The sequence below is a fragment of the Scyliorhinus canicula genome, chromosome 3, assembly GCF_902713615.1.
Source record: "Scyliorhinus canicula chromosome 3, sScyCan1.1, whole genome shotgun sequence".
NCBI lineage: Eukaryota > Metazoa > Chordata > Chondrichthyes > Carcharhiniformes > Scyliorhinidae > Scyliorhinus > Scyliorhinus canicula.
In genome coordinates, this window is record NC_052148.1 from 240,506,501 (window position 1) to 240,650,679 (window position 144,179).

Genomic DNA, 144,179 nt, shown 5'->3' on the forward strand with positions numbered 1-144,179 from the left:
CTATGAGATCCCCCCTCATCCTTCTGAACTCCAGCGAGAACAATCCCAACCTAGTCAATCTCTCCTCACATGACAGTCCCGCCATCCCTGGAATCAGTCTGGTAAACCTTCGCTGCACTCCCTCGAGAGCAAGAACATCCTTCCTCAGAGAAGGAGAACAAAACTGCACACAATACTCCAAGTGTGGCCTCACCAAGGCCCTGTACAATTGCAGCAACACATCCCTGCTTCTATACTCGAAACCTCTTGCAATAAAGGCCAATATACCATTAGCCTTCTTTACCGCCTGCTGCACCTGCATGCTTACCTTCAGCGAATGGTGCACAATGACACCCAGGTCCCGTTCACACTCCCCTCTCCCAATTTACAACCATTCAGGTCGTAATCTGTCTTCCTGTTTTTGCTTCCAAAGTGGATAACCTTACACTTATTCAAATTATACTGCATCTGTCATTGATTTGCCCACTCGCCCAACCTGTAGGATCCCTGCATTCTCGTCACAATTCACCCTCCCACCTATTTTTGGTATCATCTGCAAACTTTGAGATGTTACATTTTGTTCCCTTATCCAAATCATTAATATATATTGTGAATAGCTGTGGTCCCAGCACCGATCTCTGTGGTACCCCATTAGTTACTGGCTGCCAATTTGAAAAGGACAGATTAATCCCTACTCTTTGTTTCCTCTCTGCCAATCAGTTTTCCATCCACTTCAATGCATTTCCCCCAATCCCATGCGCTTTAATTTTGCACAATAATCTCTTATGTGGGACTTTGTCAAACGCCTTCTGAACGTCCAAATATACCACATCGACTGGCTCCCCTTGTTGACCGTACTGGTTACCTCTTCAAAGAATTCCAACAGATTTGTCAAGCATGATTTTCATGTAGGTTTCTCCAGGAACCTTTACTGGGTTTGCTGCTTTTTTGATACATACCAGTGGGTTGACAGAACACAATTTCAAAATATGTAGATGACGCTAAACTTGTAAGAATTGTGAATTGTGGGCAGCATGGTGGCGCAGTGGTTAGCATTGCTGCCTCACGGCGCCAAGGTTCCAGGTTTGATCCCGGCTCTGGGTCACTGTCCGTGTGGAGTTAGCACATTCTCCCCGTGTTTGCGTGGGTTTCGCCCCCACAACCCAAAAGATGTGCAGGCTAGGTGGATTGGCCACACTAAATTGCCCCTCAATTGGAAAAAAATAATTGGGTACTCTAATTTTATTTAAAAGAATAATGAATTGTAAGGATGATTGTAATGGATTTCAAGAGGACATAGACAGGCTGGTGGAATGGTTGGGCATGTGGCAGATGAAATTTAATGCAGAGAAGGGCAAAGTGGTACATTTTAGTAGCAAGAATGAGGAAAGACAATACAAAATAAAGGGTGTGATTCTGGAGGGGGTGCAGGTGCATAAGTTGTTGAAAGTAGCAGGGTAGGTCGACAAAATTACTAAAAAAGCATATAGATCCTGGAATTCACAAAGAGGATATAGAGAACACAAAGAACATCATGATGAACTGTTATAAAACATTGGTTTTTGCCACAATTGTGTCCAGTTCTGGACACTGCACCATGTTGGCCTTTATAGCGAGAGGATTTGAGTATAGGAATAAAGATGTTTTACTGCAATTATATAGGGCTTGGTGAACCATACCTGGAGTATTATCATAGAATCATAGAATTTACAGTGCTGAAAGAGGCCATTTGCAGTTTTGGTGTCCTTATCTGAGGAAGGATGTTCTTGCTATGGAGGGAGTGCAGTGAAGGTTTACCAGGCTGGGATGGCGGGACTATCATATGAGGAACGATTAAGTCAGTTAGAATTATATTCATTGGAGTTTGGAAGAGCGAAAGATCTCATAGAAACTTACAAAATTCTAACAGGATTAGACGGGGTAGATTCAGAAAGAATGTTCCCAATGGTGGGGGAGTCCACAACTAGTTTGAGGATCAGGGGTAAACCCTATTAAGACTGAGGTGAGGAGACATTCCCCACCCAGAGAGTGGTGAATTTGTGGAATTCGCTACCACAGAAAAGAGTTGAGATCAAAGCATTATGTAATTTCAAGGAGGAATTAGATATAGCTCTTGGGGTAAAGGGACCAAGGGATATGGAGGGAAGGCGGGATCAGGGTATTGAACTTGATGATCAGCCATGATCATAATGAATGGCGGAGCAGGCTTGAAGGGCCGAATGGCCTCCTCCTGCTTCTATTTTCTATGTTTTGGAAATGGGGGACTTCAGTTGCGAGTTTAGATTGGAGAAGAAAGGGAAGAAAAGAATAAGAGGATATTTGATGGAGGTGTTCAGGCACATGAGGGATGTAGACAGAGTAGATGGAGAGAAACAGATCCCTTTGGCAGAAGGGTTGAGAACCAGAGGACATAGATTTTAAATGATTGGCAAAAGAGCCAAAGGCGACATAAGGAAAACTGTTTTTACGCAGCGATGCCCAGAAGGGTAATGGAGAAAGACTCATTTGTGGTCTTCAGAGGGGAATTGTATTAGCAACTAAAGGGGAAAAAAATGTAGAGCTCTAGGTAAAGAACAGGGGAATCGAACCAGCTAAATTGCATTTGCAGAGAGTTGGCCTAGGTTTAACAGGCAGAATGGTCTTGTTCAATGCTGTAACCATTCTATGATTCATTCTATGAAATGAGAAGAGTCATCACTCGCACCAGAAAACTTGAAAGGTCATGCTTCTAATCGTATTCTGAGCTGCTTTATACTCCCTTAAAAACAAGCACTCACAAATGTACAAAGCAGTCAGTTATTTTTGTAATAATAGTGGATCATTGGAAAAAATAATCAGCACTCTTGTATCTCAAAATAGACTTGTTTACATAGATCTTAATGTCAACTTCCTTTCCTATACACTATGTAAAAGCTGATCAAAATACCAAAGTGCTGATCACATTGGCTACTGTATTGAGGTTATGGGTAGGCGAGAGTGCTTTATGTGTCTGGTTTCTGACCTCAGCGTCTACATTTTCCTTCCCCATTATGGAGATAAACACTGTCTGACAGCCCACCAGAGGTAAACTCTAAACCACAAGCAACTCACTTCACCTACCTACCTGTTTTTGTTTAGGAGCCTCTATTGTCTGGGCTCTGTTTACCAATTTTAAAAAAATACATGATCAAATTGAGCAGCGTGGAGACAGCTTCACAATTGAGGTTAAACTTAACACAAAATTACAAAAAAAATAGTCCAGATCTTGCTGGAAAATAAATGGCATGTTAGTGATGCACATCATTACTAATAAGCAATTTGGCCAGCAGCTTCAGTGGATTATGCTGTGAATCTCCAGAATTTGCTAGCCAATTTACATTTTTTTAACTTTTGCTTTCGATTTTTTTCTCTCTATCTTAATCCAACCATTATCACCTCTTTATTTTTATTCCTGTACCTAGTTAGAACATAGAACATTACAGCGCAGTACGGGCCCTTCGGCCCTCGATGTTGCGCCGACCTGTGAAACCATCAGAAGCCTATCTGACCTACACTATTCCATTTTCATCCATATGTCTATCCAGTGACCACCTAAATGCCCTAAAAGTTGGCGAGTCTACTACTGTTGCAGGCAGGGCGTTCCACACCCCTACTACTCTCTGAGTAAAGAAACTGCCTCTGACATCTGTCCTATATCTACTACCCCTCAATTTAAAGCTATGTCCCCTCGTGTTGGTCATCACCATCCGAGGAAAGAGACTCTCACTGTCCACCCTATCTAACCCTCTGACTATCTTATATGTCTCTATTAAGTCACCTCTCAGCCTTCTCCTCTCTAACGAAAACAACCTCAAGTCCCTGAGCCTTTCCTCGTAAGACCTTCCCTCCATACCAGGCAACATCCTAGTAAATCTCCTCTGAACACTTTCCAAAGCTTCCACATTCTTCCTATAATGTGGTGACCAGAACTGCACGCAGTACTCCAGGAGCGGCCGCACCAGAGTTATGTACAGCTGCAGCATGACCTTGTGGCTCCGAAACTCAATCCCCCTACTGATAAAGGCTAGCACACCATATGCCTTCTTTACAGCCCTATTAACCTGGGTGGCAACTTTCAGGGATTTATGTACCTGGATGCCGAGATCTCTCTGTTCATCTACACTACCAAGAATCTTGCCATTAGCCCAGTACTCTGCATTCCTGTTACTCCTTCCAAAGTGAACCACCTCACACTTTTCCGCATTAAACTCCATCTGCCGCCTCTCAGCCCAGCTCTGCAGCTTATCTATGTCCCTCTGTATCCTATAACATCCTTCAGCACTATCCACAGCTCCACCGACCTTCGTGTCATCTGCAAATTTACTAACCCATCCTTCTACACCCTCTTCCAGGTCATTTATAAAAATGACAAACAGCAGTGGCCCCAAAACAGATCCTTGCGGTACACCACTAGTAACTGAACTCCAGGATGAACATTTGCCATCAACCACCACCCTCTGTCTTCTTTCAGCTAGCCAATTACTGATCCAAACCGCTAAATCACCTTCAATCCCATACTTCCTTATTTTCTGCAATAGCCTACCGTGGGGAACCTTATCAAACGCCTTACTGAAATCCATATACACCACATCAACCGCTTTACCCTCATCCACCTGTTTGGTCACCTTCTCAAAAAACTCAATAAGGTTTGTGAGGCATGACCTACCCTTCACAAAACCGTGTTGACTATCGCTAATCAACTTGTTCTTTTCAACATGATTATAAACCCTATCTCTTATAACCTTTTCCAACATTTTACCCACAACCGAAGTAAGGCTCACAGGTCTATAATTACCAGGGTTGTCTCTACTCCCCTTCTTGAACAAGGGGACAACATTTGCTATCCTAAGGGATGCTAATTATCCCTTTCCACTTGTTCTCCATTGTTCCTGTCTTTCTTTCTGAATCATTATATCTCATTGGTTAAGGACATTCACCGGGATGGAGACTAAGTGCTGCCACTGGTGCAGAATCACAGGAACTGCACACTCCCAGGAGCACCGGCCAGGAGCGAATCATGTCACGTAACTAGGCCCGCACCCAGCCCATGTGTAGCCTGCGTGATTCTTAGCCCAGCAGGAGTCTGATTTGCTGGGGTCGGGATTTGCGTTCAGAGCCTGACAAGCTGGAGCAGCTGTTGAATGCTCCACTCAGTACAGACCTTTATTCCAGCCAAGAAGATGGCAGCAAAAAGACCAGCACCAAGGTCCCAATTGGAAATTGAACGCATGCTGGACACCGTTGAGGAGAGGAGGGACACACTCTTCCTTATGGTGATATGCCTTAGATAATGTTACATGTATCCTAATGTAATGGGCAGCATAGTGGTTAGCACAATTGCTTCATAGCTCCAGGGTCCCAGGTTCGATTCCCAGCTTGGGTCACTGTCTATGCGGAGTCTGCACGTTCTCCCCGTGTGCGCGTGGGTTTCCTCCGGGTGCTCCGGTTTCCTCCCACCGTCCAAAGGTGTGCAGGTTAGGTGGATTGGCCATGCTAAATTACCCTTAGTGTTGGGTTGGGTTACTGGGTTATGGTGATAAGGTGGAGATGTGGGCCTGGTAGGGTGCTCTTTCCAAGAGCCGGTGCAGATTCGATGGGCCAAATGGCCTCCTTCTGTACTGTAAATTCTATGTATTCAGCAGTGTGACCTCCCACCAGCAGGTGGAGTCAGATACCAGTCAAGCGACATCCGGTGAGCGCCAGAAGGTTGTTAGTCGTACACGAGTCGCACATAAGGGTAGTCCCAGGAGAGTCTAAAGTAACTCTGTAATACCTTGGTCTGTATATGATCATTACCTTACCATATGTGTACATTAATGAATTGTAGTTCTGGCAAAGTCACCAGCAGTTCTGCAGAATCATTGCAAGACAAGATGACAGAACACAACATTCTCCAGGATGGGGTGGAGGCTCAAGCCGCTGTACTGAATGAGGCCTGGGCTGAGGTGGCAGAGACTGTCAGTACTGCGAGTCTCACCAAGAGGACTAGCATGCAATGCTATAAGAAGATGAACAACCTCCTTCGAGCAGCTCAGCTGTGAAACCACCGTAACCCGTCAGACTGAGATTGTCCAGTATGTTTTTGAAACACCGTAATTACCCCTCTGCACCAGGCATCACTCCCATCTCTCACTCCTCACATCTGCCGTCTAGCCCCAAGAGGCCAACAACACCCCACCTGCCTGCATCGCCCTTACAACCCTCCCTCCACCGAACCCCAATCCATGAGTTGTCCTCTTTAGCCAGGAGCCTTGCACACACATACCACCAGCTACAGACACCCATAGAACTTGCCTCCATGCGTCTCACCATGTCCTTTTCTGTGTCCCCTAAGACAAGGAGGCCAATAATGGACGATAGTGGCAGAAGACCGGAGAGGGCATCCCTGCCTATGTGTCCAAACCCCTACAGAGGAGAGGGCAATTCAGCAACCGGGGAGGCCGAGGAAAGGGCAGTGGCTGACACGGAGGTCAGCATGCAGCAAACAAGTGAGAGTCTAATGCAACGCTGATGTCTCTATAGCAAGTGAGTCACTTCTTTCCCACAGACCAGTCAATCCCAAGGTCTCATCATGTCTTTTGTCTTGCAGCACTACTCGGCAGGGCCATCGGGGGTCGCTGTCCCCAGTCAGATCCCCAGTACACCTTGAGCGCCACTCCAGGGAAGACACCAACTTCTGGTCACTGCTGTCACTTGCACGCTCCACCATCACAGAGATTATCACCTCGGTGAGCATTTTAGTGAAGAGGCTCCTGGGTCATGTTCTGGTGCGCATTTCACACATCCTGCAGCACATCAGGTGGAGGCAGGGACCCCCAAGTAAGCAGGCGGTCGGAGGGCTGCCCATTCTCAGGGAACAGCTGTAGTCTGACAGGTGTCGTGCTTCTGGAAAGTATCATCCCATTACTGGTAGAGATGCAGACACAGAGGCAGGATTTGCAGGAGGGGGCAACTTTCCAGCACCTATTTGTGTGGCTGGAGGATTCCAACCAGGTGCAGGAGATGGTGCCAACAATACATGGTACCCAGGCCCGACACTGAAAGGGTGCCGTCAGCAGTGGAAAGCCTGGAACAAGATGTCTCAGCCATGGGTCAAGGCATCCAAGGCTTGGGGCACACTGTGCGGTCGATGGCTGAGGCACAGGACACAGGAGCCCAGTCACAGTCAGACATGTACCAGGCCCACACGGTCATTGCGGCAGCGCTCTAGAGCTTGGCCCAGTCACAACGGGTCATGGCTGAATGCATTGACAGCATTGGCTGGGTTCTGACTGAACTTAGTCAGTCACAGAGGGACATGTCACAGGCAGTGAGGGACATGACTGAAGCAGAGAGGGACATGACCGAGGCAGCAAGGGACATGACTGAGTCACTGAAGGACATGTCCCAGCTTTAGTGCTCCATAGTTGAGGGCATCAAGACCATGGCTCAGACAAGGGGGGGGGCTCTAAGACTAGCAGCACCAGGTGACGGTGGAGCTTCCGGAACTCACTCCGGCTTCAGCTCCATCCCATCAATTACCACAAAGACGAGGGTAGTGGAATAATCGAGGCTTTATTGAGCAAAGATGTCGTGCCTCCTGTAGCTGGAACCAGAATGGCTGCAGCACTGGCGAGCACACACATTTATACACCGCCTACTGGGCGGAGCAAGCAGGCAGGTATTTACCCATGTCCCTCTACTATACGGGCCTTACCGTAATACATGTAATACTACTTAGAGGTGACTACCACATTCACCCCCTGTTTAAAACAAAGAGCCCGGCGGGGGTGGTGGAAAGCATTACAAGTTCAGTCTGTCGGGGGCCTTGACCCTCCTCTGCGATCGACTTAGTCCTAGTGGTGATGTTGGCACTGACTTGGTCACCTGCGACTCTTGGAGCGTATCGTCCTCGTCTTCGTCACCCCTGAGTGGAACCAGTGGGAGGATGGATCCCGCTGGGGTGGGGGCTGCGGTGAGGTTCGCTGGGGGGATGGTGAGTGGCGCAGGGGTGGAAGAGGCAGCCGGGGCGATGGGAGTGGTGTCAGGTCTGGGGCCGTAGGTGGGGATCCAGCGGGTGTGAGGTCCCGGAGGGAGACTATGTCCTGGCGCACGTCGGGGTGTGCCACGTAGGCGTACTGCGGGTTCATGTGTAGGAGGTGGACTCTTTCGACCAAGCGGTCCGACTTATAGGTCCGCACATGCTTCCAGAGGAGGATGGGTCCAGGAACTGTCAGCCATGTTGGGAGCGAGACCCCGGAGGTGGACTTCCTGGGGAAGGCAAACACACGTTTGTGAGGGATCTTGTTAGTCGCGGTGCAGAGGAGCGATCGAATGGAGTGGAGCACAACGGGGACGACCTCCTGCCAGCGGGAAACCAGGAGGTTTTTAGACCGCAGGGCCAGCAGAACGGCCTTCCAGACCGTCCCATTCTCACTCTCCACCTGCCCGTTTCCCCGGGGGTTGTAACTGGTCGTCCTGCTCGAGGCAATGCCCTTGCTGAGCAGGAACTGACGCAGCTCATAAAAGAGGATTCCTAATCACTTGGGATATAGGTGGGAAAACCGAACAGAGTGAAGATGCTGTGGAGGGCTTTAATGACAGTGGCAGAAGTCATATCGGAGCATGGGATGGCGAAAGGGAACCGAGAGTACTCGTCAATCACGTTCAGAAAGTACTTGTTGCGGTCGGTGGAGGGGAGGGGCCCTTTGAAGTCCATGCTGAGGCGTTCAAAAGGGCCGGAGGCCTTCATCAGGTGCGCTCGATCTGGCCGGTAGAAGTGCGGCTTGCACTCTGCGCAGACCTGGGAGTCTCTGGTGATGGTCCTGACCTCCTTAATGGAGTAGGGCAGGTTGCGGGCCTTGACAAAATGGAAGAACCGGGTGACCCCCGGGTGGCAGAGGTCAGAGTGGAGAGCCCGGGGACGGTCCACTTGTGCACTGGCACATGTATCGCAGAATAGGGCGTCAGGGGGCTCGTAGAGCTTCCCCGGGCGATACAAAATCTCATAATTATAGGTGGAGAGCTTGATCCTCCAACTCAAAATCTTGTCATTTTTGATCTTGCCCCATTGTGTGCCATTGAACATGAAAGCAACCGACCGTTGGTCAGTGAGGAGAGTGAATCTCCTGCCGGCCAGGTAATGCCTCCAATGTCTCACAGCTTCCACAATGGCTTCGGCCTCCTTTTCGACAGAGGAGTGCCGAATTTCGGAGGCACGGAGGGTGCGGGAGAAGAAGGCTACAGGCCTGACCGCATTGGTTGAGGGTGGCGGCCAGAGCTACGTCCGATGCATCGTTCTCAACCTGAAAGGGGAGGGACTCGTCGACCACGTGTATCGTGGCCTTGGTGATGTCTGCCTTGATGCGGTTGAAGGCCTGGTGGGCCTCAGCCGTCGGGGGAAAAACTGTGGACTGAATGAGTGGGCGGGCCTTGTCCGCATAATTAGGGACTCGCTGGGCATAGTAGGAGAAAAACCCCAGACATCGCTTCAGGGCCTTGGGGCAGTGGGGGAGTGGGAGTTCCATGAGGGGGCGCATGCGGTCTGGGTCAGGCCCTAGAACTCCATTTTCCATGACATAGCCAAGGATGGCTAAGCGGTTGGTGCACAACACGCATTTCTCCTTATTGTACGTGAGATTAAGGTGTTTGATGGTCTGGAGGAATTTTTGGAGTTTTGCGTCGTTGTCCTGCTGATCGTGGCCGTGGATGGTGACATTATCTAGATACGGGAAGGTGGCCCGCAGTCCATACCGGTCAACCATTTGGTCCATCTCTCGCTGGAAGACCGAGACCCCATTAGTGATGCCGAAGGGAACCCTAAGGAAGTGATAGAGGTGGCCATCTGCTTCGAATGCAATGTATTGGCGGTCCTCCGGGTGGATGGGGAGCTGGTGGTAGACGGACCTCAGGTCCACTGTGGAAAAGACCCGATACTGCGCAATCTGTTTGACCATATCAGATATGTGTGGGAGGGGGTACGCGTCATGCTGCGTGTACCGATTGATGTTCTGACTGTAGTCAATGACCATCTTGTGCTTCTCCCCAGTCTTTACTACCACTTGATCTCTCCAGGGGCTGTTGCCGGCCTCAATTACCCCTTCCCGCAGAAGCCGTTGGACCTCCGACCTGATGAAGGTCCTGTCCTGGACACTGTATCATCTGCTCCTGGTGGCGACGGGTTTGCAATCCGAGGTGAGGTTCGCAAACAGGGAAGATGGGTCGACCTTAAGGGTCGTGAGGCCGCAGACCGTGAGGGCGGGTAGGGGTCCGCCGAATTTTAAGGTTAAGCTTTGGATGTGGCACTGGAAGTCCAGGCCGAGTAACAGGGCAGCGCAGAGGTGGGGGAGGACCTAGAGCCAGAAGTTGCTAAACTCTACGCCTTGGACGGTGAGGGTCATGATGCAGTACCCCTGGATTTCCATGGAATGGGAGGCCAGGGAGATTTTCTGGATGACTGGGTGTACCGGGAGGGAGCAGCGCCGTACCATAGAGGGGTGGATGAAGCTCTCCATGCTCCCGGAGTCAAAAAGGCAGGGCGTCTCGTGCCCATTGATCTTCAGCGTCGTTGTTGCAGTTGCGAGGTTGCGGGGCCGGGACTGATCCGGCTGATCGAGGCGAGCTGCGGAAGATGCTGGGAGGCCCCAGGCTGATCTGCGGTGGTGGAGGTAGCGGCAGGGTCCTGAGACACCGTCCAAAATGGTGCCAAAGATGGTGGAGCCCACGGGGTTCACATGGCGGGGGGCATCAAAGATGGCGGCGCCCACGGGCCACATGTGGTTTGCGGTGAAGAAGATGGCGGTGCCCACGGGCCGCACGTAGCTGCCGATGAGAAAGAGAGGCAGTGGTGTAGTGGTATTGTCGCTGGACTAGTAATCCAGAGTCCCAGGGTAATGCTCTGAGGACCCGGGTTTGAATCCCATCACAGCAGATGGTGAAATTTGAATTCGAAAAAAAAGATCTGGAATTAAAAGTCTAAAGATGATCATGAAGCCATTGTCGATTGTTGTAAAAAGCCACCTGGTTCACTGATGTCCTTGAGGGAAGAAAATCTGCCATCCTTCCCTCTGCCAGACTCTTAAAGGGGCTGTTTAGCTCACAGGGCTAATCGCTGGCTTTGTAAAGCAGACCAAAGCAAGCCAGCAGCACGGTTCGATTCCCGTAACAGCCGCGCCGGAATGTGATGACTAGGGGCTTTTCACAGTAACTTCATTTGAAGCCTACTCGTGACAATAAGCGATTTTCATTTCATTCAAATGCCCTCCAGGATTGGCGATAAATGCTGCCCAGCCAGTGACGCCCATATCCCATGAACACATTTTTTGGGGTTCATGTCCACAGACCTCTGAAGGTTGCCACTCAAGTGGATAGAGCCGTGAAGAAGGCTTATCGTGTGTTCGCGTTTATTAACAGGGGGCTTGAGTTTAAGAGCCGCGGGGTTATGCTGCAACTATACATGACCCTGGTGAAACCACATTTGGAGTATTGTGTGCAGTTCTGGTCACCTCATTATAGGAAGGATGTGGAAGCATTGGAAAGGGTGCAAAGGAGATTTACCAGGATGCTGCCTGGTTTTCAGGATAGGTCTTCTGAGGAAAGGTTGAGGGAGCTAGGGCTTTTCTCTTTGGAGCGGAGGAGCATGAGAGGCTACTTAATAGAGGTTTATAAGATGATGAGGGGGATAGATAGAGTGGACGTTCAGAGGCTATTTCCTCGGGTGGATGTAGCTGTTACAAAGGGGCATAACTATAAGGTTCAGGGTGGGAGATATAGGAGGGATGTCCGAGGTAGGTTCTTTACTCAGAGAGTGGTTAGTGTGTGGAATAGACTGCCTGCTGTGATAGTGGAGTCGGACACTTTAGGAACTTTCAAGCGGTTATTGGATAGGCACATGGAGCACACCAGAATGACAGGGAGGGGGATAGCTTAATCTTGGTTTCGGACAATGCTTGGCACAACATGGAGGGCTGAAAGGCCTGTTCTGTGCTGTACTGTTCTATGTTCTGAGATGGCGGCACCCCTGGGGGGTGCAGGAACGCCGGGCGTGGAAACAGCGGCGACCGACCGGGCCTGGCAAACAGAAACAAAGTGTCCCTTCTTCCCACATCCATTGCAGGTCGTGCTCCGCGTCGGGCAGTGCTGGCTGGGGTGTTTGTTCTGCCCGCAAAAATAGCACTTGGGCCCCCCAGGGTTGGCTGGCTGCCGCGCAGCGCAAGCTTGCGGTGAGCTGGAGTCGGCAGCTGGTGGGGCCCACGATGCCACTGCGCTGTCGGGGGCATATGACTGGACGTTACGGGAGCCCACTTCTAACAAGTTAGCGAGCTGCCTAGTTCCCACAAGATCAAGCATACCCCCTTCTAGTAGCCGCCGGCGGAAGCACGCAGACCTCATGCCCGTTAGCTTGATGGGCAAGCTAATGGGGCTAAAGGTAGACAAGTCTCCTGGCCCTGATGGAATGCATCCCAGAGTGCTAAAAGAGATGGCTAGGGAAATTGCAGATGCACTAATGATAATTTACCGAAATTCACTAGACTCTGGGGTGGTCCCGGTGGATTGGAAATTAGCAAACGTGACGCCACTGTTTAAAAAAGGAGGTCGGCAGAAAGCAGGAAATTATAGGCCAGTGAGCTTAACTTCGGTAATAGGGAAGATGCTGGAATCTATCATCAAGGAAGAAATTGCGAGGCATCTGGATAGAAATTGTCCCATTGGGCAGACGCAGCATGGGTTCGGAAAAGGCAGGTCATGCCTAACTAATTTAGTGGAATTTTTTGAGGACATTACCAGTGCAGTAGATAACGGGGAGCCGATGGATGTGGTATATCTGGATTTCCAGAAAAGCCTTTGACAAGGTGCCACACAAAAGGTTGCTGCATAAGATAAAGATGCATGGCATTAAGGGTAAAGTAGTAGCATGGATAGAGGATTGGTTAATTAATAGAAAGCAAAGAGTGGGGATAAATGGGTGTTTCTCTGGTTGGCAATCAGTAGCTAGTGGTGTCCCTCAGGGATCTGTGTTGGGCCCACAATTGTTCACAATTTACATAGATGATTTGGAGTTGGGGACCAAGGGCAATGTGTCCAAGTTTGCAGATGACACTAAGATGAGTGGTAAAGTGAAAAGTGCAGAGGATACTGGAAGTCTGCAGAGGGATTTGGATAGGTTAAGTGAATGGGCTCGGGTCTGGCAGATGGAATACAATGTTGACAAATTTGAGGTTATCCATTTTGGTAGGAATAACAGCAAACGGGATTATTATTTAAACGATAAAATATTAAAGCATGCCGCTGTTCAGAGAGACTTGGGTGTGCTAGTGCATGAGTCACAGAAGGTTGGTTTACAAGTGCAACAGGTGATTAAGAAGGCAAATGGAATTTTGTCCTTCATTGCTAGAGGGATGGAGTTTAAGACTAGGGAGGTTATGTTACAATTGTATACGGTGTTAGTGCGGCCACACCTGGGAGTATTGTGTTCAGTTTTGGTCTCCTTACTTGAGAAAGGACGTACTGGCGCTGGAGGGTGTGCAGAGGAGATTCACTAGGTTAATCCTAGAGCTGAAGGGGTTGGATTATGAGAGGTTGAGTAGACTGGGACTGTACTCGTTGGAATTTAGAAGGATGAGGGGGGATCTTATAGAAACATTTAAAATTATGAAGGGAATAGATAAGGTAGATGCGGGCAGGTTGTTTCCACTGGCGGGTGACAGCAGAACTAGGGGACATAGCCTCAAAATAAGGGGAAGTAGATTTAGGACTGAGTTTAGGAGGAACTTCTTCACCCAAAGGGTTGTGAATCTATGGAATTCCTTGCCCAGTGAAGCAGTTGAGGCTCCTTCATTACATGTTTTTAAGGTAAAGTAGATAGTTTTTTGAAGAATAAAGGGATTAAGGGTTATGGTGTTCGAGCCGGAAAGTGGAGCTGAGTCCACAAAAGATCAGCCATGATCTAATTGAATGGCGGAGCAGGCTCGAGGGGCCAGATGGCCTACTCCTGCTCCTAGTTCTTATGTTCTTATGTAACGTAAGCATCTCGAATTAAAAGTTCTGTGTGCTGGACTGCCGAAACTGCCTGGCAGTCACAGTTCCTACGTAGGATGTGCAGGGCACGCTAGAAATCATCCAGAGACTCCCCGGGGAGTTGCTGTCTCGTGGCCAGGAGGTCCCTGGCGTATAGTTGATTGACTGGTCGAATGTAATGTCCCTTCAGGAGCTCCATTGCTTCAGAATAAGTGGGCGCATCCCGGATAGAGGAAAATTGTCAGGGCTCACCCGTGAATAAAGGACTTGGAGCTTCTGTGAGTCCGAGGGTTCCTCAGAGGATGTTCGGAGGTAGTTTCGAAGCAGGCTAGCCAGTGCTCAAAGGCAATAGTAGCGTTGGATGCTTGAGGGCTCAGTTGCAGGTGATCAGGCTTGATGCGGAGATCCATCGTTTTTAAAAAATCTTTGCTCAATAAATTGATGCACTATCAATTACCACAGAGACGAGAGTAGTGGAATAATCGAGGCTTTATTGAGCAAAGATGTTGTGCCTCCTGTAGCTGGAACCAGAATGGCTGCAGCACCAGCGAGCACGCACCTTTATATGCCGCCTACTGGGCGGAGCCAGCAGGCAGGGATTTACCCATGTCCCTCTACTATATGGGCCTTACTGTAATACATGTAATACTACTTAGTGGTGACTACCACAGTGGGTTCGGTTGCTGTCTGCATTCCACATGGCATGTGTGAAAATGAATGAGGTGAACTTGTGGTATTTTGGGTTGTATAGGGGCACGAGGCAGGGGTGTTCACTGTCCTCACTATTGTTCGCGATGGTGATTGAGCCCTTGGCGACGGCACCTCGGGTGAGTGGCGGAGGATTGAGGGGGGGCAGGGAGTATCGGGTGTCGTTGTATGCCGATGATCTGTTGCTGTTCATGAGGGACCCGTTAGAAAGCATGGGAAAAATGTGGGGGGTGGCCCGATATTGGGTGAGGTGTTTTCAAGAGGACGTTGTGGGGGAGTTTCTGGCGAGGAGGGGGTGGGGTGACGGTGACTAGGGCCGAGGCTGGGTCTCGCCGGGGTAAGCCGAGTGTTCCATTCGGGCTTCAACAGTAATGCCCGGGGTGTGGTAGTACTGATGGGTAAACGGGTGAGGTTCCGTCAAACCAGGGAGACAGATACATGATAGTGATGGGGGCATTGGAAGTGAGATTAGTGGTGCTGCTTAGCATATATGCCCCAAATTGGAACAATGCTGGGTTTGTGAGGAAACTGCTGGCAGCCATACCGGACTTGTATACTCACCAGTTGATATTTAGGAGGATTGGAATATGGTGTTGGACCCAAAGGTAGACATGTCTGGACTGCACTCTCTGGTCCCTTTGGGGTGGGTGAAGGTGTTGGCTGGGTTTATAAAGGAGATGGGAGACGTGGACCCCTGGAGGTTTTTACATCCACGGATATGCATGTTCTCCTCATGTCTGTGTGAGTTTCCTCTGGGTGCTCCAGTATCCTCCCACAATTCCTGAAAGACATGCTTGTAAGTTGAATTGGACATTCTGAATTCTCCCTCAGTGTACCCGAACAGGAGCCGGAGTGTGGCAATTAGGGATTTTCACAGTAACTTCATCGCAATGTTAATGTAAGCCTACTTGTGACACGAATAAAGATTATTATTATTATTGCCAGTGCGTAAGGTGTGCTCAAAGATCGACTTTTTTTTGTGGTGAGGAAGGCACTGCTAGCTGGGGTAAAGAAGGCAGGATACTCGACGATTGTGATATCGGACCATGCGGCCCTGGAGAATGGTCCGGCCGGAAGATTGGCGTGGAGATGAACTGTTCGTTTGTTGGCAGACCTGAATTTACGCATTAAGATGGAGAAGGTGATTGAGGAATATGTTTAACCAAAATGGGGAGGTTTCGCCGTCGTTGGTTTGGGTGGCGTTGAAGGTGGCAGTGAATGGTGAGGCCATTTCATTCAAGGCGAAGGTGGAAAGGGAGGTGCGGAAGGAATGGCAGTGGTTGATAGAGGACATTGTGGAGGTAGATGGAAGGTATGCAGAGGACCCGGAGCTGGGACTGTTGATGAGGAGCAAGGAGTTGCAGGCAAAGTTTGATATTCTGTCCATGGGGAGGACGGTTTGGTGGTTGAGGCGAGCGAGGGGGGTGGTTTATGAGTATAGTGAGAAGGCCTGTCAACTATTGGCAGCAGTGAGGGAGCTTTTGCGGATTAGGGGTGGAATGGGTGGGTTGGTGGTGCCACCAGAGAAGGTGAATAAGGTTTTTTTAGGACTTTTACAAGGGCTTGCAGAAGTCAGAGCTGCAGGAAGATGAGTCGGAGATGAGGGAGTTTCTGGAGCGACTGGAGTGTCCAGAGGTGGGAGAAGAGGAGAGGGCCGGATTGGAGGAACCAATGGGGCGGAGAAAGTGCAGGCAGCAATAGGGAAGATGCAGTCGGGCAAGGCACTGGGGCTGGATGGGTTCCCAGTGGAATTTTATTAAAAATTCAAAGATTGGTTGGCACCGCTGATGGTAGACATGTTTGAGGAGGCGGTGGTAAGGGGAGTGTTGCCGGAGACGATGAGGCGCGCATCCATCTCATTATTACTCAGAAAGGTGAAGGATCCGATGGAGTTTGGGTCGTACAGGCCCATTTCTCGACTGATTATGGGTGCTAAGATATCGGCAAAGGTGTTGGCGGTGAGATTGGAGGAGTGCCTTCCCAAGGTGGTGGGGGAGGACACCAGCAGGCAGCAGTCGTAAAATGTGTGGCGGCTGCTGAACGTGGTGCTTTCATCGGCAGAGGGAGGGGGGTTTGAGGTGTGGGTGGCATTAGATGTGGAGAAGGCGTTTGACAGTGTGGAGTGGAGTTATTTGTTTACGTTGCTGGAGAAGTTTGAGATTGGGTCTAAGTTTGTGGCTTGGGTGAAATTGTTATGCAAGGATCCGAAAGCATGTTTGCGGACAAACAAAATCAATTCGGGTACTTTTCACTATTTCGGGGAAAGAGGTAGGGATGCCCCATGTCCCCCTTCTGTTTACGCTGGTGATTGAGCCCCTGGCCATTGCACTGAGGAGCTTGGACTTATGGAAGTGGATAGTGGGGAGGTGGGGGTGGGGCGTAGGGTGTTGCTGTACCTGAACAATCTGCTACTGTACATCTCGGACCCGAGCTCGTTTTTGAGGGACATAATGGGATTGCTAAAGAAATTTTGGGCGTTTTCAGGATACAAGTTAAATTTAGGGAAGAGTGAATATTTTGTGGTGTCGGCGGTGAGATTGGAGGAGTGCCTTCCCAAGGTGGTGGGGGAGGACACCAGCAGGTGCAGGGGCAGGAGTGGTAGGGTTGCCATTCTGGGTAGCGACAACTCATTTGGGGCATTTGGTGGTGCAAGTGGCACCGGACTGGGTGCAACTTTGTCAGCTTAATTTAACGACCTGGTGGGGAGGATGAAGGAGGACCTGGTGCGATGAGATAGTCTCCCCTTATCGCTGGCAGGCTGGGTGCAGGCAGCAAAAATGAACATTCTGCCTTGGTTCTTGTTTCTGTTCCAGTGTCTACCGGTCTTTTTGTGAAAGTCATTCTTTCGAGGGGTGAAAAGGCTGGTCTCGCCATTCGTGTGGGCAGGGAAGGTACCAATGATAAGGAAGGGGATTCTCCAAAGGGGGAGGCAGTCGGAGGGGGGGGGGGGGGGGGGGTGGCAATTTGGCCCTTCCGAACTTGTTACACCATTATTGGGCGGCGAATGCAGAGAAGGTGTGGGGTTGGAGTAGAGAGACGGAGGCTTTGTGGGTTTGGATGGAGGCGGGTTCTTTCAAATGGTCAGGGTTGTGGGCGCCGGCAACCCAGCACTACCGTTCACACCGGGGAAGTACTCGGATAATCCTGTGATGGTAGCCACACTGAAGGTTTTGGGCAATTCCGACAGTCCTTCAAGATGAGGGCAGGGTCGAAGGTGATGCCAATAAGAGGGAATCATGGGTTTTAGCCAGGGAAGATGGATACGAGGTTCCAGGGATGGAAGGAGAAAGGGGTGAAAGAGATGAACGACCTGTTTTTGGAGGAGCGGTTCGCAGGCTTGGAGGAGTTGGGGGATGAAATATGGGCTCCAGCGTGAGGAGGTATATACAGGTGCGGAATTTCGCAAGAAAGGTTTTCCTGAACTCTCCGGTATCACTATCCTCCTCGTTGTTGGAGAAGGTGCAGTCGGTGGGGGTGAGGGGGGAGGGTCGGGGGGCTGTAGAGTTGAGTCATTTTGATGATCTACAGAAGGATTTTGGAGGAGGACAAGGAGTCCATGGAAAGAATAAAGGCCAAGTGGGGGAAAAGTTGGGGATGGTATTGGAGTAAGGACTGTGGTGCAAAGTGCTGCGATGGGTTAATACCTCGACCTTGAGCGCAAGACTGAGGTGGATTCAATTAAAGTGTACAGTGTCCACTTAACGAAGGTGAGGATGAGCCGGCTGTTTGAGCGAGTGGAGGATAGTAGCGCGTGGCATTGGAATGGTTCAGCCAACCATGTCCATATATTCTGGTCCTGCCCGAAGTTTGAGCAATTTTGGGGGTTGTTTTTCAGCACCCTGTCTTAGGTCCTGCATATGGATTTGGAGCCGGGTCCCCTGGAGGCCATATTTGGGGTGTCAGACCTGCTGGAGCTGCAGACGAGTGTGGGGGCAGTTGTTTTAGCCTTCGTCTCCTTGATTGCTCAAAGGCAGGTTCTGTTGGGGGGGGCAGTCAGCTTCTCTCCCCCACATGTGCTTCGGTGTGGCTGGGGGATCTAATGGAGTTCCCGTATCTGGAGACGGTGAAATTTGTTCTGAGAGGGGCAAATGAGGGCTTCCACCAGAGATGGTGTTTGTTTGTCTTACATTTTGGAGATATGGTTGACATCGAGGGGTGGAGGTTCAGTTGTGGGGGGGAGTGGTGTTGAGGTTGAGGTTTTGTGTTGTAAAAATGTTAAAATGCTGAAAACTTGAATAAAAATATTTATCAAAAATAAAGAAAGCATGGGCAGAATCTTAGGCTTATTGGAGAGGTTTGGGGCCTTTCGGGCTATAAGTTGAATGTAAGGAAAAGCGAGGTGTTGCCGGTGAATGCAGCGGCCGGGGGGGGGGGGGGGGGTGGGGGGGGGACCTGGGGCACTGCCATTTATCGTGGCAAGGGAGCGGTTCCAGTATCTGGGGTTTCAAGTAACACATGAGTGGGCGGAATTTGATGGGGTTGGTGGAGTAGGTTAAAGGGGACCTTAAGAGGTAGGATGCGCTGCATCTGACATTGGCGGGGAGGGTGCAGGAGGTGAAGATGAACATACTGCCAAGATTCCTGTTTCTGTTTCAGTTCTTCATGATTTTCCTCCCCAAGGCCTTTTTTTGGAAGATAGATTTGTTAATCTCGTAATTTGTGTGGGCAGAGAAGGTGCCGAGTGTGAAGAGGGCTCTGTTGCAAAGGTAGAGGTGGGAAGGCGGCTGGCGCTCCCAAATTTGCTACAGTGCAATTGGGCAATGAATGTGGAGAAGGTGAGACAATGGTGGGAGGGTGAGGGGCTGATTGGGTCAGGTTAGAGAAGGAATTTTGCAAAGGTTTGAGCCTGAAGACTTTGGTGATTCACCAAGTGGAACTCCACGAGGAGTCGTGGAATCGTTTATAAAAATTTTGAGCCAGCTGAGGCACTTTAAACTGGGTGACATATTGGTGGTGACTCCGGTATGTGGGAATCAGAGGTTTACGCTGGGGGCGGGGGTGATGGATGGGATGTATAGGAGATGGAGGGAGGAGGGGTTTCAACGGGTCAGGGACATGTTTGCAGAGGGTATGTTTGCTGGGTTAGAGGAGGTGAGGGTGAGGTTTGAGCTACCAGGTGGGAGTGGGTTTAGATATTGCCAGGTGTGGGACCATGTGCGCAAAGAGCTGCCTTCGTACCCTCAGGTGCCGGAGTATATGCTTTTGGAGAAAATGTTGCTCCCGGATGAGAGGGGGTTGGTAGGTTTGGGGATATATATGGGTGGTTGCGAAAGCAGGGCATAGCCTTAGTGAATAGGATCAAGCGGAACTGGGAAAGGGGGGTTGGGAAGGCAGATAGGATGGGGGCTTCGGTGTGGAGTAACGCGCCAAGTGAATTCAATCTCCTCCTGCGCAAGGATGACTCTTAGGTGGTGCACAGAGTCCACTGGGGCCTAGATGAGTGGGCATTTTCCGGAGGAAACGGATGGATGTGAGAGGTTTGGGAGGGGGCCAATGAAACATGCCCATATGTTCTGGGGGTGTGAGGAGTTGGAGAACTTTTGGGAGGCGGTGTTTGGGACCTTATGGAGGATTGTAGGGGTTGAGATGAAGCCGGACCCTATGGTGGCAATCTTTGGGGTGTGGGAGATGCCGGAGCTGTTGGAGGGGAAACATAGAACATAGAACAGTACAGGCCCTTCAGCCCACGATGTTGTGCCGACCATTTATCCTAATCTAAGATCAACCTAACCTACAACCCATCAATCTACTGCTGTCCATATGCTTGTTTAAGAGTCGCTTAAATGTCCCTATTGACTCTGACTCCACCACCTCTGCTGGCAGAGCATTCCACACACCCACCACTCTGTGTAAAGAACCTACTTCTGACATCCCCCCTATACCTTCCTCCAATCACCTTAAAATTATGTCCCCTCATGACAGCCATTTCCACCCTGGGGAAAAGTCTCTGGCTATCCATTCTATCCATGCCTCTCATCACCTTGTGCACCTCCATCAAGTCACCCCTCTGCCTTCTTCGCTCTAGTGAGAAAAGCCTGAGCTCCGTCACCTTTCTTCATAAGACATGCCCTCCAGCCCAGGCAGCATCCTGGTAAATCTCCTCTGTACCCTCTCCAAAACAGCCACATCCTTCCTATAATGAGGCGACCAGAACTGGACACAATATTCCAAGTGTGGTCTAACTCGGGTTTTATAAAGCTGCAGCAAAACCTCATGGCTCTTAAACTCAATCCCCCTGTTAATAAAAGTCAACACACCATATGCCTGCTTAACAACCCTATCAACCTGGGTGGCAACTTTGAGGGATCTATGTACGTGGACCCCAAGATCCCTCTGTTCCTCCACATTTCCAAGAATCCTGGGGGCGCGATTCTCCGCAAATGTGGAGAGTCGTGAAGGCTGCCGTGAAACTGGCCGTGTTTCACGGCAGCCTCCGCGCCCCCTCCCGGGACCCGATTCTGCTCCCCGGTCGGGGCTAGCAGCGGGGCCCCGTGAACCACGGCATCGCTGGCTTAGCGAACTTCGCTAAGCCCGCGCGCCAAGGGTAACGGCGGCTGACGCGCACGACTGATCCAGCGGGGCGGCGGAGGAACAAAGAGTGCGCGGGGTTCGGACCCGCTGCCCGCGATCGGTGGGCACCGATCGCGGGCCCATGCCACCCTTGGCACGGCCATGGTGCGGCCATGCCAATCGGTGCCATGGTTCTCGAGAATGGCACTTTGCGGCCGTTTTCACGAAAGGTGAGAGCAGGTGTGTTGGAGTTCGTGAAAACGGCCGTAAAGGCCTGGGAACTCGGCCCATCGGATAGGGGAGAATCGCTGCTCGCCGTAAAAAAACGATTGTTCCCACTTTATGCTCCTCAGCTCCTGTCTAATGGCAGTATAATTTCCCCACCCCCAATTAAATACCTTCCCATGCTGTCTGTTTCTATCCCTCTCCATGACTACGGTAAAGGCCAAGAAGTTGTTGTCACTGTCACTGAAATGCTCTCCCACCGAGACATCTGACACCTGACCTGGTTCATTGCTGAGCACCAAGTCCAATATGGCCTCCCCCCTAGTCGGCCTATCTACATATTGAGTCAGGGATCCTTCCTGTACACACCTGACCAAATCTGCTCTATCCAAACCATTTGCACTAAGGAGGTTCCAGTCACTATTAGGGAAGTTGAAGTCACCCACGACAACAACTCTGTTACTTCTGCACTCTTCCAAGATCTGCCGCCCAATCTGTTCCTCTATCTCTGCTGCTATTGGGGGTCTATAGAAAACTCCTAATAAAGTGACTGTTCCTTTCTTGTTTCTGACTTCCACCCATACTGACTCAGTAGACAAACCCTCCTCAACTACCTCCTTTTCTGCAGCTGTGGTGCACACCCTAATTAACAGTGCCATTCCCCCTCCTCTTTTACCTCTCTCCCTATTCTTCTGAAAACATCTAAACCCCGGAACATCTAACAGCCATTCCTGCCCCTGTTGTGGAATCCATGTGTCCATAATGGCCACAACATCGTAGTTCCAAGTACTGATCCATGCTCTAAGTTCATCTCCCTTATTCCTGACACTCCTTACATTGAAACAGACGCACTTTAACCCATTCCACTGAGTGATACTTTGCCCTATCAACTGTCTATCCTTCCTCACAGACATGCTACATATTATTTCTGCCTGTTCAACAGCTACCCTATCCTCTGAGCCATAGCTCCGATTTCCATCCCCCTGCCAAACTAGTTTAAACCCCCCCAAAGAGCTCCAGCAAACCTTCCACCCAGGATATTGGGGCACCTCCAGTTTAGGTGCAATCCGTCCTTCATGTACAGGTTCCACCTTCCCCAGAAGATATCCCAATGATCCACATATCTGAAGCCTTTCCTCCTGCACCAGCCCTGTAGCCACGTATTCAGCTGCACTCGCTCTCTGTTCCTTGCCTCAATTACACGTGGTACTGGTAGCAATCCTGAGATCACTACTCTGCTTGTCCTGCTCTTTAGCTTCCTTTTTAGATACTCATCCCTTTTCTTAGCTATGTCGTTGGTGCCTATGTGCACCACGACTTCTGGTTGCTCCCCCTCCCCCTTAGGAATCCTGTAGTCTCGATCCGAGACATCCCTGGCCCTGGCACCCGGGAGGCAACATACCTTCCGGGAGTCTCATTCGTGACCACAGAATCTTCTATCCATTCCCCTAACTATTGAGTTTCCTATCACTATTGCTTTTCTATTCTCCCCCCTTCCCTTCTGAGTCACAGAACCAGGCTTAGTGCCAGAGACCTGGCCGCTAGTGCCTTCCCCCGGGAGTTCATCCCCCCCAACAGCATCCAAAACGGTATACTTGTTTAGAAGGGGAACGGGCACGAGGGATCCCTGCACCGTCTGCCCCTTCATTTTCCTACCCCTGACTGTAACCCAGCTACTCTTTTCCTGTACCTTGGGTGTGGCTACCTCCCTGTAACTCTTCTCTATCACCCCCTCTGCCTCCCGGATGATCCGAAGTTCATCCAGCTCCAGGTCCCTTACACGATCTCTGAGGAGCTGGAGTTGGGTGCACTTCCCGCAGGGAAAGGGGATGATGTCGTGGCCTTCGCCTCTCTGATTGCCTGGCCTGGCGACGGATTTAATTTGTCCTACGGGGTCGGAGGAGGGATTCAAGGTACGGTGAAGGCCATCTATGTCTATATTTGAGAGCTGTTTGTCTGGGGGTGGGGGGTGGGAGAAGAGTAAATTGGACAAAAATGTACAAATTTTATACTCTGTTGGATGTTAAGGTTGTGTTATTATGTTGAATATGTTTGGATAAAATATCTTCAAAAAAGCCTGACTGAAGTCCTTGTAGACTACATCAACTGCACTTCCATTTCGTTATCTACACACCTGGTCACCTTGAAAATGCATTCGAATTTGTTGAAAATGTATCCCTCCTTGTTCAGATATCAATGAAGATGCAGACATGCACACAAATGGCTTCAGCGATAGCCGGTATTCTACTATAATGCTGTGGAGGAGATAGCAATTGCAAATGTATATTTTGCTTTAGTTCGAGATAGGTTAATGATACAATTGGGCTTGTGGAATGTGGTACGTCCTGTACCGCTGATTCCTAGATAAGTAGTTTCTCAGAAAAGTTTTTTTTTATGAGGCAGTTATGCAATCTGAGCTGCATCTTGCTAATGAAAAGTCAAGTAGCATTTTGTGCTAGCATTTCTACTAACCCCAACCCTCCCTTCACCTCCCTCCCTTTAACCCCCCGAACCTGTCCTCCACCCCCCCTCCCTTCAACCCCCCAACGCTTCATTCACATCCCGCACCCTCCACTACCACTGTGAAGCACGTGTGTGGCTAACAATGTCCTCTCTGTGTCTCTGCAGAGGTGAGAAACCAGCGGGCCCCAGCCAAAGGACATGTCAAACATGAGTTCTTATTGCCTTACTGGCTCACCCATCTCTTCCACTGACATGAACATTCTGCCGCAGATGGTGCCGGTTTCAGTACCGTGGCCCTGCTCCAGCCTCCCAGGAGAATACCCCGGAGGAGAGCTCCGAGGACGCCATGATCGAGGCATCGCAGTTGTCATCCCCACACTCCACCAGCCATACCCGTTGATGGGAACCGTTAGTGGTCAGACTTCTGGGGCACAATTTGGTGACTACCACACTGCTGCTGATGCACATCAGGTGGAGGTAGGAACCTCCAGGCGAGACAGCTGTTAAGAGGTCTGCTGGATCCCAGCATGATCCTGAGCCTGTGGAACAAGTCATTCCAGAGCTGATGGAGACGATAAGGAGCGGCCATGACATTCAGAGGGAGATGTCAGCGATACTCCAGCAGGTCCATAGCCGCTCTGAAGAGCCCCAGAGTCTACGGGCCTGGTACACGACGTCGGCACCATTAGTGGTGTCCGAGGCGTTGCGCAGTTGGTGACAGCCGTGGCTGAGGGCCTCGGCAGAATGTCCGACTTGCTGGGGGATGTCACCCAGTACCAGGCTTAACTTAATGAGGTTCTGCAAGACATGTTCCGCTCTCAGGTGGGCATTGCTGAGGTGCTGCAGAGCATGGCCCAATCACTGAGGAGTCTCACCGAGGGCGTTGGCATGATGCGGCAGACCATGGGCAACTGCCAGGGCTCACAGAGCCAGATGATGCAGGGGCAGACGGGGCTCAAATCAACTGCCCCTCCATCCCAAGGTGAACCCCAGGGTCCTGCGGGCACCTAGAGGGAGGAGGGGGAGCTGAGTGCCAACCCAGACCTGTCCAATGGAGTGGCGACGATGGCCACCAGCTTCTCAGAGTTCCAGCCCTCTGATGACGGCGCGTCTCAAAGTCAGCACACAGGTCAGCGACAAGTGAGCCAGGGCCCTCCAGCCCCAGCTGAAGCCCGCCAGGGGCATCGAAGGACACAGCACGTGCATCCTGGTGACACACATAGATGTAGTGGTAGAGCTAGGATGGCCAAGCACATCAGGGATCACTGAGGGCACCGGGGGAGGGGGTAGAAGGGTAGGTATAGGGTGAGTTGGGGGTACGGGGGCAGCACCATCCGTAGAGTGGGGAATTGTTCCACACAATAAACAACTTTGTGCACGACTAGTATGATGCTTCTGTCACTTTCTTCTGTAATGCGGGCCGACCTCTGAACCCTTGGCCCATCTCTCCAGGCATCACCTCCTCCCGTTGCACTCACCTACCCTCCGCCCATGGACATGTCCCTGGAGCTATGCCCCATCACCTGGGTGTTCGGATGTTGGCCGCTGCATGTGGTGTAGGCTACTTGTGTTCAGGCATCAATGTGTGATTAAGACGCTAGGCAATGAGCTGCACAGGTTACTTGGCCCGCCCACCCATGGGAATCCACTTAGGTTGTGTGAAGTGCTCAACCACGACTGCCAAATCCCTATTAGTAATAGCCTTCAGCCGCACGGCCAGAGGCCTTGGCAGTCGGTGGGGGTTATGGGGCAGAAGGGCAGGGACAAGGGTTGCCTCCAGAATGGGTACACATGATCCAGGGTTGGCATGCTGGTGCCACACGCAGTTCCCCCACTCCCCATGGCGGGCCATCCCTGCAGCGCGTCCCCCACCCCCAGCCGAATGTCCCCACTCCCTGCCGAGCACTGGGGTGGCAAGCTCAGCACCCCTGGGCTCTTTGCCTGAGGATATATGGTTGCTCGCCTCCCCACTGAAGCCCTTCCGCCAGGTTCACGTTTTTTAAAAGGAGTACTAATCGCCGTCAGTGTGAGCACTTGCTGGCGATGCCAGTGATGGGAGGCCATTGGCGTGCTATAGGGGGTGGCTCCTGTTAATTATGGAAAAAGGGCTTAAGAGGCCACACGGCATCGAGATCCTGATTTTGCCTAGGGGAGCGGGGCAGTTGCATCGCAAACGGTTTGGTGCCTGCGCGGTTCTCGTGTCCGGCCTCTCCCGCTATTCCCCGGCCTCATTTCGCCCGAGCGAGAACACAACCAGGCTGGAGAATCCAACCCCTTGTCTCCATTCAGATGCTGGGTACCGTGAATTTTTCCACTGTATCCTGGATTCTAGTTCCCTTCCAGGATCTTCACACCCATTTGCGGCAGTTTCTTATTTTGCTTCGGCGGAACTGGGTTGATCGAGCAGGCGGTTCGCCAGCGAGGAAACAGGAACTTTGAAGAACAATAGCAGAGGGTGGTCCGGCTGTTGTCAGACGTAATGGTGGGAAGTCAGTGGGGTGGTGCTGACTGATAAGGCAACGTGCCGGGAGAGCCGTCACTGTTGACATTCTGGCTGGGCGAAGAGGGTGACACAGCGGGCGGCTCCTTTACGGCAGCAGCCACAACAACAACAACACAGCAGCAGCAACGGTCGCCGCGCGAGAGCGGCCCGCTTGGCCAGCCCGGGGAGGGGAGGGGAGGGGAGGGGGCTCGCGCCACATTTCCCCCGGGCGGGGGCGGGGGCGGGGGCGGGGGCAGGGCTCGCGCCACATTCCCCCCCCCCCCCCCCCCGCCGCCGTTCCAACAGCCGCCGGCTTCCAATCCCCGGCCGCTCGCATCGCGGCGTTTAACGTTGACGTTATGACGCGACAATAACACGATCCTGGCTGCACAAGCGCCGCTGCCGTGTGTTTGAATGGGCGGTGTTGGTGGGGGAGGGTCAGCCGGCCATCAAGGTGTTTACATCTAAAGAGCGGCTGCGGACGACGACGACGGCGCCTTTTGTCGCTGAATGCCTCCCATCTGTTTGACGACGGCGATTTATATGCTTTAATCGGGAGGAGGAGGAGTTGTGTTTATTGAAGGCGAGGGACGGATTCCGCCCCTCACCCTCGGCTCTCTCGTCGTGTGAAGGTGGCTTCACTCCGCCGCGGGCTGCTGTCGATGATGCTGCGGCTCTGGCTGCTGGGATAGTCAGCCCGGTCCCGCGGAGCTCCAGCTCGGCCTCTCTTTTATCTCCCCCCCCTCCTCCTCCCGCCAGCCGCCGAGATTCATCCGGCTGTCCCGCCTCTGGGGAGGGGAGATGTGGGTCAATCCTGAAGAAGTGCTGCTGGCCAACGCGCTGTGGGTGACGGAGAGAGCCAACCCGTACTTCGTGCTGCAGAGGAGAAAGGGGCATGGAGAAGGGGGCGGAGGGCTGGCTGGTAAGGGAGAAAGCTGCACCTCCCCTCTCTACCTACCTGTGTGTTTGTGTGTGTGTGTGTGTTGTAATTGATGCCCAAGCCCACAGCGCAAACGTGTTCCAGTTGAGTGCTGTGTTTTGTTCATCCTCAGTTGCTGTGATTTGCCTGTGAGGAACAGGATGTGTAAAGATAATGCGGCCGGCCGCCTGGCTCTTTGCACTTACCTTTCACCCTTTTTTTTAAATTGTTGTTGACTCGGCGACATGAGGTTGACTCAGGTACCGATGCACACAACTAAATGTCAAGTTTGCAGCATCGCAGTTACGAGGCATTTTTCGCCAGAACCCGTCAGTTCAGCACCTACAATTGAGATTCTTTTATTGTAAGTCACAGAAAACTTCTTTTAGTTCCCGGGGTGAGAGATGAGATGAGCAGTGTCATTGCCCATTCAGATACTGTGATTATCTAATCACTCTGCTCAATAACTAGTAAACTGTCCATATTTTCATTGAATGGCATTTAAATGTGGGCAATAATCTGAGAACTACTGTAAATGGTCATTTAAATGACTACTGTAAATTATTTAAATGTAGGAAATAATCGGATAAATGGTCTCAAGAATTTTTCCTTTGATCAGTTTTCTCTAACGGAAACAGGTCACTTTCTTATCTTTTTACAGTAGTACAGTTCAATCCCCTGGAAACAAACGTAGCGCAAACAATTTAGTTACACTCCCCATATTCCCTCTGCGAGATATTGGCGCTATCATGCGTTCAGTGTGTCATCAGTTACACAATTGTCTCTCATTTCACCTAATCACTTCTGTTTCACGGAGTTATTTTGTTTATATTTTTTTAGCAATGGAACTCAATTTCTAAGAATTAAAAATTAAGGGGGTTCAGTGCTACCTATTAATAAGCCATATACGGGCGATTGATAGTCCAGTGTTTTTCATTGGTAAATGCTGCAAATGCGTTTAAGTATGGCTTTACGCAGCTTTATTACAGACTGTAAGACTCTTCTCTTGCAGGTTCTTATCCCAAGGGCTTCCAGGCAAAAGCTTTGCTTCCTGTGTGAGCTTGTCATGTGACCAAAGCTATTTCGGTCTCGGAGACGATGGTTCTAAAGCTAGAGCAATAATGCATCCCGTTTTAATTTTAATTTTTTAACATTTTATCGTGTTATTAAAATACAGAAAGATTATTTTATGTTAACACAATGTTTCATGATAGAGGATTGAGAAAAAATCTTGAATAAGACTTTATCTCATTGTAAGTAATTCGGCAACAAAAGAACATTTTGGAGAATTTATTTAAAGATGTGATGCACCTGCTGATGATTGGCATCTCTTGCTTCTGGTATCTCATGTCAGTACCAGTTCAGGTATAGTATGGCCAGATGCAAAGTAAAACTCTGCCTGCCCTCTCCCTGGTAAACACATTAAAAAAGAAAGGGCTAATTTTATAGATGGTTTTAAATAAACTCCTGGAGGCAGGCATTGTTTTTCTGAGGTTGGACAGCTCTGGGTCAGCTGTGAGCTGTCAGTGAAAATCAATGGAGCTGCTCCAGACCAAACATCTTTGAACTCTGCACCACTGAAGTCAGCCTCTATAAGTCTGTAAAATAAACAATGTTTTCAACAAGTTAATAAATAGTTTTTTTTCTTTACATAAAGGCACACATTTTCAGGTTTATTGACATTGAGTGGGAAGTACAATATATGTAAAATCTAAACAATGTGTAATATGTTTTCTTTCTGTTTTAAAGTAAGAATAAACCTTTCACCACAGCAGAAATTTACCACCTTGGGTCTCCCTCTATGCTACTTTCATGACATCATTGATCTTGCAGTTTGAGAGGAACCAAATTCATTATATTGACTGTAAATTGCTTTTGAGACAATCCAATAAAGCACTCCACATCAGGCTATGCTGCATGCATGGTCAGTGGATATTTTGCATTAGGATGTCCAAACTATATATGCAAACTATTTGTACTCCCACAAAGCTTTGACGATTTGGCTTTGGATGCCAGACAACTTGGCATTAATTGCTTGCATTTCTTGTTATTATAGAACATAGAACAGTACAGCACAGAACAGGCCCTTCGGCCCTCAATGTTGTGCCGAGCCATGATCACCCTACTCAAACCCACGTATCCACCCTATACCCGTAACCCAACAACCCCCCCCCCCCCCTAACCTTACTTTTTTTATTAGGACACTACGGGCAATTTAGCATGGCCAATCCACCTAACCCGCACATCTTTGGACTGTGGGAGGAAACCGGAGCACCTGGAGGAAACCCACGCACACAGGGGGAGGACGTGCAGACTCCACACAGACAGTGACCCAGCGGGGAATCGAACCTGGGACCCTGGAGCTGTGAAACATTTATGCTAACCACCATGCTACCCTGCTGCTCATTATCCTGATTAAGTTTTGTGAGTGTGAAGGTTTAGAATTATGAGCGCGTTTAGCCACATGTTTCCTGGCACTCGCAATGCCAAGAAACACATGACTATGACTCGCGTTGAATAAGGGGCCTGAACGGGAAACGTACTGCCGAGGCCGCACATAGCCTCATTTTTTACAGTGGGTAGCTTAGCTCGCTGGAGCTCTGCCATGCCAGCTTGCAGTACCACCTGGGCACCTTGGCAGGGCCAGGCTGGCACCCAGCTGGCATTGCCAGGATGCCCAGGTGGCACCAACGGTGCCAGGCCACCACCCTGCCCAAAGGGCATGCAGCTGGAGGCCTCTGACCTTTGAGGCCGCCACAAGTGCTGTTCTGTCTGGTCCCTATTTATGTGGACCACTGCTGAACGGCGCTCGCCTGCGGTCTCTGAGGTGAAGGGATTGATTCCCAAGGCCTCAGTAGTTCGGGAATCTGCATTACCGAACGTATGCAGGTACATCAAGTGATTAGGAAAGTAAGAAAGTTTTGCTACAGTTGTACAGAGTAGTGGTAAGACCACGTTTGGAGGACTGTGTGCAGTTTTGGTCTTCTTAAGGAAGGATATAATTGCATTAGAAATGGTTCATAGACGATTAACCTGACTGATTCCTGGGATGAAGGGGTTATCTTACGAGGAAAGTTTGGGCCTGTATCCATTGGAGTTTAGAAGAATGAGAGGTGACTTGAGGGAACTTGATAGGGTGAATGCTGAGCAGATGTTTCCCTCATGAGAGAGACTGGAACTAGGATACACAGTTTAAAAATAAGGAATCTCTCACTTGAGATGGAGATGAGGATACTTTTTTCTCTCTGGGTTTGTTAGCCTGTGGAATTCTCTTCCCCAGAGCGCAGTGGAGGGGGTGTCATTGAATATTTTCAAGGCTGAGTTATATAGATCATTGATTGACCAGGGAGTCAAAAGGTATAGGGGTGGAGAGGAAAATAGAGTTTCGGCCATAATCAGACCAGCTTGGATCTTTCAAATTGTGGAGCATGCTTGAGAGGCAGAATGGTCTGGTGCACCTAATTCATGTGTGTATGTATATGAAATGTGCATAAATTGTGAAATCATGTTGAGATGGATTCTGAAATTGAGATGTAGCTTTGAGTTGCCTTCATATGCTATAGAATTGACATATTAGCTGTGTAGCTCAAAGACCCCTGAGATGAGATGTGCAGAGTGTGGTATGTTCTCTGGTTTGGAACTTTTTTAATTAATAGAGGTCTCTCTAAATAAAGGTACAGTTCATTGAATTTGACAGGAGTTAACTTCATCTGCCCAACCTACACAAAACTTAAGCTTTATATTTGAAGCAGTTGAAAAATTGGCTCCAAGCTAAAGATACCAGTTTCATTTTCACCATTGTGAAGGCAGGGTGTTTTCTCTACTATCCTGACAGCATCTCACTTGGTTCTGTTTTAAAATGATTTTGGGGCACCTTCTCTTCATCTTCACCTGAATGATGGGGTGGATCAGCTGTCTGCTGTAGAATTTGCTCAATTTTCACCCTGTTGAATTTCGTTAAATTAAAATTGGGCTTGTTCTCTTGTGAATGGATGATCCGCTTTGCCAGATTTATGCCCAAGTGGACATGACAATTTACCCCATCTGTCCTAACATTGTTACTGATTTAATAACCAGCTTGCTCGAATTAAATAAATTCTACCTCTACTTATACAAAAGCAAAGTACTGCAGATGTTGGAAATCTAAAATAAAGACAAAAAGTGCTGCTAAATACTCAGTAGGTCTGGCAGTATCTGTGGAGAGAGGGAAAATCGAGTTAATCTGTCAGATCTATGTCTTTCATCAGATCTGATGAAAGGTCAGCAACCTGAAATGTTAACTGTCTCTCACCACAGATTCTGTCAGACCTGTTCTGTCTTTATCTCTCCATCCACAATTTATAAGATTGAGATTTTTCACATTTTTGAGTCTTAGTAGTTGTACAATTTTCATTCAGAATATTATGTATGACTCAGCTGTCGAAACTTGTAAGTGGAGCCCCAGAGTGACTTTCTGGCCCACCTTTTAACAGTGGCCCTTGTCTCTAGTCAATAAGAATGCTAAAGTTATTCTTTCAGATCACCTGTTCAGTTGTACTCTTGGCTCCAAATTATGCAGATGTACAGAGTTTAACATTTTTATAACCGTACTTACGGAGTTGAACAGCTTTTCCATATGCTTTTTGATTTTTACATGGAGATAATTTCTTCAGTTGAGAACAGATGCACGCATAAGAGCATCTTAACCACTGAATGTTTAACATTCCATACCTCTATTGCATTCCGCATCTTTAAAGCTTTTTCCCAGAAATATCGCCTTACATTCTGCTGTACCATAAGAACAAAGAAAAGTACAGCACAGGAACAGGCCCTTCGGCCCTCCAAGTCTGTGCCGACCATGCTGCCCGTCTAAACTAAAATCTTCGACACTTTCTGGGTCCATATTCCTTTATTCCCATCCTATTCATATATTTGTCAAGATGCCACTTAAATGTAACTATCGTCCCTGCTTCCACCACCACCCCCAGCAGCGAGTTCCAGGCACCCACTACCCTCTGTGTTTTAAAAAAAAACTTGCCTTGTACATCTCCTCTAAACCTTGCCTCTTGCACCTTAAACCTATGCCCCCTAGTAATTGACCGCTCTATCCTGGGAAAAAGCCTCTGACTATCCACTCTGTCTATGCCCCTCATAGTTTTGTAGACCTCTATCAGGTTGCCCCTCAACCTCTGTTGTTCCAGTGAGAACAAACTGATTTTATTCAAACGCTCCTCATAGCTAATGCCCTCCATACCAGGTAACAGCCTGGTAAATATCTTCTGCATCCTCGCTAAATCCTCCACGTCCTTCTGGTAGTTTGGCGGCCAGAATTGAAATAAGCCTTTAGGACATTTTTAATGCTAAGTTTCAAAATTTTCTGTTGCCCTGAAATTAAACTCTCATCTTGTTCAAGATCTTTTGGAATTGTTCCAACAGTAAAATCATTTTTATCCTGCAGAGATTGAATCCTGCTGCAACATACACAATTTGAAATTCAGAACATTCTTGATTAGGTTCAAAAGAAAGGGTTGCCAGAAGCATATGCTGAAAACTGAGATTGGACCTGATCTATTTCTAAGGGATTTCTTAGCAGAATAGCTGGCTCTATGGCCAACTCAATCGAATATTTGACAGAATCAATATTCTACAATGACACTGGGAAAGCTTTTAGAGTCCAGCATCTCTTGTAATCATTCTATGATTCCATAAAGGAAGCGGTGCAGCATAGATTAATCAGAATGTTATCAGGCTTCAAGGCTTAGATTTAGGAGCAATTACATAAGATATCCTTGTATTCCCTGCATATAGAAAGTTAATGCATGATTTGATTGAGGTTTTTAGGACTTTTAAAGGAAGTAATAGGGTAAATAGAAACCTTTTCTGTTGGGAGGGAAGGGTTCCTAACCATAAAATTGGAGCCAAGTCATTTATGAAAGACGTTTACAACTATCTCTTCAGACAAGGAGCAATTGAAGTGTGGAACTGTCTCCCAGAACATATTTGCCCAATTAATTCTGATCCATAGATTTTTGCTAGCCGTAGTAAGGGTTATGGAGCCAAGGCTTTATTTGCCATGATTTCATTGAATGGTGGAATAGATTTGAGGCTCAGTGGGCAGGATAAGAACGTTGCATTACAGAAAGTCCTTGGTGAAATGAATTCATAACACTAGAGTTGCCCTGTAAAAGTTGGCTTTAGTACTGCTGGAGCTGGCGCTGTTATAGTTGAAGTTCAAATGGCGGACCCCCCCCCCCCCCACCCACCAGTACTATCAAGAGGCATCAGTTTGGGATTTTGGAATGAGGTGGTTTTGACTTTTTTTTTTGCTACTACTGCAGAGTGAGTGGAGGTATTGTGTTTTATGTTCTTGGAGTTTAGAAAAGTTGGACTCCGAAGGTTGTGGTGTTAGACTTTGCCATGAAGGCCAGAGGAGTTTGAAGGCCGGTCAATAGGAAACCTGTCTATAGTTCTCCTTGGATTGCAGCATGATGGGGCTTTGGAGCACAGGTAGCAGAGAGGAGAAGCAGTGTTTAGTGGGAGGAGGAGGGCTCTACAAGGATCGTAGAATGGTTAGAGCACAGAAGAAGGCAGGAGCTTTTCTCTTATCTCTGCCTCAGCCAGATGTAGCGTCTGAAGAAACTACTCACCAAGGAGGTGGTCACTATCATCTTCTGCAACCAGACCTACAACTGAAAAACAGGGTGTGGATAGCACGCTCATGGCAGTGAAAATCACAATGGCCGTTGATTTCTATGCCAGAGGATCCTTCCAGATTGGAACAGGCACATTGCATATTGAATGTAAGACTAAGTTTGAGGGAAGGGAAGAAATTAAGAAAATAGAATTTATTATTCAGAGTTCCAGTGCTATCAAGACAAAAATAAAAATTCCTATGAAATATAGTGTGCCACCAAAGGACTTGGTATTGTAATGATCCGTGTTCTCTTGGGAAAGTTTATATTTCCTTTTTGCACAATGTCTTCTTTTACACCAGGGTAAACTGGGTAGTATTCTGAAAGAGGGTTAAATGGCTTCCTGATTATAACATCACTAGTTTCCAAGAAATGCCCATGTGATTTCAGGCTGCAAAGGGTGAACAGCTAAGAAGCAAAAGGTAAATAGAAAACTAATTGCAGCGTGGTGGGGTCAGTCTGTGTCTTGAATTGGGTAATTCAGAACACACTGAAAATTTGTGCAAAGAGAGAACAAGCAGGGTTCTTTTCGAATGGAACAGTTTTCAGTTTATCAGTCTTCAAACAGATCTTGGTGTTGAAGCAGGCCTCTGTGAATAAAGCAGAGGCTGTTACTATGTGCGTTTTGTAGCAGAGAACTGATGACAGGAATGGCAAGTGATTGTGAATTGGACAAGATGCATTTGCTGCTGTTTCAGTGTTGCCATAAACTCATCAGAAGAAATTATCTGGGATTCTGTGCCATCAGGACTGTCATGCCCTGAGTCAGAGAGGATTTGTAAACATGCATCTTGTTTGGAGACTTTAGATGTGGGACGGCTGATGGTGAATGCGATTTAAGGGTTGAAACAATTGGATGGCAGGAGATAGATCCTATAAAACAGGGACGGTGTTGGAAAGTCTGAAATTGCCAATGGATCCACATTTGTGCAGGAAATACTACAAGTGTTTGTAACCATGAGAGGTGTATCTTTGTATCAACTATTAAAAGATGTGAAATTCAACCTCTTTGTCTGAAATGGCCTTTGCCTGTTAATTAATGTTTGAATTATGTTTATTTTAGTTGGTTCGTTACAGCAAAAGTTTAAAAAGTGAAATCTTGTCCAGCAGTTTTCTTTCCATTGGCACCGTAGGAATTCCTTTCTCTTTAAAAAGTTATCAGTCTTCAGGGAGTTTATAATGAATTAAGAATCAGGATGGCATGGTGGTGCAGTGGTTAGCACTGATGCATCATGGCACGGATAATCTGGGTTCAATCCTGTCCCCGGGTCACTGCCCGCGAGGAGTTTGCACTGCATCGGTCTTACCCTCACAACCCAAAGATGTGCAGAGAAGGTGGATTTGGCACACTAAATTTGCTCCTTAATTAGAAAAAAAATAATTGGGTACTTTAAATTAAAAGAAAATTATTTGAGAATCTTCTAGCATATAGCTAATGATAGATGAAGCAAGTGAAGAGCTAATGCTGTAATTTTGACAAGTATGAATAAAATGACTTAGACAAATTAGGATAAACACATCCTCACCCGTTTTTGCTCATGTTAACGGAAAAACTGTTTGCCCAATATCTTGGGGTTGCTGAGGAAGACTTCAGATGCATCAGTGGCTAATTTCACAGTTTCAATAAGTAACATGACATATTTCATAGAATGAGGCCAAGTTTGCACTCTGGAAATGGATGAAGGTTGGTCTTTTCATGATTGCATGTTAACATCCAAAGGATATTTTCAATTGAGAGAACTGATTGCTCTTATGAAGAAAAGATTTGGCTTCAAGTTGGTTTAGGTGGGGAACAACATCAAACAACACCGTTTACATTCCTGGCATTTAGCAGCATGAGTACTTTTTAAAAAGGCATTGGCAAACCTGTGAACAAAATGAACAAAAAGGAATTATCAAGTATAAAATATTTTCTCCGACTAATACTTTGTTTTACTATCATAGCAGATTGAATATGTTGTACAGGTTTAATCTGTTGCATGCTGTACAATATTCTACACCTTAATTAATCCAGTTTATTGAGATGTTCCACTGAGCTTGCATTACAGTGTTCTGCTTTGATTATTTTCTTGGTAATGTGAATGCACAAATGCAATATAGGGTCAGTATTCCTTGCATAATTTGTACCCCCATATTTCAAAATATCTAAAAAGTGAAAACTCTATTTTAAAATGTTTTTGTTTCATTTTTAAGGTTACATAAGTTAATGTATTTTCCAGGGTTCCTTTGTTCCCCATATGGGATGCACTAGTGCCTGATGATAGTTTTTTTGAAAAAAATGTATTCCTTTCTTAAAGTTGCTAACCAAATGCGCAGAGTGGACAGGCCAGGCCCTTAATCCCTCTCTGTGCTTGCTCCAAAAAACAATTCAAATTGAATCCAATTCATGATCTCCACAAGAGAAAAGGACACGATCCAAGCTGACAAGAAACGTAATTGCACCTCATCTTGGGCTTGATCCGATGCATGATCTGAGAAACTATAAAATTGTACCATGTCTGTCCAGAAAATGCAATGGTGTGTTGCAGTTCATTCTGGGAGACAGAGTTGCTGTGGCTTACATGCATGATGTCGCCTGAAGCTATGGATGGCGATGGTCGAGGCTGTAATTTTCTTTCCATTGCATGGCTAACGAGGAATTTCTTCTACTCTTACTACCTTCTATTGATGTGTTTGGAAAGGATTTTCAGATTGATAGGCGTGTTATGAACACACCTTCCTTTGCCATCAAGTCCTAAAGTGAAACTTGAACCCGTAGCTTCTGGCTCGGTGGCAGGGTGCTACTCACTGCTCCAAAGATCTCTTCCTCCAGACAAGGTGTCTGACTCGACTCTCTGGAGTGTGTGGCAGTGGTTGGGGAGTAGGGGAATGTTTGATGTTGCAGTATGACATTTTATTTTTAGCACAGCCTGTGCTGCTTACTTCAGAATTCACTCTAAAGTACTCTCTCTGAATAAAACTAAGGATAAAAATGAATGGAGACTCCAGAATTCACATACATTTGAAGTATATTTTGTGTTCTGCAATTCACATAGGTAACATTTGAATTTAAATTATTCTCATGGAAAGTACCTGTGTTACATTATAGGAACTCACTTTTTTAAAGAAGCTTAATCTCATATGTTTACAGGCTTTTGAACACGAACACAAGTTTAAACCATAATTTTTCTTCTATCAGAAAATAGTTGGCAGTCTTTTAAAAGTATATTGGGTGGGATTCTCTGATTGCCGAAATCAGTCAGCGATTGGCTGGAGAATCCTGGTTTTGCCGAAACCAGGGGTGCCGCCGCTTTTTTGATGCTCCGCCCCCTCAAAAACGGCGTACTCTGGGAGTACGCCGCATGCCGTCGGGACGGTCTCAGGACATCACCCAAGGTGCCCTCCCGATGCTCCACCCCCGATGGGCCGAGTTCCCGATGGCGCGGAAAACTTGTGGTATTTTCTTTCGTGGATACCGCTTGGCTGCGGACATGTCCAGCACCACCACAGTTGTGGGGTGGGGGGCAGTGCTGCTGGCCAGAGGGGCTTCTGCGAGAGCTGGGGGAACTGTTGGGGGATGAGCCACTGGTGGTGAGGGTGGTTACTGGGGCTTATCATTTGGCAGGCCGGGTCCGCGCGCAGCCGGAACTATGTTGCATGGCGCGGCCGCCACCGTGCGCATACCTCTCCGTTCACCTGAGGAAGGAGCAGTGCTCCGAAAGCTCGTGTTTGAAACAAACCTGTTGGACTTTAACCTGGTGTTGTAAGACTTCTTACTGTGCCCACCCCAGTCCAACGCCGGCATCTCCTCATCATTCACGACGAGGTGAATTACGGCTGGTCTCCCACAGCGAGAGCCTGGTGGCAGATTCACTTGGTGTTGGGGGTGGGGGGGGGGGGGGGGAAGAGGGGCGGCGCCGCCGCTGTGTGTGTGTGTATTCTCACTTTCACGTGTCGGGGTGGCCTTTGAAAATGATCTCCTGATCGTGGTTGTTTAAAATGTTGCCAGTGTGGCCGCCTCACCGGCATGACGTCATGGGACCCTGTACTTGGATTTTTTAAATCTCTCCTAACAATACGGCAAAGAAAGCTGCCATGGGGCCAGCTTCGATGCCACTAGTAAACTTGTGAAAAATCTGTTCTCAAAAATGAAGATTTGTTGTAAAATAATCTTTCTTAAATGATAGTTGCACACAGGTACTATAATTCCATCAGCAAATATAATACAAGACCATTTTATCCATTAGCAGAGCAGTCAAGAAAAACTAGAAAAAATTTGAATTCTACTTGTTTAATTTCATGTAAGATTGCAGTCATTATCTTTTCAGTCCTTTTAAATAATCCATAATATTTTTTGGTAATAGGTCAATTATAAATAATGAATTTGTTTTTGCAACTAGAAAACCTGACCAATCTATTATGAACATTTTAAATGTGAACTTTTACTATCTTTAGCTGTCAAAAATAATTACTATAATTGTGGATCTAGTTACTTAATTGTTCCAATAATAATTTTTGTTTTGGAACTTAATGCAGGCTTGCTTGTGGGAACACTTGATGTTGTGTTGGACTCCAGTGCTCGAGTTGCACCGTACAGAATCCTTTACCAGACTCCTGACTCCCTAGCCTACTGGACAATTGCCTGTGGTAAGTTCCACAAATATTTTTATGCTTAAAAATAACGGTAACAATGTTTTTATGGATCTCGAATCAGAAAAGGAACAATATTTGTCATAATTTAACTTTTGCTCAGACTTTAGTAGTACTAATGCTAGGGTTAATAATATAAATCATTTATACAGTGCTAATGCCTGCTGTGCTCTAAAAAGCCTTATAAAAAGCTTTCACCTCTGAGGACCCGAGTTTAAATTCAGCCCAGCCAAGATGTTTTTCTACAGTTTAAAAATAAAAAAATTAAAATATTTTGATTGTTCCAGCAGTTTTCTTTTGAGTATTCAGTACATCTTTTGATAGGGTGTACTCCTACCTTTGTCATGAGCTGATTCTATCGGAAAAAGAAGATACTTTATGCAGTGTGGGACATTTTTATGTTGAAAATAACTATTACCCAATTGATGTAAAAAGTTGTTTTCAAATTAAACAATGTGTTTCTTGTGATCTTGCTTTGTAGTCTGTCTTTGGCCGATTAACTTGAGCCTTGGGCAATTTGAAATATATTCCTTCATTTTGGGAGTTTTTACTGCACCCAGAAAGTTTCCATTATCTTTTTAATTTATTTCAAAACTGCTGCACACGAGGTACTAAAACCTGGATGCTGATTGTGAAAATTAAGTAAAAGGTACCATTGAAAAATTATTCGGGTTACACTTACCGGGTTGGCACTGCCCGCACACCCCTCTGTGGAGCCCCATTAGGGTTCTCTTTGAGTGATGGTGTTTTGGGGGGGGGGGGGTTGCCGCCAATGCCTGTGAGGGGTGTGGCCCAATGCTTGCGTGGTGATGAGGGCCTGTGGGGGAGGAGTTTAATACCAGTGCAGATTGGGATGCCCTTTAAAGATGATGCCCTGGTCTCTGTGGAGCAGGCCTTTGCCTATGAGGGGGTAGGCCGATGACGGTGAGGAATGTGGCCCGATGATTGCATGTTGGTGGGGGGCTTGCGGGCGAGGACACCGTGTCCGGGAGGGGAAGGAGTTTAATTCCAGCGCAGATTGGGGCGCCCGTTAAAGATGATGTCCCAATCAAGTGCCTAATGAGAGGGTCAGTTGAAAGATTCTACCTCAGATGGCAGCCATTTATTTTCTTTTTCATAGATTCGATCACCATCAGATGGTAGGGAGGGCATTGGTGATTGGTTGTTTTTTTTGGGGTTTGTGGGAGGGATGGATGAAAAGATTGGAATACTGTTAATTGTTGTACATAAATGGTTGCACTGGTGTTATTCTGTAAAATTGTCAACATTTTTTAATTTGGGGGGACGTGTTGGGTGGCGGGAATATTGTATGACTGGTAGAATATTTTATATGCTTGTAAACTGAAAATTTTGAAAAAACTATTTTTTAAACAAAGGTGATGCCCCGATCTCTTGTGGAACCGGTCTTGCTGGTTCTATCTGGCCTGCCCTGCCAGTGTTGACACAAGCCACGCCCTCAGATTCTCTGTGCAAGGGCCAGAAAATCTGAAGTGATAACTCAGCTGTGCATCTACAAAGAAGCATGCCGGTTTTCAATCTGAACCTAACACTCTGTGAGATTATGGGAAAATTCCGTCCTCTTGTTTCCTTTGTTACCTGTGGTGCAGCATTGATGGTGGCAAACATAAAAGGTTGCTAGTCACAGTGTTAATGCGATATGCCACCTTTTATCTGACCATCTGCAAGATGCTTCTACAGTGATATTGTTATGGATATTCTCTCAAACTTTGAACTTCAATAATGTAAATGAGCCAAGTTTAACAGCACTGAGAGTTGCTGCATACAGAATCTCTGCAATTTGAAATGGCTCTTCCATAATCCTAATCCTGGATTTCTGTAGTTTCCTTTCTTTGTTCTTCCAAAGTGTTTTAATAGAATCAGGGGGCGACAACTGTTGAAGGAAACTTCGGGACTGTACTCGGAAAATAATTTGTTTGCAGTCTGAACTACATTATTTGGGGGTGATCTAAAGTCCCATATAACAAATGATTATAGTCCCCATTAATGACCCGTAGCTTCAAGGAAAGCACCATTACTAAAATGTGTGAATCTGCATCTGGTGGCCATGAGTAAAGTAGAAACATGCATGAAAGCATAGAGCTCCACTACTGTCTAGTATTGTTACACAACCTGCATAAATGTTTACAGACAAAACTACTGATTTCTGTTATAAATAAATAAAAGATTCTAATTAGACTAAGGCACTGTTTTTCAAACTTTTAGCCCGGGGCCTGTTTTTTTACCAACCGGCCGACCTTCGCGATCCACGTTGCCCGAACTTCTCAACCCACCAATTTTCACTTACCTTTAATTTGCAGATGAGCCTACCTGGTCCTCATGATCTCACTTGCTTTGTTATTTAATGTTAAATTTCCGATAATGACTTCAGCTGATGATCTCACTGCATCTGTTGAACAAAATAAAGAGGTCTGTCCTCGAACTCGCTATGCTATTCAAAAAATGTATTTGAAGTTTTGAGGGTTTTGAACTTTCAGTTGCCATTGCTTCCCTGCATATAACACGCCTGAACTTTGAATCCTGATTTGCAGTGCACAATTGATAACTCAAGAAGTCATCTTTATGCTACTTTGTTCCTCCCTGTTTTCAGCTTCTTCATGGGTTGTTCACCAAACGCCCTGGAATTCACCCCAGCACTGCTGGCAGCTGCAAAATGGAGGAATCTCTTTTGTGTCCAGAATATGTGGCATTAGTGTACAGGGCATGTGACCTGCTCTCTGCTACCACCCCAGGCAGAAGACTCCAACAATTAAAAAGAAAAATTAAAAATCTTGGGTCAGCACGCTGACGTCAGGAGGAGGCGTTTTGCCTGCTGGGCCCGGGCCTGCGCATTGCTGAGGAGCACGCATGTGTGGAAAGGCCGGTATTCTGAAAGCAGGTTGCAGCATGTATTTTTAAAAGTCAGTCACACCGTTGGGCACTACTTCCTGCGATCGGGGTCGCCACGACTCATGGCCCCGCAATCGGGAATGCCGATGCATGGCCCCACATTTGGGAATGCTGTGATGCATGGTCCCGCGACTCTACCGACACCCGTCCGCGACCCACTCGCGGGTTGCGATCCTGGGTTTAAAAATGGCTAAGGGGTCGAATAAAAATAAATTCTAAGAATATTTATCCCAGGATGATCAGACTTGAGGAAGATTTTCCCTTGCTATTTTAAAACCCTTCAAATCAGTTTTGTGGCCAACCTTTTGGTCATCCTTTCTTATATTTCCAGCTTTGGCTGGAAGTCTATTTTTCTGATTATGGCTCTGTGTCAAGTCTTAGCTATTTTTCTGCGATTATAAATACAGGTTGTTGTATTGACAACAGCTATAAGGGAGTCACTGGAAACTGGAGATACTTGAAGTTTAGGAACTGGTTAACGTGCTACCCATATTCATTAAAAAAAAATTTTTTTTAGAGTACCCAATTGTTTTTTTTTACAATTAAGGGGCAATTTAGCATGGCCAATCCACCTAACCTGCACATCTTTGGGTTGTGGGGGGTGAGACCAACGCAGACATGGGGAGAATGTGCAAACTCCACACAGACAGTGACCTGGGGCCGGGGTCAAACCTGGGTCCTCAGCGCCATAGGCAGCAGAGCTAACCACTGCGCCACCCTGCTGCCCAACATACTCCCCATGTTCAAAGTTGGACAGAAATGATAGGAGAGGCACAGTGGAAAAATAACCTAGTCCATGTGAAAATGTGAGGAATAGAAAGGATGAAGCTGCTTAACTAACCATCTCGATGTCTTTGAGGAAGTGGAACCCAATTGAAGTATGGAATGCCCTACAGTGTGGTGTACTTTGACTTCTAAAAGCACATTTAGCCAAGTTTGATAAAGCTGTAAGCTTCCATGGAAAATCTTCGGAAGTGGATAAGAATTTGGGGCGCAATTCTCCCAAAGAGAGACAAACAGCCGACGCCGGAGTGAAAGCCGGAGTGTTTCACTCCGGCGTCGGAGGCCGCTCCTCGCCCCCTATTCCCCCCCCCCCCCCCACCCCGGGGGGCTAGGAGTGGCGGCACGTGAATTCCGAGCGCCCGGCCTTGACACTTGCGTCAAAGCGGCGCGCTGGGAATGACGCGGCCGGCGGCGCCTAAGTGACGTCAGCCGCACATGGGCAGGTTGGCTGGCGCCAACCCGCTCATGCGCCGTTGCCGTCTTCCCCTCCGCTGTCCCGCAATACATGGCGGCTTGATCTTGCGGGGCGACGGAGGGAAAAGAGTGCGTCTTTTAGAGACGCCGGCCCGACGATCGGTGGGCACCGATCGCGGCCCAGACATCTCCTGAGCAAGCCCGTGGTGCTCGATCCTCCCTCTGCCCCCCACAGGCCCCACACACACCGGTCGCGCGCTGTTCACGCCGGCAGCGACCAGGTTGGCGCCGGCGTGAACCGGTCGGGTTCGGCAGGCCACTCGGCCCATACGGGCCGGAGAATCGCCGGTCGGCGTGAGAAACGGCGAGCGGCGATTCTCCGAACGGCCTGTCGCAAAACGCGACACGCCATTTTGGGGGGGGGTGGGAGAATCGCGGGGGGTGGCGTGATTCGCCCGCCGCCCCCACGATTCTCCCACCCGGCGTGGGGTGCGGAGAATCGCGCCCTTGATTTCATAGGGGTTATGTCAGGTTTGGAGCAGGCAGCTTCGAGTGGAGTCTTCACGATTGATGTGAGACTTGTTTCTAATTCTAATTTAAAATCAATGACTTAGATGCAGGAACAAGATCAGAATGTGCAGATGATGCCAAATGGAATTGGAAGGGGCTGCTCAGAAATTACAAAATCAGTAGGGTGATGATATATGTAGGTGGGCAGGACACTTGACGAGTAAATGTTAATGCTAATCAGAGTAAACTACTGAAAAAGGAAGGGAAAAAATGGACATAGCTCCTACTTCTTGAGCAGTATTGAAATAGTAAAGGATGAAGTTAAAAGAAACTTGGAAGTCTTAATGGGTATGATTCTCAACAAGCATAAATAACTGCGAGCACCAGTCAACAAAGTCAGTGGAAAATTGAACTACAAAACCAAAACAATACATATGAAGGCTGTCATGATCCAATTGCTCTGGTCAGACCAAGTATTGAATAATGTGGTCGTTTCAGGTTATTGACATACCAGGGATACATTCATGCACTGGAGGTGTAATGCACAGGAGAGTGACAAACCTAATACAGAACCTAAGTAGTGAGAGGAGGAGTTGGAGAAAAGGTCTTTTCAATCTTGAAGAGGCACCAGAGAGGCATTGACACCAAGCTATAGAAAAAGTAAATCCAACAAACTACTTAAATTAGTGCAAGGGGACTTAGGCTCAAGATATGCAAGGCAAATTTAAGATGAATAAAAGTTCCAAGGCATTTCAGATGCATAAGACAAAATGGAAACCGAGTTGAACATAGAAATATTGGGAGGCATGACCAAAAGCTTGATCTCAGAAATTGGTTCTATGGACTGTTTTAATGGAGATGTGGGAGATAACAAGTTGTGGGTTGGCGGGCTGTGATTGAAACATTTTTGAGAGGGAATTAAAGTGTAGAGCCTAGGTAGCTGGTGATGATGATAAAGGTATAGGGTGAGAGTTTCAGCTGCAGATGGGCTGAGGCAAGAGCAAAGAAGGGTTATTTTGTGATAGTAGTAGGTGGGCTTTTTGATGGAGAAGTCATGAGGTCAGAAACTCGGCTGATGGATCGAGTTGGGCAGATTGTTTACCTGAAAAGGGGTATGGAATGGGGGGGGGGGGGGAGAAAGATAGAGTTTGGGGGGGGGGGGGGGGGAAGATAGAGTTTGGGTGGGGCCAGAACAAATTGCTGTAAAATACTTAGCAAGAGGAAATTGTAGCTCACCCAAGGCTGGGGCCTGGACTTCCTGGCCATCAAACGTGTGTACTCGGTGGGCCCGGAAGGAGCCTGGAAGCCGCAGTCTGCCTGGAGCACAATTTTATGCTGGCTGCCCAATAACGGGAAGCCTGCCGGGGAGGAAAGGAACATGGTGGGCACTGACAAAAGGGAGCATGTGTTCTAGTGTTTCTAATGTGCTCCCTCAGGGGGTCAGCCACTGCAGAGCTGTCTCGGGGAGCTGCTGACCTGTGAAAAATAAATAGTGACAGAAAAATTATACAAAGTGTGCCTAGGCCAGTGATTAGCAACCCAGACTAGTGAGTGGCCACAGGAGTGACTCTTCTACGTCTCAATGGGCCATAAGATTGAAATCAGGCATGTTCGTTAACTATTGAATATATTTCATAACTAGTTATATAAAATGCATAATCATTTATCAATAGTAGTAGAGCTATCATCAACTTAAATTGTAAAAACAAAATAAATAAATATTTACACTTTGGACACAGAGGGAGCACACAGCTCGGACAGTCAATGTTGTCTGCAATCAGCACACGCTTCATTCATGTGCCCTTGCTTTACATGCTTTTCACTTTAGTCTAACCTGTAGGAAAAAACTATGCAGTTGGAAACCAGTAGAATGTGGCAACCCTGTACATGGGCAACGGTCAACAAGATGCCTCAGAAACCCGATGGGCCACATGTTGCACCCGGATTGCAGGTTACCCACTATTGGTCTGGGCAGCACATTCAAACACAAATCTCAGGCACCTTTTTAATTTTATTTCATCCCGGACAGTTCACCCCACCCTGGATGAAAGAATCTAGGAAGTAAAGGGTGCCACCATAAAAGTGGATGGGTCATATAAACCTTTGACCTCACAATGTGCTAGCATGCATGCTTAATTATTGGTGGGCGCTTTTAACTCGAGTGTGTCTGCTGATTCAACATATTGAGTGCACAATGACATTGGGATGCGCATTCAACGTCTTTTTGCTCGATGTCACACACTTCTGGGCTGGGTGCGGGCTTACCCGAGCAACATAAAATTCTGGCTTCGATGTCAAGTCTGACCCCATGTCTGCAGATGATATTGTCACGGTCTAACACATAAATGAGAATGAGCAAATGAAAAATAGATCCAGTTGTTTTGAGGGGAGGGGGCAGGATACATTGGAGTAGCTGCTGTGGGAACACAATCATTGCAGGACATTCTCTCGTTATAATTTAGAATATATGATACTGTGATCAATCGTTCATAAACATTATCTTACTGACACTTGATATACTTGATCTACCTCATTCCCCAGAATCTGATTGATTTGATGCCTCATTTGCTGTGCTGGAAACATATTGACCAAGAAAGTTCTCTTGCGCACACTTCAGAAATTCTTTTGCCTCTTTGCCTTTTACATTATTAATAATCCAGTCTATATTATCATAACTGAAGTCCCTATTATTACTATTGTTCTTGCACCTTCATGCAGCTTTGCTTCTGTTTGACCTACTGGTTGGGGACCTATTGGAAACAGCAACTTTTTTTTTCTTAAACTCTGACCAAATAGGTTCTGTGCTTGACTCCTCTAGTATATCCTCTGTCTCCTGCACTGCAATATTCTCTTTAGTCAATACTGCCATATTACCCTACCCCACTCCTCCTTTCTTCCATGAACACCTTGTATATAAGAATATTTTATACCACCCTATCTGTATACTCTCCATCATCAAAGTGATGGAAGGGATCATCAGCAGTGCTATCAAGCAGAACTCACTCAGCAATAACTTGCTCATGGATGCTCAGTTTGGATTCTGTCAGGGGCACTCGGGTCCTGACCTCGTCACAGCCTTGGTTCGATACAGCCTTGTTTCGAACATGGACAAAAGAACTGAATGCCAGAGGTGAGGTGAGAGTGACTACCCTTGACATCATGGCAGCATTTGACCGAGTATGGCATCAAGGAGCCCTAGCTAAACTATGGTCAATGGGAATTAGCAGGAAAATTCTCCGCAGCTTGGAGTCATACCTGACACAAAGGAAAATTGTTGTGATGGTTGGAGGTCAATTGAGCTTAATTTCTCCCCATTCCACAAACATTCAAACCCTCCACCACCGACTAACAGTGGCAGCCGTGTGTACCAGCTGCAAGATGCACTGCAGTAACTCATCAGGGTTCCTGAGCCAACACCTTCCAAACCCACGGCAACTACCATCTAGAAAGACAAGAACAGCAGATACCTGGGGTCCCCTCCAATGCACTCACCACCACTACTTGGAAATATATTGCTGTTTCTTCACTGTCGCTGCAGCAAAATTCTGGAACTGCCTCCCTAATAGCACAGTGGGTGTACCTACACCTCGAGGACTGCAGCGCGAAGGCAACTTACCACCACTTTCTGAAGGGCAACTGGGGATGGGCAATAAATGCTGGCCTAACAGCGACGCCCGCATCCTGTAAATGAATTTTTAAAAAGTAGTGTTGTAGATTCTACATTAAAATATTTATGACATGATTAAAAGAATATAAATATTAATGGTTATCTATAATATACAGTGCAGTGCATATATGTAGGCTGCAAGTCCAGCCTGTTGAGACCTAAAAACGTATTCAAATAAAAAATAATTGAAACTGGTTATTATTTCTACAAACAACCTTAGATCAAACTATTTTAAAGAATTATTTAGGAAATATTTGTGGCTGATGTTAGCAGTCTTTATTTCCATCAGCAAAATCCTTTTCAGGGTAGGAATATTGTTGGTTTTGTATGTTTGATGCTTCTTCGATATACCTTGAAAGGCCAAGATAGAGTATTTGTATATTGATTTTAATAGATAGCAAATTGATTGCTTGATATTTGTAATGCTATTGCTTCCTTAGGTGGCTCAAGAAAGGACGTAACTGAACACTGGGAATGGATGGAGCACAATCTACTCCAGACACTTTCAATCTTTGAGAATGAAAATGACATCACTACATTTGTTAAGGGTAAAATCCAGGTAACCAATGTAAAATACATGAAATATAACTAAAAGATAAATTCACAGAAAAACTGATAATTGAATGATGTAGCAAAAAAAAATGAAGGCAGAATACAAGTGTATTCAGGTAAGAACGGATGTTATTTGGAACCGTAATTGCCATATACTATATCCCAACTTGGCAATTTAAGATTTTTTTTTTTAAAAACTTGTTGCTGTCAGATGCATAAATACATTTCATTCTTTTACTTTCTCTCTCTCTTTAATTCATTTTTCATTTTGGAAAGATAAATTGAGTTTTTAAAATTTTTTATGGATGTTTAATTTTTTAATATAACATGGCATTTTACTTACTGTTTATGTTTCTTTGTTTTAGGGGATAATTGCAGAATATAATAAAAATAACGATATAAAGGAGGATGATGACACAGATAAATTTAAGGAAGCTATTTTGAAGTTTCGTAAGCTATTTGGGATGCCTGAAGAAGAAAAGCTGGTTAACTACTACTCTTGCAGTTATTGGAAGGGTCGGGTTCCACGGCAGGGTTGGATGTATCTCAGCATCAACCATCTCTGTTTTTATTCATTTTTGCTGGGAAAAGAAGGTGCAGTATTATTTTTCTGTTTATTTTCAATTTGGAAAAGGGAGTAGCCAGTTCACTTTCTGGGCAAGAGTCTTTGTGTGTTCTCCCATCGGAGCAGAATTGCATCAGCAAGCGATTTCCAATTCTGCTATCGGTTTTCCCAAAAGATGGATCCTCTGCCTCATCGGTAACTCCGCTACCAGTGGCGTGAGGCAGAGAATTCAGCTCTATCATTGGAGTTTGCACTTTTATATTTTTTTCAACTTTGAATGCTTAATATGAAAATGACTTCGCTTTTTTCACTCCATCAACTCCACCCCCCTCAGCCCAGCATAGAATGCTTATGAACCATATAATGGTAACCGACTCAAGTTTTTTGAAAAATGTTTCCAATTAAGGGGCAATTTAGCATGGCCAATCCACCTAACCTGAACATCTTGTTACCAACTCTTACCAACTTTTACAGATGCACCATAGAAAGCGTCCTATCTGGCTGCATCACAGCCTGGTATGGCAACTGCTCAAGATCGCAAGAAATTTAATACTACACTCCTCTATGCTTCAACCGATGCCGGTGTCTATGTATTTACATTGTGGACCTTGTGTTGCCCTTTTATGTATTTTCTTTTTGGTTTCTTTTCTTTTCATGTACTAAATGAGCTGCTCACAGAAAAATACTTTTCACTGTACCTTGGTACACATGACAATAAGCAAATCCATCCATTCATCTTTGGGTTGTGGGGGTGAGACCCACGCAGACACTGGGAGAATATGCAAACTCCACACGGGCAGTGACCGGGGGCCGGGATTGAACCGGAGTTCTCAGCACCGTGAGGCAGCAGTGCTAACCACTGCACCGCAGTGTCGCGGGTAACTGACTCGAGTTAATAAGCTACACAGTTTGTGATCTAAATTAATACCTAAACTGACCCAATTTTATACTCTTGTTAGCAGACGACTCATTATTCCATTATCTGAGCTGTCACCATAGTGACAGCTCAGATAATTTCCTCATTTTGTTCTCTCCATACTCAACTTTTTGAATATGTCTCTTAATTCAACCAAACAAAAAGGAACAAAAGGCTATTAAACTAAATTTTTGAGCAGAATTGATAGTAAAAATTGTTCTGGGAACAGCTAAACTTATGCATTTAGTTATGTAAGCCTTCTAAGTGGAAAAATAACTGACTACAGAAAACAGGATGCGTAGAGGCCTACCTGCTAAAATATAGCAACAGGATTATTGTTAAGAAAACAGTTTATGACAGTAAAATAAAATTTCCATTTGCTGGCTTCTGTGGAAACTTCAATTAATTTGCAAATATTTACAAAATCAAGTGTTTGGATATCTTTGTTTAATCCTCTTTTAATTAATGTTTTGTTTTTATTCTACAAAGACATAAATAGCTACATGATTGTCATTTTGTATTATGACAAGTGTAGGTGTAAGTAAGTAAATGATGCCTCTGGAAATACTACATTTTAAAAATATAACTTATTTCCTCTGTAGAAGAAATATAATTTGTTTGATGTTCTCTTGACACATTGATACAAAAATCAATTTTAAGTTTCCCCTTTTTCTAGCTAAGTTGGTGATCCGATGGGCAGACATTACCCAGCTAGAGAAGAATACTACATTGCTCTTTCCTGAAATGATCAAAGTGAGCACAAGGTGCAGTGAACATATTTTTTCTGTTTTCCTTAATATTGGCGAAACCTTTAAACTAATGGAGCAACTAGCCAATATTGCCATGAGACAACTTCTTGATAATGAAGGCTTTGAAGAGGACAGATCACTTCCAAGACTAAAGAAGAAGTCTCCTCAAAAGGTTTCTGTATTAAAACGGTTAGTAAATTGGCAATTTGTATTAAAAAGGTTTCATTGAGCTCTCATATTTGTCTATTATATAATTCTGCCTGAAGCCAATGAAGATGTTTGATTGATTTTATTGTAATTCATTTCATTAAGCACAGTATAATGTCTTTGACGTTCAAGACCCTCTAATGAAACTTCTTATTTTTATGAAACTGAAGGGACCTTGATGCTAGAGCAAAAAGTGAGCGATACAGGGCTTTATTCCGGCTTCCAAAAGATGAGCGCCTGGATGGGCACACAGACTGCACCCTTTGGACACCATTCAGTAAAGTGCATGTTGTGGGTCAGATGTTTGTATCTACTAATTACATCTGCTTCACCAGTAAGGAGGGAAACCTGTGCAGTCTTATTATTCCGCTGAGAGAGGTGCGTGTCAACTAACACTACCTATACTGTTTTTCTGTTAGAAAACTTAAAAGGATTTCTGAACCACACTTGTGCCTGGTAAAAGCTTTTGTGGATTTATAAATTGGAAAGTGATTTCCATGCTTCTGAGACTTGAATGCAAAATTGCAATACTGGGTAGAAAATCAAGTCAAATGCCAGTGGGGCTATATTTTTTTCACATTGAACAATGAGTGTGTATACACTTGTTTATTTTGTTTTGTAACAAAATCAGATGGTTAATCAGATGGTTAATCAGATGGTGTTGCTATATATTATTCTTAGCTTTCCCTTATTAAGTGAGTTTCTGTTGAGATGGAAATTTAATGTTAGTTGCTTTATTTTGTATCAAATTGTTTTAGCAATTAAAAAAAATCAGAGACAGCAAGAGTTAAAAGAAATACCAGACAAAGACAGTCAAAGAACTTGTAGTTGACAACAGATTCAGCAATGCACAAACAAACTTCCTTTGTTTACTCAAGCCTTGAGCGATGAGCAGAATGGTTTCTTTTATCCCTAAATATTTTTCAGCTTTAAAGAGAAATCGGAGATGTGTGGCTACAACATGTTTATTTATTTTTTATAAATTTAGAGTATCCAATTAATTTTTTCCAATTAAGGGGCAATTTAGCGTGGGCAATGCACTGAGCCTGCACATATTTGGGTTGTGGGGGCGAAACCCACGCAAACACGGTGAGAATGTGCAAACTCCACACGGACAGTGACCCAGAGCCGGGATCGAACCTGGGACCTTGGCGCCGTGAGGCCGCAGGGTTAACCCACTGCGCCACCGTGCTGCCCTGCTACAACATATTTATAACTATAAATGAACAAAGACATGTTTTGACCATCAATTCAAGAAGTTATCATTTCAGTTGATTCCGGAGGCCTAACATTTATGTGGATAAGTGAAAGCTCTTCCTATTGGGAGCCTTTTAAATTTCTTTAATTTCTCTGTAATTAACTTCCATCTGGAAATTTGATTGACTGTTAATCAAGGTGAAATTATAACCGAGTTGAATTGCATTCGTAACGAATGTGGGAAAGGGATTAGCTATGGAATATGCAAACTGTCTCTCTCTAATTGTGAAAAGGGGTGCAGATGTGGGAGTTGAGAGGTACTCAATTCATTGAGGCCTGATTAGTTTCTTAAAAACATTTGAGCTCAGAACTGAAATGATAATGAAATGAAATGAAATAAATCGCTTATTGTCACAAGTAGGTGTCAAATGAAGTCACTGTGAAAAGCCCCTAGTTGCCACATTCTGGCGCCTGTTCGGGGAGGCTGATACGGGAATTGAACCCTCGCCGCTGGCCTGCCTTGGTCTGCTTTAAAAGGCAGCTATTTAGCCCTATGCTAAACCAGCCCCTTAGAATAATAATAATCACTTATTGTCACAAGTAGGCTTCAATGAAGTTACTGTGAAAAGCCCCAAGTCGCCAAATTCTGCCGCCTGTTCGGGGAGGCCGGTACGGGAATTGAATCCACGCTGCTGCCTTGTTCTGCATTACAAGACAGCTATTTAACCCAGTGTGACCAAATTTTAAAAAAATACACAAGATGAACAGACCCATAGTTGACATTACACTCTTGGTGAATCAATATAATTAGAACATCTGGAAATATTGTGCGCAATGTAACTGCAAGCGGCAGTGATATGCATTGGAAAGGAAATTCATTCCTCCTGAATTGGGGATTGCTTCAGGGGCCTCTTAATGTCTGAACCCCATCTTAAAATGGTGTCCCAATCTCTCGCTACAATGGAGAGCTCCACTTGTCGGAACTCCCCACTATACAAAACAGGGCTGCGTGCGGCCTGTGCCGCTCGTTCTCCATGCAGACCCCTTGTACAACGAGAATCGCATTGAATGGCCATTTGTTTCTCGGCACTGCAAGCGCCGCTAAATGTGCTCGCTTTGGGACTTTGTTCCCCTTTTGGAGAATTGTGCCCAAAATGTTAACTTTGTTTCCTCTCCATGCAGATGCTGCCAGACCTGAATTTTTCTAACATTCTACGTTTTTGTTTCTGATTCCTGTAACCACAGTAATTTGCTTTAATTTAAAGTTAGAGTTGTAACTGGTTTTAAGTGGAAGTTAGGAAAGGGGGCTCCTGTTGGAGTGAAAGGCAGGAGAGGGGAAATGGTGAAAGGTTTGATGGTATAAGGTAAAAGGAAATGGTAATGGAGCAAGTAGAGAAACAAAAAGTGATCTACAGGATCCGCAAATGGAAATAGCAGAATCGTTATTATCATGCAGAGTCTGCACGTTCTCCCTGTGTGTGCGTGGGTTTCCTCCGGGTGCTCCGGTTTCCTCCCACAGTCCAAAGATGTGCAGTTAGGTGGATTGGCCATGCTAAATTGCCCTTAGTGTCCAAAATTGCCCTTTGTGTTGGGTGGAGTTACTGGGTTATGGGGGTGTGGGCTTGAGTAGCGTGCTCTTTCCAAGAGCTGGTGCAGACTCGATGGGCCGAATGGCCTCCTTCTGTCCTCCTGTAAATTCTATGAATGCTACGATCCAATAGCTCACTGAGGAGCAACATGCTTCATCTGCTATGTGGTACCATAGTGGGTTAATAATTAAGGGTTGAACTTGTTGATGAGTGAAAATCAAATTGTACTTTGAAAGATATGTACCTATTTTTTTCCTTAGGTAGCAATAGTGGAGAAAGCAGACAGCTCAAGTGTGCTTCCAAGCCCATTATCTATCAGTACCAAGAACAGGATGACTTTCTTTTTTGCCAATCTTAAGGATCGAGACTTCCTGGTGCAAAGAATTTCTGACTTTCTGCAGCAAACAACATCAAAAATTTGCTTTGATAAAGAAATTGTAGGAAGTCACAATTCTGATGATGAGGTATGTGGAACCGAAAAATCTGAAAATCGGGTTTAAATAAAATCTAGTTGAGTACATTATAATGCAAATTCTGAACCATTAAAATTCCTTGCTCCCTGAAGTATATTGCGAAGAATATCAAATCAGTAATATTTGAATCAGTCTGGACAATTCACAATTTCACAAACTTTTCCACTGCGTTTTAAACTAATTTATTTCTTTGTACAAAAGTATGGTCGTTTTACATAATGGTTATCGGAGTATAGGTAATATTGAATAGTAGTACATCAACAGTGATATCAAATGTGCTTAAAATATTTCATCAATCAAACAGCATTAAAAATGACCACATTACCAAGCTATTTACTGCAACCTTATATTGGAAAATTAATTAAAATAGTCAAGTTATATAATCTGAAGCTATAAATTGAACGATTATAGATTTTACAAAACAAAAAAAAACTACAACCAAGTTTTATAAAGAAAAATTACTTGGTACTTCAGCTTGTTCAAAGATGGAATATAACAGTTTAGAAATTATTGCATATTATGCTAAAGTAAGAAAAGGAAGCTGGTAAACACTTTTCTTTGCATTCCGAGCCAGTTGTATTTTTAATGTTTACAAACACATTCTGGTTTCCCAAATTCTTCAGAAATTTAGCACTGGTTGTAGGGTGGCACAATGGCGCAGTGGTTAGCAATGCTGCCTCAAGGCGCCGAGGACCCGGGTTTGATCCCAGCCTCGGGTCACTGTCCCTGTGGAGTTTGCACATTCTCCCTGTGTCTATGTGGGTCTCATCCCCACAACCCAAAGATGTGCAGGGTAGGTTGATTGGCCACACTAAATTGCCCCTTATTTGGAAAGAAAAGAATTGGGCACATTAAGAAAAAAATTAGCGCTGGTTGTTGCAATGAGCTCGATAGACTGCTTTCTAATCTGTTTCCTATGTTGGAAGCCAGTTTAAGATGATAAGACATTCTCTGTTCGCCTCATTTATGATGACAAATGCTTTAAATGAAATGCATCTTAGCATTTTCCAGAAATTCAAATTCTAGGTAGCTACAAGGCTTCAGCTGAGAAATAGATTGGAATTCTCTTTCTGATGATCATAATCCATCGTCATAAAGGTTTTTCAGCACAGAAAGAGTCCTTCGGCCTATCGTGTCTGCCCCGACCATCAAGCACCTATCCATCCTAATTCCATTTTCCAGCACTTGGGTCTGTAGCCTTGTATGCTATAGCCTTTCAAGTGCTCATCTAATTGCTTCTTAAATGTTGAGGGTTCCCACCTCTACCACCCTTTCAGGCAGTGAGTTCCAGATTCCCACCACCCCCTGGGTGAAAAGGTTTTTCCTCCAATCCCCTCTAAATCTCCTGCCCATTACCTTAAATCTGTGCCTTCTGGTTATTGCAATCAGTGTCAGAAAAGAAAATGCTGTGAGGTGTTCAGAGTTTTGGAAGGCCTTTGAGAAGAAACATCCTGTCATCAAACATCTGATTTAACTCTCTGGCCTTTACAGGTGATTTGTGAGCAGAATAAGTAAAGACAATGCTAGTCAACCAAAAAGATATGGGGCGGTATTCTCCGCTAAGGCCAAAAATCGCGGAGGCCGTCGTGAACTCGACCGTGGTTCACGACGGCCTTGAGGCCCGCTCCCCGCACCTAATTCACCCCCACCTGGGGGGCTAGGAACGGGCCCCCATCGTTCCCGGCCGCGATCTCGGCCGCCAGAAATGATGCGCGAACGGCGCTTTTCATGATGTCATCCGCGCATGCACGGGTTGGAACCGGCAACCCACGCATGCGCGGATGACATCACTGCGCAGACGGCACGAACCCGCGCATGTGCAGTGCCGTCTTTCTCCACTGCCGCCCGGCAAGACATGGCGGCTTGATCTTGCCAGGCGGCGGAGGGCAAAGAGTGCGTCCGTTTTGGACGCTGGCCCGACGATCGGTGGGCACCGATCGTGGGCCTGTCCCCTCCGGAGCACAGTCGCAGTGCCCCAAATGGGCATCTGGCACCCGTTTCACGAATGCAGCGACCAGGTGTGGTTGCTGCCGTGGTGAAACGGGCGTGAAGGGCCAGCCGCTCGGCCCATCGGGCTCGGAGAATCGCCGTTCGCCATGAAAAACGGCGAGCGACGATTTTTCCAAGGGGGGGGGGGGAGAGAGTCGCGGGGGCGCCAGGGGGGTCGTAAAAAATGTCGGGAGGCCCTCCTGCGATTCTCCCAGGCTGCGTGGGGAGCGGAGAATTCTGCCCAAGAATTTTCACTGAGACATAATTGTAAATTCTAAATAAATCACAACCAGCAAACATAATAAAGATTGGGAGAAAAAGGTGGGGTTAAGAGAGAGATCAAAGTTTTTAAAAAAAAATGAATTTGAATAAATCTCCAATATTAACTAATCGTGATGTAACTGCACACTTGTAGGATTTAAAATTTCCAGGGCCTGAGAGGTTGGAAGCAATTTTTACTGATCACGCTGTTAAAATTGTACTTTCACCAGAATGCTTGGAGCGTTGGGAATTATTGCAACTTCACATTCTTGCATGGATTTTATTGCCCGGTTTCTCAGCAAACTGCAATTATAGTGCAACCTGTGGAGGAGCATGGTAACTCGGTGCTTGTTACAGATTTCCCTGCTTTAGCGGTGCATCTGTGTATTCTGGAAGTCACTGTCCAATTTACTCCATAATATTGGTGTGATGATGTGGAGATGTGACTCACCTGATGAAGGAACTGTGCTCCGAAAGCTAGTGACTCCAAACAAACCTATTGGACTTTAACCTGGTGTTGCAAGACTTCACAATATTGGTGATGCTCCACCTTCTCATTCTCTGTGAAATTTGGGCCCTTGGGTATTTCTAAGTGCAAGAAAAAGAACAATTCCGAATAGATGCTGCTCCATTGAATTTGGCCTTGGGCCATGTTGTTGTTGGACAAGGTGAAGGGAGCACTTTATTAATTGTTAACTAAATATTATTGATTATTGTAAAACCACATTGCTTTCTGCCAATGTGTTTTGCAACACTGAATAATAGGGGCTGGTTTAGCTCCGGGTTCAATTACCGTACAGGCTGAGATTATTCCCGGCTTGGGTCACTGTCTGTGTAGAGTCTACATGTTCTCCCGCGTCTGCATGGGCTTCCTCCGGGTGCTCCAGTTTCCTCTCACAAGTGCTGTTAGTTGATTTGGCATTCTGAATTCTCCCTCAGTGTATCCGAACAGGCGCCGGAATGTGGCAACTAGGTGATTTTCACAGTAACTTCATCGCAGTGTTAATGTAAGCCCACATAAGACACTAATAAAGATTATTATTGTTCATGAAGGCACATCTTCTTAATCTTGCCCCTCAACTGAGGTGTGGTGGTCCTGAGGTTAAATCACCACCCATCAGCTCCTCCTCCCACCTCAAAGGGGAAAGCCTCCTATAGTCATCTGGGACTATGGCGACTTTACTTTTGCTGTGAATAATACAATAGTTAAACTGGTCATTTAGACTTGTTGGATAAATGTTTTGATTTGTGCAGTAAAATTATCTGTCAGATGAAAAAAAAATTCTGATAGATCGTGATAATTAAGACTGATGTTTTATTTAAGCATAGGAGAAAGCCAAGAGAAATTTTCCTCTCTAAGTATCTCCAGGTTTTGCCATATGTCTTCCAGGAGAGGAGCTCTTGCTTGCAATAAAATATTGAAACACTCAAGTTCACTGTTTCATTAAAAAGTTTTAAAGTAACGTGCATCACTGGATATGGTAATTGATTATTGGATGTTTTCATAGCATTAAAGGCTTACCCGAGCATCATGATTTACTATTGAAGTATTTGTCTTCTAGGTATTTTCCAGACAAAGCAGTATCGTTTCTGGTAGTCCACAGAGAAGTCTCAGTTCTACCTCTGACACAGATGGAGAGCGACAGTTTAATCTAAATGGAAATAGTGTTCCAATAGCCACGCAAACACTCATGACAATGTACCGTCGCAGATCACCCGAAGAATTCAATCCTAAAGTGGTACATATTCCTTATTGATGTATTCATGTAATTAACTAGCCTTTATTAACATGATGTGGAGATGCCGGCGTTGGACTGGGGTGAGCACAGTAAGAAGTCTTACAACACCAGGTTAAAGTCCAACAGGTTTGTTTCAAACACGAGCTTTCGGAGCACGGCTCCTTCCGGCTCACCTGAAGAAGGAGCCGTGCTCCGAAAGCTCGTGTTTGAAACAAACCTGTTGGACTTTAACCTGGTGTTGTAAGACTTCTTACTTTATTAACATGCACATTTAACATGAGGACAAGGAGCAGGATTAGTCAATTCTGCCCCTCAAGCCTGCTCCGCCATTCAATACGAGCATGGCTTATCTCATTTCAGCCTCAACTTCACTTTCCTGTCAGTTCTACATAACCCTTCAACCCATTGCCTATTAAAAATTTGTCTATTTCCAAATGTATTCAATGACCCAGCATCCACCGCACTGGGGTAGTGAATACCACAGATTCAGGATCCTTTGATGGAAGTATTTGCTACTGTTGCCCCTTATCCTAAAACTATGACCTCCCATTCTAGATTCCCCCACAAGAGAAAACATCCGCTCTACATCCATTTTGTTAATACCTTTTATCACCTTGAATCAATATCTCTAGAATCAATCTAGTGTACCTCCTTTGAATTGCCTCCAGTGCAGCTATATCCCTCACCAAATAAGGGGACCAAAACTAGCTGCTCCAGGTACCTGCATACTAGTTTTCTGTGATTATTGCACGAGGATATCCACATCCCTCTACAGTGACGTACTCTGAAGTTTCTCTCCATTTAGATAATAAGTCGCCTTCCTATTTTTCCAACTAACATGGATAACCTCACATTTACCCATGTTTAGCTCCATCTACCAAATTTTGGCCCACATTTAACATGTGTAAATTTCTTATTTCCTCATTGCAACTTGTATCCACCTACTTTAATGTCATCTGCAAATTTAGCACCATATATCCCTGCATCCAAGTCATTAACATAGATTGTAAATAGTTGGGGCACCGAGCACGAACCCTGTGGCAGTTACATCTTGCCAACCAGAAAAAGACCCATTTATCTCGACACTTTTTTTCTGTCGGTTAGCCAGTCCTCCAGCCAAGCTAATAAATTGCCCCTAACTCCATGTGATCTTACCTTGTGTATTAACTTTTTGTGTGACACCTTATCAAATCCCTCTGGAAGACCAGATCTGCTACATCTACAAGATCCCCATTTTCCAGTAAGCCTGTTAAATCTTTGAAGAACTCCAGCAAATTAGTTGAACACAATTTGCCCTTCATAAAACTATAATCAATAATTATGATTTGTATTGTTGTTTTAAGACCATAAGACCATAAGACATAGGAGTGGAAGTAAGGCCATTCGGCCCATCGAGTCCACTCCGCCATTCAATCATGGCTGATGGGCATTTCAACTCCACCTACCAGCATTCTCCCCGTAGCCCTTAATTCCTCGCGACACCAAGAATTTATCTATCTCTGCCTTGAAGCCATTTAGCGTCCCGGCCTTCACTGCACTCCGCGGCAATGAATTCCACAGGCCCACCACTCTCTGGCTGAAGAAATGTCTCCGCATTTCTGTTCTGAATTTACCCCCTCTAATTCTAAGGCTGTGCCCACGGGTCCTCGTCTCCTCGCCTAACGGAAACAGTTTCTTTGCGTCCACCCTTTCTAAGCCATATATTATCTTGTAAGTTTCTATTAGATCTCCCCTTAACCTTCTAAACTCCAATGAATACAATCCCAGGATCCTCAGCCGTTCCTCATGTTAGACCCGCCATTCCAGGGATCATCCGTGTGAATCTCCGCTGGACATGCTCCAGTGCCAGTATGTCCTTCCTGAGATGTGGGGCCCAAAACTGGACACAGTACTCCAAATGGGGCCTAACCAGAGCCTTATAAAGGCTCAGTAGCACATCGCTGCTTTTATATTCCAACCCTCTTGAGATAAATGACAACATTGCATTCGCTTTCTTAATCACGGATTCAACCTGCATGTTTACCTTTAGGGAATCCTCGACTAGCAATCCCAGATCCCTTTGTACTTTGGCATTATGAATTTTCTCACCGTTTAGAAAGTAGTCTATGCTTGGATTCTTTTTTCCAAAGTGCAAGACCTCACATTTTCTCACGTTGAATTGCATCAGCCATTTCCTGCACCACTCTCCCAAACTGTCTAGATCCTTCTGCAGCCTCCCCACTTCCTCAGCACTACCTGCCTGACCACCTAACTTCGTATCATCGGCTTTGATCGGTTTTGATGCATACCTCACCAGTAGAATTCACCAAAATCTTGTTTTGATATGCTCTATATGCTGCACAATAATGAGTGAAGTAATAGAGCATTGTACACAAGTAATTGGACACGAGCGAAAACTTGGTTGTAAAACACGCAGCTAACTCTAGAGAACAAACATAACTTTTCCCCCACATTTCATTTCAAACTTATCTACGCAATCCCAACTAAAGCAACCCCCCCCCCCCCCCCCCCCCTTCAAACTTAGCTGTAAGAGGCATGCCTCCACTTTTTCTGCGTCTCTATCATGACAGTGCATCTAACTCAGAGCTCATAGTGGTACAGCCTGGCATCTGGAACCGCACTATACTATGCCGTCTTCTGCAAGATCGAAATTTAAACTTGGAAATTGGACTGCACAGTTATCCCTGATATTAATTTTAGCTTGTGAACCATGTGCTTGGTTAGTCACAGCAAGGTGCCTTTAAAGAAAACTGCTCGGAGAGGGATATACAAGGGTTGTACAACTAATTCATGCATTACTGCAATAAATATTACTTACAAAGAACAAAGAAAACTGCAGCACAGGATCAAGCCCTCAGCCCTCCAAGCCTGCACCCACCATGCTGCCCTTCTAAACTAAACCCACCTACCCTTCCGAGGGCCATATCCCTCTATTCCCATCCTATTTGTGTATTTTTCAAGACACTCTTAAAAGTAACTATCGTAGCTCCTTCCACTACCTCCCCCGACAGCGAGTTCCAGGCTCCCACCGCCCTCAGTGTGAAAAACTTGCCTCGTATATCTCCTTTAAACCTGGCTTCTCTCACCTTAAACCTATGCACCCTAGTAATGAACTCTTCCACCCTGGGAAAAAGCTTCAGACTATCCACTCTGTCCATGCCCCTCATAATCTTGTCGACTCTCCCCTGTAGCCAGTGAGGATACAAAGATTACTCTCAAGGCCCCAGCAATTTCCTCCCTTGCCTCTCTCCGTATTCTGGGGTACACTCCATCAGGCCTGGGGTACTTGTCTACCTTAATGTTTTTCAACACCCCCCATACCTCCTTTTTGATCTCGACCCAAATTATCTACACTCCCTTCCTCCGTCTCATCATCCATCAAGTCCTTCTCTTTGGTGAATACTGATGCAAAGTGCTCATTTAATACCTCACTCATTTTCTTTGGCTGTGCGCATAGATTCCCTCCCCTGTCCTTGAGTGGGCCAACCCTCTCCCTGGCTACCCTCTCACTCTTTTATATATTTCAATTATTTTAAAATGCAGCTATGACATTGGAGTGTTAGTTATGTCTGTTTGATATTGATGTAATTCGTAAATGAAAAACCAAACTTCTGAAAGTGAATATATGCAATTTTAAATCATAGAATCCAGAATTTGGTATATTATTGATTTATTACATTGTATTTGACAATTAGGCAAAGGAACTAATGAAGGAACAGTCCTGGCAAATCCACTTTGCTGAATATGGCCGTGGAGTCTGTATGTATCGCACAGAGAAGACCCAGGAACTTGTATTGAAAGGCATTCCTGAAAGCATGAGGGGGGAGATTTGGCTACTGTTTTCAGGTGTGCGGGTTTTCTTTTTTGAAAATACCTTAAAGCTTACTTATTAAAATAAATTTTCATTAAATAGAAAAGTCTGCATTATTTAGTGCTTATTTTGTTGCAATCTTTTTATATTTTTATTCCAACAATTTGATATCCTGAGCATCCCTTAACCTAAATTCCGAAAACTGAAAAATTGCCAAAACCGCACTTTTTCCCGAGCGCGTCGCACATGCGCAGTTCCCAACACACGAAAATTCAGATCCGATACACAGCTGGCCCAATCATTTCGGATAAGGGATTTTCAACCTGTTATACAGTTTTTATGAGCATTTCATTGTTTACATAAGCAAGGCAGAATTTAAAATCACAGACATTTAGGATTGTAGTATTAAAATCTAATTCTAAAGCTACTATATGGATTTATATTGATTGCAAGTCATATTTAAAATAATGAGTTTGACTCAATGGACTGAATTCGATCGTATTGTAGCCTGATTCAAATCTGGTAAGTCTCCGTGGATGAGATGCTATAGCCCATTGTAAGAGCACAGAATGCCAGTTCCAAGGGAGGCAGACAACACCATCTTGGTGGAATAGATTATTGTGGAGAATTTCTTTGGTAGAAGTTGCCCATTTCACTTCAAAGGGGAGTAATCTCCTTAATTAAGGAGAGGATGATTGTTTTGCTTATGGACTAACAAAATAATTGACTTTAAATTGACCATATTTAAAAGAAAGAATTGACAGCATTTGTGCATTGCATCTGAAACAGAAAAAAGAGTCTTGAGTTCTCTTGTTTTCCATTTTCAATTCTCCTCCTCCATTCTTATTGTTTAATGGCCAGATTAAGAGGAAGACATTGGAGCCTAGCATTGAGGTTGGAAATATCATGAGATAAAATATAGAATGCTGCTCATTTTGTGAAATTTAAAATCACTTTTTTGCCTTCAGGTGCCATTAACGAGATGGCCACTCATCCTGGATATTATTCTGATTTGGTGGAAAAATCCATTGGAAAGTATAACCTTGCCACAGAAGAAATAGAGCGGGATTTACACCGCTCACTTCCTGAACATCCAGCATTTCAGAATGAGATGGGAATTGGTGCTCTGCGCAGGGTACTCACTGCCTATGCTTTCCGAAATCCTAACATAGGATATTGCCAGGTAAATAGTATTGCAGTGCAGTTGTGATGCACTTGAACTTGCAAAACAATTCAGAAAGTCAACTGTGTGTTAAATTTAATTAGAATCCTGGGGCGCGATCTTCCCAAAAGGGAACAAAATTCCCTAGCAAGTGCGTTTAGCCGCGTGTTTCCCGACACTCGCAGCGCCGAGAATAACAAAAGAACAAAGAACAATACAGCACAGGAACAGGCCCTTTGGCCCTTTTAAGCCTGTACCGGTCATGATACCAATCTTGGCCAAAACCCTCAGAACTTCATTGTGCCGTATCCCTTTATACCCATCCTATCAAGATTCCTTTTGAACGCCATTAATGTATCTGCTTCCACAACCTCCCCTGGCAACACGTTCCAGGCACTCACCACCCTTTGCGTAAATAACCTGCCTCGCACATCTCCTCTAAATTTTGCCCCACGGACCTTAAACCTATGCCTGCTGATGACTGACCCCTCCATGCTGGGAAAAAGTGCCTGCCCATCCACTCTATCCATGACCCTCATAATCTTGTAGACCTCTATCAGGTCATCCCTCAACCTCCGTTGTTCTAATGAAAACAGTCTGAGTCTATTCAACTTCTGATGCCGCGCAACTTCACTTTCTGTACCAGTCTGCCATGAGGGACCTTGTCAAAGGCCTTACTGAAGTCCATGTAGACAAAATCCACTGCCCTACCCGCATCAATGATCTTCAAGTGTTCAGGTGTGATGTCAGGAAGTTCATCAGAAAAAATATAGTGGGAATCTGGAATTTATGGGCACGATCTATCAACCACCCTAAAGGCATGCGGGATAGATGCCGGGAGATCCCTCTTTTGGGGTCTACCTGGCTCGCCACGCCTCGCAATCTCAGGGGATCGGAGGCCCCTTAGATGGACGGGGGGGATGGGCGTGGGCGGTGAGGGAATGGGCCGGCCCTGTAGGATGGAGATACTGCAGGAGAATCGACATGTGGCCAGTGGGAGGGGTGATAGTCTGTAAAGTATTGACAACTCGCATGTGACAGGTCATCTGGGTGGAGGCCGGTACACCGTTCGCGGGGACCCCACTGTGGGCTGCGGAGAATCCAGGTTGTTTTGAAGGGATTTACTAAATAATACTAGGGATGGGAGGATTCCGTTTCGAGGAAAGATGAGACACTGGGGCTCTTTTCTCACAATTAAGAACTTTTAAGAGGACATTTGATGAAGGCACTGATTCATGAAAACTTCAATAAGACATAGTAGGAAAATTATTTAACATCCTTTAATATAGGCGAAAGCGGTTTTTAGAATATTTAACGCCCACAAGAAACACTGATGTTGAGTAACTTTTTAATTGTCTGTTTCACAACTAATATAAAAAGTATCCGAATTGGCTTTTGACACAGAATAATTGTACAACTTGCTAAATAATGTCTATATCTGCAAATATAGGCAATGAACATTGTCACTTCAGTACTGTTATTATATGCAAAAGAGGAGGAAGCTTTCTGGTTGCTAGTTGCACTCTGTGAGCGGATGCTGCCGGACTACTATAACACTAGAGTGGTTGGTAAGTGTTGCTTGGTTATTGAAACTGCTAAACTTGAATCTTGATGGAAAAAATGCAATTATTTGTGTTAAAATTTGTTAAATTAGAACTGATTTATAAATCAAGGAGCCCATTTTTTTCTGTCAAATTGTTCAGGTAGATCTTTTTAAGCAATGTTTATCAACACCCAGCATAGAGCGAGAATCCAAAGTATTTCCATCACTTATGACTGGCATTGTTGCATTATAATGTTGTAAAAATGAGAAAAATATATTTGTTTTGTGAATGTTACTTGCCACATATCAGCTCTACGAATGCAGGCGGCTGCAGTGTCTGAGGAGTCATAATGGTGCTGAATATTCTGCAGTCTCCACTAAACATCCCCACTTATGATGAAGGTACAATAATTGGTGAAGCAGCTGTTGGACCTAAGACACTACCCTGAGGAACTCCTGCAGAGAAGCTTCAAACTGAGTCACCCACCTGAGGTCTCTGATCGAGGAGGGATGTAGGCATATTTGAGTGACAGCATGGGTGAGCCGCAAGGGTAGGGGATGGCTCTCCTTGCTACCCTCCACTTCCCTGATATGCCAGGCCCCTCGCCTTGTGTGTCAATGAGGGACCGCACCATGACACAACAGATTTCCTTGTTCTGCTCCCAGCATGCCGAAATCCCCCTGCCTGCTGCTGGATGAATAACAGCTTCAATTGGCAGTAGGACTGCTATCAGTGTGGTCCCAACCTGCCACCCTTCTGCCTGATTAATTGCACCCACCAACAAACATGTCATAATGGAGGCACAATGTTCCACCCCATATCAAAGAAAAAAATAATAGATTGCTGTCTCATAAAGCTGTGAAACAAACAAAATTAGTATGCCCTGTTTGGAACAGTGTAAAAATACCTAAACTGTAATGTCCATTCACTGTTTTTGGAACTCAGCCAACCATTCATAATGAGTTCATCTGGCAAGACAGATGTCTGACCATCTATTTTACCTGCTGTTTCATACGGTTGCCAAATGGCTTCATTATGCCGTTTTAGCTGAGCTCCAAGACTGGCTAATGGTCTGAGACCTTCAGACAATATTTTCCCAGTTGCAAAGTTGGGAGTGGTTAGTTTTAGTAATCATGTGAGGCTATAATAATCATTTGAGGCTGAATTTTATTTTTGTGATTTTCAATACCTGTTTATTTGGATAAGATTCAAGTGATAAGAGGATTCAAGTGTTTTTCATTGAGACTCTGGCTGTATTTGACACCTTTTTTGTAAGGTTTAAAATTAGCATTACTTTCCAAATAAAATGTTTAAATGCCATTCTGATATCTGAGGCCCTCAAAGCGGCCCCCGAACTCCTCCCAACACCCATGCAGGACACCCCCCAGTCCAATCACGCATGTGCACAAACGCCAGTTTGGCAGTGCCAATCTGGAACCCTGACAGTGCCCATGCCACATGACAATGACACCTTGGGAGTGCGCGGCTGACACCCTGCCCAAAGGGCATGCAGCTGGGGGCCTCCACCCCCAAGGGTGCTGTTCTGTCTGGCCCACATTTGCGGGGACCAGTGCTGAACGGCACTCGCTGAGGTGTCCGAGGTGAAGGAGATGAAATCCCAAAGCCTCAGGTACCTCAGGAATCTGCACATTAGAGTGAGACTTACTGTCTCGCTCTAATATGCAGATTTGCCAAAACATGATTCCGCCGACAATGGGCAGGATTTATTTACATTGCAACTTCTTGTGATATTGCGTTGGAACCCGTGAGCCGGGTAGATCCCGGGAGTGAGATCTCCGCCTTTTATTGGCCACGCTGTGCTGCGGAGAGCTGCTTTTCCGGCGCAAGGTGGTAAATTGCGCCTCAAGTGTCAGTTGTAGTTGCTTTGCTGGGAGTTACTCCCCAGCTCTGTCAGCGAGTTCCCAACCACTATCTGGCTCCACTAAGTCCCTTTTCTGAGCCCTCAGGGGTTCCTCACCGGTCTAGCCGACACTTAGAATTATTTTCATCACTGGGGAACTGAACCCACTGGCCAGACCAGCTCTTCCGAGAGCGGGCCACTATTTTGAAAGGGTGCCCTGATCTCTACGTGGGCTTGAAGGTCACCCACACCTCCACACATGGGCAGTGTCACCCCCCATGAACATGGGCATTGCCTCCCCGCCCCTTTTTCATGGGCATGCCCCCCCCCCTCCCTCAGGACAAGATTGTGGCCTGGGCACCCTGGCACTGCCACCATGGCAGTGCTCCTGCCAGTTTGGCAGTGCCACCTGGGAACCTTGGCCGTGCCAGGATAGTGGTGCCAAGGTGTCAGCCTGGTGGTGCCAAGTTCAACAGGGAGGGCCAGGGGACCCTTGCCCTGTTCCTGACCACACAGGGACTTCTAATGGCCCGGGAGACCCACTGGCCACTGGGGTGCCGTTCCGCTTGGCCCATGTTTGTGTGGATTAGTACTGAAAGGTGCCCAGTAGGAGTCTACCTGGGGAGACCGGTAGACGCTGGGAGCTCGATAGATCCTGGGTCAGCACGCCTAAATGGGTTTTAAACCTGATCGCAATGCCTTGCTGCCGGGAAGATCGCGGGAGGCATCAGCCGGCTGCGTTGCACTCCCGTTTGGGTGCAACACGGCCGTTCGATCGCATCCCTAATCTAATCTGCAGTATTTGTATGGTTATGCCATGAGATTTTTACATTATTGCCCTTGAAAATGTTTCCCCAACACTGGAAGGGCCCTGAACAGGAATTGGAAAGTTGTGAATGCAACTTTATAGCAACCTCAACGAGCACTTGTTTTGTTCTTGCATAGTTTACCTGCTATAAGTGAACAATAATAGAACATTTACAGCGCAGTACAGGCCTTTCGGCTCTCGATGTTGCACCGACCTGTGAAACCAATCTAAAGCCCATCTACACTATTCCATTATCATCCATATGTTTAACCAATGGCCATTTAAATGCCCTTAATGTTGGTGAGTCCACTAATGTTGCAGGCAGGGCATTCCACACCCTTACTACTCTCTAAGTAAAGAACCTACCTCTGACATCTGTCCTATATCTATCTTCCCTCAATTTAAAGTTATGTCCCGTCGTGCTAGCCATCACCATCCGAGGAAAAAGGCTCTCACTGTCCATCCTATCTAATCCTCTGATCATCTTATATGTCTCTATTAAGTCACCTCTTAGCCTTCTTCACTCTAACGAAAACAGCCTCAAGTCCCTCAGCCTTTCCTCATAAGATCTTCCCTTCATGCCAGGCAACATCCTGGTAAATCTCCTCTGCACCCTTTCCAATGCTTCCACATCCTTCCTATAATGCGGCGACCAGAACTGCACACAATACTCTAAATGCGGCCGCACCAGAGTTTTGTATAGCTGCAGCATGACCTCATGGCTCCGAAACTCAGTCCCTCTACCAATAAAAGCTAACACACCATACGCCTTCTTAACAACCCTATCAACCTGGGTGGCAACTTTCAGGGATCTATGTACATGAACATGTACAGATCTCTCTGCTCATCCACACTACCAAGAATCTTACCTTTAGCCCAGTACTCTGTATTCCTGTTACTCCTTCCAAAATGAATCACCTCCCACTTTTCTGCATTAAACTCCATTTGCCACCTCTCAGCCCAGCTCTTCAACTTATCTATGTCCCTCTGAAACCTGCAACATCCTTCCGCACTGTCCACAACTCCACCGACTTTAGTGTCATCCGCAAATTTACTAACCCATCCTTCTACGCCCTCCTCCAGGTCATTTATAAAAATAACAATCAGCAGTGGCCCCAAAACAGATCCTTATGGTACACCACTAGTAACTGAACTCCAGGCTGAACATTTCCCATCAACCACCACCCTCTGTCTTCTTACAGCTAGCCAATTTCTGATCCAAACCGCTAAATCACCCTCGATCCCACGCCACCATATTTTCTGCAATAGCCTACCATGGGGAACCTTATCAAATGCTTTACTGAAATCCATATGCACCACATCAACGGCTTTACTCTCGTCCACCTGTTTGGCCACCTTCTTCTCAAAGAACTCAATAAGGTTTGTGAGGCACGACCTACCCTTCACAAAACCGTGTTGACTATCCTTAATCAAATTATTCCTTTCTAGATGATTATAAATCCTATCTCTTATAATCCTTTCCAAGACTTTGCCCACAACAGAAGTAAGGCTCACTGGTCTATAGTTACTGGGGTTGTCTCTACTCCCCTTCTTGAACAACAGGACAATATTTGCTATCCTCCAGTCTTCTGGCACTATTCCTGTAGACAATGATGACATAAAGATCAAAGCCAAAGGCTCCGTAATCTCCTCCCTAGCTTCCCAGAGAATCCTAAAATAAATCCCAACTGGCCCAGGGGATTTATCTATTTTCACACTTTCCAGAATTGCTAACACCTCCTACTTATGAACCTCAATCCCGTCTCGTCTAGTAGCCTGTATGTCAGTATTCACCTCGGCAAACATTGTCTTTTTCCTGTGTGAATACTGACGAAAAATATTCATTTAATGCCTCTCCTATCTCCTCGGACTCGACGCACAACTTCCCACTACTGTCCTTGACTGGCCCAACTCCGACCCTAGTCATTCTTTTATTCCTGAAATACGAATAGAAATCTTTAGGATTTTCCTTGATCCTACCTCCCAAGGACTTCTCATGTCCCCTCTTGGCTCTTCTTAGCTCTCTCTTTAGGTCCTTCCTGGCAAGCTTGTAACTCTCAAGCACCCTAACTGAACCTTCACGTCTCATCTTTACATAAGCCTCCGTCTTCCTCTTGACAAGTGATTCAACTACTTTAGTAAACCATGGTTTCCTCGCTCGACCACTTCCTCCCTGCCTGACAGGTACATACTTATCAAGGACACGCTGTAGCTATTCCTTGAACAAGCTCCACATTTCAATTGTGCCCATCCCCTGCAGTTTCCTTCCCCATCCTATGCATCCTAGGTCTTGCCTAATCGCATCATAATTGCCTTTCCCCTAGCTATAACTCATGCCCTGCGGTATATACACCTATCCCTATCCATCGCTAAAGTAAACGTAACCTAATTATGGTCACTATCCCCAAAGTGCTCACCTACCTCCAAATCTAGCACCTGGCCTGGTTCATTACCCAGTATCAAATCCAAAGTGGCCTCACCTCTGTTGGCCTAACTACATACTGTGTCAGGAAACCCTTCTGCACACATTGGACAAAAACGGACCCATCTAAAGTACTCGAACTATAGCGTTTCCAGTCAATATTTGGAAAGTTAAAGTCCCCCATAACAACTACCCTGTTATTTTCGCTCCTTTCCAGAATCATCTTTGCAATCTTTTCCTCTACATCTCTCGAACTTTTTGGAGGCCTATAGAAAATTCCGAACAGGGTGACCTCTCCTTTCCTGTTTCTAACCTCAGCCCATACTACCTCAGTAGACGAGCCCTCATCATACGTCCTTTCTGCCAACGTAATACTGTCCTTGACTAACAATGCCACACCTCCCCCTCTTTTACCACCTTCCCTGAGCTTACTGAAACATCTAAACCCCGGATCCTGCAACAACCATTCCTGTCCCTGCTCTATCCATGTCTCCGAAATGGCCACAACATCGAAGTCCCAGGTACGAACCCATGCTGCAAGTTCAGCCACCTTATTCCGGATGCTCCTGCCGTTGAAGTAGACACACTTCAAACCACCTTACTGTCTGCCGGTACACTCCTGCGACCTTGAAACCTTACTCATGACCTCACTACTCTCAACCTCCTGTACACTGGAGCTACAATTCAGGTTTCCATCCCCCTGCTGAATTAGTTTAAACCCTCTCGAAGAGCATTAGCAAATATACCCCCCCAGGATATTGGTACCCCTCTGGTTCAGGTGTAGACCATCCCGTTTGTAGAGATCCCACCTATCCCAGAATGAGCCCAATTATCCAGGTATCGGAATCCCTCCCTCCTGCACCATCCCTGTAGCCACGTGTTCAACTGTTCTCTCTCCCTATTCCTCGTCTCGCTAGCACGTGGCACTGGTAATAACCCAGAGATAATAACTCTGTTTGTTCAAGCTCTAAGATTCCACCCTAGCTCCCTGAATACATGCCTTATATCCCCATCCCTTTTCCTACCTATGTGGTTGGTGCCTGTGTGGACCATGACTTGAAGCTACTCCCCCTCCCCCTTGAGGATCCCAAAAACACGATCCGAGACATCACGGACCCTGGCACCTGGGAGGCCTCAGAAAAGTTCGAAAGATGTAGAGGAAAGGATTGCAAAGATGATTCTGGAAAGGAATGAAAGTAACAGGGTAGTTGTTATGGGGGACTTTAACTTTCCAAATATTGACTGGAAACGCTATAGTGTCTCTCGTTCCCACAGAATCTCCTATCCGTCCCCCTAACTATGGAGTCCCCAATGACTAATGCTCTACTCCTCTCCCCCTTTCCCTTCTGAGCAACAGGGACAGACTCTGTGCCAGAGACCTGTACCCCATGGCTTACCCCTGGTAAGTTTCCCACCCCCCCACCAGTATCCAAAGTGGTATACTTGTTACTAAGGGGAACGACCACAGGGGATCCCTGTACTGAGTGCTCCCTCTCAGCCCCTCTCACTGTCACCCATCTTCATTCTTCGGAGTATCTACATCCCTGAAGCTTCTATCTAAGACCACCTCTGCCTCCCGAATGATCTGAAGTTCATCTAGCTGCAGCTCCAGTTCCCTAATGTGGTTTTTGAGGAGCTGGAGATGGGTGCACTTCCCACAGGTGAAATCAGCAGGGACATTGAGAGTGCCCCTCACCTCAAACATTCTGCAGGAGGAACATTGCAGTGCCTTCCTGTCCATCCCATTACAAGTGAGATGGTTTTGGATTGGATTTGTTTATTGTCACGTGTTCCGAGGTACAGTGAAAAGTATTTTTCTGCGAGCAGCTCAACAGATCATTAAGTACATGAAAAGAAAAGGAAATGAAAGAAAAACACATAATAGGGCAACACAAGGTACACATTATAACTACATAACACGGCATCGGGTGAAGCATACAGGGGTGTAGTGTTAATTAGATCAGTCCATAAGTGGGTTGTTTAGGAGTCTGGTAACAGCAGGGAAGAAGCGGTTTTTGAGACTATTCGTCTGTGTTCTCAGACTTTTGTAGCTCCTGCCCGAAGGAAGAAGTTGGAAGAGTGAGTAAACCGGGTGGGAGGAGTCTTTGATTATGCTGCCCGCTTTCCCCAGGCAGCGGGAGGTGTAGATGGAGTCGATGGATGGGCGGCAGGTTTGTGTGATGGACTGGGCTGTGTTCACGACTCTCTGAAGTTTCTTGCCTTTCAACTCTTCGTCTCCAAAACCTGAGCTTACTGATGAGTAATGAGGACAAGGGCTAGTGGGCTACCCAGTCACTGACACCTGGCTGCAGCAGGGGCAATCCTGAACCCATAAAAATTCCCCTGCAAAATGTCTGCCGTTTTCTATTGTGGCATCCAGATGTCCATTTTGAACACTATTTGTTAGGCTGTTCACCACTAGTTGCTAATAGGCAGTGTGTACATGGAAGGTGACTTCTACCTGAAAAAAATGGTTTTGCTTTGTACGTGTAAACTTCTATTTCACATTGAAAACCGGTTGCTGTTAGTTGAAAACTCACCTTCATACTGTTGAAGAATTGCCTAATTGCAGTCTTTTTATATTGCAGGATCAGATGCACATTATAAAATATTGGGCTGCATTTATTTAATTTTTAAATATATAATGAATTATCGCTGAGATTTGTCAACTCTTATTTTTTTTCGAGCATAATTTTCATTTGGTGGCGTTTTATCATTTTTTAAAAAGTATATTTTCCTTAAATGGCAGAACAGGCTTGAGGGGCTAAATGGCCTACTCCTCCTGCTCCTTGTTGGTATGTCCATACTATTTACAAATGCACTAATTGAATTAGACATTCAAGAGGGACGATGGTTATTTTTTCTATATATTTTTGTTTGATGCCCTATACATGGCAATGTATACATTCATTCTCCATTCTGAAGCATGTAATCTCCTGAGATAGCCCATAAAGTTATATTGATGCAAAAATCTGTAAAATGTATTATGTTATCTATTTTTCTTTGTAGTGTGAACCTAACCAGTTATTCTGAACATTTAATGTTGTTCTATTGCTACTTTCTGTAGGAGCATTGGTGGATCAAGGTGTATTTGAGGAGCTTACCAGGGATTATGTGCCGCAGCTTTATGACTGTATGCAGTATTTGGGCGTTATATCCACCATCTCGCTCTCCTGGTTCCTTACTCTTTTCCTCAGTGTAATGCCTTTTGAAAGTGCCGTTGTTGTTGTGGACTGCTTCTTCTTTGAGGGAATTAAAGTCATCTTTCAACTCGCTCTTGCTGTGCTGGATGCTAATATTGACAAGTTGTTGAATTGTAAGGATGATGGCGAGGCCATGACGATACTTGGAAAGTGAGTTAATTTTATTTGCCCTTTTTTGGTTATTATCAGTTTTTGTAACAATTCTCCAATAAAGTGGGTTAATAACATTTCAAAAATTTGATTCCAGCATTTATTGTGGGTTAGGTATCAAATTGGATATATTTCAATAATCTTGAATCTCCATGTCTAATAACTCACTTTAATTCTTGCGGCTCAATTTGACCTGACAAAAGAGAGAATTGTACCGAATAATTCCTAATGATGGTGGAAGTCGTACATTGTTTAGGCTCTGTTGTTGTAATTTCTATCTGCATTAATATTCATGTTGACATGCATTGACTAACCTTGCATGTATGCTAATTATCAGTTAAGATTTTCATGATGTGACGATGAATTACTGCAGAAGAAAAACATCAGAAGAAAAATCAATTGGTATTTAAATAAGGGAAGGTTGCAAGAAATTGAAATTTTAGCTATCAGGAAACTGTCCTTATTAGATAAACTGTGATAGTCAATTGTCATGGAAACAGAAGTGCATCTACCCTGTTTAGATTGGCATAATCGCATTAAATAAAATTAAATTTAAGGGTTTCACTGCATGAACTCTTTTGGCCCACTTAGATACTTGGACAGTGTGACGAACAAGGACAGCACATTGCCACCCATCCCTCATCTTCATTCTCTTCTCAGTGATGATGGAGATCCTTACCCTGAAGTTGATATCTTCAAATTAATCAGGGGCTCATATGATGTAAGTAACCGTGTATTCAGTGGTGCCTAATGTGAAATTTAATTTGGGTAAATCAGTCTCTGGTGGTTGAGAATTTAAATGTTATTGATATCTAATTGCACTCCACACATTCAGAGAGGAAGATGATCCAAGTTCAGAAAAAAGGGAAAATAATTAAAACCTTTATAAAGGTTTTATAATCACACTTATACTGAATTGAGGATAGGCTAGATGATTCACTGGCCATTATTGATCATGTTCTTTAATCACCCAGCTTACTCAAATTTTTAAGTTCAGTTCTTTCACTCCATTGTTGACTTAAGGATGGAAGTAAGTATAGGAAACAAGCAATTGCCCACATAACGTTCCCTTACTGTTGCTTTTGGTGCCAATTTAAAATAACATTAAAAATTTAAGAGTAAGCCTTTGCTACAATTCATGTGATTAATATCTGTTACAATGAAGTGAAACTTTGTTGCACCATACTGAGAATATTATGTCTCGGTTGTGTTTTTACATAGCAGTAAGCTGAGGGTGTGTAGTAAAATCCTTTACCGTCCTTATGGATACAAATCACCAAATTAAATGGCAACGTACCGAAAACATACAACTGAAATTTAAAAAACATGTAAACATTTATCATTGAAATTTATCGCAGAGAACAAAGCCATTCAGCCCATTTGGCCTGTTCTATCTCTTTACTAAGGCAACCCAAAACTAATCCCACTTCCTTATTTTTCTCCCTAGTTTTGAAACTTCAAATATTTATCTGTGTTTTGCCTAAAAGACACAGTGGCCATTCCTTGTGAAAGTCATGAATCTATGATTTAGACAGCTTGATGAGACAGGAATGAAGGATTGATAGAAGTAATTTAATATAAATTCCGTCCTCATATCAGCTGTACTGCTCTGGAATGCTGAACTGGCTCACAGGACTAAAAACTGCCCAACTAGAATTAATTGCTTCTGATATAAAAGCCTAATCTGTACTTTTTGTTATGTTCATTTCTCACTAATTTTATGGTGCACAAACAGTTGAAGAACATTACAGTTAATTAAGAGAATATAATGTGTCGGTTTCTGTTTAACATAAATTAGGCCATTCATTGACTCATAGAATTTACAGTGCAGAAGGAGGCCATTCGGCCCATCGAGCCTGCACTGGCCCTTGGAAAGAGCACCCTACTTAAGCCCATGCCTCCACCCTATCCCCATAACCTAGTAACCCCAGCTAACTTTTTTGGACACTAAGGGGCAATTTATCATGGCCAATCCATCTAACCTGCACATCTTTGGACTGTTGGGAGGAAACCGGAGCACCCGGAGGAAACCCACGCAGATACGGGGAGAAAGTGGCAACTCCACAGTCACCCGAGGCCGGAATTGAACCTGGAACCCTGGAGCTGTGAGGCAGCAGTGCTAACCACTGTACCACCATTCCCCCTCATGAAATGGGATTTTAAGCCCATGCCACCCCAGATTTATCATCATTGATTTTTAATTGCTATATATCTGACTATTTGGAAAGCCATATTTAACAATCTCCAAACCAAACTTCTGAAAATTCACAATTAAAATTTCCCATATGTCAGATACAGAATGCTTTCCCTCTTACCACAAGGATACATACTGCTACCCTGAGTTCAGAGAACCTAATACAGATTTGAAGATTAAGATGTAAGGAACAACATTTGCATCCAAGTACTGCTTGAGTTTCATCAACTCTGTTGCAATACCAAAGGACTGAAGCGTCGGTGAAAGTGCCATCTTTCAAATTAGATGGTAATCAAAGCATCTGCCTATGGTGGATGTACAAGATCCAGTGACACTTAACATTTTGGGCAAGACCAGACTTTTTGGATGAAGACAATGTGCCAACCAATTTTCGTCCCTCAATATGCGTCACCAAAACAAATTAACTGATTTTTCATTTCATTATTGTTTTGTGAAATATTACTGTATCAAATGGACTGTTGTACTTTGGGATGTCCTGAGGTCATGAAAGGTGGTACATGAATGTGGTTCAACACTACATACCCAATAACACTCCTTCTTTCTCTCCTCCCCCCCCCCCCCCCCCCCCCCCCCCCCCGCCCGCCGCAGGCGAATGTCCAAACAGCCCCAAACTAAGCATGGTTGGTTCAGTGGGCGGCCAGCTCCCATAACATTCTCGGCTTCCAGCCACAGTCCCAGCAGTGACTGTTGCTTGGTGGCACTGCTGGGCTGCCAGTAGCTCTTGGGGTTAGTTAATGGATGGCTGAAAAATGCAACAGAGCGTCCCACAAAAGGTCTAGGTTGGATACCTGTGCCGGGATTCTCCACTACCCGGCGGGGCGGGGGGTCCCGGCCTGTCGGAGTGGCGTGAACCACTCTGGCGTTGGGCCGCCCCAAAGGTGCAGAATTCTCCGCACCTTGAGGGGCTAGGCCCGTGCCGGAGTGGTTTCCACTCCGCCGGCTGGCGTGAACGGCCTTTGGCGCAATGCCAGCCGGGGCCGAAAGGACTTTGCCAGCCGGCGTAAGTCCGCGCATGCGCCGGTGCGTCAGCGGCTGCTGACTTCATACCTGCGCAGGGGAGGGGGTCTCTTCCGCCTCCGCCATGGTGAAGGCCATGGCGGGGGCGGAAGAAAAAGAGTGTCCCCACGGCACAGACCCACCCGCCGATTGGTGGGCCCCGATCGCGGGCCAGGCCACTGTGGGGGCACCCCTCGGGGTCAGATCGGCCCACGCCCCCCCCCCCCCCCCCCCCCCCCCCCCCTCAGGACCCCGGAGCCAATCCTGCCGGTAAGAGAGGTGGTTTAAACCACGCCGACGGGAAAGGCCTGTCAGCTGCGGGACTTCGACCTATCACGGGCCGGAGAATCGCCGCGGGTGGCCTGCCCGCTGACGCAGCACAATTCCCGCCCCTGCCGAATCTCGGGGGGGTGGAGAATTCGGGACACGGCGGGGGCGGGATTGACGCTGGCCCCGGGCGATTCTCCGACCCCCCCGGGGGGTCGGAGAATTCCGCCCCTGGTTTCCGAGGGCCACCTCCATCTTGATTTAAAGTTATGACCAGTGAGGCCAAGCTGTGTTAAACAGGCTGAGAATTGTAAAGTGGAAGTGTGGTAGTCCAGGTGCACTATAGTGATGTATGAATGGGATTTGGGAAAATTATAATGAACTCATGGAAGATGGCAAGCAAAAGGCTGGCCAGTAAACCAATGGAGTATTAGGTAGCAAAAGCATAGATGAGTTTAATCACAGACAAACCCCGACAGGGGCAGCGGTTTTCAGTGATAGAGGTACAAGTAGGCAGGTTGCCTCTGTGATGGAAAGTATTTGAGCTCAGATTAGAGGTCGTAGAAATAAAATCCTAAAGTTCCAAACAGTGGTTCAGCATGAGTCAATGGCTTGAGAATTAGGAGCAAGGGACTTAATCTGTGACAGGTGCCAAAGATAACTTTTGTATTTCCGATTTTTAATTGGAAGGAATTGTGGCTCCTTCAGGTCTGGATATCGAATGTGCAGTTTGACAATACACCAGCAGTGGGGAGGTTGATTGAAATAAGGTCATCAGTAAAGGGATTCTTATGTGAGAACATGCCCATTTCAGTTTTGTCTAAATAGTGGGTTACACTAAATCATTTCTGTTGACAATATTGTTACGGCGAGGTGACAAGTGGTAGAATTGTTCCCCTCTCTTTCCACCACTCGGTTGACAGCAACAGATATTTTAAAAGAATTTTGAAGTCAATGAGTCTTTAACTGTTAAAGTGCTGTGACTAAAAGATACACACAGACTGATTGTCTGCTAAATTTTAAAAGAAAAAGATTTATATTTATTGTGGTTAACATCGATATTTAAAAATAATAAATGGTTCAACACGCTCAGATGCATGGAAGAGATTTACACTCGCACTTGCACTAAAGTAAGTTACAAAGAGGGATGGTAGGTAAATGTTTTAAGAGTCCCAAATCAAAGTCAATAATATACAGATCCTGTAGATAGGTGACTTGGACAGATTCAGGCTGGGTTCTGTGAGCTTTCCAGATTCTTCCTGAAGAACAATTAAAATATTGATGGATAATTTCTGTCTCCTCTTCTGGAGACAGTTGGCTGAATTTATGTGAAAGACATGCTTGACTTATCAGAAAACAGACAGGACACACTTGCAGAATGGCTGGAGAGAGAAAGGGTCACAAGTCATCACCCACACACGGGGCGGGATTTTCCATGTGGCCCGTCACGTGTTTTGTGACGATGGAGGCAGCCCGCCATTGGCCGTCAATGGTCTTCTGGTCCCTCCGTTGTCAACGGAATTCGCATTGAATGCACCACATTGCTGCCATGAAACCCACAGTGGAAGTATGCCATCGGCGAGGCAATAAAATCCCATCAATGTGAGCGACCGGAAAGTTTTGGCCATGGTCTCTCTGCACACTGACCTGGAAATGCAATTTCTTAAAACACATGAATATAACATGACGTCCATTCGTAACTGGCTAGTTTTCAAATATAGTTACAGCAAGCTAGGGAGCCCTTGTTTCAAATCTGTGTTTGAAGTAATGAGATTACTTGACTGGGGTGTTCCCTTCACAGCCAAGGTCCATTGTCCAAAGTGATCGCGCCAAATGGTTTGGTCCACCCCCCACTCAGTGTACATGTCTGTACACAGGTTATTTCTGAATGTTTTGTCACTGGTTCAGGAGATGGATCATTAACGCCTGTTTAAGTTTCTAAGCAGCTTGGCTCCATTGTGATAGCTTTGCAAATGACAAATAGTTTTGTAGATGTAAAGCCATTTTAGGAACTACTAATTAAGTCACTTAAAAATCAAACCTAGAACATACAGTGCCGAAGGAGGCCATTTGTCCTATCGAGTCTGCACCGACCCACTTAAGCCCTCACTTCCACCCTATCCCCTTAACCCAATAACCCCTCCAAGCTTTTTTGGACACTTAAGGGCAATTTAGCATGGCCAACCCACCTAACCTGCACGTCTTTGGACTGTGGGAGGAAACCAGAACACCTGGAGGAAACGCACGCAGATATGGGGAGAACGTGCAGACCGCACAGACAGTGACCCAGAGGGGAATCGAACCTGGGACCCTGGTGCTGTGAAGCCACAGTGCTAGCTACTGTGCTACCGTGTTGCCCACACGGTATACCCAAACAACATTTCAAACCTTATCCTGTGGCATCAGTCCAATCATAACAGTCATTTTGTAAATATAAAACATGGTTTTCTAACAATCTCATTGTTATGATAACCTACAGAGAAAACTTACATTTGAGAATTGATGTTCTAACTCCCTCACTGGTTTCCTTTACTGAGAAATGTTAGTGAGATGCGCTTGAATTAGTGGAATAATGTAATAACCATATTCACACAGGGACTTTTCACGTTTTTCCATGATTAAAACTACGAGAATGGTCAGAGTTAATTTATTAAACATTTGTATTCATAAAAATCAGTACACATTTAGAATCCGTTTTGGCAGGTCAGTCTCTTTACATGACTTAGTACATGCTTCAGTATGCTGAGATAATAGATACTGCAGTCGATATCTAGCTGCTGCTGAGGGATGAATGACATGCTGTTTTGTGTATGCTTGGAATTCCTGAAGTCTAGACTTTTATTGGAGACTACAGTGATTCGCAATTAAAACATTTTAGACACTCTGAAATTGCAGCCAGTTTCATGGTAGGTAATCATTCTGGTAGTATTTGAATTTAGCAGTATTCCCTTGCGTATATCTGTAATTTCCATTTTCATATGTTAGTTACTACTGGAAGGAAAATGCAATGCACGTCATGTAGTTTTGTTCAACTAAGTTTTGTATGTTGTCATGTATATCTTTATGTAATTTCCCAGATTTCTTCATCTGGGCCTAAAATATTGAATTTTGGCATGCCATTTTATCTTGTCCACTGCTAATATTCTGCATTTTATTTGTATCGTTTGTTCAATGTCCAAGATGTTAAAATAAGCAGATTGCGTTGAAAGTGCATGGTAAAAGAATACTGTGGAAGTATTGGGTAGCATTTTAGGCCCCTTCCAACCCTTAGCAGGTTGGGGTGTTTGGATGAAAACTGGGTGGCATGGTTGGGGCACTATGCCTGTTGACTACCAAGCTCCACTGGGATTTTACTTGCAGCAGGGGAATCAGGTGCCCACCAGCTCCTGGGCCAATTGAGGCCCAGTGTAGCCAATTAATGGACACTTATGGGCCTCCTCCCACCATTTTGGGTATTTTACCAGTGGTGGGAATGCCACATGTGGCTAGGCCGCCCGCTCATGGTACCCTCAGTATTCTGACCTTAAATTTATTAAATTGAAAATCTCTTTGGCTGAAGTCTAGACATGCTCAAAAGTGTGTTGTAAAAATCTATCATCAAAATATTTTTGATAACCTGCAAGGTTTTAATATTGCAGAGCAGCATGTCTTTCAATTTTCAAAATTAAGCTTCCCTAGACCTGACATCAATGCCTCTTCTAATGCTAAGTAACCACTACAGTGGATTTATGTAATCTTGCACCTTTAACATTTAAGATGTAATTTTACATTTTTATTCACCTAATTCAGAAGATTAAATGCTGGAGGTGTATATCAAAATATTGAGATGGGATGATAGTGCCTCCCAGTTATCGACCCATGCAACCTTTTCATCCATTAATTTTTAAAGATTAACAGGCTGTCTGTGTATTGTATTTTCTTGTGCAGTATTTCAGGATATGTCCCCTGTGTATAGAAAACCGCCATAAATGTTAATCCCTTTGTTCAGCATTGCCAATGATGCCTGCAAATGATGTCCAACCAAAAGAAATTAATTCATGGAATGTGAGGATTGCCAGCGAGACCAGCATTTATTGCCCATCCTTAGTTGTCCCTGAGAAGATGATGGTGAGCTGCTTTCTTGGACCGCTGCAGTCCATGTGGTGTAGTGTTTTTAGGGACCGAATTCCCTGTAGTGTTTTTAGGGACCGAGTTCCAGGACTTCAACCATAGCAACATAACCTAGCAATATATTTCCAAATCGGGTGGTGAAAGGCTTGGAAGGTAACTTCCAGGTGCTTATGTTCCCATGTGTCTGCTCCTTTTAGAATCTAGAGGGAGTGAATGTTTGTCGATAGGGTGTCAATCAAGCAGACTGTTTTGTCCTGGATGGTGTCAAGCATCTTGAGTGTTCTTGGAGCTGTACTTATCCAGGCAAGTGGAGAGTATTCCATCACATTCTTGATTTAAAAAAAAAAATCATTCATGGGATGTGGATGTCACTGGCTGGACCAGCATTTGTTGCCCATCCCTAATTGCCCTTGGGCTGAGTGGCTTGCTAAGCCATTTCAGAGAGTATTTAAAGAGTCGACCACATTGCTGTGGATCTGGCGTCACATATAGGCCACACCAGGGAAGAATGGCAGATTTCCTTCCCTAAAGGCCATTGTATGGGATTTTATGACAATCAACAATGGTTTCATGGTCATCATTTAGATGTTGAATTGGAATAAAAATTTGGATCATCATCTGCTGTGGTGGGACCTGAGTCTCTGGATCACTAGTAATTCCTCGACGCACTACCTCCTAATGATGCCGCTACCTTCCCTTGTGTGATTTAGATGGTAGACAGGCTTTGGGGGAATCAGGAGGTGAGCTGGTCTTGTAGCCACAGTATTTATATGGCTAGTCCAATTTAGTTTCAGGACTATGGTAATTCCCAGAATGTTGATAGTGGAGGATTCAGTGATGATAATGCCATTGGTTGCAAGGGGCCATGGTTAGATTATCTCTTGTTAGAGATGGTCATTGCCTGGTACTGATATGACGTGAATGTTATTTGCCACATGTAAGCCCAAGACCGGATATTGTCATGGTCTTGCTGCAGTTGGACATGGACTGCTTCAGCATCTAAGGAGTCGCAAATGATGCTGAACATTGTGCAATCATCAATGAACATTCCAATTCTGACCTTATGCTGGAAGGAAGGTTATTGATCAATCAGGTGAAGATCATTGGGCCCTACATAGCAAAATGGAAGGTTTGTCACTATGCCACCTGTGCTTCCTGAAATGGAAATCTCCACTGTGAAGCATCTCTGGCAATGCACATGCATAATTACAGAAAGAGGAGGATTTAGAATACAAATCGTTGTTGTGATGTCTAATAGGAAGTGATTTTGTTTGTTTGTCCTAGCAGAAAGTTAACTCTAATTTATTATCTTGACTTCTATTTTATTATTACAGCTTTGAGCAGAATGTATTTTATATGTATCTGTAAAATATCTATGCAGGAGTGGAAAATGGTTTAAAAGGGAATTCTAGGAAAACAACCCAAAACATTTCAAATCATTCATTAAGGAGACAGCTTTTCCACTCTGCAGCAATACCCTACTGTATAACCATTTTGTTAGCATTTTGTATTTAATTTCAACTTAACTGCATTATTGACTCAGTTCAAGCAGTTTCCCAGTCTCACACTTGGTGCTATTTCATCAAGCTTTCTAAAATAAAAATACATCATATTGCACCATTCTAGATGTCATCTATCAGGTATAAAAAAAAGGTCCTAGTGGCTGAAGGAACATGTATACAATTTGAAAGTGAAATACATGGAAAGTATGTTTGTGCTGTAGTCTATATTCTTGTGTTGAATCACAAATGTTCAACTTTAGTGTCAACATTTGGAAAATAGCAGAAAATTGTATGAACAATCTTGAATTTACAGCCGTTGCTTTGCTTTGGGCTGTCAGCCCTCATCACACTCACCACTGCAGTGTTCGCTGATCCTCCAATCAAGCACTGGTTCACTCTCTCACTTGCTGCTGATAGACTCACTAGTCCACCTATCGGAAATAAAAGCAGGAAAGCACAGTAATTGGAGGAGCTGCTCCAAGAATAATCTTTGATTGAAACTCACATGTTTGACCATGAATTTGAAAATTAGTGTCTGGGGCTGCAGAGAGGTGCTTTGTGGGCTGCATTTGGCCCTGGCCTTACTTTGGGCAAGCCTTTTCTAATGCATTCATTGACCAAACTTCTGTAACAAATGGAGAGAAAGTGAACCGTGAGCAGAATAAGAATGGTATGCCTTATGTTAATGTGCACAACCTTTATGAAGAGATGACTGATTCAGAAAAATTTTTTTGCTGAAAGGCTTGGAGGCTCAGAGAACATGTGCAATAATATGTCAAAGTTAAAGTCAGAAAATAACTGAAAACTCCCCAAAAGTGGAGAGGTATATTATGCTTTGTTTTCTTGAGTCATGAATTGGTGAAATGAATTTCATGTAGCACAAGGGAAAGAACGAAGTCCAATAACCTCTGATCTCCACCAAAGATCTCAGTGCTTTGCAACATAAAGTCATGAGACTTAATAACGTTCTTTAAAATGCAAGATGTTATACTGTTTTAACCTTTTGTAGACTTAAAGAAATTTACGCAAATTAAGGTTTCTATGCATCAATACAACCTCTTGTGTGTTGCTTCATTTTTTATAGAAATTGTTGTTCCATCACAGTTGGTGAGGTGCTCATAACTGATTGATTCCAAATGAGCCTGTAGCCTGTGCTTCAAAAAGTATAGGAAGTAGATTTAATTTCTCTTTTGGTGAAATGTAGTTTCCATAGACCATTAGAAAGTGTTATTTTAGATTTATTAATAGTCTACAGTATATTCAGTGCATGTTTAATCTTTTCAGAAATTTGGTAGTATCAGAGCAGATGTGATCGAGCAGATGCGCTTTAAGCAGCGACTACGAGTGATCCAGACTCTTGAAGATACCACAAAGCGTAATGTTGTGAGTGCAGTTATGAAAATGTTCGCAATTGTTTAACATTTTTTGAGTTTTTATTTAAACTCCAAATCAAGTACAAAATGTCTTTGCTCTTTATTCTAAATGTATACTTTATTTTAAATTTTCTTTATTATATCTAGGTTCGAGCTATTGTAACAGACACATCATTCACTATAGATGAACTGGAGGAACTATATGTCCTTTTTAAGGTAAATCAGTTTCTGATGTCAGTGGTGCTTTTTTTTGATAAATAAGCTTGTGAACTGCTTTTCCATGAGCTATTATCATTATTCATAATATTCTGTGCAAGGCTAATGTGCAGATACACTCCATCTAGTACCCTTTTACATAAAATGGAAGTGTTTAACAAAAACTACTACTTTAGTATACCTGAGGTAGTGTATACCTGCAAAGGCATAAACACCATTGCCTGAATGATTTCACTTCATTTTTCTTCCTTCAGAGACGAGCCACATAACCGCTGCTGCTTTATTCAGGTCATGAAACTGATCTTATGAAGTTGTTTGTGCAATACTACGATGATTTTTTTAATAACTTGCTTAGTTGTGCAGAATTCCGCCAGAATAAAACCTTTGGCTAGAAATAATGGGACAGTCTTTTGAATAACTGCAGGCATTGTCTTGCAGCTGTGTGGATATTTTGGTACTGTTGCTGGTGCTCAAACTCCGTCTTGCAATGTAAACAGTGTAAATTCTGAGCACCCAGCAGGATCCCTATGTTGCAGAAACTATTATGTTCCAATGTGCAAATATAATCAAGCTGTTTCACTTCCCTTCCTTGTATCAACGTAGCAATTTTACAACTATTCTGTTGATTTTGTGGGTACCATTCACTTCAAATAAAAGTTATCATGGATCCAGTTTTTTTTAATAAATGTTTTTATTCTCCATTTTCACATTTTCCTCCAATATTTAAACCCCACCCACAAACAGTAAATGGTAACAAATCCAAAATCAATCCCCTTAACAATGACAGCGATCCCATCCTCCCACCACCCCAAACAACGGCCCACCTGTCAAGATATGCATCCAATAAAACAAACCCTCCCACGGTGGAAACAAAAAACAAAGGAAGAAAAGAAAAAAGGAGTCCGGGACCGCCCATGGTCACCATAGAGTCCGCTCCCCCCCCCACCCCCAACCCCCGCCCCACACTCAATGCCGTCCAACCTCTGAAAGAGTACTGTATGTGATACCGAAGAGTTGTAAACCCTCCCCCCCCCCCAACTCCTCCCATCCACTGCCTAATGTAAAACTCCTCCCCCTAACCTCGGTTCCTTCCCTCCAACTTTCCACCCAGGCTAGACCACTCGAACCCAGTTCTGCCATGCTCCGATGATTGCAGCCCCTCCCCCCACCTCACTCCCGTTCACTGGCCGGTTTAAACCGGCCAGCGCGGAGGTCCCCGCCCGGGTCCCTTTACCTTTGCCTGGCTCCAGGAAAGCCCAGAAATCCCCTTTTAACACACACACCCCGCATATCTACCTACACCCCAAAGAGCCCTCACTTCGAGTGCAAGCCCCCCCACTTCCCTTGTCCAAGTATATACAACATTGGCTCCTTTAGCCCATACACCCGCATGCAGTGAAACAAAAAAGAAGAAAATACAGTCCTGAGGTTACATCGGCACATGGCCATTTCTCAATATCTCAGTTCTGCCACAGTCCTTCTGCCTTCGCAAACTCCTCCGCTGCTTCTGCTGTTCCAAAATAAAGCCCTTGAGCTTATAAGTCACCCTCAGCTTCGCTGGATATACAATGCTGCTCTGCACCTTGCTAATGTACAGTGCCCTCTTCACCCGGTTGAAAGCAGCCCGCCTCCTCGCCAGCTCCACCGTAAAGTCCTGGTATACACGTATACCAGCTCCAGCCCACTGCACCACTCACTTCTGCTTGGCCCAGGACAGGACCTTCTCCTTCACACTGTACCTACGGAAGCACAGGGTCACTACCCTTGGCGGCTCACTCGCCTTTGGTACAGGCCTCCACGACCGATGAGCCCGATCCAGTTCATATCGGGAGGGATCCTCCCCCTCCCCCTCCCCCAATAGTTTCGCCAGCATAGCGGCAAAATACTCAGTCGGCCTTTCAGCTCCTTCGGGCAGCCCCACAATCCTCAAATTCTGTCGCCTGGATCTGTTTTCCAGGTCCTCTATTTTCCCTCGCAGATCCTTGTTAATCTCCATCACCTTCCATATCTCCTTCCCCATTGAGGTAAGTTGATCACCATGCTGCAACACTGTCTCCTCCACTTCCTTGCGCCCGCACCTCCGCCACTGCACGTCACCGGGGAAATCGCCTCCTCCACCAGCACACTCAAAACCTCCCTCATCTCCTTCCTGATTGCCTCCAAATGTTTTGTAAACTGCCTTTCGAATTCTGCAGCCATCACCTTGGTTATTTCTTCAGCCGAAGGCAATGCGGCCTCCCCTGGTGCTCCAGCCTCCTTTTTCCTAGGTGACTCCATGGTGACCTCTCCACTCCCCGACGGACCCTCGGCTGCCTTTTTAACGGCCGTCTTCTTGCTGATCCTGGACATCCTCTTCTGCTGTGCCTCCTGTGTGGCTTCTACATGCCTTCTGCCTGCTTTTTCTGTGTCCATGGAGCCTGGGAGCGGGCTTAAAGCCCCGAAAATGCCGTTCCCGAACGAGAGCCTTCCATTGCGCGGCTGCCTCCCGCCCGCCATCACCGGAAGTCCCATCATGGATCCAGTTTAAATCATCCTTTCCAATCTCTGGGATCTGAAATTGAATTCAGGTCAGAGAATTTAGAAGTAGAAGCAACTGGTTAAAGATTTCAAATGAACATGACCTGTCTCAGTTTAGTTTCCAATCCACAGCACAGCTCTGCTAGTTCAACATTGACCCTCGTTCCATTCTTCTCTATCTTATTTAATTATATCCAGAGTGCCGCCTGTAATGGTCTACCTTTTCCTTCCTATGCTGTTACATCTGGTGTCCCCTAAGGATCTATTGTTGGCCTCAATCTGGTGTCCCCTAAGGATTTATTGTTGGCCCCAATTTTAATTGCTCCACCATGGTTACCTGCCCAGATCTTTTAAACTCAGAAATTCCCCCTCTACCTCTTTTTCCTCCTTTTAGAATGCTCATTAAGACCGACCTCTTTGACCAAACGTTTTCAACATCCGCCCTTGTATCGCCGTATGTGGCTTGGTGTCAAATTTTGTTTTATAAGTACCCTGTGAAGGGGCTTGGAGCATTTTATAACCTTAAAGGTGCAATCGAAATACAAGCTTCTTGTTGCTGTGCCTATCAAACATGCTCCATTGACAGCACATATAAAATTTTACTGGACTTCCATTTCCATATAATAGGTCCCTATCAACTCCAGAATGTTTATCTTATTTGCCCCTCGTATTCAGTGTTCAACCTTGGCTTGCAGCTATTCACAGACAATATCCTGCCACAGTGGCACATCAACCATTACGCTGCAGCAATTAATCACCCCAATCTATTAGTATCTCTTTAACCCTTGGTGCCAATGCCAACTAGATTTATAAGTATCCTCTTATAAATCCTCTGGAAGAGAGTTAGCCATTTCTACATTGTGTTTTCACTTGAGCATATGTTCTGCACTTCATGACTTTGTGTGGGTACTAGAATTCCTCTGATAGCCCGTCCAAGGATGAGAGGTTTATACCTTTTGTCAAAGGTGTAACCTCTTTTTGAAATGTTTTTTTCAAGCTCTGCCTTCTGCTTTACATAGTTCTTTTCTTCGGTTTCAATTGTACATAATCAAACTTGTGTTATTCTGCTAATTCCTGATCCCAACCATTGCTACCTTGATTGGATGCTGCAGCAGTTATTGGCTGAGTACTATGTGCCAGATTCCCCAATCCCCTCACCCTTACTTGACTCACGTGAGGAAAGGTCTGTTTGTTTGGTGTTAGTGGTGGTTTTTGTTGACGGAGCGGGTCCTTGCTTCAAACTGGAATGCAAATGAGTGGATCCGAATAAGGATTTTGACCCTTTTTTTTATTTTTATAAATTTAGTGTACCCAATTAATTTTTTTCCAATTAAGGGGCAATTTAGCATGGCCAATCCACCTAGCCTGCACATCTTTGCGTTGTGGGGGCGAAACCCACGCAGACACGGGGAGAATGTGCAAACTCCTCACAGACAGTGACCCAGGGCCGGGATTCGAACCCAGGTCCTCAGCGCCGCAGGCAGCAATGCTAACCACTGTGCCACCATGCTGCCCTTATTTTGACCCATTTTTAACACAAAACTGATAAAGTGCTCCAGCAATGGCATCATTTCATGGCTCCAAAACCATGTACTGGCCTGACATGAGTGTCTGTTTCTGTCAGCAATTTAGTGAATGCGGGGTAGTCATCACTCCAGGTATCACTGATATTTCGGTAAATTTTGTATTCTGTTCCTCATAATTAGGGAACTGGACAGGAGTATCCCAGCCAGATCAGGTTGCTGTTAGATTAGAGTCGTTGATTAACTCAGTTGCATTCATTTCATAGTACTTTTACAATTCCTGGTACATTAAATGTTTCTTTTAGTGATGTTCAAATGTTTGTGCCCCCAAGATGCCAATATGCAGTTGTTAATAGGTGAAGAAAAGTAATAATTAAATCACTACCAACTTCCGTAACCCTAACGCTAACCCTAATTAAAATGGTTACTGCTAGTACTTGGAGTAGACCATTCAGTTATCCTTGTATGGAATGTGGTCAGATAGGAATATTTTCCTGATGTCTCTATTGACTAGAAGATGATGTGAAATACGTTGTCCTCCTGGGCAGCCATACATTGAGGAAACATTTTTGAGCAATTTCACTTGAGATTGTTCCTTAACTACCAGCATATACAAATAAAAATGCTTTCAATTATGATCCCAATTGGTGTTATAATTGGACGGGAAGATCCCAGAATGTAACTCTGGTTCAAAATACATTTACTTTTTTTCTATAAAACATGGAGGATTAGAGTCGTCACAGGACCTAATTAGTTTTAACAACACAAATTTTTTTTTAAATTGGATTATGATGCAGTAGTCCTTCTTTACTTCCATGAGCTTAACAATTACACACAGATTTTAAGATCAATATGGACTACAGACGACATCTTAATGCTACAATGGTCTCAACACACAAGTTCTTTTTATTTTTTTTTTGTTTTTAATAAATTTAAAGTACCCAACTCTTCTTTTTTTTTCCCAATTAAGGGGAAATTTAGCGTGGCCAATCCACCTACCCTGCACATCTTTGAGTTGTGGGGGTTAGACCCACGCAAACACAGGGAGAATGTGCAAACACGGTAGACTGGATCGAACCAGTGTCCTCAGTGCTGTGAGGCAGCAGTGCTAACCACTGTACCACCTTGCCGCCACGTCAAAAATTCTTTTTTAAGCAGACAAGATGACACACATCTCTCTGAACCCACGTGAATGTCTGTGGATTTCTCCTCAAAATCCTCGCAGGTGATTCTTATACAGCGAGCCACCTGTCTCATTGAACTGCGGCCTCCACACGCTTTCAAAAGTCACACCTTTAAATATTCTTTTAAATTATGCTTTTCCTGTGCAGTTTCCATCAAGGTTTTGCTTTCAGGTTTTACACCTCTCCCTTCAGGTTTCCTTTGTCATAAAGGCTTTTACACAAACTTTGAGGTCCAGCCCCTGATTCCACAATTATTTCAAATAATGTCTCCAAAACTATAGGGCGAGATTCTCCGCAAATGCGGAGAATCCTAAAGGCTGCCGTGGGACAGGCCGTGACCCACGGCAGCCTTCACGCCCACTTCTGGGGCCGATTCTCCCCACCCCCGGTCGTCAAGGCCGCACGTCAAGCGTCACGCCGGCTGACGCGGTCGATGATGTCGGCCACGCATGCGCAGGTTGGACAAGGCTAACCCGCGCATGCGCAGTTGGCGTCTTTTCCCTCAGCCGCCCCGCAAGACGTGGCGGCTTGATCTTGCGGGGCGGCGGAGGGAAAAGAGTGCGTCCGTTACGGACGCAAGGCCCGCGATCGGTGGGCACCAATCGTGGGCCTATGCCCCCCTTGGCACGGCCGTGGTACTGCCGTGCTAATCGGGCCCCCAGATGCCCCAAACGGGCATCTGGCGCCCGTTTCACAACGGCAGTGAGCAGGTGTGTTTGCTGCCATGTTGAAAAGGGCATGAAGGCTCGGCCCATCGGCCTCGGAGAATTGCCGCTCGCCGTAAAAAAACGGCGAGCGGCGATTCGTGGGGGTGGGGGGGGAGAATAGTGTGAAAATTGTCGGGAGGCCCTCTCGCTATTCTCCCACCCGGCGTGGGGGGCGGAGTAATTTCTCTCAAACTTTGGCACTCCTATAGATATCTTTCTAGCCTCACACGATCCAATGCCTTTTCAACTCTGTGACTTTACTGAACAGTATCTGTTCTGATTCATAGTTTCTTCTGTTCCATTAACTCCAGAATTCTTATAAACTTCTCATATATTTTGGCATCTGTTTTCTTAACCATTACTCTATAGCATGACTTTTCCTCTAGCACGGCTAAGTGAGATGTTCCCTCTTTAGCCTTCTCAAACCAACTGTTTCTGGCTAAACTATGCGAGCTGCCATCTCTCACTACCTAACTCAATCAAATTAGCTAAACTAAAACTTAAAAGCTTCTCCTTACAAGACTTCTGTTGCTAAGCAACCACTGCTTATTTACTCTTCGCACCATAGGTAGGTGCTTGATGGCCGGCGTGGACATGATGGACCAAAAGGCCTCTTTCCACGCTATAAAATCTCTTATGACTCCATGGTGGAGCAATTACAATCAGGAATGCTCAAGTGGCCAGGGTTAGATAATACAGAAATCTTGGCTTGCAGAGATAAGGAAGGGTGAGTCACGTGCGGTTTGAATATGAGCATGAGATTTATAATTGAGATATTGCTTAACCAGGAACCCCGTGAGCAAGACCGGGGGAAAGGATGACATAGGACTTGGTGTAAAGCAAAGGCAGTAGAGTCTTGGAGAACGGAAGCAATAATATAAAAGCAAAATATTGCAGATGCTGGAAATTTGAAATGAAAACGAAATGTTGGAAAAACCACCAGGTCTTGCAGCATCTTTGGAGAGAGAAACCGAGTTAATGTTTCAAGTCCATATGACTCCTCTTCAGAGCTCTTGGAGAATTGAACCTTACAAGTGCAGTTCCACTCCATCACATGACAGTGCAGGGATGTGGAAGGGGTTTGATGCGACCATCCATGTCAAAGGCTGCAGTCTGGCCAAAAAAGATGAAGAGAGAGTTTATTCCTTTGTCACAGTGTCATGGGATGTCATTTATGACGTTGATAAGAGCTCTTCTGGTAGTATAACAGGGAATCCTGATTGGACAGATTGAAACGTTTCAGTTCCAAAAAAGATGGGCACAAATTGAGGGGCACAGTCACACAGTGGTTAGCATTGCTGCCTCTCAGCACCAGGGATCCAGGTTCAATTCCGGCTTCAGGTGACCATCTGTGTGGAGTTTGTACGTTCTCCCCGTGTCTGGGTGGGTTTCCTCCGGGTGCTCCGGTTTCCTCCCAGAGTCCAAAGATGTGCAGGTTAGGTGGATTGTCCATGCTAAATTGCCCTTTAATGTTCAGGGATGTGCAGGTTAGGTTATGGGATTGCGGGGGTAGGGCAAGTTGGATACTCAATCGAAGGATCAGTGCAGACTCGATGGGCCGAATGACCTCCTGCACCGTAGGGATTCTATGAATTTGAGATGCAGCATTTCAGGTCGTACAGTTTGGAGAAGAAATAGGTTGGAGGTGGGTTGCTAGATTGTTTGAGGACCAGGATGATGATGGCAGACTTTAAAAATATATGAGATAGAAGCAGATGTAGGCCATTCAGTCTCTCGCGCCCGCTCCACCGTTCGATAAGATCATGGCTGTATTTACCATCGCCACTTCTCTAATGTCTGAACAGTAAACTCTGAAATTTGCAGTTCGGCATCTTTCTTAAAATTAACCACAGATCTTTTCACAAATATAACCTATGCAACCTCTCAAATTTAAAATAAAAACAGACAATGCTGGAAAAATGAGATAGATCTGGCAGCATCTGTGGGGAGAGAAAAGGAGTTGACATTTCAGCTTAATAACATTTCATCACTTCTGACAAAGGATCACTGACCTGAAATTTTAGCTCTGCTTCTCTCGCTGCCAAATCAGCTGTACGTTTCCAGCCTTTTGTGTGACACTTGCTCTTGTGTTCACCACAAAAACTTTCCTTTTGAAACATATTCTTTGGAGTTATTTTGAATAATTTTCATAATGCAATGTAAATACTGTTTCATTTTCTTTTATATTCACCACTTGAAAATTGTTAATGTGCTAACCTTTTTCATTTTGTCGTACTTAGGCTGAACATCTCACCAGTTGTTACTGGGGCGGGAACAGTAATGCTACAGAGCGCCATGACCCTAGTCTGCCTTATCTTGAACAGTATCGTATTGACTTTGAACAATTCAAAGGATTGTTTGCACTACTATTTCCCTGGTCATGTGGTGCACATTCAGATATATTAGCTGCACGCTTATTCCGACTATTAGATGAGAATGGAGATGCTTTAATAAACTTCAAAGAATTTATTACAGGATTAAGTAAGTTAAAATTAATTATTTTCCATTCACAATTTGTATAAAGCTTTTCTTTGGTCTATTGTGTTGAATCTTTAATAGGCAAATGGGAAAGATTGATATAGTACCTACTAGTTGAACACTCAACTTATTAGATCAAACAATTCAAAAACGAAATGCGAAGAATACAGAGGACCCTGTTATATTTTCACATTAACAATTTAAATAAAAAATCAAATCAATAAATGAAACTATACCTATGATTGATCATTGTTTGTTATGCCAACATCCTACAGTGTACAATGTAGTTGAACATCACCTTGAGGGAGGTCAGCCCCCATGAGCTTGTTGCTGAGGAATGGCTATGGACATTGTCATGGTGAACATATCTGATAATTATCAATCTTGTTTACTTGCACTCCTGTTGGCATAGAACTGGGAATAGCATATCGCCAATTTAAATGCGCTAAAGCTTTTTTTTAATGCACACAAACCACTTAATTACGATTTTTATATCTTGTTCTGCCAAATAGACGTATCCTACGTTCGCAAGGTCAATTATTATACCTGCTGTTACTCTTGTGCTTGATTCAAAGTGATTTCTTCCAATGATTTATGAAAATTAACCTATGTTCTTGGTAAAACATTACATGGATAGTACTAATTGTACATCTATCATGTTTTTATTTAACTAGTGTTTTATTGCAGACCCGTGTTTCTTAATTTTATTGTAATTGTTATGACTACAAAAAGGCCTCAAATCAAAATGGGTAAAATCCAAAAACTGAGCTGGACAGTGATTATAGTGTGTATTTTTCCAAGGTATATAATCTTTTCAGAGCTTTTGAGCAGATTCTGTAATTTGTTTTCATAGGTACAATGTGCCACGCCGATCTTATAGAAAAATTGAAACTGCTGTATAAAATACATGTATTTCCTGGTAAGGTCCCACATTTCATATTTTGCAATCATGTTTCATTGAGGTGGTTACTCGAACACAGTTTTTGATTAGAAAGCAATCATTTTCTTAACAACATATTCATATTACAATAATTTTTCCTCGGTGAGGTAAATAAAGTTGTTCTAAAATCTTTCTTGTTTTACTGCTGTGTCCATAAAATGCTAATCTGTAAAGAAGTTATTACTGACTGGTCTTTTACCTGATGTCACCTGAATTTGCGGTTTCAGCATAGAAAGTCTGCACAGAGAAGGAAAAAACTAACCATCAAATTAGGATGCAACAATGAGGAAGAAAATTTCAAATTACAGTAACAAAAACCTTCAATTTGCATGATGGGCTTGTGTATATTCATATTTTGGCCATTTTATATTTCACCTCCTATTTTCCATTATCACTGAATTCACTTTCACTTTGAATCAGAATTTCGGGCTTGAAAGTTACAGTGCAAAATGATAACTCAACCTTTTCTATGGCTGCTGATGCCCCTCACCTGGTGCCACATGAAATAAGTGTAAATAAAGGTGCCTCTGCAATTGCAAAGCATCATTCCATAGGTCAGCACTACAACATGCTTAAAGTAAGTTGTTTCTACTGATCCTTATTGTCTGTGCATGTGCAATAAGTGTACTGCATAGCACAGGCATCCTTATAGCACATGAGACAATTTGATATCAACTTAACCCAGGTTCCTGCATTAATTTATAGGTGGGTTTCTTAGGCACGAAGAAATGCTGGGAGCATCTCAACCAGCAGAGTCGTATGCAGTGCCAACTGTTGATCATCCCGACATGGCTTATTTTGCACAATGCCATGTAGCACATAACATGGTGCTATTTGGGTACTTCTCAAACTGTCAAGTAAAAAGGCTAGCTAGGCATTGATATGTCATAGTCATTACATCAGGATTCTACTGGCATGGCTTCCTATGAGAAGAGGGTTCCCTACCATGCCTGCCAAAGTGAGCTATGTTTGCTCACTTGCAGGTACAGTGTATGGTTACCAGGAGGAAAACACTTACTTGCTTGGCATGCCTCCTATTCCCCTCAATAGATCAGCATGACCAACTCTCCTTCCAATCGCTAATCCCGATAAATAATATTTTATAGAAAAATTACATTTGCATAAAGCGCGTGGAAGCAGAAATGCCATCAATAAATTGGAAAGAAATTAAACAAAATTATTTACATGAAAAATATGCAGATCCATCTGCGACAAGACAATTTGAGGCCTTCTTCCTGATAGATTTCTATGGACATGTTGGGAACTTGGTGAGAGCCAGAAAGTGGTTTAGCATTCAACGTGCCCCATTGTAAATACGAAAGAAAGCTCCTTTCGAGGGGGCACGGTGGCACAGTAGTTAGCACTGCTGTCTCACAGCACCAAGAACCCTAGTCCAATTCCGACCCTGGGTGACTGTCTGAAGTCTCCACTTTCCCCCTGTGTCTGCATGGGCTTCCTCCGGGTGCTCCGATTTCCTTCCGAAGTCCGAAGATGTACAGGTTAGGTGGATTGGACATACTAAATTGCCCCTTAGATTTAAAAGGTTAGGTGGCGTTACTGGGTTACAGGGATAGAGTGAGAGTGCGGGCCTAGGTAGGGTGCTCTTTCAGGGGGTCGGTGCAAACTTGATGGGCCAAATGGTCTCCTGCACTGTGGGGATTCTATAGTTCTATGATTCCTGCATGCAATAAATAGGGAAGCTTTTGGTGTCTCTGCACAATAAATTTGGCTGCTGTAATCCGTATGGAATGAGACTAAATTCCACCCTGTTTTCCCAGTCATTATAACCCCATTTTCTAACACAAGTAGCTCTTTTGAGGTTTTCTTTTACACAACCTAAATATTTCAAGACAGGAGATTTCAATTCAGTTAAACCAGCGTTCTTCAGACTTTTTTTCTGGGGACCCATTTTTGCCAACCTTTGCAACCCATGCTGGCGGACCTGCGCGACCCACCATTTTCTCTTACCTTGTTTAGTGCTGACAAAAATGGAGGAAATGGTTTTGGGTCCCTTCCGGTGTCGGAAAGTATGGAGTCTCCATCTGTCCAAAGTTCTGCATATTTTCCGGTAAAATTTTATCAAACAAAACCCCCCCCACCGAACTTGTAACAATAAAATAAATGAAAAAAATTTAAATTAAATTAATAAAATAAATTAATTAACCCCCCCTTAACTTGTAAAACAAAAAGCTGCGATCGTTTGAAAAAAAAGGCGGCTGCAATGCGTGCCGGATTATATGCGCGCCGATAATCCGGCACGCATGCGCAGTGTGGCCGCATTTTTTTTTTACATGTTTGCGGCCATTTTGAAGGCCGCTTGCAGCCGGCATTTCTAACAGCCGGCTGTTGCGCGCAGATTTGCACGATCGGGAGCACCGCGACGGATGGCTCCGCGACCCTCCCGACACCTGCCTGCGATCCACCCCGCGGGGTTGTGCCCCCGAGTTTGACAATGCCTGAGTTAAACCATGAATCAAGACTATCAGTATTCTACCTGTTGAAAAGGGAACTTTTAGGTATGAAAGATTCCTTTAAAAAAATTTTTGAGAATAATTGCAAATAATTATTCTGTTTATTCGTTTATGTTCTTAGAACAATTTTTCAATGAACAAGAAGACCCTGATTCTGCATTTGAAGCAACACAATACTTTTTTGAAGATATAACACCTGAAACTGTACATGGTAAGTTTTGTGCTTATTTTGTTCATTTTTAATTAAATATTTCTAAGATTTATAAATCAAGATGAGAGATTACATATTAAGATCCACATAACAACTGTTATGGATATTAGATGAATGGCTAAAGACAATGTGCAAGAATCAACGGGAATAATGCATTAGTCACAGTTGTTTGGGGATATTTTTAAGCCTATAAAACTGAGAAACTGAAGTAGTTACTGATCTAACCAAACCCTATTTTCTAATACCGGGTACAAATTTAATCCCATTTCTGTTGAGCACAATTATGAAGTTAACCAAGTAAACTAAAAGTAAAAGCAAATTATAGCCATCACATGCAAAAAGACAGACGGTAATGTTTTGGGTGTGGAACCCTTTTTCAACTGCACCCTAATGTACTTCAAGTTTGTGTAGATTTACAGTAACTAGAGTTTGTAGTCTTAGACATGTGCCACTTTAGCAGCAAAATAATACTTTTTTATAATGTTTGATTCTCCTATGATTACAAAACAGCATGCCACCCAATTGTCATTAGCAATACCATTATCCATAGAAACATACATATATAGAAAATAGAAGCAATAGGCGGCCATTGAGCCCTTTGAATCTTCTCTGCCATTCATTATGATCATGGCTGATCATCAAATGAAATACCATGATCTTGTTTTCTCTTGATCCGTTTAGCCCCAAGAGCGATACCTAACTTCTTATTGAAATTACACATTTTGGCCTCGCCTACTTTTTGTGATAGTGAATTCCACAGATTCACCGCCCCATGAGTGAAGAAATTTCTCCTCACTCAGTCCTAAAAGGTTTACCCCTTATCCTCAAACTATGACCCCCTAGTTCTGGATTCCCTGACCATCAGGAACATTCTTCCTGAATCTACCCTGTCTAATTCTGTTAGAATTTTCTAAGTTTCTATGAGAACTCCTCTCACTCTTCTAAACTCCAATGAATATAATCCTAACCGATTGGTCTCTCCTCATGTGACAGTCCCTCCATCCCAGGAATCAGCCTGGTAAACCTTTGCTGCACTCTCTCCATAGCAAGAACATCCTTCCTCAGAGAAGGGCACCAAAACTGCACACCATACTCCAGGTGTGGCCTTACCAATGCCCTATACAATTGCAGTGAAACATCCCTATCCCTATACTCAAATCCTCTTGGCTATAAAGGCCAATATACCATTTACCTTCTCTGCTGCCTGCTGTACCTGCATGCTTGCTATCAGTGACTGATGCACAAAGACACCAAGGTCGCACTGAGTATCGGCCTTCCTCAATTTACACACATTCAAATAATAATCTGTCGTCTTATTTTTGCTACCGAAGTGGATAACCTCACATTTATCCACATTATACTGCATCTGCCATCCAAAAACCCACTCATTCAGCCTGTCCAAATCCGGCTGAAGCATCTCTGCGTCCCTCTCACAGCCTCACCCTCCCACCCAACTTTGTATCATCTGCAAATTTGGAGATAATACATTTAGCTCCTTCGTCTAAATCATTAATATATAATGTGTACAGTTTGGGTCCTTGCACAGATCCCTGTGGTATCCCATTATTCACTGCCTGCCAATTCCCGTACCAGCCTCCCCGGACAGGCGCCGGAATGTGGCGACTAGGGGCTTTTCACAGTAACTTCATTGAAGCCTACTCGTGACAATAAGCGATTTTCATTTCATTTCATTGTAAAAAGACCCAGTTATTGCAACCTTTTGCTTCCTGTCTGCTAACCGACTTTCTAGCCATCTCAAGATACTACCCTGCAATTCCATGCACTTTAACTTTACAGAGTAATTTGCTATGTGAGATCTTGTTGATAGCCTTCTGAAAGTCTAAATAAACCACATTCACCGGTTCTCCCTGGTCAACTCTACTCAAGGTCTATTGCTTTTTCTTGCTAATTTGTATGCATCTTCTTTGATTCCAGAAAACCATCCCGTAGGAAAACCATTCTTCCTCTATTAAATTAATTTGACTCGCCAATCTATATGCAGATTATAGTTGGGTGCAAGGTGATTTTCTGGGGCACAGCAGAGAAGTAATTTTTCTCATCACCTATTGGAGCATAAAAGTAGAGAAGTGTTGCTGCAGTTGTATAGGGTGTTGGGTGAGACCACATCTGGAGTATTATGTCCAGTTTTGGTCTACTTATTTGAGGAAGAATGTGGTGGCATTGGAGGCAGTTCAGAGGAGGTTCACCAGATTGATTCCGGGGAAGAAAGGGTTGACGTACAAGGAGAGATAAATTAATTTGGGTTTATACTCGCTGGAGTTCAGAAAAATTAGACGAGATCTGATCGAGATATATAAAATACTAAATGGGATTGATAAAGTAAACGTAAACCAAATGTCCCCCCTCATGGGGAAATTTAGATTGGGAGGTCATGGATGTAGGTCGAAAGGCAGTAGATTTCCAACTGAGATGAGGAGAAACTACCTCTCGCAGAGGGTGGTGAATTTGTGGAACTCGCTTCCCCATAGTGCGGTGGAATCTGAGCCATTAAATGGTTTCAAGAAAGATAAAATAAAATATTTTTGATTTTAAAGCTTTAAAATAATATGGGCAACATAGAACAGTACAGCACAGAACAGGCCCTTCGGCCCTCAATGTTGTGCCGAGCCATGATCGCCCTACTCAAACCCACGTATCCACCCTATACCCGTAACCCAACAACCCCCCCCTTAACCTTACTTTTATTAGGATACTACGGGCAATTTAGCATGGCCAATCCACCTAACCCGCACATCTTTGGACTGGGAGGAAACCGGAGCACCCGGAGGAAACCCACGCACACAGGGGGAGGACGTGCAGACTCCACACAGACAGTGACCCAGCCGGGAATCGAACCTGGGACCCTGGAGCTGTGAAGCATTTATGCTAACCACCATGCTACCCTGCTGCCCCAACATGTGGGGAGGTGGATTTGAGACCAGGAAGAGATCAGCTTTGATCTGATTGAATGACTGAGCAGGCTCAAAGAGTTGAACTGCCTACTTCTGCTCCTAATTCCTATGTTTCTACTGACACGGAAACAACTCTGGTCTTGTGCAAAGTGCTGTCAATGCTGGAAATCTGAAATAAAACAAAAAATATTGGAAATACTCAGATCTAGCAACATCTACGAAGTGAGAAATAAATGAAGTTGACACTTCAGTCTAATAAAGGGTTGCCAACCTGAAATGTTGATTCTGTTTCCCTCTTCACAGATACTGGCAGACCTGAGCATTTCCAGCCTCTTCAGTTTTTATTAACACTGGACGTATGTTTTGAATGGAATATGTTGTTTTCTGTCAAGCGTTTACAAAGTTTGTAATTGATTTTGGAACCTGTTGCCAAAGCATTAATCAAGCTGATAGATTGGAATAGCAGTATGCAGGATTTCTTTTTAATATCACATGAGAGTTTTCAGTAAAGCTCCACCCACCTTCATTAACTCCATATTTCTTGATTCACTTCGCATTCAAAGTTCTTGCGATTTCTGTCATGAATTTACTCATCAAATGAGCATCCTTGCTGTCTGAGGAAGAGAATTTCAAGATTTGAGTGAAGAAAGTTCTCATCTCCGTTCTAAATGAGTGTCTTATTCTGAGACTCTGACCTCTATCCTGGACTCCCCATCCAATGAAAACTTCGACCCAGCATCTACTACGTTCCATTGGGATACGCTCCAGTTAAACTGGGCTGGGACCAGTGTTCTAGCAAATCTTTCAAACTTGTAACAATAAAGATTATTATTAAGAGGCTCCTAATAATAATAATCTTTATTAGTGTCACAAGTAGGCTTCCATTAACACTGCAATGAAGTTACTGTGAAAATCCCCTAGTTGCCACACTCCGGCGCCTGTTTGGGGACACCGAGGGAGAATTCAGAACGTCCTATTCACTTAACAAGCACGTCTTGCGGGACTTGTGGGAGGAAATTGGAACACCTGGAGAAAATCCACGCAGACATGGGCGCTTGTGCAGACTCCGCACAGACAGTGACCCAAGCCAGGAATCGAACGCAGATCCCTGGTGCTGTGAAGCCACAGTGCTAACCACTGTGTTATCCTGCTGCCCATATTACCAAGAAGAGTAGCAAGTCTGAGGATTGGGAGAGTTTTAGAGATGAGCAATGGATGACTAAAAACTGAGAAGATAGGGTAGGGGAGTAAAGTAGCCTAAAATACAAAAACAGGATGTGAAAGCTTCTATTAGAATGTAAAAAGGAAGAGCATAATGAAGATAAATATGAGTTCCTTACACACTGACTCAGGAGTTATAATGGAGAATAAGGCAATGGCAGAGATGATAAATATTTTTAGTCTGTCTTTACAGTCGAAGATACAAGGGGAACCAAAAATGTAACGGGAATTAAGAATTTGAAGTTATTAATCTTAGCTCATAAAATGTACTGGAGAAAATAATGTAATTGAAAACTGACATTCCATTGACTTGATGACTTGTATCCTAAGGTTCTAAAAGAGATGGCTCCAGAGATCGTGGATGCACAAGTTGTGATCATCCAAAATTCTCAATGAAATGTTCTCAGTGAGAACAGTCCCAATGGATTGGAAGGTAGCAAATGTAACCCTACTATTCAAGAAAGCAGGGAGAGAGGAGGCAGGATACCAGAGGCCATTTGGCACGTAACATCAATCAGCAGGAAAATGCTTAAATCCATTAAAGGGTGTGGTAACAGGGCACAGAAAATTGTAATATGATTAAGCAGGGTCAGCCTGGTGTTATGAAAGGCAAATCGCGTTTAACAAGTCTGAGTTTGTATTTGAGAATGTAACTCTCAAGAGTGAATGGGAAGTAAATTTGGATTTTCAAAAGCTAAGTAGCAGTTTGACCATATCTGATTAACTGAATTGGTAACAATTACTTATTCTTAGTTGTTACAGATGTCGACTCAAGGGCAAAACATGAAACAGAAGATGGCTTTGTCACTGTAAACCTGCGGAATGAAAAAGGTCGACAGATTATATAACAATACTTCATAAGTTGATTTTAAATAGTTGAAATAATATTGAGTAATTAATATACTTATCATTAGCACAAGGATATTGATTTTAATTGCTAAGTTATTGTCGTGAACATTTTTTAAAATCATATTTTCTAGCCATATGTTTTGTTGACTTTGGATTTGACTTGTTGCAGTTGAGAAGCGACCAAACCCACATGATTATCGACATTATATCAGGATGTGGGCACAAGAAAGGGAGCCTAAGTTAGAGAGTATAAAAGATCTGCCCAAACTGAATCAAGTAGGTATCAGTCCTTTGATATCAAAACTAGTAACTACATGTCAATATTTTCCAAATTACTGATGAAAAATGCATCTTTATTCCAAATCCTTTGCAGGAACAATTTATTGAACTGTGCAGAACCCTGTACAACATGTTCAGTGAAGATGCAAATGAGCAAGAATTGTACCATTCCACTGCAGCTGTAACCAGTTTACTTTTGGAAATTGGTGAAGTAGGAAAACAATTCATCAGTCAGGCAGTACAGGAACCAGGTGGAAGTCATGACCATAATATCAGTGTGCATCCAAAAAAGGAGAACCAACCATTGCATTACGGACAGGGGGATTCTTTCTGTTCGATCCCCAATGGAATGGATGATGAGAAACTAGCTTCCAGTGAGCTACAAGATATTAAACTGGATGACAGTTTGCCAAAAGACAATGCGGTGTCTTCAGCAATGTTGATTTCAGATGATGAAACTAAAGATGATACTTCAATGTCCTCGTACTCTGTTCTTAGCGCTGGCTCTAATGACGATGATAAGCTGCAGTGTGAGGACATCACAGAAGACACAGTGCTTGTGCGTAACAACAATGAGACCCCTCTTCCCAGGAGTAGCAGCACTGACAAAGATTGGGCTATCACTTTTGAGCAGTTTTTAGCCTCCTTTCTAACTGAGAATGCTTTGGTGAGATACTTTGAGAAAACTGGGGTAGTGATGCCCAGGATTACAAATGCCAAGAATATTAGAATGATGGGAAAGCCAATCACCTCAGCAAATGACTATGAGATCTGTACAATCTCAGGATGAGGAAGTTGCTGCAGTTTCGTCGACAGATTACATGAAGTAATCTCCTATAAACCTACCATATAGACAAATATAACGTTTAGTCAACTGAGTGTACAGTAGTTTCAGAAGAATTGTCCAATGTACTGTATCTTCTTGTATTGTAAATTATAATTAATATTTAGGTGAATTACCCCCTCCTCGCCCCATGTTTCATTGTATATTATTGAACTTCAGATTTAATTTAAAACATACTCTCTAGAAAAGTGGAGCATCTGCACTTTGATTCCATGCTGCTTTATAAACCAGTTCAATTATGTTTGTTTATTAATCGTTTGTAACTAGTAATTCCTTGTAACTTTATATGTTAACCAGTGTATCTTTGTTACTGAAACCATTCCTGGAAATTTCATTTTTATACTAGAGACAGTACAAATGCAACTTCTAAAATCTTTGTTTTCAAACCGAAGTTGCTGTTTTAAATTGGATATTTTCCCTTTTTTTTGAAAGAATTCGTGGGAATATTGGCTTCAAAATGAAAGGAACGATGTACAGAAAAATTAAAATGCCCGTTAAAAGTACTGTGTTAGGGCTGGTTAATTTGTTGATGCTTTGTTTTCATCAGATGCCTAAAAGCAATTGGGTTTTAATTGTAAAGAGCATATTAGTTTAACTCTTCATTTTAAATTTGCATTTTCTTTCAATAGAGTGGATGATTGTACGCCACATAGCAATGGTTTCATCTCTCCACCTGTAATTCTTTGTCTGTAAACCAAGAAACAAGTTACAAACAAAGAATTTGAGATGGAATATGGAAACTATCAATACTTCCTGGAACAAAGAGGGGGAAACCACAAGTTTGCTCTGGAACAAAGGGGGAAATCACTGGTCAGAGAGAGGGGCAGTCCATAAATGTGGAACATATAGGCCGAGAGAGAATTACACACAATGGGACAAACTACATACAATCATCCACTCTATTGAAATTAAGTGTCTATATTTTTGGAGCAATTCAGTGAGCACTGTGGTCCATCTGATGACGCAGGGATACAAAAATAGGAGTAGGCCATTAAGCCTCAAGTCCGCTCCACTATTTAATTTAGATCATGGCTGATGATCTTCCTCAATACCATTTTTCAGCACTATCCCCATTTCCCTTGATATCTTTACTATCTAGAAATCTATCAATCTCTGTCTTGAGCATAGTTGAGGACTGAGCCTACAGAGCCCTCTGGGGTAGAGAATTCCAAAAATTCACTACCCACTTGAGTGAAGAAATTCTTCATCTCCGTTGTACATGGCCTACCTTTTTTCTGATACTGACTCCCCTGGTTCCAGGGACCATCCTTCCCGCATCTATCGTATTGAGCCCTGTAAGAATTTTGTATGTTTCAGTGAGATTACTGCTCATTCTTCTAAACTCTAGAGAAGCAGGCCCAGTCTGCACAATCTTTCCTCATAGGACAATCCCGCTATCCCAGAAATCAGTCTGGTGAACTTTCAGAGCACTTGAGGGTGGTACAGTGGTTAGCACTGCTGCCACACAGCGCTAGGGACATGGGTTCAATTCCAGTCTCGGGTGACTGTGAAGTTTGTACGTTCTCCCCGTGTCTCCATGGTTTTCCTCTGGGTGCTCCGGCTTCCTCCCATAGTCCAAAGATGTGCAGGATAGGTGGATTGGTCATGTTAAATTGTCCCTAATGTCCAGGGATGTGCAGGTTAGGTTATGGGATTATAGGGCAGGGTAGTCGCATGTAAATGGACAGAGTGTTCATTCAAAGGGTCGGTGCAGACTTGATGGGTTGAATGGCCACCTTCTGCACTGTAGGGATTCTATGATCACTTTCTGACAAATATATCCTTCCTTGGGTAAGAAGACCAAAACTGAATGCTATACTCCAGGTTCAGTCTCATCAAGGCTTTGTACAATTGCAGCAAGTCATCTTTCCCCTGTACTCAGATTCTGTTGCAATAAAGGCCAACATACCAATCGGCTTCCTAATTCCATCTGCACCTGCCTGTTAATTTTGAGTGACACGTGAACAATGACACCCAGGTCCCTTTGGACATCAACACCTCTAACCATTTAAAAAAATACTCTGAATTTCTGTTTTTCGTACCAACTGGAAGGCTTCAAGATTTTCACATAATGTTCCATCTGCCATGTTCTTGCCTACTCCCTTAATCTGTCTAAATTCCCGCAGTCATTGCATTCTCCTCAACTTGCATTCCCACCTAGTTTTGTATCATCAGGAACATTTGAATTAATACAATTGACCCAGAACCTGGGACCCTGGTGCTGTGAAGCCACAGTGCTAACCACCGTGCTGCCCAGTGGGGTTGCTGGTTTATGGGGTGTCTTTCGGAGGGTCCGTGCAGACTTGATGGGCCAAATGGTCTCCTGCACTGTAGGGAATCTATATCTTTAATTTGTTCACCATGTTTGAATCGCTCTTCCTGTTGGGCTTTTGTGCCTCAAAGAAATGTAAGTACGTTGTAAACCATGTTTTAATTCTTTAAATGCTAACCCGTTGCCTGTCTATGGTCATGCCTTTTAATGTTTCCTAATCAATCACCTCCACCTTGCCTCGCACCTTCATAATTTCCTTTGTTTACTTTCAAGATTCTAGTTTCTAATTGAGCTACGTCACTTTCAAACTTGGTGTAAAATTTTATTATATTATGGTCACTCTTCTCTAAAAGCTCCTTTACAGCAAGATGATTCATTTGGTCCTTTCGCGTTCCATAATACTCGATCTAGCCTGTTCACTAGTTGGTTCCGAAACATATAAGGTGTGATTTAACCACTGCATTGCACCTGCCACAGATCTGGGCATGCAGGTTAAATAGCAGGAATGGCAAAAAATCGGGATCCGCGCCAGACACAAGTCAGTTTGCTATTTAACACTCCTGATGGACAGTTCCCGATAATGCCCAAATATGGCACCTATACCATTGACCCCAATTAGCATCAATTTTCACCTCATTAGTGATATTGAAATCTAATGTTACAGTCTCCCGGGAATTAACCATCTCCCTAGCGAGAAATCGCGTTGATGTCATTTAGAACTCCTTTTTTAAAAACATGAAGCTGACGCAATGGCTACAGAGGGGATCGGAGGAGGTGAGTAGCCATTTCCATTTTGGGGTATGCAGCTCAAGGGCACTGGGAGGGGGGGGGGGGGTTGGGCTTGATCAGAGGCTGAAGTGTTCCAAGTCGGGGGTTGTTGCCCCGGTGCGGCGGGTTGATGGCCTTTTTGTCTGTGATGCCTTCAAGCCATTTTAAATATAGTGGATACCTATAACGGGAAACTGCAGCTGCTGCCTGCCTGTCCTACTAAACACTCCCAGAACAGACCCCTGTTCTTAGTTCAAAGCTGAAGGTCACTTTAACTCCCTTTGTAAGCAGCCTCTAGCTTCACAGCTGAAGGCTGTCGCTAATAAGGAATTGGCCTTGTTAGTTGTGAGAACACTTCCCTGCTACAGGTTGTGTTTGCTGCTGTTGGTGATTTGAAAATACCTGGAGGCTGCTGTAGCTGAGACTTGGTTGCTTGCCGCTGCCTTTTCTGTTTGCCTGCTGCCTCTTTCCCTTGGGCTTACTTGCTGCTTCTGGTTGGAGGGAAGGAAGGAAGAAGATATCTTTAAGTCTTTTTACCTGGAGTGCGGCGAGGGGAGTGTTGTGAATGAGATTCACAGGGCATTATAGTTACCAATGTCACTCTGTTCCAAGTAGATACATGTATCAATATTGTAAGTGCTGTTGCACTACCTGACCTCCAGGGGGAGTAGCTCTGGGAGTACTCGAGAGTTTGTACTGGGCTCCTCCCTTGGCTCCGCCCAGAACTCCTCCCCCTGGAGCTGCTGTATAAAGATCCGTGCCACAGAGTCAGCCAGCCAGTTCACCGAAAGTTCAACGGCTAACAGGCTGGCTCTGTTGTAAGTATGTTAAAACCGTTATTCTAATCCTACAAGCACGTGTCCGTAGAATTGTTGGTTCCAACAGGGAGGATTTTGGCGGGCCTACTACTGTGCTGAGGATACTGGAGGGTTTGCTCGAGTAGTCTATGGTTGTTTTTAAAGGCCTGTTTTGTGTGTTGACTGTGTATTCTGTTATGGATTTGTGGGTCACCTGTTAATGCCCCCTGTTCCTGTGGCCTGGTCCTCGGATGGGTGGCGATAGAAGATCAGACACCAATAATGCAGGAAAGGAGGGGCAGTGACCCGGCTCAACTGTGCAGCCCGGACTTGTGCTCGGACACTTTCATGGATTACCAGTGAAGTTTTATGTTCGGTGTCCATCTGCTGCTCCCGTTATGGGAGCCGTGTGGGTCGCTAATATTCCTTGGTTTTCTTTTTCACTGTGTTTGGTCTATGTTTGTCGGGGAGGGGACGGCGGATTATATGAAGGATACCATGTAACTGCAGATTATCTTTTTGCCAGCATCAGCCCCTCCTGCCCCTGTAGCCTGGGAGTAGCTGGAAGATGCAGCGGGTGGGGGGGGGGGGGGCAGGGAGTGAGAGTGAGTATCTGTTCTGGGTGCCAAGTGATTGGCGTCCTCATTGTATTGTCTTGTATTTTTGTTTAAATTTAGTGTGCCCAATTCATTTTTTCCAATTAAGGGGCAATTTAGCATGGCCAATCCACCTAACCTGCACATCTTTGGGTTGTAGGGGCGAAACCCCCGCAGACATGGGGAGAATGTGCAAACTCCACACTGTGCCACCGTGCTGCCCTTTGTCTTTTGTATTTTGATATTGTCATGGGTGCCAAATGATTGGTGTCCGCCTTGTATTGTCTTTTGTATTTTGATTTGTCAATAAACTAAAATATTTGCAGGTAGTGTTTGCTGCTTGCTCCTGCTGGTGGCTGCAAATGCCTGAAGGTTGCTGCTTCCTTATTTTTCTGTCGCCGGAAGGAACCTGGACCTCCGGGCTCCAGGAGACGTACGAGTACGGAATATAATCCGGTTTTAAGCAAGAAGATGCTGCAGGATCTGGTACGTGACATTGATCCAAATGAGCAACCAGCTGCAGACGTTGAAGAAATGCCTTTGCAGATTGCTGATACTTTATTTTTCATAGAATCTATGGCACAGAGTCAGGCCATTGGATCCAAACTGGTCCATACCAACCAAAAAGCACATCTAAGCTAACCCCATTTGCCTGCATTTGGCCCTTATCCCTCTAAATCTTTCCTATCCATGTATCTGTCCAAGTGCCTTTAAATGTTGTCAATGTCCCTGCCTCAACCACTCCCTCTGGCAGCTCATTCCACATATGTGCCACCCTCCGTGTAAACAAAAAAAAAGATTGCTCCTCGGGTTCCCATTAATTTTTTCGCCTCTGAACTTAAAGCTATGCCCTCTAGCTCTCGATTCCCCAACCCTGGGAAAAAGACTGAATGCATTCACACTATCCATACCTCTCATGGTCTTCCACACCTCTATAAGATTATCCCTCAATCTCCTACACTCCAAAGAAAAAAGTCCTAGCCTGTCCAATCTCTCCCTTTAACTCTGTCCCTTGAGTCCTGGCAGCATCCTTGTAAATCTCTTCTGTACTCTCTCCAGTTTAATAACATATTTCCGATAGCAAGGTGACCAAAACTGAACACAATTCTCCAGGTGCGGCACACCAATGTCCTGTACAACTGCAACATAACTTCCCAACTTAAATACTCCATGCCCTGACTGATGAACACAGTAAGAAGTCTTAGAACACCAGATTAAAGTCCAACAGGTTTGTTTCAAACACGAGCTTTCGGAGCGCAGCTCCTTCCTCAGGTGAATGGAGAGGTATGTTCCAGAAACATTTATATAGACAAAGTCAGAGATGCTGGACAATGCTTGGAATGCGAGCATTTGCAGGTAATCAAATCATTACAGATCCAGGGAGAGGGATAATCACAGGTTAAAGAGGTGTGAATTGTCTCAAGCCAGAACAGTTGGTAGGATTTTGCAAGTCCAGGCCAGATGGTGGGGGGTGGATGTAATGCGACATGAATCCTGACTGATGAAGGCCAGCATGCCAAAAGTCTTCTTTCCCTGCCCTATCTACCTGTGACTCCACCTTTAGAGAACCGTGCACCTAAACTCTCTGTTCCATGATACTCCCTAAGATCCTACCATTCACTGTAAAGTCCTACCTTAATTTGACTTTCCAAAATGCAACACCTCAAACTTAACTGTATTGAACTCCATTTGCCATTTCTCAACCCACTTCCCCAGCTGATCAAGATCCTGCTGCAATTTTTAAAACCTTCCTCACTGGTAAATTGCCCGTAGTGTCCTAAAAAGTAAGGTTAAGGGGGGGTTGTTGGGGTATGGGTATAGGGTGGATACGCGGGTTTGAGAAGGGTGATCATTGCTCGGCACAACATCGAGGGCCGAAGGGCCTGTTCTGTGCTGTACTGTTCTATGTTCTATGTCTACAATACCACCTATTTTGTTGGTGTGGTGATTGCTGCATGTAAGTAGCACGTCAACACAGATCAAACATGCTGGATGTCACGGATGGACTGGAATGCATCTTGCGTTCCAGTGGAATATGTGGATATCAGGATTTGGTTCTGAATAGACTCAGCCATGCGGGAGGACCTGCACAGCTATGGATAATTGAAAATGAAAATAGCTTATTGTCACAAGTAGGCTTCAAAGAAGTTACTGTGAAAAGCCCCTAGTCGCCACATTCCAGCACCTGTTCGGGGAGGCTGGTACGGGAATTGAACCGTGCTGCGGGCTGCCTTGTTCTGCTTTAAAAGCCAGCTATTTAGCCCAGTGTGCTAAACCAACCCCTTGGTAATTGCACTGGTACGTGGAATAACCAACAAGTAACGCATTGATGGACAGATCGTTTCTACAACAAAGTTCTGGGGCGGAATTCTCCGACCCCCCCCCAGGGGTCAATCCCGCCCCCGCCGTGTCCCAAATTCTCCGCCCACCGTGATTCGGGGGGGCGGGAATCGCGCCGCGCCGGTCGGCGGGCCCCCCGCGCCGGTCGGCAAGCCCCCCGCGGCGATTCTCCGGCCCGCATTGACAGGCCTCTCCCGCTGGCACGGTTTAAACCACCTACCTGACCGGCCGCGTGGGCGGGCTCTGGGGTCCAGGGTAATGGATCTATGTTGTCCACCCTATCCCTGTAACCCAGTAACCCCACCTAACCTTTTAGGACACTGGGGGGAATCACGCGTTGCCTATCCACTTAACCTGCAACTTCAGACTGTGGGAAGAAACCGGAGCACCTGGAGGAAACCCACACAGACACTGGGAGAACGTGCAGACTCCGCACAGACAGTGACCCAAGTCGGGTATCGAACCTGGGACCTTGGAGCTGTGAAGCAACTGTGCTACCGTGCAGTAGCTTGCACCTCGTGGAGGAGGACACCCGCTCACGGCCACCGCAGCCTTGAACTTTTATGTAATCTTTTCATTCCAGGGCTCGAGCAAGCACTTGTGTGGCATATCACAAGCTACAATTCATGTGCGTCCTTGAGGTCACGGATGCACTGAATCCCCAGGCAGCTGACTATATCAACTTGGAGTTGGACCAAGCCCACCAAGATGGCCAGGCTGCAGGATTCTCCACCATCGCCAGGATGCCCCAGGTCCATGGGGTAATTGATGGCACTCACCTTGCGCCCACTGGGGCATCTGAGTGCCCTTGGTTAACAGGAAGCGGTTCCAGAATACTCAACATGTGTGTGACCCCCCCCCCCCCCCCCCAACCCCGACTCTGAATCATGCATGTGTATGCACAATTCCGATGACAGCTGCATCCTGAGGCACTCTGAGATCCCCGGCATCCTAGAGGACCACCCCAGGGTAACGGATAGACTTTTGGGGGATAAGGGGTACCCGCTGAGGTCCTGGCTGATGACGGCAGTGCAGAGGCCAGAGACCGAGGTGGAGACCCAATATAACGAGGCCCATGTTGCCACCCATGCTGACATTGAGCGGTGCATTGTACTGCTAAAAAATGTGGTTCTGATGCCGGGACTACTCTGGTGGTGCACTGCAGTACATCCCCTAGAGGGTCTCCCGCTTTGTGGTGGTATGCTGTGCCCTCCACAACCTGGTACAGCTGCAGGCTGACATACTGGAGGAGGAGGGAAATGCAACCTCATCTGAGGAGGAGGAGACAGATCAGGAGGTGGACAAGGCCAGGAAGGAAGGGGCGGGGGTTCGTCAGCTCATCCCCTCTTTCCCTCCCCATTTCCTTCCTTTTCCCCCCTCCCCACTCCACACCCAACTACTCTGTTCCACCCTATCAGAGTCTGTGTAACACCACCCCAGGGTAATAGACCTATGTTGTCAGTTGGTCAATATACAAGGCAAGAGAGAAATGGTCACTCGCTGTGAGGTTTGCTCTGGGGCTGCACAGTTTATGCCGGACTCTGACAGCATGCTCAAACCCATTCTCTGAATGAGGTCTGCATTGGGGGCATTTGACCTTGGACCACTATGCCTGGAGGGATGGGAGGAGTGAGGGTAGCATGGGGTATGGGTGGAGTCCGGCCTGCTGTGAAGATTAACGTGAAAGAGGCTTCACATGTATCAGGTGTGACATGTTTTAGTTGTGAACATTTGATCTTCCCAATCCCCCTCCCTGCAGGTAGTGCTCACTCATTGACCCTCAATCTTCTTAGCCGGAGAGCCCCAGTGTCACCGGCATCACCGTGCCACCCTGTTTTGCCTATTACCCTTGAGATGTGCTGGTGTCAGGAATGGGGGGAGGATTCGGAAGAACTGGAGACCGTTGGCTCCTTGGTGACAGGTCCAGGTTGGCCTCCATCGCTTCCTCCTCTCTGACAAAGCCCACTCCAGGGGACAGAGGGGCAGCTGGAGAGATCTCCACAGGCCTCTGAGTAATCTGGCTCTGCCAGTCCTGGCTCCTCCCCATTGTGTGTACCATGGTGTCGATGCCCTCAGTGATACTTCTGAGTGACTGGGCCAAACTCTGCAGTGCCCCGGCAATGTCCACCTGCAACTGGGCCACGTCCCTCAGCGATTGGGACATACTCTGGAATACCTCGGCAATGTCCACCTGTACCTGGGAGACGTCCCTTAGCGACTGGGTAGTGATGTCGAGACATTCAGCCATGGTCGTCACAGACTGAGCCATGCCTTGGGCACCACCATTCAAGGTGCTGACCTCGTACTGCAGGCTTTCCACTGCGGTCGCCACCCTAGCAGTGTTGGCCTCAGTGCCACATTGTCAGCACCATCTCCTGCTGCCGTAGCCTTTGGGACTCCTCCAGTCGGCTATGCACATGCTGGAATGTCGCTGACATCCCCTCCTGAATCACACGGCCGTGTCCTAGCATCTGCATCAGCTCTGGGATAACCTTGCCAGAGGCCCGGCACCTGACTGGGACTCAGCTGAGTCCTGGGATCCAGCAGATCTCCGACTGCTATTTCCCTCGGATGTTCCTGCCTCCACCTGATGTGCATTAGCAACAGTGGTGCTCACCAGATTGTGCCCAGAAGCCTGTCCACTAATGTCGTCCACAGAGGGGTGTGTCTCTGTGCTGGTGGAAGGTGGGGGTGACAGCTGTTATGCATCGCCGGTGGTCTTTTCTAAGCTCCGAGATATTCTCTTGGATGGCGAGGGGGGGGGGGGGGCAGGGGTGAAAACAACCCCGGATGTCCCTGGCCCCATCAGGTGGAAATCCTGCAAGAGAATAGGCATGTGGTCAGTGAGAGGCAAGGATCATTTTGTCTGACGTGAACCACTCATTTGAGACGTGTCATCTGGGTGAAGGGGTAGTGTATCCTCACCTCTGTGGCACAGGCCGACCTCGCTGTCAGTGACTGCTCTCTCCTCAGTCACCCACGTGACCTCCAGGGCCTGTTCCTCATGGGGCGTGAGGGCTCTGACCTCGGATACTCTTCTCCCCTCCCTCCCACCCCCCTGTGATGCAGCAGCCCAGTGACATCTTTGACCCTTGCACCAGAGAGGCACCATACTATCCTGGAGTCATGTATACAGATGCAGAAATGCCTATTTGTTCCCCTATTGAATTCCCTATCACTTCCGCTCCTCCTGTGCAGCTGAGCTACCTCTGGTGCAACAAAAGTCACTCTGGCTACACTTCCCTGAGGAACCAAAGTCCTCACCAGTATCCAAAATAGAAAACCAGTTAGTGGTTGAGATGGACGAAGGGAACTCCTGCACTCCCTGTCAAATCCTCCTGACTGTCCGACGGTCATCCATCCCCCCCCCCCCCCCCCCCCCCTCTGCCTGTAGTGTCGTGGCCTATCGAGCTATCCACATAGTCTCAGCCTTGCAGACGTGCCATTATGACACCAGTTATCACTCGAGTTCTGAAACGCCGAGCTCATTTTTACAGCTAGTGACACTTCCTGCGCATATGGCCATCTGGGCCATGGGAAGCATTCACAACTTTTGACGTTACAGATGGGTATTCCATGTGGCTGAGCTGCCCTGCTATTCCTTAACTTTACAGACTATTCATTATTAACCTGGAGCTGCAGCACTGACTTTTGAAATGATTACCTTGTTCCTGTTGTGTTGTCTACTGGTTGGGAGCGATCTGCACAATCTTCTGTTTCTGTGCAGCAGCTATGTTTCATTCTGCATCACCGCCTATGATAAACTGGTTTGCCTTTATATTGCACTCAGAGGGCATGATTAAAACACAGGTTGAAATTAATATTTTCTATTGGTGCAATTGGCAAATAATAACACTTGTTTACATTCATGGCTTTTGAGGTAATGTTGATTTACCATTGAATGGAAATGAGGTTCATTTCAGGCCTGTAATTATTTTCCACGATGGAATTATTTTGAAGCCAGTCCTCGCTGTTAATTTTGTGCAAAACATCATCAGAGAGCACAGTGTTTCCTGGGGGTAAACATACAGCATCTTTCCAAGTCTATCCACATATCACAAATTATATGACCTGCTTTGCAAAAGCACATTATTATTATAATTACTGGGCTATGCTTTCTATTCGGTATTGAATTTCATCCCTTCACTCCGGCATAGAGCTCCATTAAGTAGCATCAATTATGTTCTAATGTAACCAGCAATCAATAGTTTTACTTTATAATGCCATGTTACCTGATGCTTACCTCTGTACTTGATCGAGAGCAATGATATGCAAATGCATACTAAAAATGCTGCATAAGCACCAACCTATCATCCAAAGTGCATAAAAGGTGGGTTTGCATAGGATTGTTAAGTAACTTGGTCAGAAAATGTCTTCATGAACTTTAAATTGACCTGCATTTAATTTTCTCTGATGCTTTTCCTGATCAATGCCAGCATCAACGCATCATTTTCTTTGCGAAAGGCACAAAATAATTAAAAGAAAATGATTCACCGGTTTACTTTATGTCCGCACCGCCTTTCTTAAAATCGCCCCCCCCATGACTACCATAATGCAGCAAGAAGTCTTACCAGGTTAAAGTCCAACAAGTTTGTTTCGAATCACTAGCTTTCGGGGCACAGCTTCTTCGTCAGGTGAGTCACTGTTGTATCACCCCAGTCCAACACTGGCATCTGCACATCATGGCTACCATAACTCAGTCAGTAAGCGAAGATATATGTAGGCTTTTCTACACAGCTTTCCAGATCCTGAAGCAAGAGATCTCCTCATGCTCATCAAACATCCTTGTGTAGCCAGTCGAAATGGATTAGAAAAATGGTGGCTACGTTTTGTAGCCACCTAAGATGGACACTGGGCTACAAAATGGAGAACTGCTAGGGCTGCAGGGAGAAAACAGTCTTAGCAAGGACAAGCAGTTTGCAGAAGGCTAATTAGCATTCTGCACGTACAGAAACCAGTTTATGGCCAAGTGCAGAATCTCAGCTAAAGGTGTAAATGACAACAACGATTTACATAGTAATGAGGTGATCCAGATCCAGGCCCACACAATAGAAACATTTAGGTTTGAATGGATACTTTGAGTAGATGCCCAGACGAAACGGCACCATAAGTATCCATCACAAAGCACCATAGAGACCGCCCAACCCATCGAGAAGCGACCCTCAGATTGGGGGGTTTGGAAAATTACGATTGCGAGAAGACCCAATCGATATACAGCAGGTAGAGACCGCCCCGAAGAGGCACGGACTTTGGGGGGACCTATAAAAGTAGACCACGCACATGGTCCGGTCTGTTGTCTTGGCTCCGGCTCTCTGCTGTCTTCATCGCTTTGCTGATACATCGCATCCTGACTCCAGTTCCATCACCAGCCGTTGAGCCACCAGCCATCGAACTGTAAGTTTCACCACAACGATTGCTACGTGAGCCAGACTTGCTAGATCCTGACGACCTTTAACACTCTGAGAGTTGCAGACCAAGAACGGGACGAAGGCCTCGCTCCCTGACCTTGCCTGTTCCTGTTTAGATAAGTATTTTAGTCGTTTAGTTTAGAAGTAACTTAGTCTCTTTAGCGTATGCATGTGTATTTATTATATTTGTTATAATAAATATCAATCGTTTGAACTTACTAATCGGTGTACAGATTTATTACTTTGAACCTGACCTTGATATACTTGTGAGGTGTCTAAATTCGGCATCTGGCGACTCCGAGCAGAATTACATACACAGAGCTGTAGTAGTGTTAAGCACACGGCCTTTAAACGGAGGCGTGTTAATACACTCCAATAAAACGCGTAATACACTCAAGTAAAACGTGCAACAGTTTGAACCCCTGCTCACTTCCACCCATTTTCATTGGCAAGTTATCTTACTATATATCCATCCACCAAATAACCATGTGAGGAATATACACTTTCAAATGTCGGTAAGATTGCTATTGGTCATATCAGTCAGATTTGGGATTCCTTTAACTCTTTCCAGCAGAACTAAGATTAATTTCAAGTAAAGTGAAACGATGATGATGGTACAGCTCCTTGCATTAAAGCAATTTCTTTTGTGCCGATCAAAATGTCAAAGACAGCTTTATGAATTCTAAATAAAACTCCATTTCTTCATATGAAACTGCTAGGATTTTCCTTTTCCGTTCACAGCGGGCGGGGTTTGATAACGTGAGTGACGAATATCATGAGAAGGCCTTAGACCCATATCCTGGTGGCGTAAGTGCAGGAAGTGATGATTGAGAGCTCAGGATGCAGTAGAGTGGCCAAAGCTTTTGCCACTCAATCTTGTGGTGTGGGGCAAGGGTGGTCTAGGGTCTTCTCCAACCAGCATGTGAACAAAGGACTGGCTATTAATGAGTCAATGGACTTTGAAAGGGTCTGAAGATGATTGGATGAAGAGGGGTCCTTAACAGACAACTGCTAACTGCCAAGTCTCTATGATACTGCAGTGGGGAGACATCAGGAACATGGAGCCTGGTGATCTCCATGTTATTATCACTTATAGGCAGGAGAGAGAAGAAGATGTTAATGATGGCACTTTGCTCACCAAAGACAGGAGCAGAACTTCTGTTTCAAATTCTGAAACTTCTGCTCCTATTTGCCAGTACTTCTCTGCCTATAACACACATGGGGCGAGATTTTCCCAGCCCGGGGCCGGGCCAGAGAATCCCTGCCAGGGGCACGCTGCCCCAAAGCTAGCACCCGATTCTCCATGGGGCGGAGAATCGGCGCCATTGGCGCCGCCGCATTTTGCGCGGCGCCGGCTGCTGTACACGGCTGGGCCGCCGATTCTCAGCCCGAGATGGGCCCAGCGGCCACTCTGTAAAGGCACAGTCCCGCCAGCGCCGTCCACACCTGGTCGCAGCTGGCAGGAACTCTGCCCGCAGGTTATGGGGGTGGCCTGTGTGCGGGGGAGTGGGGCTCTGACCCTGGGGGAGGGCGGGGCCTCCGATGGGGCCTGGCCCACGATCGGGGCCATCGATCGGTGGGCCGGCTTCTCGCTCCCCAGGCCTATTTTCTTCCACGCCGGCCCCTGAGCTCCCGCGCCATGTTGCGTCGGGGCCAGCGTGTTGAGGGAGGCCACCGCGCATGCGCGGATCCCGCAGCGCACAGTTCGCGCCGGGATGGGAGGCTGGAGCGGCGTGAACTGTAGGTCTGTAGGGGCCAGAATCGGTACTCCCAGTGGCCTGTTGACGCCGTTGTGAAACGCAACGGAAAATGGAAGCAGCTCTGCTCCATGATTTGGCACCAAAATCACATACATGGAGAGCACCTGACGTCATGTGTACATGCAGAGCACGTGACCTCCCTGCTGTCATTTCTGGCCGGAAGACTCCCCACAGCCTAATTTTGTTTCATTTAAAAGGCAGCAGCGGCCGCCAATCTCGAATTAAAGCCCGGTCGCGGCCATTGGGCGCTTCGCCTACGATTGGGACCACCGTGGGAATGGCATGACCTATCCCTCCCTGACACTCCCGACACCTGCCCATTACCCCACCCGCAGGTCGCGACCTGCACTTTGGAAAAACCTTGGTCTACATGACGGACGGAAAACTTTTCAACCCCAACCAGTTGGAATCCAAGGAGGAAGTGACATGGACGTTGCTCATGGGTTTTCCTTTGTAATTGTTTTTTCTTAAAATAAAATATTTCCAATTAAAGGGCAATTTAGCCTGGCCAATCCACCTACCGCGCACATTTTTGGGTTTTTGGGGGTGCGGCCCATGCAAATGTGTGGAGAATGTGCAAACTCCACAAGGACAGCGATCTGGTTCAGGGATCGAACCCAGGTCCTCGGTGCCGTGAGGCAGCAGCGCTAACCATTGCGTCACCGTGCCGCCCCCTCTCATGGAATTTGCCATGATATGATGAGATGATATTGCCATCTCCACTCTCTCAGAAGAGAATCTCCAAGCCATGCTTGACACCTTCACTGCAGCATACCAAAAAATCGGTCTCAGACTCAACCTCAAGAAAACTCAAGTCCTTTACCAACCTGCCCAAGGGCAAGATCCGTTCTCTCCCTCCAAGATCAGCGCAGAAATCCTTTCAAACGTGGGGCATTTCCCATACCCGGGAGCCACCTCTTCTCTAAGGCTGACATCAATGCAGAGATTCAATGTCTCATCCAGTCCGTGAGTGCCTCCTTTGGACACCTGGTATGAGACTCTTTGATGACCACGACATCCGTGCTGACACCAACATCTTTGTGTACAAGGTGGTCGTCCTCCCAATTCTTCGATACAGCTTAGAAACCTGAGCTGGAATTCTCTGGAAATTATAAATCACTTTTGCTGTCAGCAGCGCAGCCCCCCCCCCCCCCCCCCCCCCAGTTTCCTGGTGGCGTGGTGTTGCTTGACTCAGAAAGGCCATTGACAAGCGGTGGGAGTATGGGACCCAGCACCAGTGAACGGCCCGCCAACGAGAAACACATGGCTGGGAAACTGGAGAATTCCGCCCCTGGACAACGTGCAAACACCACCTCAAGGTCCTGGCAACGCTGCCTGAGACAGATTCTCTGCATCAGCTGAGAGAGCAGGCGTACTAACATCAGTGTCCTTGAAAGAGCCAAGAGCAGCAGCATCAAGGCCATGATCATCCGAAACAACTCCACTGGGCTGGCCATGTGCTCAGGATGTCCTGACTGCCGAAACAAATCTTATTCACCCAGTTCAAGAAAGGCTGCTGAACAAGAGGAGGGCAAAGGAAGTGCTTCAAAGACACCCTGAAGGCTTACTTGATGAAATGCAACATATGTGTCAACACCTAGTGTGGTGATATGCCTGTAGAAAATATTACATGTACTCAGCAGTGCGACCTCCCCCCAACAGGTGGTGTCAGACACCAGTCATGTGACATCCAGCTACCAGCAGAAGGTTGGGCAGTCGCACACAAGGGTAGTTCCAGGAGAGTCTAGTGTAACTCTATGAATTCTATAGAATTCTGATTGTTACCTTACCACATGTACATCAATAAATTATCATTCTGGTTAAGTCACCAGCACTTCTGTGGAATCATTGTGAGACCAAAGAGAAAATGCTGGAAAATCTCAAAGCTCTGACAAAGGGTCATCTGGATTCGAAAAGTTAGCCCTTTTCTCTCCCTACAGATGTTGTCAGACCAGCTGAGATTTTCCAGCATTTTCTCTTTTTGGTTTCAGATTCCAGCATCTGCAGTAATTTGCTATTATCCAGTGAATCATTGTGAGACAAGATCACAGAACACAACACCGAGGAGACCCTTGCTACTTGGAGGAACCTCCTGATTGAAGGGACACAATTCTTCGAGGACACCCAGAGGCAAGCAGAGGCCCAGAGAAGGAATATCAATGATCTAAAATCCAATGGCCGATTTCACCTCCCAGAAACACCTGCCCAGTGTGCCATCGAAGGCGTCGCTCTAGGATCAGTATCAGCAGCTACACAAGGACCCACAGAACCCATGATCAGCAACACAGAGTTTCTTAGGAGAGCAATCATACTCATTAGCGAGTGATCGCCAAAGAAGACTCCACAGCACAACATGATGGAACTCCAATTCACTGCACCAACCACTGCAATCTTTGCGCAGGTGAAGGAGATGCATCCTGAGTGAGTGAGACACATCCAGAGTAGGAATTGGAACTTGGTAATTTGGTGCAGTGATGTAATTCGGTGCACAGTGGGAGAAGGTGCTTTTTCCCTCCCGTTTTGTTCTCTTTCTTCTGGCCTGCAACTGTTAATCTGCAGGGAGAGAACCAGAGAGCATCCTGGGAAGGTAAGTGATTTTAATTTTTATTACCTTTAATTGTTTGTTGGGGGGGGGGGGGGGGGGGTAAGTGACATCACAGTAAAGCTGTGACCTGATTGGCTGGTTGGGAATCTGTTAAATTTGAAAAAAAAAATAATATTGCAAACAGAAATCTAATTTATTAACTAGATAGTGGAGTAACTAAACCTGAGGGCAGAGATCGGTATTTAGCATTTAATTTTACAGTAAAAATCATCTTGCGTCAGGGCCATATAGTTAATTGTAACTCAATCTGACAATAATTCAAGTGTTTATTTTAAATTAATTAAGTAGTGCTTAAATGTCACTCAGCGGGTGCAGTGTTCCAACTGTGACATGTGGCAGATCTGTGACGCTTCTGGTCGACTACATCTGCAGTAAGTGTAACTAATGGCAGCTCCTCGCAGACGGCATGGTTCGGTTGGAGCAGCAATTGGATGCACCCAGGAGCATGCAGGTGGCGGAAAGCGTCATAGTTAGGAGTTGTAGAGATGTGGTCACACCCAAGGTGCAGGCAGAGAGATAGTTGACCACCAGAAGGGGCAGGCAGTCAGTGCAGGAATCCCCTGTGGTTGTCTCCCTCTCGAACAGGTATACCGCTTTGGATACTGTTGGGGGGACTAGCCTATCAGGGGAAAACAGCAGCAGCCAGAGCAGTGGCACCACGGCTGGCTCTGATGTGCAGCAGGGAGGGTCAAAGCGCAGAAGAGCAATAGTCATAGGGGACTCTATAGTCAGGGGCACAGATTGGCGCTTCTGTGGACGTGAAAGAGACTCCAGGATGGTATGTTGCCTCCCTGGTGCCAGGGTCCAGGATGTCACCGAACGGGTAGCGAACATCCTGAATGGAGAGCGCAAACAGGCAGAGGTCGTTGTACATATTGGTACTAACAACATAGGCAGGAAGGGGCATGAGGTCCTGCAGCAGGAGTTCAGGGAGCTAGGCAGAAAGTTAAAAGACAGGACCTCTAGGTTTGTAATCTCGGAATTACTCCCTGTGCCAGTGAGGCTAGAAATAGGAAGATAGAGCAGCTAAACACGTGGCTAAACAGCTGGTGTAGGAGGGAGGGTTTCCATTAGCTGGACCACTGGGAGCTCTTCCGGGGCAGGTGTGACCTGTGTAAGAAGGACGGGTTGCATCTAAACTGGATAGGCATAAATATCCTGGCCGTGGGGTTTGCTCGTGTCACATGGGAGGGTTTAAACTAGTATGGCAGGGGGGTGGGTACTGGAGCAATAGGTCAGAAGGTGAAGACATTGAGGGAGAACTAGGGAATAGGGCCAGTATGGCTCCGAGGAAGAGCAGATGGGGAGATGTTGCTGAAAATAGCGGGACTGGTGGCCTGAAGTGCATATGTTTTAATGCAAGAAGTATAACAGGTAAGGCAGATGAACTTAGAGCTTGGATTAGTACTTGGAACTATGATGTTGTTGCTATTACAGAGACCTGGTTGAGGGAAGGACAGGATTGGCAGCTAAACGTTCCAGGATTTAGATGTTTCAGGCGGGATAGAAGGGGATGTAAAAGGGGTGGAGGAGATGCGCTACTGGTTAGGGAGAATATCACAGCGGTACTGCAGGAGGACAACTCAGAGCGCAGCTAGGCTATATGGATAGAAATCGGGAATAAGAAGGGTGCAGTCACAATGTTGGGGGTTTACTAAAGGCCTCGCAACAGCCAGCAGGAGATAGAGGAGCAGATAGGTAGACAGATTTTGGAAAGGAGTAAAAGCAACAGGGTTGTTGTGATGGGAGACTAACTTCCCCAATATTGACTGGGACTCACTAAGTGCGAGGGGCTTGGACAGGGCAGAGTTTGTAATGTTATGGGCCAGGGTTTAGAGAACCCCAAAGTGTATCATGGAGTTCACCTGACCCACAACTTTTAATAGATTGTGGTATGGGGAGCACACGGCCCACTCTACAGGTGTGGTACAGCAGAAATGGACCAGTATTTTTTTTAAACAAAACAATGTTTATTCTATGAACTCAAGTTAACCTTTCTAAAACAAATAGTGAACATCTTAGCAAGCAGTAAATCAAATACACCCCCCAAAGAATACAACACTAAGTAATCTGTATGCTGTCCTTTTATACCCAGAAGACTTAACAAGCCTTTAAACATAAGCACATCAGAGTTTACATTCACTACTGAAAACATTTATAATTCTGAATTCACCAAATGATCAAGAGATAGTCCTTCATGGCAGAGAGAACAGCAGTGCAGCTGCCTTGTCTGACTTCAGCTGCAACACACTGCAAAACGAAACCAAAAAGACAGACACACCCAAGCTTTTCTCAAAGTGATACTAAAAGCAGAACCAGAGCTCAGCTCCACCCACACTCCTGACATCACTGCAGTAACATGAGCAGCAAAACATTTCTTAAAGTGACATTCTCATGACAGTAAGGAGCATCCAGCAGGGCTTCTTAAAACAATATGCAGATAGTCCAACTAGGGAAGGGGCTGTACTGGACCTGGTATTGGGGAATGAGCCCAGCCAGGTGGTAGATGTTTCAGTAGGGGAGCATTTCGGGAACAGCGACCATAATTCAGTAAGTTGTGAAGTGCTGGTGGACAAGGGTAAGAGTGGTCCTAGGGTGAATGTGCTAAATTGGGGGAAGCCTAATTATAACAATAGTAGGCAGGAACTGAAGAAGCTAGATTGGGGCAGATGTTTGAGGGTAAATCAACATCTGACAATGGGAGGCTTTCAAATGTCAGTTGAAAGGACTTCAGGACCGTCATGTTCTTGTGCGGAAGAAGGATAAATACGGCAAATTTCGGGAACCTTGGATAACGAGAGATCTTGTACGCCTCATCAAAAAGGAGGCATTTGTCAGGGCTAGAAGGCTGAGAACAGATGAAGCCTGTGTAGAATATAAAGAAAGTAGGAAGGAACTTAAGCAAGGAGCCAGGAGGGCTAAAAGGGGTCACGAAAAGTCATTGGCAAATAGGGTTAAGGAAAATCCCAAGGCTTTTTACATGTACATAAAAAGCAAGAGGGTAGCCAGGGAATGGGTGGGCCCACTGAAGGACAGACGACGGAATCTATGTGTGGAGCCAGAGGAAATGGGCGAGATACTAAATGAATACTTTGCATTAGTATTCACCAAAGAGAAGGAATTGGTGGATGTTCAGTCTGGAGAAGGGTGTGTAGATCTCCTGGGTCACATTGAGATCCAAAAAGACGAGGCGTTGGGTGTCTTGAAAAATATTAAGGTAGATAAGTTCCCAGGGCCTGATGGGATCTATCGCAGAATACTGAAGGAGGCTAGAGAGAAAATTGTTGAGGCCTAGACAGAAATCTTTGGCTCCTCACTGACTTCAGGTGATGTACCAGAGAACTGGAGAATAGCCAATGTTGTTCCTTTGTTTAAGAAGGGTAGCAAGGATAATCCAGGGCACTACAGGCCGGTGAGCCTTACGTCAGTGGTATGGAAATTACTGGAGAGAATTCTTCGAGACAGGATCTACTCCCATTTGGAAACAAATGGACGTATTAGCGAGAGGCAGCATGGTTTTGTGAAAGGGAGGCTGTGTCTCACTAACTTGATAGAGTTTTTCGAGGAGGTCACAAAGATGATTGATGCAGGTAGGGCAGTGAATGTTGTTCATTTGGACTTCAGTAAGGCCTTTGACAAGGTCCCTCATGGCAGACTGGTACAAAAGATGAAGTCACAAGGTATCAGGGGTGAGCTGGCAAGATGGATAGAGAACTGGCTAGGTCATAGAAGGCAGAGAGTATCAATGGAAGGGTGTTTTTCTAATTGGAGGGCTGTGACTAGTGGTGTTCCGCAGGGATCAGTGCTGGGACCTTTGCTGTTCGTAGTATATATAAATGATTTGGAGGAAAATGTAACTGGTCTGATTAGTAAGTTTGCAGACGACACAAAGGTTAGTGGAATTGCGGATAGCGATGAGGACTATCAGAGGATACAGCAGGATTTAGATCGTTTGGAGACTTGGGCGGAGAGATGGCAGATGGAGTTTAATCCAGACAAATGTGAGGTAATCCATTTTGGAATGTAGGGAATGCAGGTAGGGAATATACAGTGAATGGTAGAACCCTCAAGAGTATTGACAGTCAGAGAGATCTAGGTGTATAGGTCCACAGGTCACTGAAAGGGGCAAAACGGGTGGAATAGTCAGAGGCTTTTTCCCAGGGTAGAAGGGTCAATTACTAGAGGGCTTAGGTTTAAGGTGCGAGGGCCAAGGTTTAGAGGAGATGTACAAGGCAAGTCTTTTACACAGAGGGTAGTGGGTGCCTGTAACTCGCTGCCGGAGGAGGTGGTGGAAGCAAGGACGATAGTGACGTTTAAGGGACGCCTTGACAAACACATGAATAGGTTGGGAATAGAGGAATACAGACCCCGGAAGTGCAGAAGATTTTAGTTTAGATGGGCAGCATGGTTGGCACAGGCTTTGAGGGCCGAAGGGCCTGTTCCTGTGCTGTACTTTTCTTCTTTGTAATCCTAAAATAAATGTTTAGAAGTAGACATTTTGCCAAAAGTGACAAGAATGACCAGATCCCAAGGATAGATATGCCTGAGGCACTGGTCTTGCATGGGTTTCTAACTGTTTCTTCAATATCACTGAACGGTTCGGTATGTTCAGGGTGGGTAACATTGTAATTTTCACTGATGTGAACATAAATCTTGGAAGCTGAACAAATAATATCAATATCATTAAATTATAAGGTTTCTTAGCATCCAATGACACATTAGTATTCAGCTGTAAGTAAATGTGATCTAAGAATGTTAATACATAAAGAATACACATGTGTCTTGAGGAGAGTCAATGACTCAACTGATCCAGCTAAAAATGTTAATCTCACAGATAAGTAGAGAGGAGAGTCAGCTTCACTATTGATTGCAATATTAAACCCTGCTTTGTTGAAAATGATCCATCACAAAGAAATGGAACATCGGTGTAAGCATTCTGGGTTTTCTTCACTGCTTGTGCTGATAGGATATCAGGACTCCACACTTGGGACTGCCTTCAATAAGGGTTAAACATGTTGCATTTCCTCATGTGAAAATAAAATGCAACTTAATCCACGCCACATATGACCGTCACAGTTAGTTTGTGACTTATTTATATTGAATTTTTCTGTTGCAATTCCAAATATGCGTCTATCGTACGCAGGGGTGAGGGATGAGGGAGGGGAGGGGGGGGGGGGGGGCGGGCAGGCGGGGGGGGGGGGCTATGACATAATTTAATCCCTAGGTCAAGCTTCCGGTTATTACGTCAAGAAAAATACGAAGGTTATCAGATATCAAAATCTATACCATATTTGAGGGAATTATTGTCAGAAAGTTGCTTAACAGCACAATGCTGTGAGATAGCATTGCAATGGACGTCCACTGACTTGCTCGGATGTCCTGACATCCACTGTAAAGTTAGACAACCGGAAATACCTAACATAAGGCGCTCTTGGGGGATAAGATATATCCTCACAAAGCTAGCTTCTTTAGCATGAGGTGAAACCAAAATCTCTTTTCCACGTATCTTATTACCAGTGTTGTGTTGTATTATCATTGGGTGGGGTTACTGGGTTACGGGGATAGGGTGGAGGGTGCTCTTTCCAAGGGCCAGTGCAGTCTGGATGGGCCAAATGGCCTCCTTTTGCACTGTAAATTCTATGATTCATTGTGTATATGCCTTTTTTAAACACCATTCCTACATCTCTACATCTGAGAATAATCTCAAGGGTGAAAAGTATCTGACACGATTCAACATTGTCAATGAGATTCACCTTCCTGCCTGTGATGTCTCAGTTCATATTCACATCATAAAGAAAGAGGTAGTGTTGGTAAAAATGCAGAAGTTTTCTTTGTTGGACACAGACTACTTCCTGAAATCCTGACTGAAAGTATTCTGGGTTTTCTGCAGTGTGCATTTTCAACAACAGAAAGTAGCATTTATGTAACTTCACTTAAACAGCATTTGACAATGCTTTATAATTGGGTTTCATTCAGTATTCACATTATTTAATTCCATAAAAGGCTAGTGGACAAATAGTTCAGAGGCCTCGACTACGTAATCCAAAGACATGAGTTCAATCTTACAACAGCAGTTTGTGAATTTGAGTTTAGTTAATTAAGTACACTTTCAACAAAAAGCTAGCGTTGACGAATTGCAGAAAGTCGGTGTGCAGGGTACAGCATATAATTAAAAAGGCAAATGGAATGTTAACGTTTATAGCAAAAGGACTGAAGCACAAAAGTTGACAAGTGTTGTTGCAATTGTACAGGGCGTTGGTGAGACCACATCTGGAGCATTGTGTCCAGTTTTGGTCTCCTTATTTGAGGAAGGATGTGGTGGCATTGGAGGCAGTTCAGAGGAGGTCCACCAAATTGATTCTGGGGATGAAAGGAGAGATTAAACAGTTTGGGATTATACTCAATGGAGTTTAGAAGGATGAGGGGGGATCTGATCAAGAGATATAAGATGTTAAAAGGGATTGATGAAATAAACATACACCTAAATGTAGGGCAATCTAAAATGAGACATCACAGATATAGGTTGAGAGGTGGTAGATTTGGAACTGAGATGAGGAGGAACTACTTTCGCAGAGGGTGGTGAATTTGTAGAACTCACTGCCTCATAGTGCAGTGTAATCTAAATGGTTTCAAAAAGGAGATAGATATATTTCTGATAAGCAATGGGTTACAGTATATGGGAACATGTAGGGTGGTGGATTAGAGACTAGGAAGAGATCAGCCATGATCTGATTGAGTGGTGGAGCAGGCTCGAAGGGCTGAATTACCTACTTCTGCTCCTAATACCTATTGTGGTGATATCATGGTTGTGTTGTAATTCACTGCCTGACCACCTAGGAGTCTCACTAGATATGAGTGAATGTTAGAGTCAGGTGACCCCTCAGACTGGCTGGAGGAAGCTGGAGAGAGGTTGCTTGTTCTTGATCTTACTATTATTCATCTGTAGTTTTGTATATTGTTTACCCATAGTTTATGTAAATAAATTGTTTATAGCTTTAGCTACAAGTGTTCTTGTAATATAAATCAGGTCACCCGACAAGAACATTACATGGTATCAGGAGTGGGGTTGAGGGGCAGCACGGTGGCGCAGTGGGTTAGCCCTGCAGCCTCACGGCGCCGAGGTCCCAGGTTCGATCCCGGCTCTGGGTCACTGTCCGTGTGGAGTTTGCACATTCTCCCCGTGTTTGCGTGGGTTTCACTCGCACAACCCAAAGATGTGCAGGCTAGGTGGATTGGCCACGCTAAATTGCCCCTTAATTGGAAAAAATGAATTGGGTACTCTAAATTTTTTTTTTTTAAAAGGAGTGGGGTTGAATGGTATTAAGCACTGAGAAGGAAAACTTATCAGCCTGCCATGAGGTCCACCGAGATTTGAAGATTTTGTAGACTGCAAGAATGGAGTCCTCAAGGCCACCAATGATTCTCAGATTTCATGGTAACGTGGACAGCAACTGGCGTGTGTTTAAACAACAATTTAATCTGTTTCTTACTGCAGTAAATTTAGAAGATCAATCAGATTCATGTAAGGTAGCGATGCTCCTAACAGTGGCAGGGCCCGAAGCAATTGCTGTGTTTAATATGTTCAAATTTGCAAACGATAAAGATAGTAAAAATTTTAACGATGTAATTTGAAGGTTTGATGCACATTGCAGCCTCATAAAGAATGAAATTGATGAACACTGTGTTTAGACCATGTTTACAGAAGACAGAAGATTCCATGGATCATCACTGATTTAAAGTTTAAAAACTAAAGCCTGTAATTTTTCTGCAGTGGAAACTTCCATGATTCGGGACCAGATTGTGTTTGATGAGAATGAAAATAAGCTGAGGGAACGGTTGCAGAGGGAATCGGAGCTGTCTTTGGAACAAACAATTTAGTTTTGTCAGGCTCACAAGCTAGCAGCACAGCATTCTAAAATGTTTCCCAGTAATGCTGGCGTCTTCTTGAAGGCAAACCGCCCTTTTTCCAAAAAGGCGGGAAATGTCCATAGAAAGTTCTTGCAGCTCCTAGCACACCATCAAACAGGTTAAAGATCAGGAAAAAGTGGTCCCAGGTTTGATCCCTGCCCTGGGTCACTGTCTGTGTCGAGTTTGCACATTCTCCCCGTGTTTGCGTGGGTTTCGTCCCCACAACCCAAAGATGTACAGGCTAGGTGATTTGGCCACACTAAATTTCCCCTTAATTGGAAAAAATGAATTGGGTACTCTAAAATTATTTTAAGTAAGTAAAAAAAAAAAAGTAAAAAGATCTGGACAAAGTATTTCTGTGTAAAAGATGTGCTCAAAGGCACAAACTAAGGCAGCGTCCAGCATTTGGCAGGTTTTGTTACAGATGCAAAGAAAAAAATCACTTTGCTCAGAATTTTTACTCGAAGGTCAGCCGCAGGTCAGTCAGCACAGTGGAAGACACGGTCTCCAGCGATGAAACATTATTGCTTGTTGGAGTAATAACAGAGAAGAATAAATTTTTGGAGACATCAAAAAATTCTCCAGCATTTAAAAAAAAATGCAAACTGATACTCCATTTAAAATAAATGCAGTTGATGAAGACAGATGGCTGCTACTAGAACCATAGAATTTACAGTGCAGAAGGAGGCCATCCGGCCATTGAGTCTGCATAGGCCCTTACTTAAGCCCATGCCTCCACCCTATCCCCGTAACCCAGTAACCTCACCTAACCTTTTTGGACATTAAGGGCAATCTATCAAGGCCAATCCACCTAACCTGCACATCTTTTGACTGTGGGAGAAAACCGGAGCACCCGGAGGAAACCCACGCAGACACGGGAAGAATGTGCAGACTCCGCATAGACAGTGACCCAAGCTGGGAATCGAACCTAGGACCCTGAATCTGTGAAGCAATTGTGCTAACCACTGTGCTCCCTGTGCTGCCTACTTGAACAGTACAATGGTCCAATTGAAGTTAGACACTGGTGCTAAAGCCAATTTAATCAGCATGACTGATTTAAAAAATCTAAAAATTCAGCCAAATCGAAGAAATCACAAAATCCTACCAACTGGGTAAACTCCATGGTTTGTGCAAAGAAAAAGAATGGCTATAATCGCATATGCATGGATCCTAAAGATCTTAACGAGAATATCAAAAGAGAACATTACCAAATACTAAAGTGTGAGGAGATCACATCTGAGATGGCTGGTGCACAATTCTTTACGGAACTTGATGCATCTCAGGGTTTCTGGCAACTAAAGCTAGAAAAAAAAAGTACAAAATACTGCACTTTAATACATCATTGGATGGTGCTGCTTTCAGAGAATGCCGTTCGGCTAAATTTCGGCATCAGAAATTTTTCACTGTACAACGGAACACATAATCGAAGGCATCGAAGGTATACATGTGTACGTGGATGATATAACTGTTTGGGGCTCAACCATAGAAGAGTACAATACGAGGTTGCTTAAAGTTCTAATGAGCATCAGGAGAAATGGGCTGAAGCTCAACAAGCAAAAATGACAATTTGGAGTAACTGAGGTCACACTCCACGCTCATCGCATGGCATCGAACCTGACCAGGACAAAATCCAAAAATCTCAACTTGCCAAAACCACACAACAAGAAAGCCATCTTAAGAGTGATGGGTGTGATCAATTTTATAGGGAAATTCTTTCCAAACCTGTCAGCAAAAACAGCATATCTACATGATCTCCTGCACAAGACAACGGATTTCACTTGGACTGAGCAACATGAGCAAGAGTGGAAGTAGTTCAAGATTTAACGAACCACCCCACCAGTTCTCACATTTTTTGACCCATCTAAGCAGATTATAGTGTCAACAGACGCGTCCAAAGATGGTCTGGGAGCAGTTCTTCTGCAACACGAGCATGACAATTGGAAACCAGTCGTGTATGCATCACAATCCATGATGACAACAGAGCAGAGGTATGCTCAAATCGAAAAAGAATGCCAGGGTTTGGTTGTAGGCTTAGAGAAATTCCACGACTACGTCTATGGGCTTCCAACTTTCACAGTTGAGACAGATCATCGTCCTTTGATTTACATCGTCAAAAAGAAATCTCAACCAGATGTCACCACGCATTCAGAGGTTGATGATGAAATTACAATGCTATGACTTCAATATCATCTACATGCCAGGCATATATTTGTTCTTAGCATATGCATTATCGAGAGTGCTGATACAAAGTATTCATAGTGAAATTACTGAAGATGTAGATTTGCATGTCAATCGTATTTCCACACTACTACCAGTATCAAATACGAAACTACATGAGATCCAAGAAGAGACCAGGAAGGATCAAACTCTTCAAGAAGTGATCAGGAACATCAACTCACACTGACCCAGAGGTCAATGTATGGAGTTCTACAATACAAGATCTGAATTCATTATCAGGAATAGAGTGGTGCTTCATTTGAACACAATAGTCATACCTCAATCTCTTCGCAAGGATATACTTAAGAGGATACAGGAAGGACATCTTGGGATTGAAAAATATAAATGGAGAGCTCGTGACTGTTTACTGGCCAGGTATAAACCAGGATATTGACAGGATGGTCAGTTGTTGTGACACATGCCAGACGCATTGTTGCAAGCAAACAAGAGAACCTATGCAAATATCTGATTTACCTACGGCTCCATGGCAGAAAGTAGCTATTGATCTCTTTCACCTAAAAGAGAAAGATTATTTAGCTATCATAGACTATATTTCAAACTATCCTGAAATGGCTCCACTGTCAAGCATAATGGCAAGCAGTGTAATACTGCATACCAAGTCAATTTTTGCCAGACACTGGAATTCTGCAAGTCATTGTCCGTGACAACAGTCCTTGTTTTAGCTGTGAAGAGTGGCAGGCAACACTTCACAGTCACGTATGATTTCAATCATGTCACATTGAGTCCATTGTAGTCTCAAGCCAATGGAAAAACTGAAAAAGGTTTACTTATTGTTAAGCAATTGTTGAAGAAACCAATGGACAGCCAATCTGATCCACATCTCGCACTATTGAGTTACAGAGCATCACCATTGTCGCATGATAGATCGCTAGCAGAGTTACTCATGAATAGAAGGTTGCGTATCACACCTCCGTACTTGGCAAAGAAGGAGGAGAATGGGGTGGTACTGCAGGAAATGCAAAACATTAAAGCAAAACAAAAGCAGTTCCATGACAGAGTGTCTGGAACTTTACCACCTCTGAGTAGTGATGACATTGTGGGAGTAGAAGATTCAGGTAATTGATCGAGAAAAGCCATTGAACTTGAAGAAATAGCACCTTGTTCCTATAATGTACAGACAGAGGGAGGGTTGGTTTTAGGAAGAAATTATCACGCACGCTTGAAAACCAAAGACTTTCACAACAACGTGATGGGTAATGAATCAACGTCAGAATAATAATAATGCTTATTGTCACAAGTAGGTTTACGTTAACACTGCAATGAAGTGCTGTGAAAAGTCCCTAGTCGCCACATTCCAGTGCCTGTTTGGGTACACACAGAGAGAATTCAGAATGTCCAAATTACCTAAAGAGCACATCTTTCGGGACTTGTGGAAGGAAACCGGAGCACCCGGAGGAAACCGCACAGTGTCCCTAGCCGAGTATTGAACCTGGGACCCTGGTGCTACCATTGTGCATCAATGTCAGCTACAGTGTCAGATAGTTCAGCTGAATCAAGGAGGAGCTTCTTCACTCAGAGGGTGGTTAAAGTATGGAATTCCCTACCGAAAGGAGTAGTAGACGCTACTTCATTGAATATATTTAAAGATAGGGTAGTAGTTTTTTTGAAAAATAAAGGAATTACGGGATATGGCGAGAATTCGGGTAAGTGGTTCTGAGACCACGAATAGATCAGCCATGATCTTATAGAATAGCAGAGTAGGCTCGAAGGGCCGGACGGTCTACTTCTGCTCCTAGTTCTTATGTTCTTATGTTCCTAAGGATGAGAATGTCATGGAGAACATTGAATCTACAAGTTCTGAGCAGCAAGGTCAAACTTTGAGAAGATCAACCAGAGTCAGAAAACCTGATCAACTCCATTTATAAATTTGGACTATTTGTACATACTCTGCTTGCTGTTCTTATATATTTTTTTGTTAAACCAGTTTTAAAAGTTAAAAAATAAAATAATACAATGTAAATATAATGAAGATATATTAATGTATTCCTTCAAAGGAAAGGGGATGTAGTAATACCATGGTTGTATTGTAATTCACCGACTGACCACTATGAGTCTCACTAGTATATAAGTGAATGTTAGAGTCAGGTGACCCTACAGTCTGAATGCTGGAGAGAGGTTGCTTGTGCTTGATCTTACTATTTTCATCTGTTGTTTTGTATATAGTTTACCCACTGTTAATAAATTGTTTATAGCTTTAGCTACGAATGTTCTTGTAACATAAATCAGGCCATCCGACAAGAGCATTACCTGGTACCAGGAGTGGGTTTGGATGGTATTAACCACTGAGAAAAACACTGCCACCCGACAAGAACATTGCACCTATGTTCCTATGTTCCTAAGTAATGAAACTATCAAATTGTTGTGAAAACCTATTGGGTTAATTCACTGTTGTAGTATGCCTTTAAGAAGATGTATATGTGTCTATACCTCACTTTAACTGTAAGCAGAATATAGTTCCTAATATCGGCAAGTTCTAAACCTATGTATAGTTGTTACAATGTGCCTAATATTAATAAATGAACCCACAACCAATTTAACCAGTTTACCAATCTCTTATGAGTGATTGGTATCTTGTGTCTTACAGTAAATACACTCCAGGACTTATCATAAGAACACAACACTAACATGCCCGCTGTTTGAACCAGGTCTTGATTATATGTGTCTCCCGCCCCTCTGCAACATGGATAACTCTAGACTGCCCCCTGAAATGGTCCAGCAAGCCACTTAATTGTACAAAATAGTGACCAAAAAATTGCAAGGAGAATGAAGCCAGGTTGGCAACTCGGCATCGAGCCAGGCATCAGATTTGGAGAGGACAAAAACACAATTGACCAGGCAAAGTCCACCCCTCCAATACCTGGAGATATGTGACAAAATTGAACTCCACATTTCTTGATGCCCAAACAGATCCCGATTCTGGAATAAAGAAACCCGGTGAGATACTCGGGCGTCATCAGAATAAATCACATTAAGTGCTGGTGCCAGAGAAGCACCTGGAAGCAGCTTACGTAATTTATTCTGAAAAAGACTTTGGCCTCCAGCGAGGAGTGGGCTGGCGGGCTGGGAGCTGGCAAGGTAGGAATAGGAGCAGTGCAGGGAGGTCACTTGGGGTGGGGGTCCACAGTTTTTGTGGAGTCAGGAAGAGCATTCTTATTCATTCCAATTGCATAAAGATTTTTGGGCATCAGAGGATGAGGGACAGGGGGATGAGTTGATCCCTATGTCAAACATCTGCTTATTACTTCTAGAATAATATAAAGACCATCTGATATCAAACTGTATACCATGTTTGAGGGTAGTTAGAGAGAATTATTGTCAGAAGATTACTTAATACTAACAGCACAATGCTGTGAGTTAGCATAGCAATGGACGTCCACTGACTTGCTCTGATGTTCTGACATCCATTGTCAACCAAAAGTATCTAACATAATAGCTACTTAAGAGGGGGAACTCCTGTGTGTGTGTGTGGGGGGGGGGGGGGGGGGGGGGGGGATATATGTCTTCACAGCCAAACTGCTGAGGTAACATTTGAACTCCTGGGCAGGATTCTGCGTTGGCTGACAGCGGAATCATGAAACACGATTGGGCGGGGAATTGGTTTTGACGCCAAAATTGCGGCGGGCCCCAATTTGACGCCAAATTGCAAATCTTCGTCATCCTGACAGCAGCGTCAATGCGTTCCAAAACGCACGTACAGTAAACATTGTTTGCATATCATTAGCGGGTCTGACCCGGTATTCTCCGGGGCCTCCGCGATTCTCCTCCTCCGATGGGCCACGTTCCTGAAGGCGCGATTCATTTGTGCTTTAAAAGTTGTGAAACTGGTGTCGTGGCTGCTGAGGGAGAGAGAGAATGTAGGACACAGAGAGGAGAAACTTTGGGCTGCTGGTCTGGACACTGGCTGGGCTGGCTGGGGGGGGGGGGGGGGGGGGGGGCAGCCAGGGCAGTAGGAGGGGGGGGGGAAACAGGGGTGAACAGGCCGAGCGGCTGGGGTAACCCCCCCCCCCCCCCACCAAGCTACTGGGGCGGTGTGCAGGCATGGACTGCCATTATCACAAACATCTTTCTGTGCACCCCACTGATCACCCACCTCGGTCCATGGTTCTGCAGAGTGACACTGGCCGAATGGGTTCCCCCACCCCCCTACCCCACCCTCCACCACACCTCCGCCCACCCATGTTGCCACCACCCGCTGGTTGGCCACCCAGGGCAACATGCACAGTAGCCCCTATGGGGACTGCGGAGTGCACCCTTGGCAAGGGCAGTGCCAGCTGATGGTACTCTAGCATCAGGGACAGGTGCCAGGGCCAGAGGCCCCCATAGTGCTGGACACCGATGAGGCCAGAGGTGCTGGGATTGAAGGGGGTTACATGTGGGGGAAGAGCCCGCAGTACCAACCGGGCCACCATGTAGCCCGGTAGACCTGGTTGGGCACGGGGGTACGCACCATGCTAACTTGTTGGACTCTCACCCCCTGCAGACAATAGATAAAGGAATTCAACCAGCAATGGCCACCTTCCTGCTCGTTGCCGCAGCCCTGGGGGTGCCCTGTGGCTGTACGAGTGGGCGATGCTCAAGGAGGAGGAGGAAGCTGGAGCGGGCAGCAGCAGAGCGGACAGCAGTGCAGCATGCCACAGAGGGGCAGGTGGCAGCTGCTCAGGTTGGAGAGACAGCTGTCTAACAGGCTGAGGAGAAGGAGGTGCCAAGGAGGCGCCGCATGAAGCTATGTGTGTACAGGCAGGTGCCTGTCATTCGAGGGCCTCCCAGATTGGGCATGCCGTCAGAGACTCCGGCTGAGCAGAGAGACAGTGCGACATAACTGTCAGATGATAGCACACCTGGCATCGGGGGGGGGGAGGGGGGGGGGGGGGGGGTGATGGGGAAGGACACCCACTTCCAATGGCCATCAAGGTGACGGTCGCCTTGAGCATCTACGCGACAGGGTCCATGCAGGCGCCAAGTGGGGACCTGTCAGGGAGCTCATAGAATTCAGTGTACAAGTACATCCACACCGTCAATACCTAGATGCCCAGACAGCTCAATACATCCACTTCAATGTGGAACGAGCCCACCAGGATGCCCGGGCAGCGAGGATCGCTGCCATCGCCAGGGTGCCCTGGGTCCAGGGGGTGATCGACGGAATGCACCTGCAGATGACAGACAGCTCCACACCAACTGATAGGGGTACCACTCAATGAACGTGCAGTTGGTACGTGACCATCAGTTACGTATCATTCGCCTTTGCGCCCGATACCCGCCTTCATCCTGGCACACTTGACGATTCTGGACTTGTTCGAGATGCCCCCCCCCCCAGTTGGGGGGTTGGCTCCTGGGCAACAGGGGTTATCCACAGCAGTCGTGGATACTGATGCCTATCAGGAGGCCACAGACCGACATGGTGACCGCTACAACGATGTCCAAACAGCAACAAGGAGCGTGATCGAGCAATGCTTCGGGCTCCTAAAGACATGGCCCGTGCCGCCGGGAACTCAGCCCATCGGGGGAAGAGCATCATAGGTGGGCTGGCTGATGACGTGCCAACGCGTTGCAGTGCGTGCGACGTGCGTCCCGATGACTCCGATTTGGAGGGGTGGAGCTTCGCAAACCTGCACCATACCGCCGCCTGTGCCAATTCCGACGTCGGAGTCCATTCTCCACTTGATCGCTGATCACAATTCCAGCTACGGAGAATTCAGCCCCTGATTTGGCTGTGATCCTCTCGACAGTTGACCAATCTCCCCACAATTGCTGAGCAACTTCACAAAATAAATTAACAGCCACTTGAGTGAGGCTCAGAGTTCCTCTTTATCCACTGACCCTGGGATAGAGAGAGAAATGCCTTGCTCCTGGTTCCCACCCATTGATAGAGGGGCAGGGGACACGGCTGTGTGGGAGGATGGAAAATCATCCGTGCTCTGTCATTCCTTAGAAGTAGTACTCCATGGAATTTCCGCAAAGATTCTCCAGTCCCCTGTCACAATGTGACGGGATTGGTGAAACATGCCAGAGAATAAAAATAGATCAAGTAGATTCAGAGGAGGATTGTGTGGACCTACCACTGTGTTGTCATTTCAATGGAACCATTCCAAAGACCATCCATGTTCCTCCAGCGGTCTCTCAACAAAATTAGGTCAAGCAAACTGTCCAGAAAGTCAAAACTGTTATCAATGATGACCACTTTTGCAATAGAGCAAGTGAATAAACAATTGCAATCACATTCGGTCAAATAGCTACAAAGTTGCTGACGTCTCACTTGACTGGGTCTGGCCACAAAGAGCTGTACACTCATTTTACACTCAGCTGTACATATCATTTTACCAGTGATTTTTATTAGTGAATCATGCTGTTGATAGAACTGAGATGTAAATGAGTCATGCGCCATTGTGTCAGGAAGAAGGAACAATTCAGGCCTGTATTTGTCAATCAATCACAGTTGCTATTTCTTATCGAGAAATAATCCAGCACTACTAGACGGAGCAAGACAGAAAGGGGAAGACGAACTCAGGATGGAAATGCGGTGGGGACGAATATTCTGGAGCGAATCACTGAGTAGGGGCATCTCCACCTCCTCCTGCGCAAGGCCTTATACAGTTTAAAATGGTGCACAGAGCGCACTTAACCAGAACCCGAATGAATAAGTCCTTCCTGGAGGTGGAGGATAACAGTGAATGGTGCCAGGGAGGCCCGGCCAACCACACCCACCTTTTCTGGGCCTCTCCCAAACTCGTCGGGTTCTGGACAGCCTTCGGGGGTGAGTGTGGAGCCGTGCGCGAGAGTGGCAGTCTTCAGGATATCGGACCAGCCAGAACTACACATGGGGAAGAGGGCCGATGCCCTTGCTTTTGCTTCCTTAATCGCATGCCGGAGAATCCTGCTTGGCTGGCGATCAGCAGCACCACCCACAGCTGCAGAATGGCTTGCTGACCTTTCGGAATTTCTCCATGTGGAAATGATCAAATGCACCATCTGAGGGTCGGACGATGGCTTCCACAAAGCGTGGGGGCTATTTATCAGCCTGTTCCAAGACCTGTTCGAGGCCAATAGCGGATAGGATGGGAGGGGGGTGGGTGGGACCAATGGGTGCCGACAGGACTACACAGAGCAGACGGGAACAAGGAGAGGGAGCAGCGAGGGAAATATCAGGAGGAGACACGGGAAAAGAGCGAATCCAACAAAGCCATAGGGGCAACAACAACAAATACAAGATGAAAGATAGGCTATAATATCGAGGATAGAAGAGAGGGCCTAAGATGGAACCTGACGACAAAAAGGAGAGGGGGGAAGGATGGGGAGGGGGAGCAAGAGAGGGGCGGGGGAGGACCGATGAAAGAAAAGCATGTAAATTGTACATAATAACCGTCTCAATCACCTGCTGTATCGTGTACAAATGTAAAATGCAATAAAAATTGTTTGAAAAAAAGAGAAAAATTATCCAAAACCTTTTTCAAAAAAATTGCTAGAAAGCAGAGGCTTGGGCTCTCAATATTCTTGTCAGAAGTGGCATTATCTGTAATAAGCTTTATTGGTATTCGGAGTATGTTGTGGTATCAATGGTGAGGTAATGTAAATGATTCACTTGCAGAGCCTTCCTGCCTCAGTACTTCTGTAAAATCATTTTCCCTGCCATTTATTTCTGTCTGCATCATCGCAGTGTCATTGGTTTATTTTTAACTCCATAACATCAGCTTTGTTTAATCAAAAGGCTCTCCGCTGAATCCCAATGTGCACAAACACAGCTCACTCAAATGATTTTAACTGCTGTTAAAATTCTAAAAGATCTACAGTTTGTTTTGAAAAAAGAATTGAATATTAAAATTGTATTATAGCTGTACAATTAAAATTCTTCAACAGATTTGTACTGGTCCCTGGGTGGTGGACACAGTTGCAGAGGGGGCGTGGACCAGTAAAATAACAGGGACAGTGACTGCAGTCCTGCCATCAGGGGAGATGCCTAGTGACATGCTGTGAAGCAGATTGCCGCCTGTTCCATGTAAGCAGTCAGCCTATTTTCATATTCAAAGGTCATATTTTTTTTAAAAATAATTTTTATTGACATTTTTTACAGAAAATATAACATCAAACAATGAAAAGCAACAATAAAACACCATAATAACTGTACCAGCCCCAAGTCCGTATCAACGCATGTATCTCACCCCCCCCCCCCAAACCCAGTGAACAACAAGAGAACTTAAAAATAAATTAAATTAAATAAGTAAACATAGTCAACGTCCCCCCCCCCCCCCCCGGGTTGCTGCTGCTGCTGAACCAGTACCCTATCACTGAGCCAGTATGTCGAGGAAAGGCTGCCACCGCCTAAAGAACCCTTGTACCGATCCTCTCAGGGAAAATTTGACCTTCTCTAGCTTAATAAAACCCGCCATGTCATTGATCCAGGTCTCCACGCTTGGGGGTCTCGCATCCTTCCACTGTAGCAAGATCCTCCGCCGGGCTACTAGGGACGCAAAGGCCAGAACACCGGCCTCTTTCACCTCCTGTACTCCCGGCTCCACCCCAACCCCAAAAATCGCGAGTCCCCAGCCTGGCTTGACCCTGGATTCCACCACCCTTGACACCGTCCTCGCCACCCCCCTCCAGAATTCCTCCAGTGCCGGGCATGCCCAGAACATATGGGCATGGTTCGCTGGACTACCCGAACACCTGACACACCTGTCTTCGCCCCCAAAGAACCTACTCATCCTCGTCCCAGTCATGTGGGCCCTATGCAGCACCTTGAATTGGATGAGGCTAAGCCGCGCACATGAGGAGGAAGAGTTAACCCTCTCCAGGGCATCAGCCCATGTCCCATCTTCGATCTGTTCCCCTAGTTCCCCCTCCCACTTAGCCTTTAGCTCCTCTACTGACGCCTCCTCCACCTCCTGCATTACCTTGTATATATCAGATATCTTCCCATCCCCGACCCAGATCCCCGAAAGCACCCTGTCACTCACCCCCCTCGCGGGAAGCAAAGGGAATCCCTCCACCTGCCGCCTAGCAAACGCCTTTACCTGCAGATACCTGAACATGTTCCCCGAGGGGAGCCCAAATTTCTCCTCCAACTCCCCCAGGCTCGCAAACCTCCCATCCATGAACAGGTCCCTCAGCTGTCTGATGCCCGCTCTGTGCCAACCCTGGAACCCCCCCATCAATGTTCCCCGGGACGAACCGATGGTTCTCCCTTAACGGAGCCTCCATCGAGCCCCCCACTTCCCCCATGTCGCCTCCACTGCCCCTAAATCTTGAGGGTAGCCGCCACCACCGGACCCGTGGTACACCTCGTAGGAGGGAGCGGCCACGGCGCCATTACCAGGGCCCCCAGGCTTGTGCCTCCACAGGATGCCATCTCCAACCGTTTCCATGCTGCCCCCTCTCCCTCCATCATCCACTTATGCACCATCAACCTATTGGCTGCCCAATAATACCCCGAGAGATTGGGTAACGCCAGCCCCCCCCCCCCATCTCTACCCCGCTCCAAGAAGACCCTCTTCACCCTCGGGGTCCCATGCTCCCAAACAAAGCTAATGATGCTGCTAGTCACCCTCCTAAAAAAGGCCCTAGGGATAAAGATGGGCAAACACTGAAAAAGGAACAAGAACCTCGGGAGAACCGTCATTTTGAACCGTCACTCTACCCGCCAGCGATAGCGGCACCATATCCCACCTTTTAAATTCCTCCTCCATCTGCTCCACAAGCCTGGTAAAATTAAGCTTATGGAGAGTCCCCCAACTCCTGGCCACCTGCACCCCCAGGTATCTGAAACTCTTCACTGCCCTCTTAAACGGGAGCCTCCCAATTCCCTCCTCCTGATCACCCGGGTATACTACAAATACCTCACTCTTGCCCAGATTTAACTTATAGCCCGAGAAGCTCCCAAACTCAGCCAACAGCTCTATCACCCCCGGCATTCCCCCTTCTGGATCCGCCACATACAACAGCAGGTCGTCCGCATACAGCGATACCCTATGTTCTTCCCCACCCCGCACCGGACCCCTCCACCTCCCCGAATCCCTCAGCGCCAAAGCCAGAGGTTCAATCGCCAGTGCAAAAAGCAAGGGGGACAGGGGGCACCCCTGCCTGGTCCCACGGTAGAGCCTGAACAGGGCCGGCTCAAGGCACCGGCAACCCGGGCAGTCGCCCTGGGCGCCATGTGCTAGGGGGCGCCAGAGACTCGGGTCCCGCGCATGCGCAGTTGGGCCGGTGCCAAACAGCGCATGCGCGGTGGCCGCACTCCCCCAAGGTGGCCGCACTCCCCCAGGGCGCCCCCCCCCATTCCGCCCCCCCCCCCGTTCCGACACCTCGGTCCGACCCCCCCGTCCGGTCCCGCTCCCCCCGTCCGGTCCGCTCCCCCCCCCCCCCCGGTCTCGGGTCCGACCCCCGCCCCCCCCCTCGGGTCCGCCCCCCTCGCCCCCCCTCGGGTCCGCCCCCCCCTCCGCCCCCCCTCGAGTCCGCCCCCCCCTCGGGTCCGCCCCCCCTCTCGTCCGCTCCCCCCGCTCGGTCCGCTCCCCCCCCGGTCTGCTCCCCCCCCCTCGGTCCGCTCGCCCCAGCCCCCCTCTCGGCCCTGCCCCCCTCTCGTCCCCCCCCCTCTCTCGGCCCCCCCCCTCTCTCGGCCCCGCCCCCCTCTCTCAGCCCCGCCCCCCTCCAAGGGCGCCGAAGTTCAACTTGCCCGGGGCGCCAGCAACCCTAGGGCCGGCGCTGAGCCTGAAGTACTCTGATCTCCTTCCATTGGTAACCACACCCGCCATCGGGGCCTCGTAGAGCAGCCTCACCCATTTGATGAACCCCTCCCCGAATCCGAACTGCTCCAGCACCTCCCACAGGTACCCCACTCAACTCTATCAAACGCCTTCTCTGCATCCAGCGCCACCACTATCACTGCCTCCCCCTCCACCGCCGGCATCATAATAACATTTAACAATCTCCGCACATTCGTGTTAAGCTGTCTTCCCTTGACAAATCGTGTCTGATCCTCGTGTATCACCCCTGGCACACAGTCCTCTATCCTGGTGGCCAGTATCTTCGGCAGCAACTTAGCATCAACATTGAGGAGCGAGATAGGACTGTATGATCCACACTGCAAGGGGTCCTTATCCCGCTTCAGGATCAGAGAGATCAGCGCCCATGACATAGTCTGGGGCAAAGCCTCCCCCTCCCATGCCTCATTGAAGGCTCGCACCAACAGGGGGCCCACCAGATCCGCATACTTTTTATAAAATTCCACCGGGAACCCATCCGGCCACGGCGCCTTACCTGACTGCATTTGACCAATCCCCCTGACTAGCTCCTCCAACTCTATCGGCGCCCCCAGCCCTTCCACCAGCTCCTCCTGCACCTTTGGGAAGCGTAGCCTGTTCATGAAGCTATGAAGCTCTCCATTCCCCCCCCCCCCCCCCCCCCCACCGGTGGCTCCGACTGGTACAGTTCCTCGTAAAAGTCTCTAAAGACCCCGTTCACCTCTGCCCCCTTCTGCACCACATTCCCACCCTTATCCGTCACTCCACCAATTTCTCTAGCCGCATCTCGCCTGCGGAGCTGATGCGCCAACATCCTGCTCGCCTTCTCCCCAACCTCATATACCGCGCCCTGCGCCCTCCTCCACTGTGTCTCCGCCTTTCTGGTGGTCAACAAGTCGAACTTGGCCTGCAAACTACGCCGTTCCCCCAGCAACCTCTCCTCCGGGGCCTCCGCGTACCTCCTATCCACGTCTAGGAGCTCCCCCACCAGTCTCTCCCTCTCCCTCCTCTCCCTCCTTTCCCTATGTGCCTGGATGGAGATCAGCTCCCCCCGGATCACTGCTTTCAGAGCCTCCCAGACCATCCCCACCCGGACCTCCCCCGTGTCATTGGTCTCAAGATACACCTCAATACTCCCCCGGACCCTCCTACACACCTCCTCATCAGCCAACGTCCCCACATCCAGGCGCCAGAGCGGGCGCTGGTCCCGCGCCTCCCCCATCTCCAGATCAACCCAGTGCGGAGCATGGTCTGAAATTGTAATGGCCGAATGCTCGGCATCCTGCACCTTCGGGATCAATCCCCTGCTCAGGACGAAAAAATCTATTTGGGAGTAAACCCTATGCACATGGGAGAAAAAGGAATACTCCCGCGCCCTCGGCCTCCCAAACCTCCAGGGATCCAGCCCTCCCATCTTGTCCATAAACCCCCTCAGCACCTTGGCCGCCGCCGGCCTCCTACCCGTCCTTGAACTGGACCGGTCCAGTGGGGGATCCAGCACCGTGTTAAAGTCTCCCCCCATGATCAAGCCCCCTGCCTCCAGGTCCGGAATACGGCCCAACATGCGCCTCATAAAGCCGGCATCATCCCAATTCGGGGCATACACATTAACCAGCACCACCTTCTCTCCCTGCAGCCTACCCTTCACCATAATATATCTGCCTTCCTTGTCCGCCACCACCTCAGATGCCTCGAACGCTACCCTCTTCCCCACCAGGATCGCCACCCCCCGGTTCTTCGCGTCCAATCCTGAGCGAAAAACCTGCCCCACCCACCCCTTCCTCAGACGAACCTGGTCCGTCACCTTCAAGTGGGTCTCCTGGAGCATAGCCACGTCAGCCTTCAGCCCCTTCAAATGAGAAAATACCCGAGCCCTCTTAACCGGCCCATTCAGCGCCATCACGTTCCAGGTGATCAGCCGGATCAGAGGGCACCCCGCCCCCCTCCCCCGCCGACTAGCCATAGCTCATCGACTGCTCGCCCCAGGCCGGCATACCCTGCCGGACCCGTCCCCTATGACGATACTGCCTCCCCTCTCACCCCTCCGGCCCACACCAGCTCTCTCATGGTCCTTCCAGCAGCAACCCGGTATTCCCCCCCCCCCCAGGCTAGTACCCCTCCTAGCCGCGACACACCCTCCATGGTACTTCCGTGAGTCAGCTGACTTCTGCTGACCCCGGCAACTCCCGCCAAAACCCGGCCCCTCCCGACATGGGGTCATCCCCCCATCCCCCCTCCTGCCACACCTCCTTGGCACCGCGTCAGCGCGGGGAAAAAACACAGTAGAGGCCACGCCCCCACCGCCAGCTCCACCCCCCCTGCCCCGCAGCGCGGGAAACCAGAGGAAAGCCCGCGCTTTCACACTGCCCCACCCCACCCTTCTGACGCAGCTCCCCAAATTCCAGCTCCACCCCATCCCCCAGCCCCGTACAGAAGAGAAAATAAAAAACAAACCCCCAACAATCCCCACATAACACAAAACCATACCCAACAGACCCACCCGGAAACAGAGCAAAAACCAGCATAGAAAACATGTCAAAATTACAAAAACAGCAACAACAAAAACAGCAACGACCGTAGTGTACCGGATCCCACAGCCCCCAGACCCTAGTTCGAGTCCAGCTTCTCCGCCTGTACAAAGGCCCACGCCTCCTGCGGGGACTCGAAGTAGTGGTGCCGGTCCTGATATGTCACCCACAGACGCGCAGGCTGCAGCATTCCAAATTTGACCTGCTTGGCGTGCAGCACCGCGTTCGTCCGGTTAAACCCGGCCCGCCTCTTAGTCACCTCCGCACTGCAATCCTGGTAGATTCGTACTACCAAATTCTCCCACTTGCTGCTCCTCTCTTTCTTGGCCCAGCGCAGCACACAATCCCGGTCACTGAATCGGTGGAACCGCACCAGCACCGCCCACGGGGGTTCATTCGTCTTGGGCCTCCTGGCCAGCACTCTGTGGGCTCCCTCAAGCTCCAGGGGCAAATGGAAGGACCCCGCTCCCATCAACGAGCTCAGCATTGTGGTCACATACGACGGAAGGTCCGACCCCTCCAGCCCCTCCGCCAGGCCCAGGATCCTCAAATTCTTTTGCCTCGTGCGAAAGTCCAGCCCCTCCAAGCGGTCCTGCCACTTTTTGTGAAATGCCTCGTGCAACTCCACCTTCCCCACGAGGACCACGGCCTCCTCCTCCCGCTCTGCGGCCTGCCGCTGCAACTCCTGAATGGCCACCCCCTGGGCTGTCTGGGTCTCAAGCAGCTTGTTGGTAGTCGCATTCAGGGAGTCCAGCAACTCAGCCTTCAGCTCCGCAAATCAGCGCAGAAGAGCAGCTTGCTGCTCCTGCGCCCACTTCCACCAGTCCTCGGGTGCTCTGCAGGCCGCCATTTTGTCCTTCTTCCCCCGCTTTTCCTGGGTTGCTGCTGCAGCTTTTTCCTTTGCCCCATTCCGGGTACGCACCATAAATTTCAGGGAATGTTCCTCCAAACAACTTCCCCCACCGGGAATCGTCGAAACAGCGCCGTTTGGGGCCCTAAAATAGGCCCGAAAGTCCTTTAATAGCGGGAGCTGCCGAACGTGCGGCTTAGCTCCGCATCACCGCAACCGGAAGTCTTCAAAGGTCATATTAAGGACAATTCATTACTATTCAGCTATTTTTCTGGTAGAATCAGCTGGTTTTCAAATATTCGTGTCAGATTGGCTTCAGCAGTCACAGGATCTTTACTGAAGAGACCGGAGAGGTCGCGCTCAATCTTGCTTTTCGACTTGAGCAGTTTCCCATTGAAGAGCCTCGACAACATTTTCCAAATGATTTATAACCAATCTCTGCAATCTTAGACTTGACCCCTCCCTGTGCAGCTGGATCCTCGACTTCCTCACCAACAGACTGCAATCTGTCAGGATAGGCAACAGCACCTCCTCCAAAATAGTTCTCAACACCGGGGCCACGCAAGGATGTGTGCTCAGTCTATACTGTACTCCCTATACACACACATGACTGTGTGGCAAGATTTAACTCCAACTCAATCTGTAAGTTTTGCGGATAATATGACTGTGGTGGGTCGTATCTTAAACAACGACGAATCAGACTACAGAAGGGAGATAAATCACTTGGTTGCATGGTGTACCGAAAACATCCTCTCTAAATGTCAGAAAGATCAAGGAATTGATCATCGACTTCAGGAAGCGTAGCACGACACACATTCCCGTCTGCACCAATGACTCTGAAGTGGAGATGGTCGATAGCTTTAAGTTCCCGGGGGTCACCATCACCAACTGTCTGTCCTGGTCCACTCACGTTGATGCAACAGTCAAGAAAACCCAACACCGTCTCTACTTCCTATCGAAGCTAAAGAAATTTGGCATCGACTCTCACAAATTTCTACAGATGTGCCATAGAGAGCATCCTATCTAGCTGCATTACAGCCTGGTATGGCAACTGCTCGGTCCAAGATCGCAAGAAACTGCAGAGTGTGCAGAGTGCCCAATGCATCACACAAGCTTGCCCTCACGCACATTGATTCTGTATACACTTCCCGCTGCCTCAGGAAGGCAGACAGCATTATCAGAGAACCCCCCCCCCCCCACCATCCAGGCTTTGCCTTCTACCAGAACCTTCCGTCGGGCAGAAGATACAGAGGTCTGAAGACCCGCACATCCAGATATAGGAACAGCCTCTTCCCCACAACTACAAGACTCCTCAACGACTCTCCCTCGGACTGATCTGTTCCCTGTAAGAACACTACTGACGACACCCTATGCTGCTCTTGATCATGTATTTGCTTTGTTTGGCCCCTTGTTCCACACAGTAACCAATCATGTTTGTCAACGTACCATTTGTCAATGTACTCTGTTGATTATTCTTTCTTTGTCTACTATGTACATACTGTGTACGTTCCCTCGGCCGCAGAAAAATACTTTTCACTGTACTTCGGTCCATGTGACAAATCAATCAATCAATCAATGTGGGTGTGGTGAATGTAATATATATATGTATATATGATAATTCACACTGTCTTTGTAAGCGCAGTAGCGCTATCCTACCACTAGGGGGAGTAGCTCTGGGAGTACTCAGGAACTTGTACTGGGCTCCACCCTTGGCTCCGCCCACAACTCCTCCCCCTAGTGCAGCTGTATAAATACCCTTGTCCAGAGTCAGCCTGAGTTCACTAAGAGTTCATCAACGGGTAACAGGCTGGCTCTGAAGTAAGTCGATTAAAGCCTAGATTCATATCGGAAACACGTACCTTGTGAATTGATGGTTCCATCAATTTAATCGACTTAAGAACAGTAAAAATCGATTATGGAATCGGCCCCAAGCCTGGACGCCTGGAACTCAACCCGCAGGATGCAGAGGCTAAAGAAATCTTCTCCCACTGGATCTGGTGCTTCAAGGCCTACCTGGCCGAAGGGAGCACAGCCGAATCGATAGAGGATCAGAAGCTAAGTCTACTGCACGCGCGGGTGAAGTTTACGCTCGCCATTTGTTCACGACCAGCCAGCCACTATGCTACTCCAGCCAGCCACTATGCTGCTCCAGCCTGCCATTTCTGCGGCCAGAACCAGCACCCGCAGCAGCACCGCCCAGCCCGCAACGCGACCTGCAGCAGCTGTGGGCGAAAAGGCCATTACCCAAGAGTGTGCCTCGCTAAAAGGGCCCCAGCTTCCAACTCCCCAGCGACTTGCAGTAACCGCTACCTTCACTCGCAGCCCTGCAGGGCTCGAAACGCTGCGGCCTATGCCCCGACTCCGCCCCCTCCGGCCACGTGCGGTCCATGGGGGTCACCATCTTGGAAAACCTCCACCATGCGGCCGGCCACGTGCGACTCATGGGGGCCGCCAACTTGGACGCCATCTTCCTCGCCGCCCGCGATCCA

The 144,179-nt window shown here is 46.0% G+C and overlaps 1 protein-coding gene across 1 annotated transcript; it reads left to right on the plus strand.

Annotated features, from left to right (window-relative positions):
* The first annotated feature begins 27,181 nt into the window (after window positions 1-27,181).
* tbc1d9 (TBC1 domain family, member 9 (with GRAM domain)) lies at window positions 27,182-101,396 on the plus strand. Its single transcript, XM_038792453.1, has 21 exons — window positions 27,182-27,302; window positions 38,486-38,596; window positions 47,321-47,439; window positions 47,798-48,026; window positions 49,590-49,851; window positions 50,040-50,247; window positions 52,916-53,119; window positions 56,941-57,117; window positions 60,813-60,963; window positions 61,897-62,111; window positions 63,541-63,658; window positions 71,793-72,078; window positions 72,670-72,799; window positions 82,453-82,551; window positions 82,689-82,757; window positions 90,929-91,169; window positions 92,020-92,085; window positions 94,699-94,788; window positions 99,675-99,752; window positions 99,940-100,046; window positions 100,144-101,396. The coding sequence occupies exons 1-21, from the start codon at window positions 27,182-27,184 to the stop codon at window positions 100,837-100,839; spliced, it is 3,777 nt and encodes a 1,258-aa protein (XP_038648381.1). The 3' UTR covers window positions 100,840-101,396.
* The last annotated feature ends 42,783 nt before the right edge of the window (window positions 101,397-144,179 follow it).

What these genes read in the sequence shown, in the direction of transcription:
- tbc1d9 (XM_038792453.1), top strand. Translation starts at nt 27,182, where the DNA reads ATGTGGGTCAATCCTGAAGAAGTGCTGCTGGCCAACGCGCTGTGGGTG. An exon ending in AAGGTTTCTGTATTAAAACG is followed by an intron (nt 49,852 to 50,039) that starts GTTAGTAAATTG and finishes ATGAAACTGAAG; the next exon opens with GGACCTTGATGCTAGAGCAA. An exon ending in GATTTGGCTACTGTTTTCAG is followed by an intron (nt 60,964 to 61,896) that starts GTGTGCGGGTTT and finishes TTTTGCCTTCAG; the next exon opens with GTGCCATTAACGAGATGGCC.